We start from the raw sequence: 144,179 nt of genomic DNA on the forward strand, positions 1-144,179 counted from the left end.
ATAAAATTTACTAAATACTTCAATTCTAAATGTACTGAAATTGTATTAGAAGATATTATTTGGCCCTCCCCCGACCAACATTCTCGATCCGCCCTCGACTCTACGTAAGTAGCCATGGTCGACGCGGGCTTCTTGAACTTCACATGCCGCCTTCACCGATATGTTGCAGGTTTCCCCCAACTTCGGGTTAGTGGGGTTATATTCACATTTCCCCACTCCTTCCCCCCCCCCTCCACTATTTTTAAGTGTGGTACTGTACAGTCTAGGGACCGGAAAAATTCGCGGATTCAATTACCTCTAGGATAGCCTCCATTACCCTCTGCATTTCTCAAGTACTAAATTGTGAGGCGTCTCCACTGGGCAGCTTGTGATTTCGACGTCTCTTTGGTCGATAGTCTCTCAATTGGCCCAGAGAGCTCCAGTTAAAACTGCGAGCCAAATAGCAGAACCAGCAGAATTCTACACGTGTTTTGAATTTCAGCCCTATCACGAAATGAATCCGCGAATTTTTCCGGTCTCTACTGAACAGGGGCGCAACAACAAGGGGGGGGGGGATGGGTATTTTGCCCCCCCCTCTGAAACCTTGAAGTGGGGGCAAACGGGGGCAAAGAAAGTGCTGTGTAATCAATTTTTAGATAATAAAACTGCTTAAATAGCACCATTTTTCACCTTGAAATACAAATTTTCCCGGGGGAGGACCACCGGACCCCCTCTTCAATTGAAGGGGATCGATGATTCTTTATAAAAAGGTATATTGCCCCCCCCCCCCCCCTTTTTTTGAAAATTTAGTTGTTGCGCCCCTGCTACTGAACACGCATCTCGCCCTGCTGACGTGACGCACCTCACGCGCCAATCGGCGGAGATGAGTCAAGTCACGTGGCGCCTATGACTAGGCATGCATGTCTCATCTCTCGCCCACGCGTCGGGGGGGAGGGGGGGGCTGCTAGGTCGACCCGCGCGCCTTCCGCGCAGCGCATATTCGCCCTTGTGGCGTGCAGCTAGAGGCCCGTCTGCAATTGTGCCCCGACTAGGGTTACCAGACACTGATAACACAAAAAGGACATTCACCTCGCAAAGGAGGACATTTCACTAAAAAGGACAATAAATTTTTTTAAAAAAAAAGCCATGAATTAATTACAATGGAGTACGATGTTTTACAATGTTATGGCATTTAATACAGTTTCAGTATAAAGAATCAAACAAACTACGCATATACAGCATATATTAACAACACGTGCTTCTGCATGTGCTGCTACCTGCCAAGCTGCCATAGAACTACTTACTAGTGGGGTGACACTGCGGACAGCGCATTAGCGCGCACCGCGCGCTTTACTCTGATTGTAAATGCAGGAATTATCTCACTTTATAAAAAAGCCGGACATTTTGGAGCATTAAGGAAAATCCGGCCGGACGCAAAAAAAATACATAAAAAGGAGGACATGTCCTCCTTTTGCCGGACGTCTGGTAACCCTAGCCCCGACCTTTGAATATATATACTGAATAGAAGTCGCCAGCCCAGGTTAAAATTTCTAATACGGTTTTGAGGTAGTTGGTTAATTCACCGCCGCAATCGCCACCATCTCTAGGGCATCGACTTGTGGTGGTCCCTAGCGGACCTAGTGTCGAACTCTTCAAACACCCCTTCCCCCTCCTGCTGAACGACCTTGAGCTGCAGTGAATGATGGGTGAGGGGTGCGGGGAATGACAGCGGGCGACAGCGCTGCGCTCTAACGTGTAAATAACAACTAAGACGATACAGGGCGTTACGGCAGCGCACTGCAGCGGTAAAGTTCCCAAGCTGCTCATCATACGCTTCTGAAAAACGTAGAGTAAATCCTATCCACTCGCGACTTCTATACAGTATATATATTCAAAGCCCCGACGGACAACGATCGCTGATTGGTTCGCGTGAACCGCCGATGGTCCGAATCTACGTGGGCCAACTTGAACTATTTTTTTGTCCCAAACTGTGTCCCTTGGTAGCATAGAAAAAAATTGGTTGTCTGTAAAGTCGGTTTACGGACGATGGTTTAACGCTACGTCATAACAAAACATTGATGAAATGATTGCATTCTTTTATGAATAAAATTGAATCATTTTTATTGATTTATCACTATTTTGTATGGATACAAAGGAGTGAAATGAAATCTACAATTTAATCGATAAATTTACTTTTATTTGCATCATTTATTCAAATATGTTTATTACTTTAACGGAGAGATTATTTTAACTATAACTTTTATACATGTTTTGCTATTTAACTTCTTCCAATCTGTATTATTCTGTTAAGGATAGGACGATGATAGGAAAAGTTGTAAACGAATGGGAGTGTTTAAAGTTTAATGTGCCTCGAAAAAGTCAAATCGATGGTTGTTCCAATCGAGTGGAAGAGAGATAGATGCGGCGCAAGCGTACAATGAGCGTAACGGGACAATGTGCGTAACGGGACTTTTTTTCATGCGTTCAGCCGGCGTTCAATGATTTATTAGACGTTGTCACGTCAAAAGAACATAGTTATATAAGCTGTTTCCTGGTACTGTTTCAAAAAGGTAAACGGAAAATGTGGTAGGAACAGGAAGCCAACAAGAACGTTTGCGACCGGTGCTTTTCAAAAGCCGAACACACAAATTCATTCGTGGCTGTGTGATTGGAATTAATTTTATCATTTACTTTTTGCCTTACGGAATAACTAAATATTATCGAATTCGTACAACTTCCAAGAGTTAAATTAATAATCAAAACTAAGCTGTATATTCAATTACAAATGTAAAACACCTATTTTGAAAGTGTATATTTACTGCGCTCTAGTGACTACTTTAGAAATCAGTGTATTCTGATATAGAACATCGCAATTGTGGACAAGGTTGTTAAGTCTGTTTTAATACAGAAAATAAATTATATTGATTTATTCTCAAATGTTTTGGGAGTTGGGGAAAATATTGTAGTGTTAAGAGTATGTGGGGAAAATCGGGTTCGTAAGGATAACCCAATTAATTGTTATACAATTTTATTAATTACTAATAACTACAGCTTATTTAATCAAGAACACTCAGTCCAATCTCTGTCCGTAAAGTCAATCTCACGCCGATCAATCACACTTTAGCCTGCACACAACTGTAGTCTGCATTAATTAATTAAAGTTTGTACGTGGCATTTTTTTGACGTGACAGTCTAATAAATCGATGAACGCCGGCTGCACGCACGAAAAAGTGTCCCGTTACGCTGTGTCCCGTTACGCCTGTGTCCGTTACGCTCATTGAAGGCTTGCGCCGCACCGACAGAAGTGAAAACTTAAAACTTTGTTTATAAATGTGTAATATGAAATAATTTCTACGTCAAATGTACGTAAGAAAATGAATCTGATTACTAGTATAATTTCAAGTATTTATTCTTTTATTAGTAAAAAAAGTAGCATCTGTCAGCGAGTGCTGTAATAATAGGTTATGTTAAGTTATTTGATTACATTTTAGTTATATGAAAACTTGTTCATAATTATATTTAAACGAAAAGTTAATGTGGTTTTCATTGCTTATTACAACAACAATTTCGGCAATAAAGGTTAATTATTCTTGCATTTTAAAAATCTGATTACTAGTATAATTTCAAGTATTTATTATTTTATTATTAAAATAAAAATGATTCAATTTTATTCATAAAAGTATGCAATCATTTCATCAATGTTTGGTTATGACGTTGTCACGTTAAACTATCGTCTGTAAACCGACTTTTCAGACAACCAATTTTTTTAAGATACTGTTACGAAATTATAAAAAAACTAGTGTAGTATTATTTACCATCGTTTTCACTTTGAATTTGAGGGGTGTTGGGGGGGGGGGGGGGGAGGATTCCAATTTCCATTTCGGCGTTGTCGTGCTCGTGACGTGAAGGGATTGGAAAACTTTTCCAATTTGGAAAACCTGTCGCGCTCGGGTATGTCGTTATCTATGTCTTGAAAGGATTGGATTGATATTGGATTGAAATCATTGCACATCCAGCGGCAAACAGGGGCGCAAATCGTTTTTTTTTTTTTTTTTAGGTGGGGGGGGGATCTGGAACTCTTGATAGGGTGCTTGCATATTATATGCTTCCCGTATTTTTTTTTTTGGGGGGGGGGGGGAACTCTGTTGTCACATAAGTAATGTTTACTAGGTAGAGGTAAAGACGCCAGAACAGCATACGTTTTCGCAGTTATTAAACTGTGACTTCTAAGAGTGAAGCATAACATATTTTTTTCATGTATAGTTTATTCCTGTGAGTTAAATTTTGAACTATTTTCTGCCATAGGTACAGTTTTCCCGAATCAAAACCGTGATCATAATCTTTGTTTAAGTTGAAAGTATCTACACATTTGAAATAGTGAAAATTTTACATTAGAAGGAGTTGAAAGAAAAGAAAATGTTTTATGTTGGACGTCAACGGCGAAAAGAATTTGCATTCAGTGGCGAGGACACTTGACAATACAGGTGCAGGTGGTGTTGGCGAATTCTGAGTTTCGAGTGGGGAGGGGGGCGAAGCCCACCCCCTTTCTTTTCTTTCCAATTTCATCTTATTTTGTATAATATTACGACTTCGGAGAAAAAGTTTCTGAAAGCAAGCCTTTCTATATTCTGAATCCACCACCCGGAACCTAAAGGTCGAGAAGAAGAAGAAAAATTCAAAACTCTTTTCTGTCCGGTTTTCTTCCTTTAACTAAAAACCTCCAGCTAATTTTTTATTACTCAAAGTTAACTTATCAAGCTTTTCCAACAGCATCATTTGAATATGCCCCACGTTAAAAAAAATCGAATGTCACGTTTAAATTGAGGTTGGGGGGATGGGGGTTCGAATTATGTTGTACCCCTCACAGGATATTTGATCCCCCTTTGCCTCCCCTTCCCTGCCCCCTACCACTTATTTCCGTCCCCATGCCTTTGTCTTTGCAGCCGGGTCTCAGTACCATAGTGAGTAAAGCGAGAGGCGCCACTCCCATAGTAATGATCGTTCGCTTAAATTTGTAAACAAAAACCCTTGCGATCATACCATTTCTTTGCAACTTGACAACGAAAAAATTACAGCCAAATACAACCTGAGGAACGTTTAGCGCGTGATTATAATAATAAAAATGGCATCACAATGAACTATTTATAATTAGAATAGAAGTAATTTCTAGTACTTGTAACAGCAACTTAGATTAACACAAATTAATAACAACTGGACATGTAATAAACTAAAGAGATCAAAACTTTTAATCCATTTTTCCCGATGTTGGTGAAACATGGTATGATCCAATTTTTAAGGATTCAGTTCTTCCTATCTACTGTCACCCCCCAGCTCAGTGCAATCAGGAAGGAATGCGATGTGAATCGCGGAGACAGTTTGAAAGCGAAAATAGTCGTAGGGTGACCAAGGCGAGTATTTATATACACACACAGTAGGGTTAAGCTGTTGAATACTCTACGCCTGTGCCCTAACAGTAATCCTAGTGCACGATAGGACACGGCCAGTCCCTTATTTTTAGGGAACGGATTTAAGTGTCCTTTCCTTTTCCGATCTGTTGCCCAAATTCCGCGCATGCGCAGAGCTAATTCCCCCCCCCCCCCCCCCCCTCGTTGATTTCGTCCAGATGGTGCACCCGCGTCTAGCGCCACTTAACTCGTACATAGTCACTTTCATGATCATCATGGGACGTACCAAGCGTGTTTTGCGAAATTAATCTTTATGGTAGCGAAACTATCCTGGAATACATTCTGTACAATTTATTTGTCGAAACAAGAAATAATTGCAACTTAAAAAGTTGGTTGTCTGTAAAGTCGGTTTACGGACGATAGTTTGTGACAACGTCATAACAAATCATTGATAAAATGATTGCATATTTTATGAATAAAATTGAATCACTTATTTTAATAATAAAATAAATACTTAAAATTATACTAGTAATCCGATTTTCAAAATGCAAGAATAATTAACATTTATTGCCGAAATTGTTGTTGTAATCAGCAATGAAAACCACATTAACTTTTCACTTCACTTTATAAACAGTCGAGTGGAAGAGAGATAGATGCGGAGCAAGTGTACAATGAGCGTAACGGGACACAGCGTAACGGAACAATGTGCGTAACGGGACAGAGTAACGGACCAAGGTGCGTAACGGGACACTTTCGTGCGTGCAGCCGGCGTTCATCGATTTATTAGACGTCACGTCAAAAGTACTTGAAAAAAATTAGTAATGTGGTTCTACTTTAATGCGATGGTGGTGCCATGTCAAGTATTTTTACCGTAACAATTGTATCTATGGTTGCGGATCGTCTTGTTAGAACGCATTGGAACCAGTTTCTAGCCTCGCGCAGGGCACCGTTTATCTAAACAGTTTGCCGATCTGTTTCCTTGCTGGGATTCGTTTTTGGACACGTTCTGGAATACGGTCCCCGCGAGTTAAGGTCACGGTTGTGTCCCGACAAGGCAGCGAATGAGCTTTGGAACACCGCCCCATTTTTTTCACATCTCTCTCCCGTGTTTTTCTGTGAGTGCTGCTGCGGTTGATGCGGTAAATGTGGCAGTGTTCTGCGGAATGACCTCCGCCCAGGGCTTTCCCCCCCCCCCCCCCCCCCTTTTCTCTAAATATACTCCCGGCGGCGCGGGTAAGTCTGGCAACGCCGCTGCGCTCCTAGACGCCGCACGCCAGGTGTCCCAAGGTCACGGACAAGTGGTCCCGCGAGCGGAGACTGCCTTCGGCGAGAACGTACTTGTGTTGGCTTCTAAGAGGTGATGAGTAACAGGCGATTTGCCTAAAGCCATTTCGCCTAAAGGCGTTTTGCCTAACGTCGAATTGCCTAACGGCTATTTGCCTGACGGCGTTTTGCCTGACGGCGTTTTGCCTGACGGCGAATTGCCTAACGGCGAATTGCCTAACGGCGAATTGCCTAACGGCGAATTGCCTAACGGCGAATTGCCTAACGGCGAATTGCCTAACGGCGAATTGCCTAACGGCGAATTGCCTAACGGCGAATTGCCTAATGGCGAATTGCCTAACTGCGTTATGTCTAATGGCGAATTGCCTAACTGCGTTATGTCTAATGGCGAATTGCCTAACTACGATTTGGCCAACGGCGTTTTTTCTTATGGCGATTTGCCTAACGGCGTTTTCCTAAACGGCGTTTTCCCTAACGGCGTTTTCCCTAAAATTAGGCAAAACGACACATGCCCGAGGTGATTGGTCTTTGAAGGATGAAGGGAAAATGGAGACATAATTTTGCTGATGCAGTTGAGGTACGAAGAGGAACAACGGAAATGGATTGTAAGCTTTCGTACAGAACGACGATGTAGGCTATAATGAAGGATGTGATGTTTTGGAACGTAGACGGGAATATAAACACAAGGAAGGAAACTGGTAAGGACATTGTATCTGATATACGTAGTTAGATATATAAATCTTTTATATATAAGTATGATTAAAAAAAACTATTATAAAACTATTCGTAGTCCCAATAGCCCTAGTAGGTTACCAGCATTATTATTAAATAAATTACAGCGTGGGTTAGAGGAATAATAATTATAATAATATACAATCTCCTAGTATGCCCACGCCAGGAATAAGATCTAAAAGACAACAGTGATAAGCTGATTTGTAACCTGAAATATCTTTATTAGTTTTAAGATGACTAACAACAAAAAAAAAAAAACAGTAACACGGAACATTGTCTGCGTAAATGGGAGGGAAATGAAAAAAAAGAAATCCTTTCCTGTTAACGGCCCGTCTACAACAATCCGAACCTGTGGGTTGTCCGTGTCATCATTCTAATGTGAATGACGTCACATTGTCGCACGGAAAACTGTCCTGTCTAAAATTGCAGTGTCCTATGTCCGATTCCCCTGGTTTATAATAGTAGTCACCAGAGCGCGGTATATGTAGAGCACCAAAATTAGAGTTTTTCGTTTTTGACGTGACAACGTCTAATAAATAGATTAACACCGGCTGCACGCACGCAAGTGTCCCGTTATGCTGTCCCGTTACGCTCATTGTACGCTTGCGCCGCATCTATATCTCTTCCACTCGATTGGAACAACCATCGATTTGACTTTTTCGAGGCACATGAAACTTGAAACACTCCCATTCGTTTCCTACTTTCCCTATCATCGTCCTATCCTTAACAGAATAACACAGATTGGAAGAAGTTAAATAGCAAACATGTATAAAAGTTATAGTTAAAATAATCTCTTCTTTAAAGTAATAAACATATTTGAGTGCAAATAAAAGTAAATTTATCAATTAAATTGTAGATTTCATTACACTCCTTCTTTGCATCCATACAAAATAGTGATAATTCAATTTTATTCATAAAAGTATGCAATAATTTCATCAATGTTTTGTTATGACGTCGCGTTAAATTATCGTCCGTAAACCGACTTTAGACAACCAATTTTTTTTTGACAATGTTAATTTATCTTGGCAGCAATGAAATAAGCATGTGCAGACGTGCGCCCGTGTTTTTTTTTTTTTTTTTTGCAATTGAAATTTAAGTGTTTTTTTCTTTTGTACCCCATTGTGGAATATTTACATGCCCTTGCCAATGTCATTGGTATCAGTTATTTCTGAGTTTTATTAAATTACTCTTTATTTTATCTTTTCCGACCTGCCTGTGCCGAAATTTGTTCTTTGCTCGATTTTTTTTAAATTAGTACTATTATGGGGCACATTAATTATTTTAAATGCGTTTTTAGACTTATTGAAGTTATACTTCTAATGCGACTTCCAACAAGGTTGCGTTAAACGTTTAACGCTACCATGGAGAATTATTTGCATGCAATTAAAAACTATTTTTAATGATGCCAAAGAAGTATAACTTACGCGCGTACCTAAGTACACGCATCCATTTTTTTCTTTATTTTTTTTTTTTTGCAAAGCCCTAAAAGTTTTACGACACGGGCCTTCGTGATGCCATGGCTAGCGTTGTAGTGGAGTTTCTTTTGTGTTTGGCGTGGCATTTCCACTCCTGCTGATAAAGACGTTATCTATAAAAAAACGTTTACTCTGTCACCTTGCTGCAAGCTGCCCGAAGTGTCCAGCGCGAGATAAGCTTCCGCCATGTTTGTTCTGAGATCCACGTGCGTAGCTTCGCTTGTGTTAGGGGAAATTTACTTCTTTCACTTACCCGGAGTCAGACGCCGGAATTATCTGCGTTCATACAGCTTCTGATTTTTTTTTCTTCCTCTCTCTCTCTCTCTCCCCCCCCCCCCCCCCCCCCCCCATACACCTTTAGCTGGTGTAAAACTGAAACGAAAGATTGATCAAATTATATCATTTACTATTTAAAGAAAATATATATAAAATCGTGAATATTTATGAAATCTCGCCATTTCTTTTGAAGTTATACTTCTTTATGCTCGTAATGAAAAAGTGAATTTTTACGTTGCGCGCGCACCAAGCAACGAAATTTTCACTGGGTAGAAAAATAAAATGTCGTTACTTTTTTGATACATTTACTTTCATTTTAATTTATTGTAAAACGCCTAAACTTTGCACTGAAACTTCAGGCTGGAACAATTTTTGATGAAACGAACTTTTACCTTTAAAACAGAGGTTGGAATTTATTAATAACTATCTTAATATTACCTTAAGCCGTTGTCCAAAAATTTTATACGACCATGTATTAGTGCAAGGGATGAAAAATAGTGCTTGAAGATCGGAAATAATTGCATGACTACCTTACTAAACATATCATGAAATTCGTTTAAGACATTAAATTCTGGATGTATTAAGTTAAAAACATTCAAAATATTTTCGCTGCATGGAAAATGAGAAAATGTTCTATAAATTTGGAATATTGGAGAACGAACGTATAGGATGTTATATATATATATATATATATATATATATATATATATATAATATAGAGTTCTTAATGTTCTAGGAGTTAATAGAAGTTTCCAGAATATTATTTCCAAACAAATAGGTACTTCGAAATCTACCTACGCCTGTAGGCTGTGCCGAATGAGATTTTTTGACGTGACGACGTCTATTAAATCGATGAACGCCGGCTGCACGCACGAAAGTGTCCCGTTACGCTCATTGTACGCTTGCGCAGCATCTATCTCTCTTCCACTCGACTGTTTATAAAGTGAAGTGAAAAGTTAATGTGGTTTTCATTGCTTATTACAACAACAATTTCGGCAATAAAGGTTAATTATTCTTGCATTTTAAAAATCTGATTACAAGTATAATTTCAAGTATTTATTCGTTTATTATTAAAATTAAAATGATTCAATTTTATTCATAAAGTATGCAATCATTTCATCAATGTTTTGTTATGACGTCACGTTAAACTATAGTCCGTAAACCGACTTCACAGACAACCAATTTTTTTTAATCTTCGGAAGGGAAGGTTTTCAAACGTCTAGGTAATCATAATCGTGACGAGAGATTGCGTAATTGTTTGCTAGGTCAGTGACATTTAAAATATTCTAAAATTCCTTAAAAAATTTTAATTCTTGCAAAATTGTGTTGTTGTTTTTACAGTCACGAAGATGTACGAGCATTCGGCGAATTTATGATATGTTCGCGAGAACTAGAGACGGTGGCGATTGCGGCGGTGAATTAACCAACTACCTCAAAACCGTATTAGGAATTTTAACCTGGGCTGGCGACTTCTATACAGTATATATGTTCAAAGGTTCGGGCGAATTCAGACTCGCCACTGATGAATGCTCCGTAGCGTCAGTGTGTGACGTATACGTGGGATTATCGACCTGGAACAGTTGGCTCTCGTGTGGGGCTCGGTCAATGACCCTTAAGGGTTCCGCCCACCTGGGCGCACTCTGTGTGCAAAGCTTCAGAAGGAAAAAAAAATTGGTTTTCTGTAAAGTCGGTTTACGGACGATAGTTTGACGTGACAGTCATAACAAAACATGGATGAAGTGATTGCATACTTTTATGAATAAAATTGGATCATTTTTTATTGAATTATCACTATTTTGTATGGGTACAAAGGAGTGAAATGAAATCTACAATTTAACTGATAAATTTACTTTTATTTGCACTCATTAATTCAAAACTTTGGTGTAACTGGCTGAGGTTTTTGTTCGCTCCACTGGAGGTAAGTATGAAATGTGTGAATCCGCTGCTACTGGGACCCCAGATGTTACAGATTTCAGTGGCGCCTGCAGTTAAATATAAGTAGAAAGGCAGTGCCAAAACCTATTTTTGCGTGCAGCAACGAAAAGTCTATCAGTCTTGTGTAGCAGTTTTTTTAAGGCCCGGTTGAAAAAGAGAGTTGATTATTTAATTTTCCTGTCATTAAGGTGCGGCTGCACTGGTAGAGTAAACCGAGATAGCATTATAATTATGGTGTTTTCATTCCAATTTATCTTCATTTGTTGTTGGGTCACAAATTTTCTCTAGTAGGCTACATGTTATTTTCGAGTTGAAAGGTCACTCAAATATAATAATGAGAAAATTAGTGACTTCTTACCTCTATTAGATATTTATTTAGTTATCTGTTGAGCAATTTCGAGACGAAACATAATATGCAAGAGCGCTAATGTGATAAATTTACGGGAAAGCCCTCAAATAATAGTAATGAAGTGGAAACGAAGCATGATTGGTAAAAACCTGGGATTTTTCTTAAAAGAAAAGTGTGTTTTATCAATAAAACCCGATTTTTCCATGTTACCTGGGTTTTTCAAAAATTCTGCATTTAGGTGGTTTTTTTTTGAAAAGGATTGTTTCAAACGATAAACTTTTTAGAATTAACCTATCGAAAACCTTTTGTGTTATTTTTAGATTAAACATTATTTATCGATTACTTGTATGAATTTCTAAGGGATTAGTTATTATAAGCTGAAGTCAGCCAGTTGTGTGCATCTGTAATGTACGCAGGTATGTACTGTGTATGTGTTATTTATATAAAATTGTAATGCATCATGCTAATTTTTGTAATTTAATTTTCATTGAAAATAATATTGGGGGGAAAAAAAGGGTGGGTCATTGACTGGGATTTAATTGGAAAAATCCAACCCGGAGTCGGATACGTGGTTACCAACCCTGGAATGAAGTATCTAGCATAAGAGCATCATATCTATTTACAATAATCACTGTATTTAAAATCACATATCAAATAAAAAACCATTACGAATAATATTTAACTAATGAATAAAGCTATTCGAATAAAAACTTCAAATTATAAAAAAAAATCATAAATAATAATTCATTAATCGACTTACCAACACCTATTAATATTTCATCATGATGAAACTTTGGTTCATTATTAGGTTTATGCTTAGCTATTCAAATCATCACGGGAATATTTTTTAACCATGCGTGATTTAGCGGGGACGTGGACAGGATTGGTTCCAAAATGTCTCCGGACATTCGGAATGAACTATAGGCGGCCGGACGTGTCCACTTTCTCCGGAGGCGGCTCTTGGCCCGCTTTGCCGCGGTTATCTGGACCGGAGCGCGGTTCACACGAGAGCGCAGTAGCGCGGTGTGAACCTGAGCGCGCGTTCGTGTGAATCCCCGCACGTTGTTGATGTGAAAAAACTTTTACCGTTAATTTCGGGAAGTCTTTATGCGCATCCGAAATTTTCTAACGGTAAACCTTCCCTTTTTTAATAACATATTTTATTGCCATTCTTTTTTTTTATACACGCAAGATCGAACAAAGACTTATGTTTTGAATGGCACTGAATTTCGTATTTGAATTCATGTTTGTCATGGATTAAAATTTTGACGTGTGTAAGAGTCATATGGCTTCTTTTCGTAAACGTGTGAAATACTCAATAACCAGATTTTGAATTTTTTTTTTTTTTCATTTACTGTGCGGTTTAGTGAATTAAAAAGAATAAAATATATGAAAAAAAAGGGGGGGCTAAATATTATCTGCCCGTTTCTCTAGCTAGATCTTCTCACACTGAGATTGCAGTACATACACGGCTTACGGTGCGAGCTGTTGCCAGATGTCTGGCGTTTAACTCAAGAAATTTCAGGACATGTGCCTCTTTGGAGTTCCGGGTGCACGAGAAACATTTTAAAATAAATATGGTAATTTATAATGTTTTATACGTTCATGCTTATAAAGAGCCTATTATTTTAAACTTAAACTAATAATTCACACACATCCATTGATACGAATCCATAAGCAATTTGTTATGTCAACTTGATAAAGAAAATAACATCACATCCCTTTAATTTCGAATACATATGATATTTTGCAACAGCGCACTCGAAGAAAAAGACAACGCTTAGGCCGGGTTTATAAAAAACGCAAGAACGCAGAAACGCAAGAACGCAGGACGCGACAACCGCAAGAAATTCACAGTCGTTTATAAAAAACGCAAGGACGCCGGCCATCGCTAACGTCAAAAAATAAAATTTCAGGAATAAGTCATGATTATTTTTAAAAATTTTGTTGTACCTATCGCACAGGCAGGGAAAATTTTTGGATAAGCTGAACAAGAAATTAATCAGCTTCCTCCATTGCGCTGTATTCACTAGAAGAATGCCAGCCCAAAACATAAATAAACACAAGCGTAACGATTACAATCGCAGAGCCTTCTATATGCATTACATGACAGTTTCAGTTTTTCACATACTAAAGCAACCCGTATAGAAGGCCGAAACGCAAGGAGAAAACGCAAGAAGTAGAAAGTTGAACAACTTCTGCGTTGCGTTCTTGCGTGTCTTGCGTTTTTTATAAACGTGCTGGTAGAAGAGTTAAGGTTGGACTTTTACCGTAGTTGCGTTTCTTGCGTTTCTGCGTTCTTGCGTTTTCTATAAACCCGGCCTTACGGCAGTCGCCGTGTGTTAGAGAGCAATCGCCCATTTACGTCCACACTGAAAGCTAACATGGTCAGTTGCACCATTCTGCAATTGGATACGCGATCCAGCGATCTTATCCCAAGAATGATCTTAGGATCATATCTCTAAACGTTACGCCAACACATACTGGTGCTACATGATCTTCGTTCGCGTGAACTTATAGTTCACACATTTCCAATTTGCGACTGACAGGCAGTTGCAGTGTCGAAGAAATATTAAAGGTGCATTTCTATTGGCGGGCTGGATCGATTTTTGAGTCGCTACAATAGATTGTGACACGGCAAGAAAATGGTTTAATGCTATTGCCACAAGATAGCAGCACATACAGTCTCTGCCTCGTCTTTTGAATTTTAATGACGGCTGAAAACACACATTTTTATTTAAAAATTAATACGAAACAGTCGGAATTAAAAATAGGTTTTGACTTTTAAAAACAAAATCTATGAAATTAAACATTTGAAATACGGGTCTTTCGCGTTAAAAAAAAATGGAAACACTAGAATGAGTAAAAATTTAATATGTGTATTAAATGAGATATGAAGTTATTTAAGTAATATTCTTATATTTAATTATGTTTAAATTAATCGGCTTAAAGTACGTGAAAATGCCGGTCATGTGTGATTGCGCTGTGTCGATCGTAGATCGTTGCTACGAACAGACCAGAGAGTCTGTTCACACCGAAGTTCCCGATGAACTTCGCTCTACGCTCGCAACACAAATGGCTCAGCTAGAAAAAAGTGGTGGAACGGTGATGAAACCAGCTTTATGACTCGGGGAATTCGGGCCTGAAAACTACCGAGGCCTACGAATATGAGTGTCACCGGGTGTTTTTTGAGGGGTCCCAGTGTGATGTGGGAGATCGGGACTAAGGCGCCAGCAGTGCTGAGAAAGTCTTAGTGCTCAGGACACAGCCAACTGTGCGAGGTAAAGGGACTGAGGCGGCGACTATGCTGGATTGGTGGCCCCAGCCGCTGGTCATTGCCGAAGCCCTAATACTCTCCCGATCAAACAGGGAGCAATCCCTAGCAGTTCTGTTTATTTAAAAGCTCTGGAATGTTTAATCACCCGGGTTGTTACCACAACGCCGAAATACCATAACGCCGACTGTCAAAATTGACCACAACGCCGACAGCTAGAAAACTGCTGTGTACCACAACGCCGAAATAACAACTGAATGAATTTGTGTGTGTTTCCTTAAATGTACCTTAACGCCGAAATACCACAATCAAACCTAACCTTACCTAACCTAACCTTTGTGGCAGTCCTGCAATTATATATTTTTCGGCGTTGTAACTCGGCGTTGTGGTACACAGCAGTTTTCTAGCTGTCGGCGTTGTGGCCAATTTGGCATTTCGACGTTGTGGTATTTCGGCGTCGTGGTGCGTCCCCCCTCCCACCCTACCCTATTAGGGCGCATATGTGGGAGGTTAGCGCGAGAACGCCGGCCGTAAGGTAGGAATAATCTGTCACTTAAAAACGATGAAAATAAAAGTTACGAGGTCGTGATGAGGTCAGCGAGTTTTTTGTCCCACTCGCCGCGATCTGCTGACGTGTGAATGGGGATCGCTGTTCACGTGAGTTGAGGGCGCGGTGATTCGGGAGTGGAGCAGGGAGGGAGGGGGGGTCAACGGAACAGGTTCCCCGTCGTCTCGACCGACTGCGACGCGTGTGTGGACGCCATTTCCCGCGAGATGGCGCGCAGGACGAGGCTGCAACCGCTGCAGGGGTCGTCGGGGCGAAGGGCCGAGGAGGACCACGTGGACAGGGGACCCGGTGAGACCGCGACCTTGTCGCGTGTGTGGCGTGGGAGGGGGTGCGGGAGTGGGAGAAATAAGGCGCCTTGTTCCTAGCCGCCAGTCGTGCGTCTCTGCAACGTGTGTGTGTGTCTCGCCGTCCGCCGTCGCAGCTGTTTTCTCCCCTTCGCGTCATGGGTGAGGCTGTCTGTCTTGTCTGTCTTGTCTGTCTGTCTGTCTGTCTGTCTGTGCCCTAGCACGCGTCCTTCTTGTCGCCAAGTTGACCGCTCCTTTTCAGAAGGGAAGCCCTTTAAGATGTCCATCAAGTTCTGCCCCTGCCCTATTACACCCGAACAATTAACCTTCTGCCAACCTCGGGTTTATTTATATATATTTATATTTCTCTGTTTATTTTAATGTAGAGTATACTAACCTAACTAACCGTCCATAGTGTTTTAAAGTGTTTCAATGTAGCTTACCTAACCGACCACTTTTAAAATAAAACAAATCCCGAAGTTGGCCGAAGGGTGAATTACTCGCGCGTGTTCGGGCAGTAACCAAACTTTCATGTGCATCTTAAGGTCTCAGAACCGTCGACTATTTGACGTGTCAGCATTGCACGGGCTATTTGTACGAGTATGGGTAGCGCTAGCCACGTCACGTGTTGCGGGTCAAAAACCCGCGCGACTAACACTCGCCGTTCTCTCCATATGGACCCCGTTGAAGCCCAGCTGATCCGACGGGTCCGGATGCAGGCGGGGTGAAACCTGGCCTCGTCTGGCAATTGGAATGAAACGGTTAAACCGAAACTCAATCCCCTGTATCGTGTTAACTGTTGTCATGGCGTATTTATTATATTGGGTGTGTGTGTGTGTCATTGGGGGATCCAGAAAAGGGGGGGGGGGGGCATAGTGGCATGCCCCCCCCCCCCCCCCATTTCCGAACCCTGAATAATTTCTGATTTTCCTAATCATAGTTTTCCAAAATTACTAAAGTATTATTTTACTACAGTGCTATGAATAACAGTAAGAATTTGAACCAGAAATCGAATGCACACTGCTAAATAAGAACTACATAAGTGTTATTCAGCTTCCGACCCACTGTTAAATAGATCGGCAAGGTAATTAAGACCATACTAAACTTACTGTTTGGTATTTCAATTCTAAATAGACTAAAATTTATTAGAAAAATTAATTTGGCCCCTCCCTGAGCCTCATTCTGGATACTCCCTTGGTGTGTGTTTATATGTATGGGTGTGTGTGTGTGTATGTATATGGTCCAGTCTTTGTTGCAATGCTGATGTACCAAGTATATTTTAGGTGGTTTTAATTTTGTTTTGTTACTGCGTGAACACTTTTGTCGCAACATTTTTAAATCAGTGAATACAGTGTTAGGAAGTAGTGCAAACATTGATACCGGTAAAATATCACATGTTTTGGTCAATGAAATGTATTAGACCTGAGAAAGTTGGTAATTTTTTTTCTGCCTACACAACCATGAAGTTGGTACGAGGTGGTGTTTTATCATCAGTTTTTTTTCCTTCGTGTTATTTTTCCTCACTCCAAGCTGGGACTTTGTGGATTCAGTATGTAGTGGGTGTTGTTTTTTTCTTTGCCACCTGTGCTGCTGCTTAGTACTGTTGTGAGGAAGGGTCAGTATATAGGAATATATATTTATATATATATATATATATATATATATATATATATATAATAGGTGTGTTTGTATACATATATACATCACCCTAATTCCAAGTTTATGTACCGTGCACTGGAAAAACATTTTAAAACAAATAATATCTTGCACCTGAAATAAAATCTTGGCTACGCTCCTGCTGCAATATTGCAAGGGTTGTCCCGAACTGTGAACAGGTATGCACGTTAAGGTACATCTGAAGTACTTGCTGAAAAACAAATTTATCTTGCTCTAAAATACATGTTGATGGAATACTGGTATGATTTAAAGAGTAAAGCTATTTTTAAATAATTTTTTATGAATATCTTACATTGCATGTTCCAAGTTGGACATCATGATTTTTCATCTTACACTACATTCTTCAATCACTGTTGTGGTATACTGGACAACAATAGCAACTAGCAAGCTAAAAATTTTTGGAATTACTTTTAAAAAATCTTAACAAAACATTTATTAAAAAAATGAAATTGCAATACATTAGTAACACAATTAACATATATTTGTTTTTACCTTTGCTTATGTTTCGATTAATTCATGTGCACTTGTAAGCAACGTTTTTATGAACCACTTTATATTTTCATATAATGTCTGAATTTCATAAAAATATTAATTAGAATTATTTCAGGGATTTTTAAATCTCTTAAGTATTTTATAAAATATAACCTTCAAGTGACTTTTCAAAATAGGTAGTGACTTTCGTTGTGTAATGGTGCAAGTAGTTTTTGATTACATGAATATCTGTATATTTTACTTGCAAAATTGCAGACATCTGTACCTAATCATTTCATATGGCAGCCTCATCTTCTACAAAATTTGATTATATGTACTCATGGAACTATGACCAGAATTCACGAGCCACTAACAAGTTAGTGGGACAGTGCCGACATTGTCAAGATAAAATTAATTGCATCATGTGAGTGGTTTCTTTGTTTATTGAGATAGGAAAGGAAATAGCCAGCTCTGTTTTATCAGATTTTAGGCATTAACAACTTTATATTAATTTTTAATTTTACTTTGTCGAAGTACAGTTAAATAATATATTGGAATGCTTGAAGTTAAATGTGACTGGCTGGTACAAATAGTTTACGCTGTGGGTGATTATCATTTTATTAATCTATTTTTTTTAAATGACCAAAACTGTAGTAATATTGTCGACACATACTGTTATGGTGTTTGAAAATGTCTTTATGTATGATCTCTGCCGTAGTGTACGCAGTACTGCCTAGTATTACGGATTTTCAGTAATCATTACAGATTTAGACATCCATTTATGGAACTACGGAGTTGTATGTATGTATTACGAAAACTGATAAACTTAAGGAATCTCAAAATCGGCATTTCTTAAACGTGAATATCGGTCCTGTAGCTCTTGTAATAAATATGAACCCTGAAACTTTAGTTTTAGGCTTTTTAACTATTGAAAGGTTTGCAAACCTGTGTAATTTTTAAAATGGATTTACAAATGGATCATCTCATTACTGTATGGAAGTGGCGTTAATTATTTTGTTCATTCTGGTATCTAGCGCGGAATTCAGAGCGTTTTAACAAATCGTATGCATAAATTTAATGACTTATGGGCATGCCTGGAAAATCAAGGTGGAAGCGATTGCTTACAGTCGTATATTGGAGAATGCTGCCACAATACATGGTCTTGCAAACGAGTGCTTAGCTGTTGCTTTGTACGAAGAAAAAAACAGGCCATATTGTTCAACAGTTGACTATCGTTGCTTTCTTGCAGCTTCTCCCGATGGTTTGATTGATGATGATGATGATGATGATGATGGTTTTGTAGGTGAAATGTCCATACTCTGCAAGGAAACTTAACCCTTTCGATGTTGCAGTGAAGCTGAAAACGGCATGGTATGGCGTAAAAACCAATGAAACCAGTAATGAATCTTTCGTTTCCTATCCTGTCCTTAATGTAAAGATGGGGAAATTGAAATTTCATGTAGTCATGGACGCATGCCTTTTTTTTCTTCTTTCTAGTTGTCGAGCTGGTGTACTGGAGGGACCCGAAGAAGTCGGGGATAGTGTTCGGCAGCGTGCTGGGCGTTCTGCTGTCGCTGACGTACTTCTCGCTGATCAGCGTGGTGGCGTACCTGAGCCTGGCGCTCCTCACCGGCACCATCTGCTTCCGCATCTACAAGAATGTGCTGCAGGCAGTCCAGAAGACCTCCGACGGCCATCCGTTCAAGTGAGTAGTACACTTCTTTTCCTCCCGACCCATAACACCTGTATTGAGTCGTGTATTTCCAAAACTGGCCATCTCCCTCAGAACAGTTTTGCGAGAAATCGAGGAAAACTGTTTGCTGAATTCCATGATGTGGCATTCAAGACGGTTTATTAAATGGATATGGCCGCTTTTGTAGTTAACTGCTCCTTATTCACTGTTGGTTACCATGGAATTTGATTTTCTAGAACAAAACCATATTTTTTTTTTTTTTTGTGGAGATGGCCGGTTTTGGAAATCCACGACTCGGTTCATGCTTCAGGATTTATTTTAAGACTGTCGCTCACACACCAATGTTTCTTCTTCCTTGTCATTGCTGTAATGCGAGGGTCGTTTCCTGCGAAGTTATAATGTTAGCTCACTTGCATTTTGTGTCCTCAAATTTTTTTCAACAGACAATTTCGGGGGTGCGCGGGAAAAAAGGGGACATGTCAAAATGTTGTAAATCGCTCATCCCCTTTTCCACACACACGAAAAACTTGTCAGTTTGTGATGTTACTCCTAAAGTTCAATGCCATAGAATTAACGCACAAGGCTGCTAGACTTAACCCATTTGGACCATTTTGTAGAGCTTGTTCTCCTTTATTCCATACCATAAAAAAAAAAAAATTTTTTGCCAACATTTGACTTATCACCTTATTCCCGCGCTCCCGCGATTTCTTAAAATTTATAGGATTTTTGAATGATTATTGCATTGGGGAAGATTAGTTTAAAACTTTTTCATGGAATTGATTTTCGAAATACGGCCCATCTTGTTAAAATTTGTTTAAGGTTAGTGCTACAAATTTTCCACGCCAAAATATTAGCATGAAACATTTCAAAACGTGCAACACAAAGTGTGGATTTGTGTGTTTGTTTTTGCTTAAACAACTGAAACCAGTGGTAAATACCTACAAACCAACCTTAACTGCCTTGAGCCAAATCAACATTATAATATATTATATTATATTAAGATATGTAAAAAAAATTCTGTTGACGTGATTGGATCCTCATACAATGTGCTTACGAAGTTTATACCTTACTGCCTTACTGCAAAGACAGTTGGGCAACAGTAAGAAGAATATGTATGATAATCATAGTAAAGCCAGTTTTTTTAGGTAAATTAAAACTTGGGATTTTTTTTGTGCTATGACTATTTTAGTTTACCAAATATTATTGTAAGGCAGTTTCACTATCATAAAGTTTCATTTGGCACAGCATTAAATTTGGTATGCACCCTAATATTTACGAAAGTGACTATATACAGGTTTATGTTACTACACATGCATCCGCCATATTTTCGAGGTTCGAGACTTCTGCGCATACCACATTTCTGTTTCATTTTCACAAAATGTTCCTACTAAATGCTGTATACCATGAGCTAAGATGTTTGTACATCAAAAGTAAACCTTTGTGAAGTTATTACCATAAATAAAAATCCTGAAATTAATTTTTGGAATTTTTTAATAAGTTGTTGGCAACCTGTATATTTTTTAAATTTTTTAATGGGTTGATTGGCTTCTTACTGTATAGAAGTTAACATTAATTATATTGTATAGTAGGATTTTGAGAGTAAACTTTATCGTGTTTGTTTTATACATGCTTTATTTTATGCATAAAAATGATTATTGGTGTTTGGCGAGATCACATGGTTTCACATGCATACACATAGAGTACCTGGCGAAAGCGCAACATTTATGGGCTTTCTTCGAATCAAAACATGTGTTTTGCACTATCTGAAATAGGTCTTGTTTGCAAATGCACGTCAAGTGATAAGTCTTCAGCAAATGTTTTAATCGTTACAGAAGTTGCCAGCTTGAAGTATGTACACAAGCCACTGCATAATACTTTTGCATACAGCTCATAAATGTAGGTGGTAGTATTTAGAATGCCTTGAAATCAGGACAGCACATTTAAGAGTTTTAAAAAAGGATGTACTACTATTCTGTATATGAGGATAAGATTTTAGTAATGATAGTATTATTTTAAAAATTACAATAAATGAAGAAATTAACTTGTGAACATTGTTTTAAAGTCAGAATTTTATTTTTCATAGTTATTTTTTTACTTAGAATTTACTCCCGGAACATTTAGGTAATACAGTCTGCATTGATAAAACCAGAACATAGATTCATTGGGTAGATTTTGAAAAAAGGCTACCTATTGTAGCTGTTGCTGATAGTGTGACTTCCAAAAATTTTTTACAGTTTTTAGTTTCATGGTCTATAGACCACCGTAATATCAAAAGTTTACATATAAAATGTAAAAATTTTATTGACACAATAACTGCTCTAATTTTGCACAAATGACTTCCAAACTGATACTTAAAGTAGTAATGGACAAACTCGATAGAGTTCGTTAGTGGGAAAAATCCAAACAAAGGGGTAGAAATGGGAAAGGTTTTTTGTAAAACAGAAAAATTGCAGAAACTCCCATGTATGACAAATATCGCATAAGGGAACCTAGTATAACTTTTGTCGAAATGAATTTTTGATATGACCAACGGGGAAAAAACAGGGGTTGAAAGAAAAAAAAATATTAATTTCTTTAGTAAGTACATTATAAAATCTGTTAAAATAAAAAATTTTGTGGTCATTTCATACCTGATATCTGTAAAGTATGCCATAACACAAATAAAATAATGGGGGTCTCATGCTCAGTATTTGCATTTGTGTACTTATGTTACATATATGTGTACATAAGAGCTGTGAGGAAGTTTTATGTTTAGGTACTTAAATTGTGAAAGAGGTAGTTAGTATAAATTAATTTTTAAAATAATTTATTTTTATTAGTGATGGGTCAAATCCCAATTTTCTCTAATCAGAATTTTTAATTCTAATCTAAAAAGAATACCTTGAATGTAACCCTCGAATCCAAATCTAGGTCTCAGGGGTTCAAAATAAAATAACCTGCAAGAAAAGAAATATTAACTACGGTATTGAAACATTTAACCCTTAAATGTTTGGTTCTTGAATGAAGTTTCCATAATAAAGAAACAACTGTAATTTTATTTACATAATTACTTGTTAAAAGTAAAATAATCTAGGGGAATAGTAATAGGACAGGTATAAAAACAAACTGACGTATTATTAAACTTAATAGGTTATCAGTGTTGAATTTTTAATTTACTTTATTTGCTCTTAAAATTTTCTTGGGATCTTTTTCCTTGAATATTGATTCTAGTACTAAAGATTTGAAGGGATTTAGGGGATTTGATTGGCCCAATGCCTAATTTATATACATCATCATCATATTGGATGTTTAAAGAAAAAAAGGATCTCTATATATTGTTCACATTTGTGCATTGATTCTATTCAGTACATTTTTATAGTCTGTGAACTTCAAGATAAATAAATTAATTTTTAGTGTTTTTATTTGCTTCGTCAGCTGTGACAGGCCTTAGCAAGTGAGTTTGTGTGCACAGCTGTGGTACCACTCGGGTGACGCATCGTCGACACAGTCCCTATAGTTTCTTGTTTGCGTTCAGTGTTTGTGAAGATGTAGTAATGGAATAAAAATGAATGTGATCATTATCGTGGGCGTACAAGGAAAACCCACTAAGTCCAGTTAGATAAAAAAAAAAATGAGATATCCATATGACAGTCCAGTTTAATGTGTTTCATAAGTATATTATATGACAAGTATATTATATGACAAGTATATTATATGACAAGTATATTATATGACAAGTATATTATATGACAAGTATATTATATGACAAGTATATTATATGACAAGTATATTATATGACAAGTATATTATATGACAAGTATATTATATGACAAGTATATTATATGACAAGTATATTATATGACAAGTTTATTATATGACAAGTTTATTATATGACAAGTTTATTATATGACAAGTTTATTATATGACAAGTTTATTATATGACAAGTTTATTATATGACAAGTATATTATAATGTTAGATTAAACATGTTTCAGTACCGTATATATTTTACAATATTTTACAAACCGATATGAATATAAAAAACACTTTCTCATAATTTCATTATATCGACTTAAAGGGTTTTTCCTTGTACGTCCACGCTGTTCTGCCTTAAACGTTCTTTCCCTTTTGATGTCATGAACAGGACTTTGTCATGAGATTGTACTGATCAAAGTTTGTGCCTTCATTAAATTTAGACCGTAGCACACAATGCTATGACCCTTATATATCCTACAGTTCTGTCTGAAACACAAAACATTGACTGCCTGTACAACACATAATGTGGTGCCAACTATTGCAGGAATCGGGACTAGTTGCAACAAGTTATTCGCACAAGATAAATTAACTGTCACTACTGAATGGAGCTATTGTAGCCAATTGCATAGTGTTGTAGTGTGGTAGTCATGTCGCCTCGTACTTTGTGTACTTGTTGTTGTTCCCAAACACAGCAAAGACGTAATGTATTCATTTACTTTTTGGCGTACATTTTCTTTTATTTCTAAACAAATATTAAGGTGGAGGGATAGGAATCGAGAAAAGTCATCATCTCAAACTGTTTGTAAGTTTTCAAAATTTGGCTTCGTTAATGCGTAGTATATAAGGTGGTGCAATGCTTGAAGTTTCTAGTGATTGGCTTTGGTAGTTAGTTTCCGTTTCTAAAACTGCAATAATACTGTCAGTAAATTTCTTCGAAATTATTTTTGGTTCATCTGTGCCATAATGACACATTTTTAATATTTAACATTAAATATTTTTGTGGCATAAAGACTGTTAAAAAACAATGTAGTGCCTAGGTTACTTTCTATTCCCCTTAACCTTAACTTCTAATGCTCTGGAACTAATTAAACACACAGAGTTTATATAGAGAAACATTTATTTAGATTTAGTGTTAATGTGGGCATTGCCATCTATCTAAGACAGAATGTAAATACTTAACTACTGTAACACTACCTTCTCATGTTATTAATTTTGCCTGAACCTAAATTGTTAGCCTTTAACCATGAGAGATACGAAAAAAATACTCTTGGAGTCATTGTAGCTTTTTTTTGTATGTTGAACTTGAAACATTGAAAGACTTACCTAAAGTATATTCTTGTATTAAAGAAAACAATTTGTCAAGCACTTTTCCCAATCTTGAAATTGCAAATAGAATGTTTTTGACTTGCTCAGTAAAAAACTATTGCAGAAAGAGATTTCAGTTATAAGTAGTCGAAAAATACTAAGAGGGCAACCCTGCTAAATGGTAAATTAAGTTCTTTAGTTGTAATGTGCACTCAAAAAGATGTAACTTTTAAAACTAACTTTTAAGACATTGTAAATTGTAAATGAGTTTGCTAAGAAAAAAATAAAGAAAATTTTATTCTTCTAATGTATAGAATTGCTGCTACATGTAGATATTTCCAAATGACCTTTTGGGCACTGAAATGATTTAAAACCTTTCCATAAAACAAATGGCAATTTTTCTTTCATCTTGTTTCTGTTTTTTTTTTTTTTGTAAAAAAAATTTGTTGCACTAGAACAGCCTATGTGTTATAAAAATCTTAGTATTTAGTTGCATAATGTGCTGTTTTAAACTTAAAACTTATAATAAATAAGCTTAAATTTGTAAAATGGTATGATTTTTCTGGGGAACGGCTAAAGATTATCTGCCTGAGCGCTAACTACTTGAAATTGGGGCCTTGCTGCCAACTTAACAAAATAACCAAGAACAACTCAATTTTAATGGTTAAAAAATTTACATTTTTAAATACATACTGATTCATTAGGTGGTGACATTTTGCATCAGAATTGAGTGAAGTAACTATTTGTTTTAAATGGTATGTATTTAGTTCCTATTTAAAAATTTAAAAAAAAAATAGTCACAGATGTTTTTATGGAAACATTTTGCATGCACTTGGGATTTTAAAAGATTTCTGACCTCCTTTTAACACCTGGTGTAGTTCTGAGAGATCGTACTGTGGGCATCCTTGCCTTGTGGGACCGACCTTGAGTTGACGGGTGTATTGAATGTCGCCGGAGATGTGATACGTGGGCGGGATCAGGTTGCACACAGCTTCGGGTGCCACATTTCCAGTTTGTTTCGAGCGTCCGCTCTGCTGCTTTGAGTAGTGCATTTCATTGGTTTTGTTTAATAAATTCGTTAATTCAAATACCATAACCCAAAGATACAATAACATTAATAGTAAGTAAACAAACACCATACATACACACAGCTGCAATGCCAGATGCTTTTTCCATTTTCTCTTCTTTCAGTACGTGACACGAATAATTATACAAGGATACAAGGATTACAATACACAATAAAATATATGTAACAGCATGGGGAAAATTAGACGCTAAAAACCTCGCAAAGTTCATTTCATTTAAGTGGTTTTGATTTTGGCAGAACGTAGTGGCCAACAAAACAGAAATAAACTTAAAGATCCTCTCATTTAGGTGGTTTCTTTAGTGATACTGCAGTACCGGACACCAGACATAACTAATTAATTATTTTTATTTCAGGTATGTATTTATTTATCAAGGTGTCTAAAGTTGATGAAAGTTAAGATAAAGTAATAAAACTGAACAATTACACAGAATTAATTTAAGAGTAACTATGCTGGAAGTCTGAACTTAAATTTCCAGCAGTCTTTTGCTAGCTTGCATTTTGTTCACTTCAGTTTAGTTACAGACAAAATATAAATAGTTGTAGACTGTCCTTTTATTTCATGTGAAAATTATCTCTGGAAAGCTTTTAGTGTTATAACATAAAGATGTTTGTTTTTATTTTATATATTTTGTATGCAGTTTAATTTTCTTATTTATATAAAAAAAACACTGATACGAAAAAGGTGTAAGAAAATTTTACTAAGAGGTCCTGGAAAAGTTCTGAAATTTGTTCTTTAGGTATTTGAAGCCGTCCTATTTATCAATGGAAAATAATATAGTAATGCTATTTTCTGTGATTATTAGGTACCTAATTAATACTTGAAAGAAATTGAAAGCCCTCTCCCCAAAAATGAAAATCTGCGTACCTTTTAGAGGGTTAGTGTTATACTGTATTACAAATTAATTACTCTGTTTATTATTAGGTTTACTTATTTAATAATCTTGCCTATATAATATTCCAAACTTATGATGATTCCATTAGGGTTTATGAATATTCCATTATGGTTTAATGTAAAATTCTGTGTTGTATTAATGTCTCAGAGCTGCGTGTATGCTCCATGGCGTTTGTTTACGGACATGTTATGTCTTCAAATTTAGTTGTGCTAGTTATCAAATATCACGGGAGTTTCCTCACTTCATATGTCTCGAGTAAGTGGTTGTGGTCTGAGGTTATCAGTGATACAAAAATGACTGAAAGGTGTCATGCAATATTAAAACCAGTTGATTATATTAACTTGTAAATATTCCCCTCCATCCTTTGTTTTCCCTCCAGGAATAATTTATATGTAGTTTCCTCCATTCCAATAATCGGCAGCATTTAGTGTAAATTTTGACTTTGGATTCTAAGCTCTAGTCATACTTTTTAACTGGACTTGCTCTCTCTCTCTCTTGTCTTCTTTAGCTTTCTCTCTCCTCTGTTCTTTCATATTATTGCGTGCTCCAATCCCAGTTCACTTAAGTTTGAAAGTGTTACGAACAAATTTTCAATCTGATTTTCTTATTTAAATCTGCATAGTTCTAAAAGTAGTTGTAGAGCTGGTAGTGAAATATCTTGCAAAATCCAAGTATTCATATAGATCATAACTCTGTAACTTTAACAGTCTAAGAATATTTTTTTTAGTATTACCTTCTTCACTGTTAAAGGGCCCGCCTCGTCAGGGGTGTATGTGTTAGTGAGGATAAGCGTGAAGTTCGTTGGTGCTTCTAGCGCGGTGTCTCCTCTGGACTGGCGTGCAGTCTTCTCGTCGTGCATATAAGCGGTGACCTTAACATTATATTGAAGAGAAGTGAAGATAAAGGTGTAACAAGTCCCTTCAGTGGTATCTAGAATCTGTATTTGGTGTTTCATGTCTATTAGGAAAAAACATGTTTTAGCCATTTTCACTCTCCTAAAAATACGATTTAAAATTAACACAGAAACGGATATTGTCAAGTGCTTTTTGTAAACACACCCCACTCTGATATCTTGAACAATTTACAAATCGCGTGGTTTTTTTTTTTTTTCGGAAGCTCTACACAATGCATGTGTTTTATTGTAAATTTCAAGAACTCCCAAGTTTATTAGAAATTGGTTGTGAATCTGCATAAGATATCATTATTTCTATTTAAGGTACAGAAAGTTGGTCGACGGTTGTGAAATATAAGGGACTCTTAGGCCAGTGTTATCTTACATGTCTTCACAGTTAATTTTGGACTTATAAAAAAAATTTTTTACAAAAAGTGTATCTAATTATATTTTATGGTCGGAAAGAGAAGCGAAGCTAAATTTGTCAGTTTAAAGTTGTGAAATTAGTCGGCAGAGCGGTTGCGGACGTGGTTGTAAGTTGTAAGGGATCATCCATTAATCACGTGAGGCTCGAAAAAATGGGGGGGGGGGGGGGGGGGGGGGAAATCCTGGAGAAATCACGAAATATCACAAGGGTGGATGGGGGGTGTCTAGTAGAGAGATTTCACGTGTGTTTATTTTTTTCGCACGATTTCTACTTACAAGCCTTTCCTTTTATTATTTCTTTATGCCGGTTAGAATAAAACCTGCAACCTTGAATGTGTGTGTCTGGACATTATTTTTATCTCTGCGCTTGATTTATTTTCCAGGATTAAATATTAGATTATATCTACCTATATTTAAAGATGACATTCTGAAATTTAAAAAAAAAAAATATTTTGTACCCAAAAAAAATATACACGTGAGATTTATTGTGGTGGGGGAGAAGGGGGGGGGGGGTTAGTAAGTCTGAAACCTCAACCCACAAATCACTAGGGGGGAGGAGGAGGGGAGGGGTTTAAAAATTTGCTTAAAAAAAAAAAAAAAAAAAAAAAAAAAAAAAAAAAAAAAAAAAACAATCACGTCAGATTGACGGACGACCCCCAAAACGGAGTGTGTGTGCTCGTGTTCCCAGGGACTTCCTGGGGGCGGACCTGTCCCTGCCCCAGGACAAGGTGCTGGAGGTGACGGACGTCGCCGTGTCGCACGTGAACGCCGCGCTGGTCGAGCTGAGGCGGCTCTTCCTGGTCGAGGACCTGGTCGACTCCATCAAGTTCGCGGTGCTGCTGTGGTGCCTCACCTACGTCGGCGCCTGGTTCAACGGCATGACGCTCGTCATCATCTGTGAGTGAATTCACCCGGGAAAACACGCGCCCTTTGTAGCGATTAATAATTCTTCTAAAAAATAAAGTTTAAACCCTTTCCTGCCTGGCGGGACATATGAGTCCCACAATGTTTGAAGCCCCATAGAAATAGTGTGTGCATGTTTGAAAACCACATGCTGCCCGTCGGGACCTCTGGGTCCCTGTATAGCTCCGCTCTGCCAGTTGTCGAAGAAGTTCGACTGACAGCCGAGAGGTTGCAGCACTAATACGGCAGCGCTGCACCAGTCTGGAGCGCCCTTTTTTTTTGTTCGTTGAGCTGGACATATGATAAATGCCTGTCAGGACTTAACTGTCCCATCATTAAAAAATATATTAAATATAAATAAAAAAATTTGGAAAAAATTATCGTCTCATTTTATGCCTACTTAAATATAAAAATGAAATTAAAATTACAAAATTCAATTTTTTTACATTTCTAGGCAGGAAAGGGTTAAAAACGTAATCCGGAAACGAAACTATTTATCGACCTTCGGTGGATGTTTAATCACTAGAGACCTGTAAAATTTGCGGATTCATTTCGCGATGGGATAAGAGTCCGAATACTTTTGACATTATTTTGCTTCAGTGATTGTGACCACAGTTTACCTGAAGGACTCTGGGCCGATGAAAAAATCTTTTTAACGGAAGAATTAGCGAATCACGATCGTTCCAGTCAACGGGTGTTATGAGTCGTTGACCGATCAGCAGATGTGATTTGCACGAGTGCGTAGAGGATCATGGAGTCTATCCTTTGGGGATTTGAAATCGCGAATTTTACGGGTCTCTATTAATTACTTTTCATGAACACACGCTACTCGACTATCTTGAGTAGGTAGTTTTCAAATGACATGGTTTTCCCACCACCGATACAAGCTGAGGCCGTGCAGATGGCTACGCTATTGTTCGCTTCGCCCTGAGCGGAAAAAAAAGGCAAAAAAAAACTCTTTGAGGCAGCTAGTATTCAAATTCTCCCTTGTCTATTTGACAAGTTCTATGCTGTCTTAAACGACTTATAAGCACGTTTCAGCTTGTATAGGCAAAAAACCTAGAAGTCTAGGGTAAAATTAATGAAGATATAAGGTGCACATGGTGCAAAAAAATTAAAACATAAGACGCCAATCTTAATACTCTTGTCGTTTAATCTGCCAGTTTAATCGGCGACCAGACAGATCAGTCCAGTCCACGAACAGAGTGATTGATTCCGATGATGAAATCCTGCCGGTTCTCGCAGTGTGTAGACATAAGTAAAAACGTTCACAAAGTTAATCTGGAAAAAAAAAGAATTTGAAAAAAAAAAAAAATAGTCATTTGACGAAGCAGTTGCTTGTGAGGATGAAACCAAATTTATGGATCATTCCAGAGTAAATAAAGCTCGGTTTGATAGCACTCCTTAGAAATTGTATCCGAGGCATTGTCCTGCATGTGCTGCCTTTTATATTTTCCCATATATATATATCCCATAAACGTGGATATTTTCGTAATTCTTAAATGAACGTTGCGGTTGACATGACTGTTTAATCACGATACTGAGGAAAATAAAACTTGATAAAAAGGGAAACACAGATGTAAAGCACAATTCCATGTGAAAACAGGTGTTTTTGCTTATCCGTGCATGCGTGAAGTCTGGGACGTTTAGAAAAATAGCCGAGAACCAAAACACCTGGCGATGTCACCGGGATCGCCAACATAGCAAGCATAACGCAGTGTGTGGCCGTAGCTTTAGATGTCCGGTTACGGAACTAAGGACCTTTGTGCATTTATTACGAAAACTGAGAAGCTTAAGGAAGTCTCAAAATTGGAATTTTGTCCTATGAACATTGCTTACTAATTCTCTTGTAATAAAAAAAGTTAATCTTATGTAAAGTACTCAGCATGAATATGAACTATGAAACTTATTTTAACTTTTTTATTATTAAATGGTTTTTAAATCTGTCAATTTTTATTTTTTCCTGATGACTGGATTATCTCGTAACAGTTTGGAAGTGTTGTTAATTATTTTGTACATGGCGTAAACTATTTTATTTAAACATGTGGGGAATTTGCACAAACGTGATTTTACTTTGGTGACCCTGCCACAGGCTGGAAGCAGTTAATGGTTACTGATGGTGCCCTGAAGTTGGTAGCACTGTATTAGGTTCAAGAAGTTACATATTGTGTGTGTTGATGACTGTAAGAAAACACTTAGCAAGTTTTCAATTAAGTAGAAGGCATTTGTGGCCAGCTTCACTATAGCCAAAAGACGTAAGAGATGTTTACGATGGCTCCTCTAGGAATTATTTTTTAATTGGTTAATTTGTTTTAGTTTTGTTTATTGCTTGGTTTTAAATTTTTAGTAATATTTATTTAATTTTAGTTGATTTTTAGTTAGTTTGAAAGTTGGCAAGACTGGTTTTTATTGCATTTTCAGTTTGAATAGTTTTAAGATGTTTTGTTAGTTTTAGTGTAATTTATAGTTTATACGAGGTCTAAAATACGTGGACAAGTATGAACTTTAAAGCGCGTTAACAAACTTGTGCGCCAATAAGAACTGTTTTTACGTAAAAGTTATATTTAAAGTGCACGTGTCGAGAGTATCGGTTGGGGATTCGTTGGTTTGAAAACTGTACTCATTGACAATCAAACTCAAAACCAAAAGCCGGGATTTTTCAAAAGTGGCAGTGCGGCGGATGTTGCTGTGATTGTTGGATTTTCTCAACTGATCCTGCTCTACGAGTTTCACTCCTCATACATTACGAATTATCTAGATCTTAATTAGACATCAAATTCTAAATCATTCATCCAGTGAAGATGTGCAGTGTCAAAAATGCATTAAGACATTACTTCAAAGGGTGTGTTTACTTTAAAGTGAGGTACGTTTTACTAAAGTCACACTGTGGTAAATCTACAGCGAAACCTCGTTAATAAAAAAAACCTGTTAATACAAAACTAGAATAATGTAAAGAAACAATGTGAAGTTTCAAAAAAAAATAATCCTAATGCAGTTTCTTTGGTTCGTTTTATGTTGGGGGAAAAAGATCGGAAATTTTATTTTTTTAGCTTGTTGGCACTGTTTGTTTTTGTGGATAATAATCTAGACCTTTGCTTTATTGTTTTGTCTTAAATCATTTTAAGTGTGATACAGGTGAAACCTGTCTTAAGTAGATATTTTACAATCCATTAAAATAAAAGTATGTTTGGTGTGTTATAAAATTGTGAACAAGTTTTAACTTTATTTTAGTTTGATTTAGAAATCATAACAAAAATTGTGATTAAATATTGTTATATTTTGCTTAATACATACATACCTCGTTATTGCAAAAGTGACAAAATCATGGTTGCTTCATGTTTGTATTATTGAGGTTTGACTGTTTTCAATTCGCAGGTGTGCGGGCAAAAGGGGATATGTCAAAATGTCATTGTAAATGAAATCTCCTTTTTCACGCACGAAAACTGTCAGTTTGTGATGTAACTCCAAAAGTTCAGTGCCATAGAATAACACACAAGGGTGCTAGACTTAACCCATTTGGACCAATTTGTAGAGCTTGTTCTCCTTTATTTCATACCATAAAACCCATTTTTGCCAATATTTGACATCCCCTTATTCCCGCGCACCCGTGAATTAATTTGTGTTTGAAAAACATTGTTTGCTATTTTGAACTTGCTGTTTTGTTTGTCTGCACCTTTAACCTGTTGTTCTTGTTCGGCAGCATTCGTCGCCCTGTTCACGCTGCCGAAGGTGTACGAGCAGAACAAGATACAGATTGACCAGAACCTGGAGCTTGTCAGAGCAAAAATAGCTGACCTGTCAGCCAAGTGAGTGAACTAAAGGGGCCCGCCTCGTCAGGGGTGTGTCAGTGACAGTGAAGCGAGATGATAAGCGTGACGCACGCTGGTGCTTCTAGCGCGGTGTCTCCTCTGGACTGGCGCGCGGTCTTCTCGTCGTGCACATGAGTGGTGACCGTAACATTATATGGCGGAGAAATGAAGATACAGGTGTAATGCAAGTCCCTTAAATGTTTTTAAGAATCTGTACCGGATGTTTTACGGCTAAAAATTACTCTGAAAACATGCGTTTTAGCCATTGTAACTCTTCTAAAAATATAGTTTAAAAACTTAATCCAAAATCAAAAGTACTTTTCGGTCCTCAGCGAACTCTTAAATGCTTTTCGTAAGCAGACTCCACCCGGATATCTTGAGTAGTTTTCAAATCGCGTTGTTTTTCCTGAAGCTCTGCGCACCGTATGTGCGCCCGGGTAGGCGGAGCCCTTAAAGGTTTCAAAGAAACGCTCAGATATACGTTCTTCCATCACAGCTTTCAGATTAGTTAAAACATTTATTAGGGCTGAGCAGGTACCAAGGCACAGGGAATAAATAAGTATTGAATCTTTCACGTCACTTGTTTTCAGTATGCCTGTGCAAATGCTAGTTTTTTTTTTAAGCAAAGCTATTATCAAATCAAATTTTTCAAATGTTCACAAAGTCAAAGCAAATTGAGAATTTTTTTCTCTGCGTAGCTGTATTACATTTATATTTTAAAAATACAGGTTTGAAGTTTAAAATTAAATCTGTTTAATGTGTATAAGGTTTTAACTGATTGATTATTCAGTTAGGCTCTAGGCCCTCGTTCAATAAAAATTAATAAAATAACCTTGCATAGTATTAACATTGAGCATTTATTCAAGCAAAACGTATACAAGAAATATATTTTTCATGAGCGAATCTTGGGCTTCCAATGTTTTAAAGCTTTGCAACAAATGTGAAGCTTTGCATCACAACCAAAGCTTCAAATAAAACAAATAGCAAAATTTGTGAAGTCAAATTAAATAATATAAAAATATCTTCAATTGATTCGCTGAGTCGAAGCTTCACACAGGCCTAATTTCCAACCGAGTCTAACCTGGATTTTTCGCAAGTGGAAACGTAGTGGGTGTTTCCTTCATCCGGTTTATTTTCCGAGGATGATTAAATTTCCCCCACCCATTCAGTCTGTCAATGCTCCATTCTCATTTCTTCGCCCCTTATTGCCTGTAATGACCCCAGTCTAGAGATGGTTTTATCATCGTTAGGGGCATGCATTTTCCACAAAGCTTTTGCATTGCCTGGGTTTTTGTGGATTGGTTGAGTTTCATTTAGGCCCACATTTGATTTCAGCTCATGAACGGCAGCAATGTGCCCATCCAAATAAGGTAATGGCTTCTTGCCGCCATCTGCCGAATTCAAGTAAGAAACTGCTGGGGAGGGCATGCCTTATTGCTAGGCCCGTGCGAATATTCACATTTTCGATTTGCAAATATTTTACTATTCGTATTTTAACGTTGAATACTCAAAATAACGAATATTCAGTTTGCGTATAAATATTTGACGTAGCATACCTCGTGAGTTTGTCTTGTACCAACGTTTACTGTTGAGTTTGTCGTGCAACATAAATGCAAATTTTTGCTATGTTTAAGGGATTTCAATATCAAAAATATGAACTATAATTAAAGTTTTAAACACAAAACTAATGTCTTGCTAAACAATAGCGGAAAAATCTGGCGAACAATTTAAAACACTAAATATTTGTGACATTTCAAACTTTAAAACAATAATTATTTGTATTTGTTACATCACATGTACCAGTAGAGTGGAAAAAAAAAGTCTTGCTACCATGGACATCACCACAAAACACACACTCCATTGTGATGGACGTTAAAGGAAGTGAACGCTGTAGTTTCAACGGTGTATCAATTGTTAGTTACAATTAAACACCATGCGACACAGTAGCATCTTACGTGTTGTATTTATTTATGAAAAAATAGACATTGTGACTCAGAAACAAAATATTAAAAATGTAGGTAATGGTTTTGGTTTTCTTACGTGGAATTGGCTGAAATTATGTTTATAATATTGCTGGACTAAAATACAGTTTACCCAGCTGCAGTTAATAACAAAAATGCCTGAATAACTAGAGTTTAAATATTTCAATAGAAGCTCATTTAGTCACTAATTTGGGTATACAGCATTTAACAAAAAAATTGTTTTTCGTGAAATGGCTTGAATTTCACTAAAATTTTGTGGATCAGTATGCAGAGTAGCAGTTTCTGGAAAGTAAGGCCAATAGGAACTGAAATAAAGGTTGGTTGATTAGGTTAGTTTAAATTAACGGCATTAAAAATAATTCTTTAAAAATTTTATTATTTTAAATTACATTTTAAGTATCATTGTTGTTGCTGTCGTAACATAACCAATAACTTTAGAATTATTTGTTACATGATGCAAAAAAAATTAATTATAATAATTCTCATTCTTGAGATTTGAATTCAGTATTCGTACTCTAGAATTATTTGATATTAGTATTTGATTTACTAAAAAAACTTATGTTTCACAGGCTTACCTATTGCACTTCATATTTTTTCGTGAAAAATACTGGCCCCTTTTTAGCAGTTTTTTTTAATGGCTGTATTTTGTGTAGTAACTGTCCCAAAATGTGGGTGCCAGGTGTTAAGTTTCTGCCAAATGGGTCAAAGCTGTAGAAATCGTTAAGTGTGGAAGTTCTTTGTGCACTCTTGTCACAGTTCAACTAAAAACCCAAGAAGTGTACCATCATTCCTTCCAACAGAAGCTTGGTAGTTTAAAAAGAACATGTTGACAATGTGCCAGCTTTCTACTTGATTTATGATTGGTGGGTGTCTAAATATAGCCCACTATTCGCTAGCGGCTTGGGTAGACCTACATTTTCTGTAATTATATTTTTTTAAAGTTTTGGAATTCTTATTTCATCACCACATGAAGTTAACGTGTGCAGTGTTGGTATGCAGTATATTCTTACGAATATAAGTGATGTAAAGGTATAAATTAATTACTTGTTTAGCTAAAGATTGCATCAGAAAAAAAATGTATCTGCTATAATATTTATTTGTTGCATGCTGTTTGTTAATGCTTATGTTACTCAACACAGTTAATCAATATAGGACTGCCAATAATTTTTTAGTAAAATGTTTTATTAAATGTTCTAAAAATTAAAAAAAAAAAATGTTGGTCAAATAGACTTAAAACACACTTAATATAATTTTTAAATTATATGAACTTTCAAAATCATGTGCTTAATGTTAGTTTCGTAATTGCTTTGTTTTTGTTATTTATGTTGAGAGAAAAAAAAAGTCATTTTTTCTTGTGTTTTACAAGAACATATTTTATACTAATCAAGATCTTGTCATTTAAGTTCTCTTAAGTTAAATACTCCTCGAAAATTAAAAATATCAAATAGTTAATTCCTATTCTGTGGAAAAACCCTTTCTGTGGTTAAGTCACAGTCAGATGTGCAGATTTTCTGGACTTCCAGTTCTTTGATGTTATAACTTTTCTGGTTCAACATGAGTGGCAGAAATCGGGATGTTGTAGGGATTTTATTTGAACATGCTGTGAACCAAAATAACTAAATAATAAAAAAGTGTTTTTTTCCAACCCTGACTCGTGCTGATTCTAGGCAGATTCACGTTTTTATTTTCTGCGTTTGTTTCAGGGTGAAGGCAGCCGTTCCATTGGGCAAGAAGCCAGGTGCAGTTGAAGAGAAGAAGGACCAGTGAACAAAGTGTTGAGAGAAAGAGGAGAGACAGAAGATGGACAGAACACACCGCCCTCACGTCATATCTAGTTCTCATCTGCGCATCTCATTTCCCAGACTGCCTTCATCATAGCTAATTTAATTATTTGCATTAACAAACTTCTTTTTTTTTTTCCTTTCCCTACCCGCACTAGGCAACCATTATAACGTTTTTTAGTTGCGGTTTTAGTAGAATTTTTGATCATCCTTTAAATGTGTGCATGTGTGTGTGTGTCTTGTAGTTGTAAATTTTTATTTTCGTAAGTGGTGTAAGATCATGTCATGTAATTTCATTGGTCCTAGTATCCATCGATTCCAGGCAAGTGGGGGGTGGTTTACAGCATTTGTAATAATGAAAAAAAAATTAATGAAGAAACGAACGATGTAAGGGAGGGAAAAGCAGTTGATTATGTTTTCATAGACTGCTTTGGATGTGCGCTTGCATCGAACCCGAGAGAGTTGTTTCCGGTGTTTGCAGAGAGTTCGCTGGCGCGCTTTTGCCTGCGATACGTGGTCGTGATTGGAAATGTTTAAAGCTGGCGACGAGGACGACAATGACCTGATTGGTTGTTAGTGCGCTGCGAGATGGTTTATTACAATTGTTTGCCGGTCATCGCTCCTTGGAATAAAAGTTTTTTGTGTTATTCGTACATGTGGACGGTTGCTGATTTTCCCCCTAGATTTTTGGAAGAAAGGTGTGTCATAGATGTAAAATAATTGCTATCAGCGGCACAAAACTAAGCGGGATAAATATTTGGTTAAAAAGCACAAATCTTTTCATCACAGTTATTCCGACAGTTAATTTGGCTTAATATTGTGTATGGCTCAGTGTTAATAAAAAAAATTTTGTGTTGATGTTGAAAACGATGAATAGTTGGAAATGTACTTTGTGTATGCAAATGAGAGAAGCATCTTTAAATTTAATGCGCTCATTTTTCTTGTTGTTGCAATTGTTTTTGTAAAGATGAAAAAATTTTGAAATTTGTTGCATCTAAGAGCTTTTTTAACTGCTTACGCTAGTTGGTAATGGTCAGTGTTAATTGTTTTATTATGTGATAAACTTGTTACACTCTCGCTGGAAGCTCTATCGTAAAATAAATACTAAGATTAACTATTTTAAATAAGATGCTGCTGCGAGATCAAGGTAATGTACATACAATTTCAAGGCTACTAAAAACATGGATGTTGAAGAAACCCGTGTTGACTCAATGCTGTTGGCACAATATTGTCAATTTGCACAACACACACATTACTTTGATCTCTTGGATTTTTTAATGTATGTAAATCAACTGGAGAATGATAGTTTTTTCAGGTTGAAAATAAGATAATGTGATGGCTATAATGCTTCATTTTTTAAAACACATTGGGTGTATTTTTTCAGTTCTGCACAGTATTTCTTAAAATGTAAGTACATTAATATTGTGATAGACTTGACATAAAAGTAACAAGAAATTAAAGTGTATACTCATTTATCTCTCATACATAATGTAGTATCCTGCATTTCCTATAAAGTTTCATGGTTTTTCATATTTATTGTTAGCTATTGTTCTAATGTAAAAGTGTATCTGAAACAGTAGTTTTAACGGTGCAGTGCAATTAATAAGAGATAACGGTGATGAGCAAAAATATTTGTCGGAGGTAAATAATTATTTTTATCAGTTTAAAAATACCCTCTTGGTATGTAGCTAATACAAATGTGTATTTGAAATGTGCTTTGTACACTGAAATAAAGAGAGATAAAACGTTTCAATGTTGTTACTTCATTGATTGCTGTTAAGTTTCCTTGCCTCTTCTGAAACCTTCATCTTATTGTTAGTCACCTTCCAGTTATTCCTTTCAGCAGTTCAGATATGTTCAGGAGGTAAGCTTTAGTGTACCTCTCTCAAACATTCTTAGATTATGAGTCTTTATTAAAAGAGTCAATGTGGATCGTGGAAACCTTGGATAAGCAAAATCTTAGATACAGTAGATTCCTGATTATTTTTGTGCAGGTTATCCACTGTGCCATATTTCACTTTCATAAACCATAAAAAACAAAATTAATTTTTTACATTTTAATTTCATACATACACAATGGTAACGGCACTCTTGTAGAATTAAATACACTGTAATGAATTAATAATGTGATGAATCATAAAGACAATATTTGGCTTTTCCTCAATAGCCATTTGTTTTCTTCATTGCATAATTATTTCTGATGTCCAAGCGTTCAGCAAACGGCAGCTCTGGAGAGAAAAGGCATGAAGCTACCTTGCACCACTAGTATGCAATAGTGGTAAATAATGGTGCACACATTTAATAAACAAGTCAGGAATTACATTACAAGATTAAATAATCTTTAATAGAAAATGTTAAGTTAATGCTTTTTAAATTCACATTAGAACTGAAATGTAACTCCTTTATGAATGACACTATAATTTGTTACTCAGAAATGTTGATAGTGTCTACGTAGGGAAAAAATGTTATATCCAAGCCCTATTGCGCAAACAATGCAGTACATGAATTTTTTAATTTACTTTTAGATTAAATCACTAAATATTAAAATTTATTTACATGTACTTCAAATAAATGGTGATGAACATTAAATTGTACTTCAAATGTATTTACATATTGGTACTGTAAATTAGTTTTAACAGGAGTAGTGTCTTGATTAAAATTCTCTAATGGAAAAACAGTATGTGACTAGTGCTGTTTTGATTAGCACAGTTTTACTGGAATGAATTAGGGTGTTAACTTTGAAGGACACGTGTTAGTGTTTACCTAGATAGTCTGGATAAAAATTTTTTTGTTTTAAACAGTGTTTTTTCAGTTAGCAGTGGACCAATCCTTAAAAGTAAATGTCATCTTTGAGATTAATTTTTTCTAGGCCTTCAACGACTGTTGTATCACATTCTGGGTCCTGAAGCAAATGTTTCGAGTGTCTCCTAGTTGGCTTGGATAGTGGGGAAACACTGTTAATCTGGATAAACCTGCAAACATGACTTAATTGTATACTGCCCTCTGAGAAGCAGTCGCAGATGCTCGACTTGAATTTCCTATTAGCACTTCCTTATTGATAAATAAAAGAAAATTAGATCTTCAATCTAGAGTGACAATGACAATCATTTCAATAATGTTCTCTGTATTCAATGAACTGTGTAAAGAGGGGTGATGGCTTTTGCAAATGTTCTTTGCTCTTCGGAAATGAACCGAGCAGAGAGGTACAGTTGTCTGAAGAAAATATTGTCTGGAAGTACCTTTGCACTCTGTAAGCTGATGTTTATAAATTATTTAGAGTACTACAACGAATGTAATATTTTTATTCTTATTTTCATGTGGTATTGGCATATACTGGTTTTCTCCGCAACCTGATCTAGATAAGGCAACGCATAATTGTCCATAGGAAAAAAAATATTCTCTCAAATCTATTCTGCCATAATTTTGTCCCTGCGCTTCATTTGTAGTGACTGCAATGATACTGTCACAGGAAATTATAACCTTTTAAAACTACATGGTAAATCTGGGTATCATCAGAATTCGAGGTATTAGTACAGTTTGCTGAACTGCCAGCCTAGTCAAGACTATAGCTACTATAGCAATTTAAGAAATTTCACTTGAAGTCTGGTTCCGTTACATAAATTTGGTGGGAAGCCAATTTTTTTTAATTTCAACAAATGTGGGGGTAGCCCATGCGGATTCAATGAATTTTAAATTTTTTAAAGTAATGTGCGGTATCTTAATTCATGACGATATCAATGGCAAGGTGGTGTACGCTGTCGCCTGGTAGTTTAGACATCATTTTGTCGATGGCAACAATGCTTATGTTCACGGCGGCTAAAATTGACTTCACGCACATTGGGAAATTTGTGCTTCCTCCACCTAAGTGACTCCTCATGTTGTGGTATTCAGCTTCAAGGATTCAACAGACTTCTACAATGGGGACGATTTTAAGCAAGATTTAATATCTGCCCTAGTTCCCATAACTATTTCAATGCTTGTCTGAAATCAACAGAAAACATAAAAGTGATTCCACCCCATAATTTTGAGCTACTTATCTCTCCGAGGGTTGTATCTACGGCCTGCACATGAGCTCTAAGTCATTGTGCACTCATCCCATATTATTAAGCTTGCATCTTGCAAAACCTTGCCCAATGAGCCTTTTTTATGGATGGAACACACAGTGTCTCTTAAAAGTGATGCTGCAAGGGGTAGTTGAAAAGTGGAATAATCCGTCCTTTGTCAGTAGTGTGGCAGCCGCAATGGCTATGACCATTTTAGCTTGTGACCTAACTTTAGTTAATATTAAATTGGTCACAAATTCTTGGCCAGTACCACTTGGAGCATCTAATAAAAAATGTTTTGCCAACGCCAGAGAAAACACTTTTTAAAACAGAATTGAAAGAGAAAAGTTGAACACTTAACTGGAATTCATATTTGGAAATATTTTTATTTAATTCAATTAAATCATGTGGTCTCAGCAAATAAACTCCTAGAGGGTCTATATTTTATTGGTATTGCAAATCTGTGCAACAAAGTAGTGTCCCAAGAGAATCAACTGAAAAGCAGTTCGTCGCACACATCAGACTGGTGGCCCTGTGCGGGCGAAGCTGAAAGCATCTCGAGACTGATGATGAAGTCATCTCAGCGGCCTCAGTTGGCTCTTGCCTGGAGCGCCAACTAGCGGGGTGTTGTGCGCGCTAGTAAACAGATTTTCTCAGGAAGGTTACCTGGCCATGTGGCTCGAGACAGCGAATGGAAGGCCCTGCAAAGGACCCCCAAGTTGTGAGCCACTCGGGATGCTGTTTATGGTTCTACTGGCGACTGGAAATGGATGTTTAGGCAACACAGTTGTAATGTTTCGTTACAGGGTCCATGAGGAATCATAGAGGGGAGACCCAGGTAGTCTGGACCTAGTATAATACCTGTTTTATTACTTCAAAAGTCATATCCGGTGCATATTTTACCCTTCTGGGGTCAAGTTCCCCCCCCTCTAAATCTGCCACTGAATTAGCTGGCCATGGTTGGTCACAAAAGTGTCATGATACGGGTCTAGGTATAGGTGCACAATGTTAATAAGGTCACATGGCTTGGCATAACGCAGTACGTTACATTAGAACTAGCGCAAATGTCTGGGGCATGGCTACATAATATATTATGACCTTGCTGGCATGATGCCTGGGTGGAGGGCACCTGAAACCCTACTATCTCATGGAGGCAATACACGGCCTGCAACTAAGTCCTGGGTTAATGAATCATCGGTAAGTTTGCTTGCACTTATAGCCCATAAGCAGCCCTGTGTGGCTATAGTCCACATTACACGAGACCTTGTCCACACCTTGTGGCCAGGTCAACAAAGAAATTACCCAGAACTTAAAACATGCCACGACGAGAGAAAGCTTAATCAGTTACTCTGCACATCGGTTAGATCAAGGCTGATAGGAGGCAGCTGTGGAGTCTATGGAAAGAGATTCATAAACATTTACACTATTGCAGCTATTTCATATGAACAAAGTTGATGAATGCCCCCAGGGTGCGTGAATTCTACGGCCCCGGGTCAAAGTGAGATGCAAACGAAAGAGACCTCGAATGGTGCCGAGCCATTAAGGGTCGTTTTTGCGCGCAAAATGTGTCAAGAGAGGTGTCGTTCTAAACTAAGGTACACAATGAATAATTCTTATTAATTTACTAACAAACAAAAAAAATACAGGAAATGTATAATGAGTCAGCTGCTATTTTAGCATTTGAAAAAACACATGGCCCTAATCAATATTTGTGCAGGTGGCTATCGAGTCATAGGGAGCAGCACGCACTCACCACATTGCACTTCCTTGCAATTTGACTCCATTTTCTCAAGCCAGAAACGACTATCCCTCACAATTTTTTCTATTGAAATGCCTTTCATTGTCCAAACAACAAAGTACACCACTTTCTTCGTGTGATACACAATTGCCCTTGCACTTGATAGAAGTAATTGTGAGAGCGATTCACGCAAAGCTCGCTTTCGACAACTCTGCAAAAGAACGTTTTCAGCTGCACTGCAACATCTAAAGGGTTAAGTTCCCTTGCAGAGTATGGACATTTTAACCTCCACCAAACCATCATCATCAATCAAACCATCGGAAGAAGCTGCAAGAAAGCAACGATAGTCAACTGTTGAACAGTATGGCCTGCTATTTCTTCGTACAAAGCAACAGCTAAGCACTCGTTTGCAAGACCATGTATTGTGGCAGCATTCTCCAAAATACAACTAAGCAATCGCTTCCACCGTCAATTTACACAAAATATTTTCCCTCATTTCGCAGACAAGTCCGAAAAAGGAAGCAGTGTTTCATTCTCTCCTCTCCTTCATCCACAACCGACTGCTTCCTTGATCTTGCGTCCGCACCTCCAGATCATTTATCTCTTCCACTGTAAGTTCTAAGCTCATCACCAGCTCTGTCAGAATTTCTAGTTCACGACCAGAAGCCGGCGGCTGAGTTGCGTGAGGACCATAGCTCTTACCACCCTGTGGCTTGGATGATTCCGATTTCTTTGGTGCATGAGGATTCACGTCCAGCCTTCGCCTACAGTTTCTGTCTTTTTGCCATTAATCGCCTTACAGTCACTCCTGGGCTTACCTTCATAGTTTGTCCACGCCATTTGTAGCGAAGTTGGAAAGACAAACAAGCAGCAGTAGCCCTACAGCTGCAAGACCCCTGCTGTGAATGGTTAATCTGATTACTGCCTACCATCCTCGCAAATAATGACAAGTACATTTCTGCTTGGTTGGTTGTGAGATACATTACAAGTGCTTGTGACTTTGCTCTCACTCGGTTGAAAGCTTGTTTGATTCCCACGACTAAGTCACGAGGCAATGAATCATAACTGCAGGGATTCGCTGATGTACCAGCTCTCAAAACACACTGCTCGATTGCATAACTCATGGTCCCCAAACACATGGTTGGGCACATTTAGAAGTGCTGATTGAAGTTGTATAGCATTAGCCCCACAGTTGCTGATAGAACCTCTTGCACGGGCTTTGATTTTCAACTGGCCGAGATGGCGTGTCTGGATGCCCTTGGCCATGGCATAAAGATCCTTTTTAAGATGATTCTTCATGACATGGTTGGCACATTCAAACTTTTCAACATCTCTTCCATACGAAACATTCACAATTATGGCTGCATGCACACTGGAATCACCATCGCCAACAAACTTCTTAAATTGAAGTTTGTACTTGGCTTCACAGAACCGGAATCCTTCCACTATAATCCCTGTTTCCACTGCAGTGGAAGAATCAGTCCAGTTCTGGAAACAAAAGTGAGGTGTGGGTTCCTTTTCCATCCGTTTGCTACGAATGCATGCGGTACATACAATATTTGTTCCTCACACCAAGGAACAACAATTTCTTAGTGTAGAATCCAATTATTATAACACATCCAGACTTAGCAGAATACCTATGAACATAAGATCTTTGGTTCCAACCTCCATCCAAAATTCCTATGGTCCAAGCATGTTCCTCATTTCCAACTATAGAGATTTGTCCATCGTCTTCCGCCATAAAGAACTCTTTCATTGCAGTATTTTCCATTTCCTTCTCCAACATTACTTTCCAGTGTTCACAGATTTTATTCTCGTGGCACAAAAAGCAATCTGGGCTCATAGGTTGTACATCATTGAGCGACAAAAGTTCATGCAATGGCTCATAGCCTAAGCCAACTGAAATAGTGTTTAAGTTGACATCCTGTTTAGTTTTTCTTTGCCTCCTCACTAGAAGACATTCCACAGGTTCAGACTTCAACTGCTGTTCTTGGTTGCAGTGCGTACAATTAAACTTGAAATCTATCAGTAGACCGTACCTTTTGACACTTTTCAGCACATATGTTCCTGAAGAGTGATTTGGACATCTGCAAAACCAAACAACAATTACAATAACAATAATTTCGGGTAACATCCCACTATGTTTTTTACCCTTTCCCTCTTTCCTCCAACAAACAAGACTTTATAGTATAGTGAAAGAAATAGAAATTAATGTGAGATTCGCTTACATTGGCAGTTTAGTTATAGCTATTGCGTTACATTGGTACTCAAGCTGTTGAGGTGTGGTTTCTAATTTTATGCAAATGTTCTACCTGCATAACATCAGCTAATATTGCCAATCATCACTGTTGTTAAAACCGAACCTAGCTAGTTGATAATGAATCCTGACAGCAGTGCCCGACTCTTCGTGACAAATTGTAATTCTGCGGGCGTGAAAGCTATTACTAAAGTGCGGTTTTCAAGGCGAAGTTATTCTAGGCTGGTATATCCGTTGCCAGCTGCAGAATGCAGGTGGTTATATAGCATTTTTTTTTAGCAGTTAGTCCTGCATAAGGAAAGATCTTCATTATACGTGAAACAATAATTTGTTCTTAATTATATTCGTGCTTTTTTCCCAGCTCATCACCGTTGCGAAACAACAATTTGACTTTGAAACTCGCTATGGTGCATGACTATAAAAAGTAACTGAAGTTTTTATTTCAAGTAGTTAGCCTAATTTTGTGCATTACTTGATTTATAGCCAAATAAACCAACTTTTATTACTGGCTTATGATAAGTGTGCTTTTCTAAATAACTTCTTAAGCTCTATGAAATATTAGCCGAGAGTCAGAATAGTATAATAATAGGTCATGTGGTTGATGGAAAAAATATTATGAAATCACGTTATAAGTACTCACACAAATTTTTTTTTTTTTGGTAAAGGTTACAGCATTTTCATGGTCAGATGAGATCAATTGCTTACAAGGTGATCAGGTTTCAATTACAATTGGGCTCAAGCCTGGTTTTTCTACATGTGAGAACCGCTTCAGTCTTTGTTCTTTATGAGTTGCTGCCATTTCTCATACCATGTGCATTCTATTGCTGCTACATTCTAGTCTGTTTACACTTCATCCGTTTCTAATGACCTTAAGTTTAGACATGGCCCTTACTGTGTTTTGGGGTGCTTCAGACAACGCTATCGTGACAAAATTGCTGAACCGACAAAATAAATGTTTGCAATCATAACTTTTAACTCATTAAAACACTATTTACTCTATAAAAAGTTGAATGATTTAAAAAAATTCTACCGTGACATTGATTGCATTGCTGTGTAACATAATCGGTAGTCAAACCACAATTTCAAACGAAGTTATATTGACTCTCATGTGCGTTATTCACCGGGCACAACACAAAATTGGTACATTTTCACAAATAATATTTACATTAGATTTCGGTAAATATGTAGTGTACGGATTATCGTCAAAATTTTTTTTAAAAATCTGAAATAACTTTCACTAGGCCTATATGCTCTTTTACGTCCTCTCTTCATTACAGCCTGCGGAGATAAGAAATTCCAATTACTTTTGGAGATATCAAATTTTTAAATTTTAATCACTATACCTGTACATTCACACGGCATTCACCATTGTTTTTTGTTTACGAGTATCAATTGCTTTTTATTGGATAATGTTGTCACGTGATAGTTCGTGATAGGCCAATATTCAAATGAACCAATAGGTGATGATTTATTCATTTATCATCATTTCCTACTAATGGCAAAGGAAGTGTACCCGCCTTCAACTTAGGTGAGTTTTTAACGTTTCAAATTTTTATGCTTATTTGTTATTTGTTGCGCGTAAAAAAAAATTACGTTCGTTCCTACTGTTAATCCTTTGTTCCGGTTTGTTAGGTCAGGTCAGTTACATTATAAATACTTAAAACTATAAAACAAGTAAAATTAATTGATATTATTTTTTATTTCCATTTATTTTGAAGTATTTATAATGTAACTAACCTTACCTAATGGAAAATTTCTGTTATTTAGGCATTCACGCACACACTGCATAATATAAAATGGCGGCGGTCGAATGATTAAATAGGTCTTGTATTGCAAAATAAGAACGGCGATATCTCCAAAATTGGAATTTCTTATCTCTGCAGGCTGTAATGAAAAGAGGACGTACAAGAGCATATAATAAAAGTTATTTCATATTTTTAAAAAAATTTTTGACGATAATACGTACACTACATATTTACCTAAATTTCTTAATAAATCTAAACATGTAGGCTACTTAAGAATACCCATTCTGTAAAACGAAAATGTGTTACATTTATTTACGTTGAGTAAACGAACTAAACAAACTTTGTTATTTGTGTGACATCTTTCCAATGATCATATTTTGTAATTACTTTTCAAAACTTCTTAAAACTAACATGGTAAAATCATGATGTCGCTAATTAAATGCATGAAAAACAAATTTTCTCATGGAAATATTACTGCAGGTTTTTTTAAACTATGATATAAAATTCATTTATTAATATTCTATCAACTAAAAAATGTTTACATGTATCTGTATGTAAGTTAAATATCGGGCAATCGTGGGAATGGTTTTAACTTAGTTAAGTTGATTCCAAATATTCTGATTGAATTAAATTATAAGGTGCATGAAAGTAATATGGCCACATTGTAAACATGAGCAATTTCTGAGACTAGCAAATATTGTTTGTTTTTTGTGAGTTGGGAAAAAATCAATTATTTTAGCCTGATAATTTTTTTTTTGGTGTTCAATTTTTTTTCCACCATCGTGTTTTGCCAGTTTATTAGTTGAATTCCTCAATTGTGACCATACTGGCCAACCCTTGCTGTCAAAATCACACAAATAGATATTTTTATTTAAATCAATATTGAAACATGAAGTCCGCGGAAGAATTTTCAACCTTACAGCCGGCAAAATGCTTAGAAGTCTATAGAAATATTTTTAATTAAGAAAAAAAAATTACTCCACTTTACGTGAAAAAAAAATTGGTTGACTGTAAAGTCGGTTTACGGACGATAGTTTAACGTGACGTCATATCAAAACATTGATGAAATGATTGCATACTTTTATGAATAAAATTGAATCATTTTTATTGAATTATCATTATTTTGTATGGATACAAAGAAGGAGTGAAATGAAATCTACAATTTAATTGATAAATTTACTTTAATTTGCACTCATTAATTCTAATATGTTTATTAGGTACTTTAACTAAAAGATTATTTTAACTATAACTTTTATACATGTTTGCTATTTAACTTCTTCCAATCTGTGTTATTCTGTCAAGGATAGGACGATGATAGGAAAAGTAGGAAACGAATGGGAGTGTTTTAAGTTTAATGTGCCTCGAAAAAGTCAAATCGATGGTTGTTCCAATCGAGTGGAAGAGAGATAGATGCGGCGCAAGCCTACAATGAGCGTAACGGGACAATGAGTCATCCTTTTTCGTGCGTGCAGCTGGCGTTCATCGATTTATTAGACGTTGTCACGTCAAAATTTTACCTGTGTCACTCTAGAAGACGGCACTGCACCATGAAGTGACGTACATCGGCCAGCATCCGACCATTTAGCGTGCTGAGTCCGGGATCTGTCCGTGGCAGTGGAGACTCGTAAACCACTACCAGTGGGGGAGAAGGTCGTAGTTCCTAGAACAGTTTACATTGTTACATGCTTTAAAAAAAAACACCACTAATACGATTTATTTCTATTCACAAGAGCATTCAAGCTTGAATTCTAAATTCACCTTTCATATCACAAAGATGATGTGATTGTAAATCCTACCCTTGATCATCATCAGAAATAGTAAGTATGTGTAGGCTACTATCATCAGTGTTAGGTGGCATACATGCAACCACTTACGATGCCATGCTGGTTACTGCTGGTGCCAAAGTATCAACACTTTGGCTTTCTGGCAATGTTGTTTTTGCAGAACCATCATCATCATCAGGCAGAGAGATCTGTACCAACCCCAACGTCTTCCTTTCTTTCACTAATCTTGCGAGCCTATAAGAAATAATGTAATTCATGAAAGTAGTTCAAGGATATATATTTGGCTTCGTTATATTTATCACAGTTTTATGTTAATATAAGAATTCTTGAAAATGTTATTGAGTGAAAAAACTTGTTCATTGCTGATGGCCTATGTTTTTTTTTTTTTTATTATTTATCTGCTGCGCTGTTAACATTCTCACACACACACACACACACACACACACACACACACACACCCACCAGTTGTTTGTTTTATTTGTGCACTTATAACTATTGTTTTTGCGGAAATCTAACTATTTACTACACATTTACAAAATAAATTCCGACCGATTAGTGGCACGATAAAAAGTCATATTGTTTTTCCTATGTGATAAATTACTAATTTTTAATCCAAAATGCTAAAACTGTCTATGAAAATTTGTAAGTCTAGTCTAACCCATCGTAAGTCTACAACCGACATTTACGTAAACTTGCACACAAGTTTACAAAACCAGAATTTGTTGCACAGAATTCATATAGTAATAAATTTGGCACAGTTTTTCAGCTAATAAAATGTATAAATAAATTCCCTGTACTGTTATATTTGCCAGGTTAAAATTACAACTGCAATGGAAACACAACAAATGGGAACCAGTGAATGATTTTCAAGGTTACGAAATACTAATTTAATTTTTAAAAATATGCTTCGAAATCATTGCACGGGCAGATGAATAATTTAACAAAAAAAAATTACAATGTTATAATTAACAGAATACTACATATTTTTTTACTTGGATTCTATTGGTCGCACGGAGCAACAGAAACGGAAGTGCTCAGCATTGCCCAGCTAATCCGTATGGTTTGTCTCCATCTGTCTGTCATTCTAGAAACTCTGTCCTTGCAGAACAGGCCTTAGCACCCTCATGATTTATTTCTGGTTATGATAAAAACATACATGTATTTATTTCTTAGTCTTGATCTTTACGTTATTTTTTTTATAAACCTTTAAATATTTATGTAATGAGTAGTCATAAATTTAGAATTAATATATTCACAGAAAACTTTTCACAACTACATAATGTCCACTCACTACATAATGTCCACTCATTTTCATAAAATAACATACTTCAGTATAACTCCAACACACTATGTACAAGAAATGACAAGGTCATTAACTTAAATCTAAAAAGAAAATTGCAGTTAGATCTAAATAATTTTTTACTTTGAACCGCTAAAACGGCTAAATTTTTCCACATCCTACATGTTACTTTTACGGAGAAAACATTAGCATTGTAGTTACAATGTAGTACATATAAATTAAATTTAAAAACTTACTAAACTTTTTGTTGATTAACTTCTTTCCATTTCCTGCAAAGCTTCATCTTCAAAATACGACTTATAGTCACAGACGACCGTTTCAAAGTAAAAAGTAATGTTATACCCTCCAGAACTCCTCTGCTATAGTTGGGACATCTAGCGGGCAAACTCTAAACTCATCGTGGAAAACAGTGCTTAATATCTAGCGGCGTAATACTTAACTCATACAAGATTCATTCATTTCACGAGCTACACACGTGGGTTAAATAACAAGTTTTTGACTCAATTATTTAAATTCAGTATGTTATGCAAACATTTAAGCAACATAGAAATGTTCAGGATACGTCATTTATATTGTGTGTAAAGCAAAAGCCTTGTAGAGTTTTTATAAATACCTAATATTTAGGATAGTTTTAAAATTTTCTTGATTAAAATTTAAATAATTTTTTAATCACATTTGCAAAATGAAAAGCGGTAAATATGTAGTTGGGCGGTATTTGCGAAAAAAAATTTTAAAAATCCGAAAATACCTTTATTAGATGCTCTTCAACTTTCTCTTTTCATTAAAAGTGGCGGAGGTAAGAAATTCCAAATACTTTAGGAGATATCGAATTTTTAATTTTCATCATATGTAGTTGAGCGGTATTTGCGAAAAAAAATTTTAAAAATCCGAAAATACCTTTATTATATGCTCTTCAACTTCCTCTTTTCATTAAAAGTGGCGGAGATAAGAAATTCCAAACACTTTAGGAGATATCGAATTTTTTAATTTTGCAATACAAGACCTGTGGAACCATTCGAGCGACGCCATTTTTGTTATTTTGTCGTCAATGCGTAATTAATAAAATGGTTGATTAGGTCAGGTCAGTTACATTATTAATACTTTCAAACTAAGCCGAAATTAAAAATAATGTGAATTAATTTTAATTATTCTTTAGTTTTAAATTATTTATAATGTAACTTACCTTACCTAACAAATCCGTAACAAAGGATGCACAGTAACAACTCACGTAAATTTTTTTTGTTATTACAATTTGGAACGTAAAAACTCACAGAATGAAACACGATAATGATAAACGAATTCCCAGAACGACTACAACATCTAATGATCAAATGGCGTGGATGATAGTTGTAATTACACATCGTTTTCAAAAATAAATGAATAAATAATCACCTATTGGTTCATTTGAATTTTGGCCAATCACACAACTATCACGTGACGACATTCTCCAATGAAAAAAATTCATACTCGTAAACGTAAAACGTAAACAAGAAACAATGGTGAAGCCGCATTAATGCACAGTATTGTGATGAAATTTAAAAATTCGATACCTCCTAAAGTATTTGGAATTTCTTACCTCCGCCACTTTTAATGAAAAGAGGAAGTTGAAGAGCATCTAATAAAGGTATTTTCGGATTTTTAAAAATTTTTTCGCAAATACCGCCTAACTACATATTTACCTGAAAAGCTTTATTTACAATACTGTGGATATTATGTATTTTTACCTACAATGATATTCATGGGAGAAATAATTTCCCTGGTGGCTGCAAAACTAAGGATCTTAGCCTTAACCCCAATCTCTGTCCGTACTTTCACAGGAAACCTGTCTTAAAGTGTCAATGAAGCTGCATAAAAATTAACCTTCTGCTTTCAACTTCATCAAACACTCAAACTCTTCACAGGGCAACAAACCTATCTGTATTCTCTTGGGACTTTAACCCAATCACAATACACCTCTTAGTTATCCTTTGGCTGGATTTGACATGCAAACCATACTCGTAGTGCCTATTCTCTGTAGGCCAACCTCTTCGGCCAATGAGTGCCTCTTACTACATGGTAGCCACTGCTACTAAAATGGACAATGTACAACAAAAATTCAACCAGGCTTAACTGCCTCTCATTTGGGTAAATATGTATTGTACGGATTAGCGCCAAAAAAAATCGTACAAATATGAAATAACTTTCATTATATGCTATCTTACGTCCTCTCTTCAGAACCGCCTGCGGAGATAAAAAATTCCAATTACTTTAGGAGATATCGAATTTTTTAATCTTCATTTTTTGGCGATTTTTTTTAAAAAAAAATTTAAAAATCCGAAAATACCTTTATTCTGTGCTCTTAAACTTCCTCTTTTCATTAAACCCGGCTGAGATAAGAAATTCCAAATACTTTTGGAGATATCGAATTTTTTAATTTTCATATTGTGCACTCGTGCGGCGATAACGGTTGCTTGTTTACAAGTATCATTTTTTTTTTTTTGCGATGTTCCCGAACGGAGAAACCTAAGATGCACATAAAGTTCTGCCATTCCCGATTACACCCGAACAATTCACCTTCGGCCAACCTCGGGTTTATTTATTAATATTTCTCTGTTTATTTTAATGTAGCTATACTAACCTAACTAACCATCCAAATGGTTTTAAAGTTTTTTTTTTAATGTAGCTAACCTATCCGACCACTTTTAATATTTCAATTCATTTTTCCTGCGCAAAAATAAATAAATCCCGAGGTTGGCCGAAGGTGAATATTCGGGTGTAATCGGGAATGGCAGAACTTTATGTGGATCTTAGGACTCTCACGCGAACGAATACATCATGTAAAAAGAAACTTACGTGAGTTTATTCTGTTCATCCTTTTTCCCGGTTTGTTAGGTCAGGTCAGCTACATTATAAATACTTTAAAACTAAACAACCAATAAAATTAATTTTATTATTTTTAATGTCTGTTCAGTTTCAAAGTATTTATAATGTAGCTGACCTGACCTAATCTACCTTTGTCCCATTTTGTTAGGTCAGGTCAGTTACATTATAAATACTTAAAACTATACAACATGTAAAATAAATTGATATTATTTTTAATTTCGGTTTATTTTGAAGTATTTATAATGTAACTAACCTTACCTAATGGAAAATTTCTGTTATTTAGACATTCACGCGCACACGGCAAAATATAAAATGGCGACGGTCAAATTATTACACACGTCTGGTATAGCAAAATAAGAACGGCCATATCTCCAAAAGTATTTGGAATTTTTTATCTCCGCAGGCGGTTCTGAAAAGAGGACGTAAGATAGCATATAATGAAAGTTATTTCATATTTGTACGATTTTTTTTGGCGCTAATCCGTACAATACATATTTACCCTCATTTGCATTAAAATTTTCTGCCCTGACGACTTCATGTAAGGGTCTCTTAACCGACATCACATGTACAGCCCACCCATCCATCATAAATGGGCCTGTACGACATTCATTCTTAATTCGGTAAATATTTACTTGGGCGGTATTTCCGAAAAAAAATGTTAAAAATCCGAAAATACCTTTATTTTATGCTCTTCAACTTCCTCTTTTCATTAAAAGTGGCGGAGGTAAGAAATTCCAAATACGTTAAGAGATATAGAATTTTTAAATTTCATCATTAGAGTTGAGCGGTATTTGCAAAAAAAAAATGTTAAAAATCCGAAAATACCTTTATGATATGCTCTTCAACTTCCTCTTTTCATTAAAAGCGGCGGAGATAAGAAATTCCAAATACTTTAGGAGATATCGAATTTTTTAATTTTGCAATACAAGACCTGTGGAACCATTCGAGCGGCGCCATTTTTGTTATTTTGCCGTGTGTTCGTGAGACGTGAATACGTGAATCGTGAATGCGTAATTAATAAAATGGTTGATTAGGTCAGGTCAGTTACATTATTAATACTTTCAAACTAAGCCGACATTAAAAATTATTTTGTGAATTAATTTTAATGGCTGTTTAGTTTTAAAATATTTATAATGTAACTGACCTGACCAAACAAACCCGGACAAAGGGTGAACAGTAAACTAAAATGGTCGATTAGGTCAGGTCAGTTACATTATAAATACTTTCAAACTAAGGTGATATTAAAAATAATGTGAATTAATTTTAATTATTCCTTAGTTTTAAATTATTTATAATGTAACTGACCTTACCTAACAAACCCGTAACAAAGGATGTACAGTAACAACTGAGGTAAATTTTTTTGTTACTTATTACTTGCGCAACAATATCAAAATAACAAATAAGACTTTAAAATTAGAAACGTTAAAAACTCACCTAAGTTGGAGGCGGTAATTAAACACCGTTTTAAACAATAATTGAACTAAATAATCACGTATTAGTTAATTTGAATTCTGGCCTATCACGAACAATCACGTGACATCATTATCCAATAAAAAAAAATACTCGTACGTAAACAAGAAACAATTGTCCACGCACGCCACAGGAATGCGCTGGTTTTGTGCTGAAATTTAAAAATTCGATATCTCCTAAAGTATTTGGAATTTCTAATCTCCGCCGCTTTTAATGAAAAGAGGAAGTTGAAGAGCATATAATAAAGGTATTTTCGGATTTTTAACATTTTTTTTTCGCAAATACCGCTCAACTACATATGAAGAAATTTAAAAATTCGTTATCTCCTAAAGTATTTGGAATTTCTAATCTCCGCCGCTTTTAATGAAAAGAGGAAGTTGAAGAGCATTATTTAAAGGTATTTTCGGATTTTTAACATTTTTTTTCGGAAATACCGCCCAAGTAAATATTTACCCTTAATTCCTTGGTCACCTACCCCGACAACAACCTATTTCAGTTTTTTTTTTTTTTTTTAAACTTAAATAAAAATTTCTCACTTATTCCCAGTTACTTTACTTCAGCTTTCGTTTCCCACCTTTAAATTAATATTCGAACAGACATAAACAGACACGATATACACCGGTACTTAGCCTAAAATTACTGTACACCTATCAACTCTCTTTAAACTATTCAATTACTTGTATACATTCCTTCTTGTCCAGGAACAAAATTAAATATACAAAATTAAAATTAAATTATTTCTTACAACTAACTTACCGTACACAAAAAGGCCCCAGGTGATGGCAAAGTCATGGCTGGTGGCTATGTTTATCGGCGGGCAGCTTATCCAGGCTCCAGGCCTGCCAACTGTAGAAACTCCTGCTTCCAACTGTAGATACTCCTGCTGCCAACTGTTGCTACCTCGGCCACTCGTTTCCAGAGAGCAGCACTTACCGCAAACGCTCTTCAGCGACTACGAATGCGTATGTCTGAAGGGGGAAAAAAACGTATTTATACTATAATAAAATATTGTAGAATATTAGACAATATATTTGTACAATATTTGCTATAATGTATTTTTAATATGGACACATGCAGGAGCGCAACAACTAAATTTCTAAAGGGGGCAATATATACCTTTTTTTATAAATAATCATCGATCCCCCCTATTGAAGCGGGGGGTCCGGGGGTTCTCCCCCGGGAAAATTCGTATTTCAAGGTGTAAAATGGTGCTATTCAAGCAGTTTTATTATCTAAAAATTGATTTACACAGCACTTTCTTTGCCCCCGTTTGCCCCCACTTCAAGGTTTCAGAGGGGAGAGGGGCAAAATACCCTTGCCTCCCCCCCCCCTGTTGTTGCGCCACTGGACACATGGTGCAACAGCCAATGAGAGTAGAGTGCGAAGCCATATTGGCGAGACTAGAGAACTGTTTATATTTATGAATCATGTTGTGGGAAGAAATTGTCGAGATAATACAATGCTCAGGTGTAATTCCTGCTTTCAAAATTAATCAAATATTTTGTTCATAAAAGAATCACAAGTAATTAATGTAAATAGAAAAAAAGAAAAGTTAGAACAGTTAAAAAAAAAAAAAAAAAAAAAAAAAAAACCCTTTTTTTGGCCCAAATGAATATATACGTTGAAAAACTGTGTTCACACATTACTGGTCAGATGTTAAATGAGATAAACATTCGGTAATTAACAAAGTTAATCAATAGCACTACCGACATGTGTCGGATACATTGCGAAATTTCGTTGGATAAAACAGCAATGACTTGAATGGTACCAACTTATAAGTCGGATGGTGTATATATGTATACCAAAGTGATTTTGTATGTATACGATGTTATAATGTTGTCAGTATTGGATGTATGAAACCTATGTTTTATTTTTATGTGATTATGTTAGCCTCTGTGCTATTAACAACAATAAATAAATAAATAATTCAGATTTCAATTGTGAACGGATTTCGCACTGTCGTGTGCATGGCCTGATATGCACTCGCTTGTGTTTTTTTTAAATTGTGAAGTCAGCTTTACGTGCTTTGCAAATATCCACGATTTTCTTGCGTTCGTTACGTTATTGTGATTCTGGCACGGCAGCCGCGTACTGGCCACTGCAGGGTGACGCATGAGCCAGCTACGCCCCCGGCCGTCAGATAAGGGAAGCCTATGATTCATTGACCTCGGATCAGTCACACATCTCGAAGTTCGCCGTTCATGAAACTTAACTTATACTTGCGGAAAACTACCATCTAATTAAATAATAATAATAAATTTTAAAAAATGGTTGTACGAACGTCAGAAGTTATATTTACTTGGCGTAATAAAAAAACTAACTTTAATCATGGATGTAAATAATTAATGTAAATTAAATAATAAATACGATTGGTAAAGTATGCATTCTGTCAAAAAAGTAAATACTCAGTATTCATAATATATAAAACCCGTGTACAAGATTAATTAATCAATCTAGTAAAATAATCAAGATTAATTTTAATCAAAAAGAAAATTAATAAAACTGCTAATTGGTTACTCTATTTAATTAATTTAAATTGTTTATTAAGTAATGTATTAATTTAATAATGCAAATAAATTATACGTACGGTAAACATAATCTCATTTACATAAACACATATTAAAAAGTTTATAAAAATCACTTCTATCACTAATATTCACAATAAATAAAAAATTTAATTCATATGGACCTGTATTCAATATCAATCACTATGTTGTATGATTTAAAAGCACATACATAGTTTTTATTTAAATTTAGCCTTTTTTCATCCTGTAAATTTTTTTGTATGGTGCGCGCGCATCGTGAAAATCTATTCTCCTCATTATTTTTTCATAACGCGCCTAGCCTTAATTATAACTTCAAAAAATTAGTTGTCTGTAAAGTCGGTTTACGGACGATAGTTTAACGTGACAACGTCATAACAAAACATTGATGAAATGATTGCATACTTTTATGAATAAAATTGAATCATTTTTATTTTAACAATAAAAAATAAATACTTGAAATTATACTAGTGATCAGATTTTTAAAATGCAAGAATAATTAACCTATATTGCCGAAATTGTTGTTGTAATAAGCAATGAAAACCACATTAACTTTTCACTTCACTTTATAAACAGTCGACGAAACAGTTCACGTGTAGATGACTTGTAATTAATTTTAAAACTGGCGTTTAGCTATAAAGTTTAAATATAATTACGAACAAGTTTTCATATAAATAAAGTGTAATCAAATATCTATCATCAATTATATGAATCACCATAATTTTTTAGTCAATTGTAACATAACCTATTATTACTGCACTCGCCGACAGCGTAACGGAACACAGCGTAACGGAGCAATGAGCATAACGGAACAATGTGCGTAACGAGACACTTTTTCGTGCGTGCAGCCGGCGTTCATCGATTTATTAGACGTTGTCACGTCAAAAAAAAAAAGAACAAAAAAAACAGAATATTAGAAATAATATTCATGCTTTAAATTAACAACGATTTTATCTTTCATTTATGTATTTGACCTAATGAAACGAACCTTTCATGCTTTCATTTCAGTGGCGTGCGGAAAACCTAGCTCTAAAAACAAGTTTCAAAGCGGAAATACTCTTGCCTACAGTTATCACAATTTAAAAATATTACGCGGCAGGTTTATTTTAGTAGATTTACTGTAATAGCCAATTTTACAATTGCACATTTTTTCACATAAGTTTTATTGTTGTGATGCTCGAAAGTGTCATATTTGAAAACTTAGGGCTACGTTTTGTTTCAATACTGAGTGTGATTTTGAGTTATCTAATTTACTGAGTTAATCATCTTGAGGGAAAAAAAAAAACAAACATGAAGATCGAATTTTTGCGAACGTTAATTTATTTAACACAACCCTGCAAGGGGGAGGGAGGTGGACAGAAGCTCTTTTCCTGCTGTTTGCTTTCAAATTATTTCCTTCTGTCTGTGGAATAAACAGTGTTTTAGGATTTAAGGTGGGGGAGGAGATGTTTATATTCCCCCATTACCATTGAACACATCTAATTTTAAAAAATTATAAAAAATAATGAAATAATTAATTTAAAAAAAAAAGTAAATGGATCCAAAGGCGTCGCCAGCCGATGGCCAAGAAGGTGGAGGGGGGGGGGGGGGCAAGTTGTGGGAAAAGTATGTATTTTTTTTGCATTTGGCTACATTTTTGAATCTCTCTGGGGGGGACTGCACCCCCCCCCCATAGAGCCCTAGAAATTCAAAAATGTAGCCAAATGCAAAAAACATTTTTCCCACAACTTGCCCCCCCCCCCCCCTCCACCTTCTTGGCCATCGGCTAGCGACGCCCTTGGATCCATCTACTTTAAAAAAAAAAAATTATTTAATTATTTAATCACCCCCCCCCCCCCCCCCTTACCACACCCCTGGCGACGCCCTTGGATAGATCTAGGATGCACTAACGCGAAATAGCTGTGCGTCTGACTCGGGGTAAATGGATAGCAGGTTCCCCGGCAGATAGCGCGCGGCGGGCTAGCAGTCTGCCACCAGCAGCTATGGACCTCACACGCATCTCTTCCCTGCTGGCAGGTCAGTAGTCTCTGCAAACGGTAGCCTACAACTCACGTAGTTTCGGTTCCCTACCACGTTCGTGCAACTTGGGATTTATCTCAAAAATTGAAATTAAAAAATCGAAGGGTTAGGTTAGGTTATGTTAGGTCAGTCACAACATACTTGTTTTCATTGGAAACTTCTAATTTAGCAGCTGAAGTGGCGTTAGTACCAAAACGCAAAACTTCGGAAATCTTCGGAAATTCTTGCAGGGAACCGAAACTACGTGAGTTGTAGGCTTCCCCTCTGCAACTTTTGCGTCGCGTCTCCAAGCTCCACCTGAAGTCAGTGCTACCAATTAGCAGTCCGGGAAAAATCCAAATATACCGTTCATTTTTTTTTTTTTTTTTTTGCTGCTTCTGTGATTTGGCCACACTTTATCTGTAGGACACTCTGAGCCGAAAAAAAACAACCCTCAATCAAAGAAGTATTGAATTACAGACAAAAAGAACAGTCGTGACGACTCAAAAGTCAGCGATTTTTTTTCCCCAGTCTCTGCTAATTAGTCCCCTTTTATTCCACAGAAGCCGCGACTCAACACATTTACTCACTCTCTCTCTCTCTCTTTTTAAAAAACAAAAACCAATCAAATCGAGGGTCCCGCACTTTGCAACAACTAGGTACTGTAAAAAAATTTAACTTATATTTAGAAAAATTTAACTTTATTATTAATTTAATTTTATTATTAATTATTATAATTTTTAAATTTAATTTCTTCAAAATTTAACATATATTTAGAAAACTACGCATCAGGTCTTTCGTACTACCTTTTAGTCTAAGCCAGTATATTTATATTGCTTTAAGTAAACCTCAAAAGTATATCCTAACATGCAGGGGCGTAGCCAGGGGGAGGGGGGGTTAGGGGTTCAAACCCCCCCTCCCTTAGCACCAAATATTTAATTAATTTCTTATTCATCACTCAAACAAATTTCATATTAAAATTAATAAAATTTTTACCATTACAATATTTAAATTTAAGAACCGAAAACTGCTAAAATAGCACTATTTTACACCTTAAAATCCAAATTTTCCCGGGGGAGGACCCCTCTAATACGGGGGGGAGGGGACATGCTTCTTAACACCCCCCATACACAAATCCTGGCTATGCCACTACTAACATGTCAAAAACATATTTATTGGGCTTTGATTAACTCATCTTGCAGAACTAAGTGCGACGGAAGATAAAGATGTAATTCAAAGCCCTCGAGTATTTTGCAGGAATCTGTACCGTGTTTTTCAAGTCTAAAAAATTTTCTGAAAACAGGAAATTTAGCCATTTTCACTCTTAATAAATACAGTCTAAAAACGAAATACATAAACATCCGCCTCGGCATATTATTAAATAATGCTATTCGTAAACGAACACTACTCTGATATCTTGAGCAGTTTTCAAATCGTGTGGTTTTTTTCTGAAGCGCTGCATACCGCTGCTGCCAACCTGTCAGGTGAAGCATTAGGAAGAAACAAAGATGAATAAAAGTTTCACCTGATTTCGATTGTCGCCAGACTAGCGAAGGGAGAGAAATTGGCAGGGTATATTCTGACGTCAGTGCTCCTCAATTCAGACATTAAACTTTAGTCAATGTTTTGACCGTCCAGCCCACATGGCACAGTATTCAAAATGGGAAAAAAAAATCCTTCACCCGATTTCCATGTAATTATGCAGACGTAGTCACCATCTAGGTATGATATTGAAAATTAATGCTTCTTTAAATCATTGAGCACACAATAATAAATTCGTAAAAACACCAAAACACAGTGAATAGGTATTTACAGTGTAACTAAAGTTGTGACCATTCCCAAAAATAAATTATACTAAAAATTATTTGCGAGAATAATTTTAAACTTAATTAAGAGACGCTGATGAATTATGTTCTATGCATTAACGAAACACAAAAACATGTTAATAATAGAAAATTGTTATTACCTAAAAAAAATTGGTTGTCTGTAAAGTCGGTTTACGGACGATAGTTTTAACGTGACAACGTTATAACAAAAATTGATGAAATGATTGCATACTTTTAAGAATAAAATTGAATCATTTTTATTGAATAATCAATATTTTGTATGGATACAAAGAAGGTGTGAAATGAAATCTACAATTTAATTGATAAATTTACTTTTATTTGCACTCATTAATTAAAATATGTTTATAACTTTAACTAAGAGATTATTTTAACTATAACTTTTATACGTGTTTGCTATTTAACTTCTTCCAATCTATGTTATTCTGTTAAGGATAGGACGATGATAGGAAAAGTAGGAAACGAATGTGAGTGTTTCAAGTTTATTGTTCCTCGAAAAAGTCAAATCGATGGTTGTTCCAATCGAGTGGAAGAGAGATAGATGCGGCGCAAGCGTACAATGAGCATAACGGGACACAGCGTAACGGGACAATGTGCGTAACGGGACACTTTTTCGTGCGTGCCACCAGCGTTCATGATTTATTAGACGTTTGGAATTTTATATGCAAAATTGTGCTATTTAATGAGTTTCCGAACCAAAATATTAAATATACCATTCCAATAATTTGATGACGTAGTATGTATTAAATACTACTCTGACAGTAGATGTAGTGCAATTTAAATAAAATACAATCTAGGAATTTGCAATCATTTTACAGTATATTGACAAACATAAATTTGATTTTCTAATCAATGTGATCACCAATGCACCAATGCAACGTTTGTAACTACTGGTTGAGAAAAATACTACTAGGACCAAACATTTATTCTGGGAAAAGGAGGGGGGTGAAATGCTACTCTCGCCCCCCCCCCCCCCCCCATGCATAACAGCACGGGGGCGACTCGCCCCTGCTACCCCCCCTGTTCCGACGTCCCTGACAATTTCTGCTAACAAACTACATATCGACCCATAACGAACAAACAAAATACTAATGAAACACTTTGAAAACACAAATGCTGAATTATCTGTTTTAGAATAATTAATTACAAATTATTTTATCGTAAAAATGCAGTATATAAATGTTACTGTGGAGTATGTATTGCAAAATGATTTTTATGAAAATAAAAAAACACCAAAAACAAAATGTTAAAATGTAAAAGTATAAAATAAGAGCTGAAACCAATATGGCGCCTTCCGTGTCGTCGGTCCGCGCGACGGCGGCGACAGCAGTGACCCTGGCGGCGGCGACCGGCACCAAGACGTGGCTGCCCGACACCAACTACGGCAACCCGGCCAACTGGGACGCGCGGCGCGTGCCTTGCTCGGCCGACCGCGCCGTCTTCCCGCGCGGCGCCTCGTTCTCCGTGCTGCTGCCAGGCGGCAGCACGGGCGTGCGCGCGCTGGTGCTGCCGCCCAGCGGCGAGCTGATGCTACCGCCGGACTGCGAGCTGGCCGTCACCGGCAGGGCCAGGCCGCGCGCCGACTGCCCGGATCCCAAGGGTGAGTTGCAACGAGCCTTTGAATATATATACTGTATAGAAGTCGCCAGCCCAGGTTAAAATTTCTAATACGGTTTTGAGGTAGTTGGTTAATTCACCGCCGCAATCGCCACTATCTCTAGGGCATCGACTTGTGGTGGTCCCTAGCGGACAAGTGTCCAACTCTTCAAACACCCCTTCCCCCTCCCGTTTAACGACCTCGAGCTGCAGTGAATGATGGGTGAGGGGTGCGGGGAATGACAGCGGGCGACAGTTCTGCGCTCTAACGTGTAAATAACAACTAAGACGATACAGGGCGTTACGGCAGCGCACTGCAGCGGTGAAGTTCCCAAGCTGCTCATCATACGCTTCTGAAAAACGTAGAGTAAATCCTATCCACTCGCGACTTCTATACAGTATATATATTCAAAGAACGAGCCAAAGGGGGAACCACACATAACTTGAGAAAGTCACAACTTAGAACTGTTATAACTTAGAAAACTTTGAAAAATCCACGTAACTTAGAAACACACAACGCAGAACCACACAACTTAGAAACGTCATAACGTAGAAACTCATAACTTAGAACTATCCAGGGCCGGCGCGTCCATATAGGCGAACTAGGCAACCGCCTAGGGCGCCAAGTAGCTGGGGGCGGCGCAGCACGACACATAACAGCTGATATAATATGTTTAACGATTATTGAAACTAGATGAAAATGGATTTTTGTAACATTTTGGAATGTTTATATTGATATAAGTAATTATTTAAAGTCCACGGTGACCTGTTTATGATTTGTAATAAGTAAAAATGTAAAAAAAAAAAAAAACACAAGCCTGCTTACATTTGATTGTTGACAAAATCTTAGGCTTACGTGATGTATTTTGAGGCAAGAAAAATTTTTTTGGGGTGTCTGGCGGGGGGAGGGGAGGGCATTAATGTTTTTCGCCTAGGGCGCCAATTTACCTTGCACCGGCCCTGGAACTATCACTACTTAGAAACACACAACTTAGAACTGTCATAACTTAGAAACACGTAAATTAAAAACACGCAACGCAGAACCACACAACTTAGAAACGTCATAACGTAGAAAGTCATAACTTAGAACCGTCATAACTTAGAAAATTCTAAGTTATGTGTTTCTAAGTTGTGTGTTTCTAAATTATGACAGCACCCCGAGCCAAGGGAAGCACAACCATACACCCGAACAATAACGTATGTAGTTTTGCCGATCGCTCGTTGGGAGAATATATATATATATATATATATATATATATATATACACATACACATACATATTTTAAGCTTGTCTCACAATAATCCGCACGTTCGTCGTAAATTTTTCTACTTGGATGCTTGTGTAGGTATACCAGTTTGACGATCATGAACGCTGCACTTATAAATGATTAAACAAACAGAAATATATATATATTTATTTAAATATAAATGTTTGAGTTACTGTGCGGTACTAATTATTTTTGTCTCTTAGACAGTTAATGTTTCAAATATCGAACTCGAAACACATTCATGGGCAAGTTGAAGACACAATACGGAAGCAACTTAAATAAACAAACTTAAAAAAAAAAAAACTTTTAAAATAAAGATAATGCCTCTCACACATTTTTGAGGTTGTAATTTCATCCGTCCGTCCGTCCGTAGAAATTTAAAGCTTGGGAAGCTCTGATGGACGGGTGGATGGTATTTTTCGGGCCATCTGATTGGCTGAATGTCTCGTGATTACGGAAGGACGTATAAGACGGATTATTTAAGTCAAGGTTTACGGTCATAGGGTATTTTAAAGAACGCTAACCTAATCTAACGAACCTTTCATTTCAGTCAAGGGCGCAGCATCAGGGGGGGGGGGGGGAAGGGTATTTTGCCCCCCCCCCCCCCTCTGAAACCTTGAAGTGGGGGCAATCGGGGGCAAAGAAAGTGCTGTGTAATCAATTTTTAGATGATAAAACTGCTTAAATAGCACCATTTTCCACCTTGAAATACAAATTTTCCCGGGGGAGGACCCCCGGACCACCCGCTTCAATAGGGGGGGATCGATGATTCTTTATAAAAACGTATATTGCCCCCCCCCCCCCCCCCCCTTTTGGAAATTTAGTTGTTGCGCCCCTGATTTCAGTTACGATAGCTTGACTTAACCTCCCGGAAAAAATAAAGAACTATTATGTAGTATTCTGACTGAACTTAACCTTTTACTGCGGTAAATTTCGTAACTGTTCGGGTTGTATGGGACGGATCTAAGGGAGGGTCGGGTTATAGGGGGTCTAGGATAGGCCGCCAAATGTATTATAGGACCTTGAGTACGTATAGCAAGTTTAGTTTCTATACTTTATCAAATAGTTCTTCAATATTGTTATACTTAACAATGTAACAACTAAGGTTTTTAAATCTTTTATATTTCCATTGGACCTTGACTACGTTGAGGGTTTTAAAACATGAGCTGCAAATGATAAATGAGTTTAAAGTTAAGTGACAATAGAAAATTTATCGGTATAGTGAATTTTAACAAAATGGGCAGTATTTTAATGAAAATTCTCGTCAAAATTCAGGATTAATGCCGGGGTTTTGTATCTTTTTAATCTTTTCCGCTTTTATCGGAGCCGTTTCATTACACTGTTTATAATTTCGGTCTGATAATCAAACGATTCGATACTTGACGTAGCTGCTCCGGCAGCGAATTCTAGCGGCGGGTGCGGAAACCACGCGTGATTCGCGTCAAGAAATGTAGTTGTAGGCACAATTTGCTTACATTTATCACGCTCAGCATTATTTCAAAGAATTCTACGTTGAATTTCGTGTCTTGAGTTGCTTATTATAATAATTATATTTTCAACACGAGAACACGTGTATTTGCACGTTAACCGAGAAATCAAACACTAGCTCACGTGTTTTTTTCCCTTCCAGAAAAAAAATATGACACAAAATTGCAAAAAAAAAAAATTGTTGTCTGTTAAGTCGGTTTAACGTGACGTCATAAAAAAACATTGATGAAATGATTGCATACGTTTATGAATAAAATGGAATAATTTTTATTGAATTATCACTTTTTGTATGGATACAAAGAAGGAGTGAAATGAAATCTACAATTTAATTGATAAATTTACTTTTATTTGCACTCATTAATTCAAATATGTTTAGTACTTTAACGAAGAGATTATTTTAACTATAACTTTCATACATGTTTGCTATTTAACTTCTTCCAATCTGTGTTATTCTGTTAAGGATAGGACGATGATAGGAAAAGTAGGAAACGAATGGGAGTGTTTCAAGTTTAATGTTCCTCGATAAAGTCAAATCGATGGTTGTTCCAATCGAGTGGAAGAGAGATAGATGCGGCGCAAGCGTACAATGAGCGTAACGGTACACAGCGAAACGGGACAATGTGCGTAACGGGGCACTTTTTTCGTGTGTGCAGCTGCGTTCATCGATTTATTAGACGTTGTCACGTCAAAAAATTCCTGTATCCGTGGCACTGATCTTTACAAGGTGTTGGTAAGGAGAGTTATGACATCATGTCTGGAATGGAATCAGGAATGCGCAGCGCAGATTGAAAAAAACAGGGAAGAGTATGAGTTGGAATGGCATTTTTTCTTGTACAGGGTCGCGGTAAACTCCCAGGACAGACCGTTGCTATTTTTATCTTTTCTCTCCGGGACAGTTCCAGAAGTCGCAGACAGCCTTCCTTCAATAGACTTCATCACTGGCCGGGGAAACGGGGGAGCCAGTAGGTTCAAGGCTTTTTTTTTTTTTTTTTTTTTACGGTTGGAATCCGACGTCTGGCCGTCAACAGACTGTCTGCCCACTTCGTTGTCACTAATTACGAGGGAAATTTTGTCACGTCCAAAACCGAGCCAAGGCCAGGCACACTTCCCCAGCTGCCTGCTCATTCCGAGAGCGCTACCACGTCCGGGATACAACCGTAACATAACTCGTGAGCCGTATTCCAGAACGTTTCCTAACCGAATCCCAGTAGGGAAACAAATCGGCAACAGTTTATAAATAAACGGTGCCCTGCGCGAGGCTAGAAACTTGTGTAAACGCATCCTAGCGGACTTTTGGCAACCATCGATGCAATTAATGCGGCAAAATTTACTCGAGATAGCAGCACCATCACGCAAAAAAAAAAAAATAGAACCGCCTTTCCAGTTTTCTCGAGTACTTTTTATGATCCCATTATTCCTGGTTATGGCCACAAAGTGTTCACAATGTGTTCCAGGGTAGTTTCGCTAACACAAAGTTTCATTTGGCACACCAACACACTTGGTAGGCCTATGTCCCAAGATGATATCAAAAGTGACTATATACGGGTTAGTGGCGTCAGACGCGAGTTTGCCATCTGAACGAAATCAACGGTAAAGTAAGCTCTGCGCATGCGCGGAATTTCGGCAAAAAATAGGACACAAAAATCCGTTCCTTAAAAATAAGGAACTGTCCTATCGTGCGTTAGGCATACAGTTAGGGTACAGGTGTAGCATGTTCAAAACCTAAACCCTTATATTTGTGTCTTGGAATACCGGCCTCAGTTTATGCAGTGAATTTCTGTTCTAAAGCTGAAGTCACTCTGGTTAGTGAATTGGTCAGTGATTGGTTGAGCTGTATAAAGGCTAATGCTAGAAGTTTCTAGAAAAGTTTTAAAGACAATCGCTAGGAAGAATTGTACAAGTGAAATCATCAAGTGAGTATGCTCTAATTAAAGTTATTGACAACATAAAAGAATGAATTAGCGTTAAACTCCATTTTAACCATGGAATAATTATATTTTTTTTTGCAATTAAGATGGGCAAAGGGGTTCAAAGGGCGCGTTCTCATTTTGACTAGAATCATTAACTTGACAAAGATTGCACGCAACACCAACTCTCTAAAGAATTACCTGCGTGGCAGTAAACTGAATTGACTACGGGAAGCCTACAGTTCACACCACGGTCATACAGACAGGTCTGGCAACTTACCTCCATTCTCCGTTCGCTTAGTGAAGCTCGCGGCGGCCTTCCGAACTAACGGCGCTAGTAGTAGTTGAACCCATCATTAACATTGTGTTAGATGGGAGTTTCGCATAAAATATGATATTATTCCTAATCCCGTCTCAATTTTTTAAATATTTTCTTAGATTACTACTTTTTTTTTATTCGTTTGGGTTCTTGGTAATTCACTCATCTGTACCAACCAGCACTACCAGCTGTTGAAGAAGATTCTTCATTTTTCCCCTCACCAAAATCTCTCACGATGCATTTAGTGGGGGTAATCTCGTGAATGCGACGGAAGTCAAAGAAACGGAAAATGTGTGACAACCACGGTGCTGATATCTGTGGCGGTTGGAAAAAAAACAAAGTTGACCGGAAACTATATGGCGTTAACTGTTTGGTGGATTTTAAAAGATCGGCAGTATTTCACTAATATAGTTACTAGTCCAAGAGCAGGTTGAAAGCCGGGGTTTCCCCTGGAGTAGAGGTGGGTTGTTACAGCAATTTTTGGTATCAGTTCCAACCAGTTACTGATACAGTAATATACTGGTTACAAGTAGCTGATACTTCTGTATCAGCTAAGCAGTAGCGGTATCAGGAAGCAACAAGGTATCAGCATTCTCGTTACAGGTTACACATTCTCCGTGCCGTCATCACCAGCGTAAAAAGGTATCAGTTTTCTCTTTCCACGTTCTTCGTAAAAAGGGATCAGTTTTCTCATTCTACATTCTTCGTAATCGTAAAAAGGTATCAGTTTTCTCATTCTACATTCTTCGTAGTCGAAAAAAAAGGTATCGGTGTTCTCTTTCCACGCCTTTCGTAATCGGAGTCTTCAATCTTTGCAAGGAGCACGCACTGCGCACTAAGCGTACTTTGATGAGAAGCCTAAGATGTACATCAAGCTCTGTCCCTGCCCGAACACGCCCGAATATTCACCTTCGGCCAACCAGGGGATTTGTTTTATTTTTGCGCAGGAAAAATGAATTCAAATATTAAAAGCGGTCGGTTAGGTTAGCTACATTAAAACACTTTAGATCACTGTGTACGGTTAGTTAGGTTAGTATAGCTACATTAAAATAAACAGAGAAATATAAATATATGTAAATAAACCCAAGGTTTGCCGAAGGTGAATATTCGGGCGTTTTCGGACAGGGACAGAACTTGATGTAGGTACATCTTAGGCTTCCCCCTCCCTTATTAGTCGTGCCGCTCCATCCCCTTTCACAAGCTCCGCCCAAGGGACCGTCATCTGCGATCGGGTTCTGCGCACATTGGCCGTGGTGTTGTTCCAGGCGAATTATAAACTGAAACTAAAGTACTTGATACTTGAATAGTGCACTCGTTTGCAGTTACAAAGTAGCAGGTTGATACTCTGCAACCCACCTCTACCCTGGAGTGGTGTTATCGGAAGTGGAGGGAGGTGGTCGTGTGCCTGACAGACGTGGTGTTCTCGGAATTAGAGGGAGGTGGTCGTGTGCCTGACAGACGTGGTGTTCTCGGAAGTAGAGGGAGGTGGTCGTGTGCCTGACAGACGTGGTGTTCTCGGAAGTAGAGGGAGGTGGTCGTGTGCCTGACAGACGTGGTGTTCTCGGAAGTAGAGGGAGGTGGTCGTGTGCCTGACAGACGTGGTGTTCTCGGAAGTAGAGGGAGGTGGTCGTGTGCCTGACAGACGTGGTGTTCTCGGAAGTAGAGGGAGGTGGTCGTGTGCCTGACAGACGTGGTGTTCTCGGAAGTAGAGGGAGGTGGTCGTGTGCCTGACAGACGTGGTGTTCTCGGAAGTAGAGGGAGGTGGTCGTGTGCCTGACAGACGTGGTGTTCTCGGAAGTAGAGGGAGGTGGTCGTGTGCCTGACAGACGTGGTGTTCTCGGAAGTAGAGGGAGGTGGTCGTGTGCCTGACAGACGTGGTGTTCTCGGAAGTAGAGGGAGGTGGTCGTGTGCCTGACAGACGTGGTGTTCTCGGAAGTAGAGGGAGGTGGTCGTGTGCCTGACAGACGTGGTGTTCTCGGAAGTAGAGGGAGGTGGTCGTGTGCCTGACAGACGTGGTGTTCTCGGGTGTGTAGAGGGAGGTCGTCATGTGCCTGACAGACGTGGTGTTCTCGGAAGTAGAGGGAGGTGGTCGTGTGCCTGACAGACGTGGTGTTCTCGGAAGTAGAGGGAGGTGGTCGTGTGCCTGACAGACGTGGTGTTCTCGGAAGTAGAGGGAGGTGGTCGTGTGCCTGACAGACGTGGTGTTCTCGGAAGTAGAGGGAGGTGGTCGTGTGCCTGACAGACGTGGTGTTCTCGGAAGTAGAGGGAGGTGGTCGTGTGCCTGACAGACGTGGTGTTCTCGGAAGTAGAGGGAGGTGGTCGTGTGCCTGACAGACGTGGTGTTCTCGGAAGTAGAGGGAGGTCGTCGTGTGCCTGACAGACGTGGTGTTCTCGGAAGTAGAGGGAGGTCGTCGTGTGCCTGACAGACGTGGTGTTCTCGGGTGTGTAGAGGGAGGTGGTCGTGTGCCTGACAGACGTGGTGTTCTCGGGTGTGTAGAGGGAGGTGGTCGTGTGCCTGACAGACGTGGTGTTCTCGGAAGTAGAGGGAGGTGGTCGTGTGCCTGACAAACGTGGTGTTCTCGGGTGTGTAGAGGGAGGTCGTCGTGTGCCTGACAGACGTGGTGTTCTCGGGTGTGTAGAGGGAGGTGGTCGTGTGCCTGACAGACGTGGTGTTCTCGGGTGTGTAGAGGGAGGTGGTCGTGTGCCTGACAGACGTGGTGTTCTCGGAAGTAGAGGGAGGTCGTCGTGTGCCTGACAGACGTGGTGTTCTCGGGTGTGTAGAGGGAGGTGGTCGTGTGCCTGACAGACGTGGTGTTCTCGGAAGTAGAGGGAGGTCGTCGTGTGCCTGACAGACGTGGTGTTCTCGGGTGTGTAGAGGGAGGTGGTCGTGTGCCTGACAGACGTGGTGTTCTCGGGTGTGTAGAGGGAGGTGGTCGTGTGCCTGACAGACGTGGTGTTCTCGGGTGTGTAGAGGGAGGTGGTCGTGTGCCTGACAGATGTGGTGTTCTCGGGTGTGTAGAGGGAGGTGGTCGTGTGCCTGACAGACGTGGTGTTCTCGGGTGTGTAGAGGGAGGTGGTCGTGTGCCTGACAGACGTGGTGTTCTCGGGTGTGTAGAGGGAGGTGGTCGTGTGCCTGACAGACGTGGTGTTCTCGGGTGTGTAGAGGGAGGTGGTCGTGTGCCTGACAGACGTGGTGTTCTCGGAAGTAGAGGGAGGTCGTCGTGTGCCTGACAGACGTGGTGTTCTCGGAAGTAGAGGGAGGTCGTCGTGTGCCTGACAGACGTGGTGTTCTCGGAAGTAGAGGGAGGTGGTCGTGTGCCTGACAGACGTGGTGTTCTCGGGTGTGTAGAGGGAGGTGGTCGTGTGCCTGACAGACGTGGTGTTCTCGGGTGTGTAGAGGGAGGTGGTCGTGTGCCTGACAGACGTGGTGTTCTCGGGTGTGTAGAGGGAGGTGGTCGTGTGCCTGACAGACGTGGTGTTCTCGGGTGTGTAGAGGGAGGTGGTCGTGTGCCTGACAGACGTGGTGTTCTCGGGTGTGTAGAGGGAGGTGGTCGTGTGCCTGACAGACGTGGTGTTCTCGGGTGTGTAGAGGGAGGTGGTCGTGTGCCTGACAGACGTGGTGTTCTCGGGTGTGTAGAGGGAGGTGGTCGTGTGCCTGACAGACGTGGTGTACTCGGAAGTAGAGGGAGGTCGTCGTGTGCCTGACAGACGTGGTGTTCTCGGGTGTGTAGAGGGAGGTGGTCGTGTGCCTGACAGACGTGGTGTTCTCGGGTGTGTAGAGGGAGGTGGTCGTGTGCCTGACAGACGTGGTGTTCTCGGGTGTGTAGAGGGAGGTGGTCGTGTGCCTGACAGACATGGTGTTCTCGGGTGTGTAGAGGGAGGTGGTCGTGTGCCTGACAGACGTGGTGTTCTCGGAAGTAGAGGGAGGTCGTCGTGTGCCTGACAGACGTGGTGTTCTCGGAAGTAGAGGGAGGTCGTCGTGTGCCTGACAGACGTGGTGTTCTCGGGTGTGTAGAGGGAGGTGGTCGTGTGCCTGACAGACGTGGTGTTCTCGGGTGTGTAGAGGGAGGTGGTTGTGTGCCTGACAGACGTGGTGTTCTCGGGTGTGTAGAGGGAGGTGGTCGTGTGCCTGACAGACGTGGTGTTCTCGGACGTAGAGGGAGGTCGTCGTGTGCCTGACAGACGTGGTGTTCTCGGAAGTAGAGGGAGGTCGTCGTGTGCCTGACAGACGTGGTGTTCTCGGGTGTGTAGAGGGAGGTGGTCGTGTGCCTGACAGACGTGGTGTTCTCGGAAGTAGAGGGAGGTGGTCGTGTGCCTGACAGACGTGGTGTTCTCGGGTGTGTAGAGGGAGGTGGTCGTGTGCCTGACAGACGTGGTGTTCTCGGGTGTGTAGAGGGAGGTGGTCGTGTGCCTGACAGACGTGGTGTTCTCGGAAGTAGAGGGAGGTCGTCGTGTGCCTGACAGACGTGGTGTTCTCGGGTGTGTAGAGGGAGGTGGTCGTGTGCCTGACAGACGTGGTGTTCTCGGAAGTAGAGGGAGGTGGTCGTGTGCCTGACAGACGTGGTGTTCTCGGGTGTGTAGAGGGAGGTGGTCGTGTGCCTGACAGACGTGGTGTTCTCGGGTGTGTAGAGGGAGGTGGTCGTGTGCCTGACAGACGTGGTGTTCTCGGGTGTGTAGAGGGAGGTGGTCGTGTGCCTGACAGACGTGGTGTTCTCGGGTGTGTAGAGGGAGGTGGTCGTGTGCCTGACAGACGTGGTGTTCTCGGGTGTGTAGAGGGAGTTGGTCGTGTGCCTGACAGACGTGGTGTTCTCGGAAGTAGAGGGAGGTCGTCGTGTGCCTGACAGACGTGGTGTTCTCGGGTGTGTAGAGGGAGGTCGTCGTGTTCCTGACAGACGTGGTGTTCTCGGGTGTGTAGAGGGAGGTGGTCGTGTGCCTGACAGACGTGGTGTTCTCGGAAGTAGAGGGAGGTGGTCGTGTGCCTGACAGACGTGGTGTTCTCGGGTGTGTAGAGGGAGGTGGTCGTGTGCCTGACAGACGTGGTGTTCTCGGAAGTAGAGGGAGGTCGTCGTGTGCCTGACAGACGTGGTGTTCTCGGAAGTAGAGGGAGGTCGTCGTGTGCCTGACAGACGTGGTGTTCTCGGGTGTGTAGAGGGAGGTGGTCGTGTGCCTGACAGACGTGGTGTTCTCGGGTGTGTAGAGGGAGGTGGTCGTGTGCCTGACAGACGTGTTCTCGGGTGTGTAGAGGGAGGTGGTCGTGTGCCTGACAGACGTGGTGTTCTCGGGTGTGTAGAGGGAGGTGGTCGTGTGCCTGACAGACGTGGTGTTCTCGGAAGTAGAGGGAGGTCGTCGTGTGCCTGACAGACGTGGTGTTCTCGGGTGTGTAGAGGGAGGTGGTCGTGTGCCTGACAGACGTGGTGTTCTCGGAAGTAGAGGGAGGTCGTCGTGTGCCTGACAGACGTGGTGTTCTCGGGTGTGTAGAGGGAGGTGGTCGTGTGCCTGACAGACGTGGTGTTCTCGGGTGTGTAGAGGGAGGTGGTCGTGTGCCTGACAGACGTGGTGTTCTCGGGTGTGTAGAGGGAGGTGGTCGTGTGCCTGACAGACGTGGTGTTCTCGGGTGTGTAGAGGGAGGTGGTCATGTGCCTGACAGATGTGGTGTTCTCGGGTGTGTAGAGGGAGGTGGTCGTGTGCCTGACAGACGTGGTGTTCTCGGGTGTGTAGAGGGAGGTGGTCGTGTGCCTGACAGACGTGGTGTTCTCGGAAGTAGAGAGAGGTGGTCGTGTGCCTGACAGACGTGGTGTTCTCGGGTGTGTAGAGGGAGGTGGTCGTGTGCCTGACAGACGTGGTGTTCTCGGGTGTGAAGAGGGAGGTGGTCGTGTGCCTGACAGACGTGGTGTTCTCGGAAGTAGAGGGAGGTCGTCGTGTGCCTGACAGACGTGGTGTTCTCGGAAGTAGAGGGAGGTCGTCGTGTGCCTGACAGACGTGGTGTTCTCGGGTGTGTAGAGGGAGGTGGTCGTGTGCCTGACAGACGTGGTGTTCTCGGGTGTGTAGAGGGAGGTGGTCGTGTGCCTGACAGACGTGGTGTTCTCGGAAGTAGAGGGAGGTGGTTGTGTGCCTGACAGACGTGGTGTTCTCGGGTGTGTAGAGGGAGGTGGTCGTGTGCCTGACAGACGTGGTGTTCTCGGGTGTGTAGAGGGAGGTGGTCGTGTGCCTGACAGACGTGGTGTTCTCGGAAGTAGAGGGAGGTGGTCGTGTGCCTGACAGACGTGGTGTTCTCGGGTGTGTAGAGGGAGGTGGTCGTGTGCCTGACAGACGTGGTGTTCTCGGAAGTAGAGGGAGGTGGTCGTGTGCCTGACAGACGTGGTGTTCTCGGGTGTGTAGAGGGAGGTGGTCGTGTGCCTGACAGACGTGGTGTTCTCGGGTGTGTAGAGGGAGGTGGTCGTGTGCCTGACAGACGTGGTGTTCTCGGGTGTGTAGAGGGAGGTGGTCGTGTGCCTGACAGACGTGGTGTTCTCGGGTGTGTAGAGGGAGGTGGTCGTGTGCCTGACAGACGTGGTGTTCTCTGGTGTGTAGAGGGAGGTGGTCGTGTGCCTGACAGACGTGGTGTTCTCGGGTGTGTAGAGGGAGGTGGTCGTGTGCCTGACAGACGTGGTGTTCTCGGGTGTGTAGAGGGAGGTGGTCGTGTGCCTGACAGACGTGGTGTTCTCGGAAGTAGAGGGAGGTGGTCGTGTGCCTGACAGACGTGGTGTTCTCGGGTGTGTAGAGGGAGGTGGTCGTGTGCCTGACAGACGTGGTGTTCTCGGGTGTGTAGAGGGAGGTGGTCGTGTGCCTGACAGACGTGGTGTTCTCGGAAGTAGAGGGAGATCGTCGTGTGCCTGACAGACGTGGTGTTCTCGGGTGTGTAGAGGGAGGTGGTCGTGTGCCTGACAGACGTGGTGTTCTCGGGTGTGTAGAGGGAGGTGGTCGTGTGCCTGACAGACGTGGTGTTCTCGGAAGTAGAGGGAGGTGGTCGTGTGCCTGACAGACGGGGTTTTCTCGGGTGTGTAGAGGGAGGTGGTCGTGTGCCTGACAGACGTGGTGTTCTCGGGTGTGTAGAGGGAGGTGGTCGTGTGCCTGACAGACGTGGTGTTCTCGGAAGTAGAGGGAGGTGGTCGTGTGCCTGACAGACGTGGTGTTCTCGGGTGTGTAGAGGGAGGTGGTCGTGTGCCTGACAGACGTGGTGTTCTCGGGTGTGTAGAGGGAGGTGGTCGTGTGCCTGACAGACGTGGTGTTCTCGGAAGTAGAGGGAGGTGGTCGTGTGCCTGACAGACGTGGTGTTCTCGGGTGTGTAGAGGGAGGTGGTCGTGTGCCTGACAGACGTGGTGTTCTCGGGTGTGTAGAGGGAGGTGGTCGTGTGCCTGACAGACGTGGTGTTCTCGGAAGTAGAGGGAGGTCGTCGTGTGCCTGACAGACGTGGTGTTCTCGGGTGTGTAGAGGGAGGTGGTCGTGTGCCTGACAGACGTGGTGTTCTCGGGTGTGTAGAGGGAGGTGGTCGTGTGCCTGACAGACGTGGTGTTCTCGGGTGTGTAGAGGGAGGTGGTCGTGTGCCTGACAGACGTGGTGTTCTCGGGTGTGTAGAGGTAGGTGGTCGTGTGCCTGACAGACGTGGTGTTCTCGGAAGTAGAGGGAGGTGGTCGTGTGCCTGACAGACGTGGTGTTCTCGGGTGTGTAGAGGGAGGTGGTCGTGTGCCTGACAGACGTGGTGTTCTCGGGTGTGTAGAGGGAGGTCGTCGTGTGCCTGACAGACGTGGTGTTCTCGGGAGTAAAGGGAGGTCGTCGTGTGCTGCCAGACGTGGTGTTCTAGGGTGTGAAGGGAGGTCGTCGCGTGCCCGACAGACGTGGTGTTCTCGCGGCGGGGGGCGGCGCCCTGGCTGCTGCCGGGCAACTGGCGCAGCGACGCCCCAGGGGACTGGCCGGCGACCCCCCACGCGCACCGGGTTCCCTGCCAGGAGGACGCCGTCGTCTTCCCCGGGGGCCGCAGCTTCGGCGTGGAGCTGCCGCGCGAGCCCGTTTACGTGCGCCGCCTCTCCTTGCAGGGCCAGGTCAGTCGCTCACACTCACCGGACTTAGAATCATCGAACTTAGAAACACAAAACATAGAAAAACCAAATATACAACACCCAAACTTAGAAAAAAACAGACTTGGAGATCACAGCCTCAGAAACACCAAACTCATGAACCTACAAATACCAGAGGTCCTGATAAACACAAAACATAAAAAATGACAAACTTAAAGACATCAACTTAGATACATCAAACTTAGAAACAAAAAAAAAACCATCCTATAACGGCAGGGGCGCAACTACCGGGGGGGGGGGGGAAAGGGTATTTTACCCCCCCCCCCCTCTGAAACCTCAAAGTGGGGGCAAATGGGGGCAAAGAAAGTGCTGTGTAATCAAGTTTTAGATAAATAAACTGCTTAAATAGCACCATTTTCCACCTTGAAATACGCTTTAATAGGGGGGATCGAAGATTCTTTATAAAAGGTTATATTGCCCCCCCCCCCCCCTTTTGGAAATTTAGTTGTTGCGCTCCTGTCGCCAACCACCACGTGCTCACACTCACCGGACTTAGAAACATAGAACTTGAAACACAAAAACTTATAAAAACCAAAATATATAACACCCAAACTTAGAAAAAACAGACTTGGAGACAACAGCTTTAGAAACACCAAACTCATGAACCTACAAATACCATACTTATAAACACAAAACATAAAAAACTTTTTTTTAAATATGACATACTTAAACACACCAACTTAGATACATCAAACGTAGAAACAAAACAAAAACCATCTCATAACACTAAATATTATAAAGAAAAAACCTATAAAAACCAAAAATATAACACCCAAACTCAGAAAAAATAGACTTGGAGACAACAGCCTTAGAAACACCAAACTCATGAACCTACAAATACCATACTTATAAACACTAAACATAAAAACCCTTCTTTAAAAAATGACAAACTTAAAGACACCAACTTAGATACATCAAACTTAGAAACAAAAAAAAATCTCATAACACCGAATATTATAAACACAAAACTTATAAAAACCAAATATATAACCCCCAATCTTAGAAAAACCAGACTTGTAGACTACAGCCTTAGAAATACCGAAAGCATGAACCCTAAACTGACAAATACCATACTTATAAACACAAAACTAAAAAACCCTACTCAAAAATTACAAACTCAAAAATGCTAAACATAGAAACACCAACTTAGATACATCAATCATATAAATGCCTAAGTAAAAAAAAACATTTTATAACACCAAATATTATAAACACCAAACTTAAACCCACCAAACTTAGAAAAATCAAACTAACAAACACAAAACTTAGAAAAACCAAATTTTATTGAGCCAAAAGAAAGAAAATGATTTTAAAACAATTTCCATCTACTGTTTATTTTATAAGCACGATTGTAAAAAATTAATCCTCGTACTCAAAACCATCAAGCTGTGAATAGGATGCTTGACTGATACACATTCCCTAACAAGACTTTATAGTGATAAATATAATAAAAAACTATACATTATTCCGGTACACTATTTTTTCGATTTTACGAAAAAATCACAAATAACCTGGCGCCAGGATTTTAAAATAGTTTTGTGTATACCAAAATGGATCCATAATAACTTAACTAACAAGCGATTAAAATAAATCTTTAAAAGTTATTTTTATTGTACTATAAAACTTACGAAAACTAAAGAATAATAATTTATTATAAATTATTGTATGAAAAATCAAGTAGCTACATGGTTTATTCTTTATTACTCATTTAACAGGCGGTGTCGCTGACTAACACATTATATGTTTCTTCGCCAATTTACTAGCTAATGACTTGTTCCGGGAGTATGCACGAAAAGTATACAAACCAACGATTCTTCTTTCCAAAGTCTACAGTGATGTAATTCCGAAGATAACTTCATGCCCATGCAAACACCAACACCGGCCGAGTATCACCAACAATATCGGATCAGAATGTATTCACAAATTACTGCTTCGCGGTTTGCGAGAAACATTCGCAAACCAATTGCAGGATCTTCATCTCCGACTGATAGCATGCCTTCTTTGAAAACACAACAGCCAAATATATTGTTCTACAGGCTGAGTCTTCGGTCTCCATAGGGCTCCGCCTCTTTCACAGACATTCCCGTGGACTGTATCCTATTAGCGAGTATCTTTTTTTTTATTGTTTGTTAAGGTGGCCTTCAGCGGTTACACCAGCAGCCATAGGGTAAAGCGTCGTAATGCAAATCGTAATCATATTATATCAAATCAAGCAAACCTCAGTTAGCAAATTGGGTCAACGTATCGTAGTGCATTCATCATCGGCAATCAAATACCATCATGTAAATTTTTACACCCATGCCTTACCCGAGACTCGAACCCAGAACCCCTCGCACCATAAGCCGGTGTACATCCGACTACGCTACGGAGGTCGGCTAACGAGTATCTTAGTTGAGCGCTTGCCTGTCTATTCGCAAGCCCACCACCCCCTCCACTTTCTGGACGCCACAAGCCATGCACCCGAGACGTTCTTGCACGCGCAAGCGGACAGCGCTACACCGCGGTGGCTCAGCAGTGCTTAGCGCGAGTCATCGCAGTGCTCGCCACCGCCACTTTATCAGTCTTGTACGTCCGTTCGTACTTTCAACTTCACTTAGCGCGAGGCCATCGTACATCGCGCACAAGTCCACTAAAGCGGTTTTTATGTCTTTCCATGGTAAACATCGCCGCCTACTAATGCCAGTGAAGTATCCTAGCAAAGTTCAGCCTGCGTAGCAAAAATATTACTGTATTTGAACCTAAAACTACACTAAACATAAAAACTATACAAATGTATAGTACAAAAATTACTAATATATAAAAAAAATAATTTAAAGAGGTAAATTTAACAACAAAGTTTTTTTTCCGTATTTAGGCCAGGGGACTTGGCCACAAGATAATGGCAAGCGCCTTGGAGGGTCCCCTACCCCATCAACAAAGGACCTTCGCCTTTGGGCCGAACAAATTTTCTAGCTACAACACCTCAGGGTTTCGACGTTCAACAAACTCTCGCACAAAGAGATTCCAATGGGGAGAGACTCCACCCTGTTGCCAAATAAAGTTTCTTCTAATTAGGAAATGAGCCATTCTTTCACGCTGCAAGCGAGAAAATAACAAAGCAGCATTCGCGCATGTGCTTATCTAAAATTGTTTGAGTTACTTATTTATTGTGACTTTGAAACGAAACTCTACAACGCTTACAGTTGATACTATTTAAAATTTATAACTAGGACATCATTTTATGGACATACTATACAATGTTAATATTGATAGATTTTTTAAGCCATACAACTGTTAGTTGTAACACATGGAAATGTTATAAATCATGGTTTCGAACGTTCTGTCGTAACCTAATGTTGCTCTCGGGAGCAGAAAGAGCCTTGTTCTGCGTGCCAGGACGTGAGCTCGGCCGAGTGGTCCGAGTTCCTGATGATGGACGTTCTGTCGTTGGACCTCGTGTTGCGCTCGGGAGCAGAAAGAGCCTTGTTATGCGTGCCAGGACGTGAGCTCGGCCGAGTGGTCCGAGTGCCTGATGATGGACGTTCTGTCGTTGGACCTCGTGTTGCGCTCGGGAGCAGAAAGAGCCTTGTTATGCGTGGTTCAGGATGTGAACTCGACCGAGTGGTCCAAGTGCCTGATGGTGGACGTTCTGTCGTTGGACCTCGTGTTGCGCTCGGGAGCAGAAAGAGCCTTGTTATGCGTGGTTCAGGATGTGAATTCGGCCGAGTGGTTCGAGTGCCTGATGATGGACGTTCTGTCGTTGGACCTCGTGATGCGCTCGGGAGCAGAAAGAGCCTTGTTATGCGTGGTTCAGGATGTGAACTCGGCCGAGTGATTCGAGTGCCTGATGATGGACGTTCTGTCGTTGGACCTCGTGTTGCGCTCGGGAGCAAAAAGAGCCTTGTTATGCGTGGTTCAGGATGTGAACTCGGCCGAGTGATTCGAGTGCCTGATGATGGACGTTCTGTCGTTGGACCTCGTGATGCGCTCGGGAGCAGAAAGAGCCTTGTTCTGCATGCCAGGATGTAAACTCGGCCGAGTGGTCCGAGTGCCTGATGGACGTTCTGTCGTTGGACCTCGTGTTGCGCTCGGGAGCAGAAAGAGCCTTGTTCTGTATGCCAGGACGTGAGCTCGGCCGAGTGGTCCGAGTTCCTGATGTCGGACGCTGGCGAGTGGCAGTTCGCCGCTCCAGAGGAGAGCCGCCAGTTCGCGGTGACGGTGACCGGAGGATCAGCCGAGGAGGTGGCGGCGTGCGGCGAGTCCTCGGGCTGCCGCTGCGTGTCGGAGGCGGCGGAGGCCGAGGTGTGCCGCCTCCAGGCGCCACTCTGCGGGCCGCCCCCACCTTGCTGGCCAGCCGTGCGGCCGCTGGGACACTGCTGCGATGTGTGCGGTGAGCATGGAATAAGGAGGCAGATCTAGAAGTGCGACCCTTATGCCGGTATTCCAATATTACAAAATAATAATTTAGGTATTGAATATGCTACACCTGTACCCTTAACCGAATCCCTAGTGCACGATAGGACACAGCCAGTCTCTTATTTTTAGGGAACGTTGCCGATAGTTTTTCCAATTTTTGCACATCCGCAGAGCTCAATTTTTTTTGTTGATTTTGTCCATATGGCTGAACCACATCTGGCACCATTAACTCATATGTAGTCATTTAATAAATAAAGACTAAAAAAACAGAAAAATAATTTTAAATTTTTTAAACTTTCAGTTGCGCAATAGACTTAATTAAAAACAACAGGCTCGCAGAGTATTTACAGTCCGGTACTGTTAGCTGGAGTAACCAAAAAACCTAGCATTATCATAAATGAGGTCCTAAAATGTTGTTAGCATAGTTTCGCATTTGGTTTATAGCATGCAAATTGTTGAATCCACGATGGCGTCTTTTGGTTCCCATTGTTAATTTTTTCTAAGGTGCCTACGTGCTTTTGAACAACAACGACTTTTTCAGCCTGATCGATCTTGTTTACAGCATGAAAATTGTTGAAACCAAGATGTCGTCTTTTGGTTCCCATTGTTATTTTGACGTGAATACGTCTTTAAAATTGCTTCCATAGTGGGAGGCAATTCAAAAAACGAATGACAACAAAATCGGGGGATACAGTTTTGTGTTGCAGCTACATATCTATCATCTCCATAAATTTTTTAATTAAACCACTGGATAGCTAAAGGATAAAAGAATTCGTTATGCTAAGTGAGGACTGTGACGCATCGCGCGCGGTGGAGGGGGATGCGCCGCCATTTAGAGGTCATTTTTCTGAGTTTTGACATTTCCATTTAGCATAACTTTTGACTCGGAGAAGCTACGAAGTTCGTTTCAGTTCCAATCGTCAGCTCTCGTCAAAATCTATCGATTTCGTATGTATAAAAAAATACGTATTCACGTACAACACACGGCCGTGTCCATGAGACAGCATCACCACTTCTTTTTTTTCCCTCTAAGGTACCTACGTGCTTCTGGACTACACCGACCGCTTCAGGCTGACCGCCCTGAAGGCAGCCGTTGAGGAAGTGCTGAAGGAGGAAGGCTTCAGCGGCCTGGCTAAGCACGTGGGCAAGGCGGCGGAGACGGGCCAAGTGCAGGTGGTGCTGGTGGACCGCGGCGGCTACAGCAGCGCCCCTGGCGACGCGGCGCGGCGGCTGACAGAGACGCTCTCAAACAGTTGAGTAGTTAGTTGCGCCGGCGATGTGTCGTTCGTGGGCGATTCGTTCTTTCGAGCGAACTGAAGCATTTTATTTGTTCGCTCTTTAAAGATTCGGTTCTTTGAGAGTCTGTTACTTGGAAGCTTAACTTGATCCGGGAGAATATGTGTAAAACGCGGAGATAACGAGGAACGTGAATCGGCACTTCTGATTCGTTCGTAAAATGACTCATTACGTCGAGAGTCCAAGTGGTCAGTAATTGCAGCACGCTCGTAGCATGCTCGGACAAACGATAACTAATAAAAGAAAAAGGGCAACATGAAAAGGGGTGGGAGTGGTGGTTAGCGACTCAACAAAAATATCGTTACAATTATTATTCACGTTTATTTTGGTTTCACCTCCTGGCGCGTTACCTGCGTTTTCTTCTAGATCTAGCTGAGCCCTCGTCTGAAGCTGAGTGTTCCTGTTGTCACACTTTACTGCATTCTTACAACAACATTTAATGCAAATTACCTGGTCCATTTTCTTATACACATAAATGAAATAACAAAGTGCCGATGGTACCAAAACACATTTAACCTTTTGACAGCTGACATAAAACTTAACATACAATATGGCTAATAATGTACAGATACATTTCTGATATGTTTACCAGCACAACAAAGAAAACTGGAAAATACTAGCTCCTGAATTTGTGTTGTTAATCTCTGGTAGGGAGATATATTCATGGGCTGACCAGGATGGAGATACACTCCTCGGGACCAGCCGTCTTCACGGAAAGCTCTGTTACAATAGTGTAGTGGTGTTTTCGGGACGCTCTCTGCTATTGCCACTGTGCTAGGGCTCCTGTAAACCCCTAGCTCCTGAATTTGTGTTGTTGATCTCTGGCAGGGAGATATATTCATGGGCTGACCAGGATGGAGATACACTCCTCGGGACCGGCCGTCTTCACGGGCATCTCTGTTACGATAGTGTAGCAGTGTGTTCGGGACGCTCTCTGCTATTGCCACTGTGCTAGGGCTCCTGGAAACTCCTAACTCCTGAATTTGTGTTGTTGGTCCCCGACAGGGAGAGATGCGCTGGGGTTGACCAGGAAGGATATGCACTTCTCGGGCCCGACGGTCTTCCCGGGCAATCCTGTTACAATAGTGTAGCGGAGTGTTCGAGACACTGTTAGCTATTGCCACTTTGCTAGGGCTCCTGGAAACTCCTAGATACTGAATTTGTGTAGTTTATCCCTGGCAGGGAGAGATGCGTTGGGGCTGACCAGGATGGAGATACGCTCCTAGAAATTGGCCGTTTACTGAGGCGTCCCTGTTACAATAGTGTAGCGGAGTGTTCGAGGCGCTGCTTGCTATTGTCGCTGTGCTAGGACTCCTGGAAACTCCTATCTCCTGAATATGTGTTGTTGATCTCTGGCAGGGAGATATATTCATGGTTTGACCAGGATGGAGATACACTCCTCGGGACCGGCCGTCTTCACGGGCATCTCTGTTACGATAGTGTAGCAGTGTGTTCGGGACGCTCTCTGCTATTGCCACTGTGCTAGGGCTCCTGGAAACTCCTAACTCCTGAATTTGTGTTGTTGGTCCCCGACAGGGAGAGATGCGCTGGGGTTGACCAGGAAGGATATGCACTTCTCGGGCCCGACGGTCTTCCCGGGCAATCCTGTTACAATAGTGTAGCGGAGTGTTCGAGACACTGTTAGCTATTGCCACTTTGCTAGGGCTCCTGGAAACTCCTAGATACTGAATTTGTGTAGTTTATCCCTGGCAGGGAGAGATGCGTTGGGGCTGACCAGGATGGAGATACGCTCCTAGAAATTGGCTGTTTACTGAGGCGTCCCTGTTACAATAGTGTAGCGGAGTGTTCGAGGCGCTGCTTACTATTGTCGCTGTGCTAGGACTCCTGGAAACTCCTATCTCCTGAATATGTGTTGTTGATCTCTGGCAGGGAGATATATTCATGGGCTGACCTGGATGGAGATATACTCTTCGGGACCGGCCGTCTTCCCGGGCATCTCTGTTACAATAGTGTAGCGGAGTGTTCGAGGCGCTGTTTGCTATTGTCACTGTGCTAGGGCTCCTGGAAACTCCTAGCTCCTGAATTTGTGTTGTTGGTCCCCGGCAGGGAGAGACGCGCTGGGGCTGACCAGGATGGAGATTCACTCCTCGGGCCCGGCCGTCTCCCCGGGCGGTCCAGCCAGGATCGTCGGCGGCGTGTTCGGGACGCTGTTCGCCGTCGTCGCTGTACTGGGGCTTCTCTACCTGGTGTTCGTCGTGTTTGACGGAAAACCGTGAGCTAGCATTAGAGTTTATTTTATTTATGGTTTATCAAACATCAATGCAGTTTTAACAGAAATTGAATATGCGGAATGTAACCCACTAAAAAAAAGGATAAGCACAATACTGTGTTCTGGCGTCCAAGGTTCGATAGTGGCTGAATTTTTATACTTAAAAATAAAGTTTGTAGGGACCATCGCTCAGTACATTCTCAGCGCACGTGCGTGTGTGCTTGATAGGCGAATCCAGAAGGGGAGGGGAGCACAGGTAAATGTCCCCTCCCCCCATAAGGGTAAAATATACATTGATTAATAACGACTTCTGCAGTAATACACAGGTATCATACTAGGTCCAGACTAACGCCCTTCTCCCCCCCCCCCCCAAGAGTAATTCTTGGGTCCGCCTCTACTGTGTCTACAATCCTAACTCTAACACAACTCGGCTATAACGAAAAACAGTGTAGCACACAAGTTTGCATGTTTTTAGGTATTCATTTTTCTATATTCTATGACAATACAGTGCATGAGCTATATAATAACACAGTTATGTAGTGAAAATTTTACATGTGGACACTTGCAGCGTGGCCTTGGAATGGTAATTATGGGGGGAGGGAGCGGCTTTTCCGTAAAACTAGAAATTTACTATTAATATAAACTCCGTGTTTTGATACTAATATATTTATTTAAACTGTATGTTCTAATGTACAAACCAAAGTATTTTGACGCTTCGTGGTAACTCTTACTATTCAAACGATTGTAAATAAACTGTCTCTGCGTCGTGTTCCCGTAAAATTGCGCTGCGTGCAGACCGGGCGGTGCGACCAAGGTGACGTAGTGCGCAGTGGAGGACGAGTTTGGGCGGCCGGACGGTTTCACCTTCCCTTCCTTGCACCATGGCCGTGTCCGTGACCCAGGCTGTGTGTGCTCGTGTGTTCGCCCAGGCTGCTGAGTCTGACGGCGGGCGGCGGCTACTCGGTGTTCGCGCGCTTCGACAACTCCGCCGAAGAAGAGGCGGGCCGGCACGACGAGACGGCGCTGGAGGCGGCGGCGGCGCTGGAGGTGGCGCTGCGCCGCCCCCAGAAGCCGCCCCACGCCTTCGACAACCCCATGTTCGGCCAGCGCCCCCCGCAGGTACGGCGGTGCGACACCCGTCGACGACGACGGCGAACCACATTTGGTTTTTTGACATGACAACGTCTAATAAATCGATGAACGCCGGCTGCACGCACGAAAAAGTGTCCCGTTATGCACATTGTCCCGTTACACTGTGTCCCGTTACGCTCTTTATACGCTTGCGCCGCATCTCTCTCTCTTCCACTCGATTGGAACAACCATCGATTTGAATTTTTCGAGTCACATTATACTTGAAACAATCCCATTCGTTTCCTACTTTTCCTATCATCGTCCTATCCTTAACAGAATAACACAGATTCGAAGAAGTTAAATAGCAAACATGTATAAAAGTTATAGTTAAAATAATCTGTTCGTTAAAGTAATAAACATATTTGAATTAATGAGTGCAAATAAAAGTAAATTTATCCATTAAATTGTAGATTTCATTTCACTCCTTCTTTGTATCCATACGAAATAGTGATAAATCAATAAAAATGATTAAAATTTATTCGTAAAATTATGCAATCATTTCATCAATGTTTTGTCATGACGTTGTCACGTTAAACTATCGTCCGTAAACCGACTTCACACAGACAACCAATTTTTTTTTTAAATAGGAGGTGGCCTGGTGGCTGTTGACAGGGAAAATCCGCGATGCCGCCGGTCGGCCGGGAGCCCACGCAGGAGAACCCGGTGTTCCTCGAGATGCAGGGCCGGCGCAGCTCCACCAGCGAGGACACGGCCGAGGAGGAGTTGTTGTCCAGCCAGGACGAGGACGCCGAGGACGAAGGATCCCCGTCCGCGCCGGCGCAGTAGCCGCTGGCCAGCGAATTTTGCCAAGCCGCACACCTGGGGTCGCATAACACGAGCATTTCTAGAAGCTTCTAAAAGTAAACGCACACCCTGGGTCACATAACTCGAGCGTTTCTAGAAGCTTCAAAAAATAAATGTACACCCTGGGTCACGTAACACGAGCATTTCTAGAAGCTTCTAAAAATAAACGCACACCCTGGGTCACATAACACAAGCATTTCTAGAACCTTTTAAAAATAAATGTACACCCTGGGTCATATAACACGAGTATTTATAGAAGCTTCTAAAAATAAATGCACACCCTGGGTCACATAATAAAAGCATTTCTAGATGCTTCTAAAAATAAACGCACACCCTGGGTCACATAACACGAGCGTTTCTAGAACCTTTTAAAAATAAATGTACACCCTGGGTCACATAACATGAGTATTTCTAGAAGCTTCTAAAAATAAATGCACACCCTGGGTCACATAACAAGAGCATTTCTAGAACCTTTTAAAAATAAACGCACACCCTGGGTCATATAACACGAGTATTTCTAGAAGCTTCTAAAAAAAAAAATGCACACCCTGGGTCACATAACACGAGCATTTCTAGACGCTTCTAAAAATAAATTTTCACCCTGGGTCACATAACACGAGCGTTTCTAGAACCTTTTAAAGATAAATGTAAACCCTGGGTCACATAACATGAGCATGTCTAGAAGCTTCTACCAACTACTGTGTGCCCTAGGTCTCATAACACGAGCATTTCTAGAAGCTTCTAAAAAAGAATGCACACCCTGGGTCACATAACACGAGCATTTCTAAACGCTTCTAAAAATTAATTTACACCCTGGGTCACATAACACGAGCGTTTCTAGAACCTTTTAAAGATAAATGTAAACCCTGGGTCACATAACATGAGCATGTCTAGAAGCTTCTACCAATTACTGTGTGCCCTAGGTCTCATAACACGAGCATTTATAGAAGCTTCTACAAAGTATTGTATACCCTAGGCGAAGTAATGCGAGTATTTTTTATAAACTTATATTAAGTAGTGTATACCCTAGGACAAGTAATTCGAGTATTTCTAGAAACTTCTACCAAGTACTGTATACCCTGAGCCAAGTACTTCTACCAAGTACTGTATACCCTGAGCCAAGTAACGCGAGAATTTCTAGAAGCTTCCACCAAGCAGGGACAGTACACTAATGGGTAATGGTAATGTAAGCATTAATAGAAACTTGTTCCCATTACTGCACACCTGAGCACCTGCCGTTCGTCGAATACTGAATTCCAAGCATGAACACGTTGTGCCACTAACAAACTTAAACCATATTCCAATAGCATGTACTCTTGTTGACATAGTATTTGTAACCATTGTCTTTTCAGGAGATATTCAATACTATATACTCTAATAATCTTTAAAATGCTGAGACATTTATACACACTGAAAAAAAATTGATTTCAAACTTCTCAATTTTTTTTTGTATAATATGTTTAATGAATAAAATGAACGAAATTACCATTGGGACAATTTTATTTTCACACGTCTTGCGATTGAACAAACACAATGTCAGTGATTTCCGAAGCTAAATGTAAAAAAAAAAAAAAATAAGTGATGCATGAACTGCTACAGTCACGAGCCAAAGTCGACAAGATGGCGGACACACGTACAACATGCACCCTTGCATGATTCGCGAACATCAGAGAATTTACTAAGCGTATTGGTGTGCCGAAGGAAAAGTTGTAGTAGTGAAACTAGTGGCCACGCCCCTGGCCAAAATACTGTTTTGCCTTTGAAACTTTTTTTATATAAAAAAATAAAAGAGTTTATATTTGTTTACATATTTTTTTAATACATATATTTAAAAATATTTAATTGTTAGTTTAGTTTTTTTAATTAAAAGTTATTTATCCTAGCTTTTTAAAATAAATTATTGTTTTTAATGTAATTCTATTGTATCGCTGGGGAGTTGCGCGGGAGTGCGGAATCAGTTTTCCTTCGCGTAGAGAGTTTACGTGACAGTTGGCAGTAGGAAGTGTGAGTTGGCTGCCCTGTAATAAAGGCGTTGGCAGGGATGTTAGACGTACCAACTTGTTGGTACACATACCATTTTTCAGGGTCTTGTACCATGTACCAAGTATAAATTGTGCTGGTATGCAGAAATACCAACTTTGAACATCGACCATACGCGATGCGCCATGCATTACCAATTAACATTAGGCGTGGACGAATAATTTGAATAGTTGCGTTTTAATAATTCCATCTGTATACGTTTAATAAAACTGCATTTTAAGAGAAATTTTTAAGTGCTAATTTAATTGAAACCATTCATACTAGGTGCTAAAGTTTTTATGGCCATCTTATAATTTCAGAAGCTAGTTCTGTAGAAATTGATCACAGCGCCATGCCGTATTGCCGTCATGGCGTGCGGATTGAATAAAAAATAGGTTACCAACCTTATCATACTTTATTTGTTGACAATTGTGTAACCTTTTATGTTTCCAAAGTATATATCGTATTAAAGCAGTTTATATAAATATCATTTTATATATATATATATATATATATATAAAATCTATGAAAAAAAATCTACAGGATCTTTGTCAGTGTAAGATCTTGGAGTGTACCAGTTTTTCTTCTTCAGATACCAGCTTTTAGTGACATCTGTACCAGGTTCGTTGAGCCACTGTCTAACATCCCTGGGCGTTGGGCAGAGTCAGCTGCTAGCGAGGCGAGACCTCGTAGCGCCTCGCGCGCGCCGGGAGTCAAATGGGCCCGCGACTGTGTTAGTGTACAGGCCACGCCCGGGCGCGGTGCAGAAATTTCCGCGAGACTTTTGAATTCCACTCGATGAGCCTCGAGCACGTTTGTTCGGCTTCCGGGGACAGGCCAGGGCATGTTCATCCAAAGGCGCGAAGAAATTTAAATGCCTTGTTTTGAGATTAGCTACGAGTGTTTTTGCTGCAGCGACGAGAGAAATAATTGTGAGTACAGCTGATCTGATTGTAGTTGGTGTTGGTTTGGATAGACGTGACTTTGTGGTGGGCTAGAATCTCCGTTATCGTTTTGGTTTGGTAGATATAATTATTTTTTTAAGTTTATATTTCAAGAAGTAAACATTTTATTTAAAACATGAAATAATTGCGCACTCCCCTAGCGCTTTGTATAGGACTTTTCTAGACGGATTTTTATTTATATATTAATTTCTATTAATTATATCTTTGAATATAAATGCAGACATATTTTTTTGAAATCTTTTAGCAATTGCCAGAAGTTTAGGAGTAATCATTTTATAATATTTTTATACAAAATATTGTTACGTAATTTATTATTTTGTTTTATAAAAATCAGTTTTTATATAAAGTTTAATTTTTACTTTTTAGTGATATACCATTTTTGCGCTTATTGTAGTAATAAATGTTTGCGGGTTACAATGAAATATTTTAGACTCTATATTTTAATTCACGTTTGCATGAAAACCAAGACTTGCTTTGATTTTTAACGTAATTTTTTTTTAACACTCGAGCTGAGTTCATGCACGTATTTTTTGTATCATGTTGGAGTTTGTTTTAAAAATTTTTTCAATAAAATAAGTTGGGTGTTGAGTTTGTGTTATCTACCAATTGCAAAGGATAGGTACCACGAACTATATAATGAAAAGGCTCCGATAAAACCGAAAAAAAAAAAAAAAAGTTGAAAACAAAAAAAAAAACTAAAGCTCGGCTTTGGACCTGATTTTCGACATGGAATTTTATTTTAATACTGCCCGTCTTGTTAAAATTCATTTAACAGTTGATGCTATAAAGTTTCTCTTTGGCTTTGTGAACTTCGGTTTCGTGCCATCCGCCACAGATGGCAGCACCGTTGTTACACATTTCCGTTTTTTGGGGACTTCCGTTCCGTTCACGAAATTACTCCTACAAAATGCCGTATGCTGAGAGCTGAGATGTTACACGCGGGGGGGGGGGGGGGGGGGGGGGGAAGCAACAGGGCTGAGGAACGCTTGGGACTCAATCCGTGTTTTCAAAAGGTTCTGATTTCCAGTCCTGATCACAACGTATTCCGTACCCTTGTGTAATTACGTTGGGCGGTTATTCCTTTAACCTTCTTAAAATATAACCTCTTTTGGAAGAGGGCGTCTCATCTTTCTTTCTCTCTCTCATAATTATTATTTTTTCCTTCAAGTAGAACGTACGTACAGATTTGTAAGGTGAGTCGAGAAAATGGCGTCATCAAGGCGTAACGACATTGTACCGCTCAGAGTGTAACGGTCGGGAGTGTAACATCTCGTTATGGCACACTCGCATACTTTATTTAAATTTAATATACCTACAGAATTAAAGAAGTTTCACTTATAACGTGCTTGACAACCACGCAACACATTTTTTTTGACGTGACCAAGTCTAATAAATCGATTAACGCCTGCTGCACGCACGAAAAAGTGTCCCGTTAAGCACATTGTTCCGTTACGCTGTGTACCGTTACGCACATTGTTCCGTTACGCTGTGTCCCGTTACGCTCATTGTACGCTTGCGCCGCATCTATCTCTCTTCCACTCGACTGTTTATAAAGTGAAGTGAAAAGTTAATGTGTTTTTCATTGCTTGTTACAACAACAATTTCGGCAACAAAGGTTAATTATTCTTGCATTTTAAATATCTGATTACTAGTATAATTTCAAGTATTTATTCTTTTATTATTAAAATAAAAAGGATTCAATTTTATTCATAAAAGTATGCAATCATTTGATCAATGTTTTGTTATGACGTTGTCACGTTAAACTATCGTCCGTAAACCGACTTTACAGACAACCAATATTTTTTTATGTAAAATTTTTTTTTTCGTTCTTGTTTTCATGGATTCGAATTTTAAAAAAATGCTCTGTTAACCACGGCAAGGCGCTACAAAAAAAAATATCATGGACGTAAAGAGACTCCCGTTTGCATGAGCGAGACATTCCTAAGGAACAGCTTAATCACTTCATGTGCGCGCGCTGGCTCATTAAAACTTGTACGAAAGAAAGAATGAAAGAGAGAGAGAGAGAGAGAATGAACAACGATCGGTTAATTTATTCCTAGGAGGTTGTATAGGGGGAAGAGATGCACTTCAATTTACTCCTGTGGAAGATTGTGGTTTTATTTTTTTCCCCTTTTGTCTCCCCCGCCCTTGTAGAGTAGAGGTAGTAACAGCGATTGTGGGAAAGAGGTGGGTGGGGGTGGGAGGTGTTAAGGGTTCGTGCTATGAGGGTTTTTTGGGGAAGGGCGAGAGAGGGGGGTGTGTGTGTGTAGGAAAAGCCTCCATTCCAGAGCTGACAAATTCTCACCCCCCCCCCCCCCCCCCAACCCAGATTCCCCCGTATCATCGTTATTAATCACCGAGCGAAGAAGAATCATCGGAGAGAATGGTCGGTTTGGTCAGGAATTTTTTTCCCATCCTGCAAAGCGCCCTTTGAGACATTCACTTCAAAGGCGCTGTGACCGATATGCCTGCCAGTCCTCGCAAAGATTAAGGCCCCCGCCTACCCGGGCACACACACAAGGTGCGCAGAGCTTCAGAAAAAAACAAATAAAAACAACGCGATGTGAAAACTACAAGATATCCGAGTAGGGACTGCTTACGAAAAGCATTTAAGAGTTCGCCGAGATCTGATAAGTTATTTTTTTTTTTCAGATTGAGTTTTTTTAACTGTTTTTTTTTTAGAATAGTTAAAATGGCTAACACGCGTGTTTTCAGAGTAATTTTTAGGCGTAAAACAAGCGGTACAGATTCTTGAAAACACTTAAGGGCCTTGCATTAACCCTTTATCTTCATTTCGCCGCCATATGATGTTACAGTCACCGCTCAAATTTTACTGTTATCCTGTGCACGAGGAGACACCGCGCTAGAAGCACCAGCGAGCGTCGCACTTATTGTCCCGATATATATAAATATATTATATATACATATATATACACTGGCGCGCAGTATTCTCGTCATGCACAGGATAACTGTAAAAATTGAGCGGTGACTGCAACATCATATGGCGGAGAAATGAAGATAAAAGTGTAATGCAAGGCCCTTAAGTGCTTTCAAGAATCTGTACCTGTTGTTTTACGCCTAAATTTATATATATATATATATATATATATATATATATATATACACATTCGCCGAACTCAGAGAAAACCCTCAGGCACCAAGAGCCTGAAGAACGTAAAAATGAAACAAGACACACCTATACAAGATAAGGTTGTAACTTAGTTTTATAAAATTCTGGAAATGTTAATTATTTATAGGTCATTTATTTAATTAAGTCAATAAGGAAAAGGCTAGGGTTAATTATTGCTATGCAAAGTTCGTCAGAGAGAGATGTGAAAAATCTCTCATTGAAGGAATGATTCAACGATCCGAAATATTCAAACCACAAAAACTTTTGAAAACCAGTACGATTTATTTTATTTCCTCTCTCTTTCCCGTTTGAATGTTCTGGCCTGAGACCGGGAAAAAAAAAACGCATTAAAAAAATTGGTTGTCTGTAAAGTCGGTTCACGGACGATAGTTTAACGTGACGTCATAACAAAACATTGATGAAGTGATTGCATACTTTTATGAATAAAATTGAATCATTTTTATTTTAATAATAAAAGAATAAATAAGTACTTGAAATTATACTAGTAATCAGATTTTTAAAATGCACGAATAATTAACCTTTATTGCAGAAATTGTTGTTGTAATAAGCAATGAAAACCACATTAACTTTTCACTTCACTTTATAACCAGTCGACGAAACAGTTCACGTGTATATGTAAGTTGTGTGCTGCCGCTGTCTTTCTTCTCCTCGGACGCATAGGCCAATCGAGTGGGAAGAGAGATAGATGCGGCCCAAGCGTACAATGAGCGTAACGGGACATAGCGTAACGGAACAATGTGCGTAACGGGACACTTTTTCGTGCGTTCATCGATTTATTAGACGTTGTCACTTAAAAAATATCTCTCTATCCGTCCAGTTCGTAGAAGCATTCCCCACGTGATATAGCCAACAAAGCATGGAGGCTGACGAGCTAATCACACGTGGCGTGGGGAATCCGCGCATTATCAATGACGCACATTGAGGTTTGTTTTATCAATACGGCGGCTTGAACCAGCTGTGTCGTCCACGTCAAACATTAAAACTAAACAGCATTCGATAACAGTGCACGATAGACATGTGCCGCAATAATCCACAAATGTTATGCATTTTCGATTTGTTTTTTTTGCCGTTGTAATATTATAAGTTATGTATTAGGTAATGATTTTTACATAAATAAATTTCTCGCAAATATTTTTTTGACGTGACAACGTCTAATACATCGACGAACGCTGGATGCATGCACGAAACAGTGTCCCGTTATGCTCATTATTTCGTTACGCTGTGTCCCGTTACGCTTATTGTACGCTTGCGCCGTACTGACAGAAGTGAAAAGTTAAAACTTTGTTTATAAATGTGTAATATGAAATAATTTCTACGTCAAATGTACGTAAGAAAATTAATCTGATTACTTGTATAATTTCAAGTATTTATTATTTTATTATTAAAAAAAATAGCATCTGTCGGCGAGTGCAGTAATAATAGGTTATGTTAGATATTTGATTACATATTATTTATATGAAAACTTGTTCATAATTATATTTAAACTCTATAGCTAAAGGCCAGTTTTTAAAATTAATTACAAGTCATCTACACGTGAACTGTTTCGTCGACTGTTTATAAAGTGAAGTGAAAAGTTAATCTGGTTTTTATTGCTTATTACAACAACAATTTCGGCAATAAAGGTTAATTATTCTAGCATTTTTAAAAATCTGATTTCTAGTATAATTTCAAGTATTTATTCTTTTATTATTAAAATAAAAAAATAAAAAAGATTCAATTTTTTTCATAAAAGTATGCAATCATTTCATCTAAAAAAGCATGAACTTCGGGGAACTTTGGGTTTTGGCTCTCTCGTTTGTGAAAAGAAGGCTTCCCACTTCTAACTCGCTTCGCGTGACTTGCTCACATTCTCGTACACGGAGCAGCGGGTAATTTTCACTTCTAAGGCTGGGTACGCAATTGGAAAAAAAAATAACGGTAACGGTAACAGTAGGTCGTGCGCAAAGATTTGACCGCAATGTTTCCGTACCCACTGACTCACATCAGCGCATATGACCGTCGTGTGAATAAGAGGGACATTGAATACATTTTATTTCTGTTACGGACGCAAGGCGCAACAACCAGTGAATGTGGAGTAGGATGCTGTTTTGGCGGGACTAGAGAACTAGTTTAATAGTGTCGTTACCACAACGCCGAAATACCACAACGCCGAATATCAAAATTGACCACAACGCCGACAGCTAGAAAACTGCTGTGTACCACAACGCCGAAATAACAACTGAATGAATTTGTGTGTGTTTCTTAAATGTACCTTAACGCCGAAATACCACAATCAAACCTAACCTAAACTTACCTAACCTAACCTAGCGTAATATAACCTAACCTAACTTAACCTAGCCTATCCTAGCCTAACCTAATCTAGCCAAACCTAATCTAGTCCAACCTAACCTAGTCCAACCTAACCTAGTCTAACCTAACCTAGTCCAACCTAACCTAGTCTAACCTAACCTAGTCTAACCTAACCTAGTCTAACCTAACCTAGTCTAACCCAACCTAGTCTAACCTAACCTAGTCTAACCTAACCTAGTTTAACCTAACCTAACCTTTGTGGCAGTCCTGCAATAACATTTTTCGGCGTTAGTGTATTTCGGCGTTGTGGTACACAGCAGTTTTCTAGCTGTCGGCGTTGAGGTCAAATTGGCATTTTGGTGTTGTGATATTTCGGCATTGTGGTGCGTCCCCGACAATGCCTTGTTGGGACACAACCAGAACCTAACTCGCTGGCCGTATTCCAGAACGTGTCCAAACCGAATCCCAGCAAGAGGAACATATCGGCAACCGTCCTAATAATCGGTGCCCTGCGCGAGGCTAGAAAACTGGTTTCAACGCGATATAGCTGACGTTTCGCAACCATCGAAGCAAATTGTTACGGTAAAAATACTAGAGATAGCAGCAACATCGCAAAAAAAAAAAAAAAAAAAAAACAGAACAGGCTTTTAAAATTTTCTCAGGTACTTTTATTAGTTACGATTAATTCTTGTTAGTGAACAGAATGTATTCCAGGATAGTTTCGATAGGCACACCACCACGCTATGGTACCTCCCAGGATGATCACAAAAGTGAATATATACGAGTCAATGGCACCAGATGCGGTTCAGCCATCTGGAAGAGATAAAAGTAAACTCTACGCATGCGCGTAATTTGGGCAACAGACCGAGAACGGATAAAATTAAAAAAAAAAAAAAACGGGAGTGGGCTAATTGTGCAATAAGAATACCGTTATGGTACACGTAAACAATTTTTGTTGTGTTTTTGAATATCGGTCATAGCGACTAATGCCTTCTAGTTGCAGATATGTTGTTTTAAAAATTCAAAGATAATGTGTCGGATTTCACAGTGGTTGATCGAATTCAATTATCTTCTGTCTTATTTTAATGATGGATTCGCAATCAAATAAAAACGCATGGCCGGGTTATAACATTTTTTTTCTTTTCTTTTGCCTGCTTGTCATCCTTTTGTGTGAGAACCAGTTGAACAGTCGTGGCTAATGGTATTACGATGTGCAATCACTTAAGCGTCATCAGTTCTGTGCTGTCCGTCATCAGAACTCCCCAATGCACGGCCGCTTAATCTATTTAGTCCATTGTTTCGTCCTCTGAGTGTATCCTTCATCGAACCCTTCGCCCATATGCAAACAGAGATTCTCGTTCGATAGCACACGCATTAGATAATTAGTCTTGTCGAGTGTTGACGCGCTACGAGTTCAATCAGGTCTCAGGGCAGTGCCGCATCTCGACTAGCGAGGCAAGATTCCCAAGCATTGAACAACAAAATAACTTCTAAATAACATTTATTGAACTGAAACAACTTGGGTACGTGAGGTACTCTGAAACATTAGAACATCTGTCATTTCGGAAGTGTTGGTTTCACTGACTAAGCTTGTGTGTGGGTTGCCATCGAAACATTTCTCAGAAAAAAAGGTATGTGTCAGAACTTCAGTGGTTAGTAACTGAAACCAAACACTCAGCATGCATGCTTTTTTACTATAACATTTAAATCTTTCAAATGAATATTTGAATTAAGGTTTGGAGCTTTTTCATAAATTTTCTCTAAGGTTCCAATTTGAATACAACAATAACAAGACATGTGTTGAATTACACAAATTTATTCAAGGGAAAGGTCAACGAATAATTTTGAAAGCATTAATTTACTACGTTTAACATAACTGTAAACAACTCTAGAAATATTGGTTTTAAATATTAATTGTTCGGTTTTAAAGAACCTTGATTTTCAACTGGGTGAAATTTTCTACTAAAAATATAATTCACTAATAATAGTATTTTAAAATACCGAATTATTAGTTTTAGTATTTTCTTTAAAATTATGTATTGGTTTAAGACAATGATAAAAAAATAGTTTTCTAACAAATTAAATTAATAGAGGCATTTAAACTAAAAAAAATCGCAAATGATGTACAACAAAATACATAACCACATGATAAATTTTATAATTAGTAGTATTTTTAATCGTGCTAGATAATTACTAGAGACCTGCAAAATTCGCGGATTCATTTCGTGATATGCTACAATTCAAATAATTATACCTTAGCGCTGCTTCTGCAATTGGTTCACTGTTAATCTGGATTAATGAGGGCCAATTAGAGACCCTCACTCAAAGAAGTGTCGAATCACAGGCCACCCAGTCGAGACGACTCACAAGTCAGCAGCCAATGAACAGTTGGCATTTGCCCGAGTGTGCAGAGTGCAGTAGAGTCTATCCTGGAGGTCATTGAATCCGCGAATATTGCAGGTCTCTAATAATTACATTTAGAAGCAGTAATATGGATTATTCATTATCGAGAAATATATTAGATACTGTTATCGTGCACTTTTACTCATGTACACGTAGGCCTGATTCATGTTAATTTTTGTCATTACTATACAAGAAAAATATACTAAATGAAATAAATACTAACATTAAAATATATTCATCTAGAAATAACATTCATTTAGTTTCGTGGACAACTTTAAACGTTTTCGAATTCTGAATACGATATGGATGCGAAATGTTTGGTTTCTATTCAGCTCTATCAATGTCATGGTGGAATCACATGAACTGTTTACATACGTACTTCCATCACCAGTTTTCCTCATATGCCAGGTTCAGGGCAGTTTTATATAAATAACTATTATTCGTGCCTGCGAGCTGAAGGCATGGGTGGCCTATATGTCAAGAGGCGCGCTGAAAACAATAATGAATAGGAATCGGACGCACCTTGTGAACACCTTCACTCCAACTAAATCGAATTGTAAACGATTCTGAGATAAAGCTTGTGGTTAACATACGCAGAAAAGTATTATTTTTTCTGTACGTTCACAAAATATTAAACGGAAACAAGTTGTCAAGAAATAGTTTGTAACAATACAAGAAATATATTGTAAATTTGTACAATTTGGCAGTGATTATTTTTGGTTGTATGAATTACAATTTGCGAGATAATACAGAATATTTCTTACTAAAATAGTCATAATTATATATTTTAATCAATTTTTCATTCGAGAATTATTAAAAATATGTAAAAGATAATTGAATAACAATAAATGAAATTAAATTTTGCTCATTAATGTACGCAATTAATACAGAGAAATGTTTACAAATAAATTTAACTATTCGAGGTGCTGGGGCAACACAAAGCATAAATGCGCGGGAAAGGAACTCACAATTTACAAATAAAAGATTATGCAGGAATTAGTTTGTAGAGATACGAAAATTCGCATTATTATTTGTTCCTAATTTATGATGAACTGCAGTTGCTTGGATTTTTGGGTGTAGACGCGACGAAGGCAAAGATTTCACTGACGTTTCGCTTGACCTTGCAGCCGCCATCATCAGGATAGCAGTTACCAACTATTACACTCCTCAGTCATAACAGAGTAAACTCAAGTTATGTTATAAATTTGTTACACTTCACTCTCTCTTGATGATTGGGGTGATAAGTGGATCTTTTAGTTTCAGAAGGCAAAATAATTATATCGTCTAGATTATAGTACTTCTGTCAGAACTGGTTCACAGACAGTTGGCAAAATAGGCAGAAAAAGCCTTCTAATCACGATGATGGTCGGGGAGTAAAGATGTCAAAACTCACCAAACATGTAGATGGCTTCCAGGATCAGCCCGAGTGCTGGGATCACGAACCGGTTTTGCGGACGTTTCCATGATTTAAAAAAATTAATAAAATATGATTAACAAAACATTACTACTCCTACGAGGTAGACCTACACGGACAGACTAAATGCTTATCACTAAAGTTGTGGGAATCATATCCCTTTTCTAGCTGATTACAACTTTAAAAAAACGGAGTGACGTCTTGAGGCCGAAGATACGGAGTGGTCAGTCCAGAGTCGCGGTGCGCAGTAAATTTGGGGCGGCAGAGACTCGTAATCAAAAGGCCAAGTTAAACAAAAGAATGGGGGGAGGCTTCGGCTCCCGGACTGAAAAAATCCGAAGATTACCGAAAGGCTTGTAGAGTAATACTGACTTTGATATCTCGAAGTTGGTGGTACTGGCCGATGTCAGTAATAATGTCACATGGAAACACTTACCCACAAATTTATTGTAAAAGCAATGGGACAAATCTAATAAAATATATGTTAATTAAAAAAATATAATTATTATAATTGAATTAAAATAACATAAAATGATACATTCGGATTATGAAAATATAAGTTATATGTATTATATGCTGCTTAGCAAAATTGGCCATATGAAAAAGGGTTGTTGGTTATTGGAGTGAGCCAATTAAAATAAGTACACCAAAGCAGGCAGAAAGCCATTTTAGCGCTTATCAGACAATTTACATTCCCTAGGCATGTGGTACAGGTCCAGTGGATCAGGAACTCCATATAAATCTTCTGGGTGGTACTCGATAGAGTACAAGCTGAGTGATTTAACCCTTTATAGGGCAAAAGGTTGGCAACAAACATTTAATGTTTATATTTAGGGAACAGCTTCTTTAGGTTGATAAAAACAATAGGAAATAATGTTTTCTATTTAATTATATATTTTTATCATACTTTTGGGGTGGTAAATTATTGTACCAGTGACCACCTGGGATATATGTACTTCATAAAGGTTTGTGACAAACACAAAACATTTATTATCAGTCAACAGCTTTTTTTATTAGTAAGAAAATATAAAATGAAACAATTTATGTATTATTACTATATTTGTGTCATGATTAATTATTGTATTGTCAGCGACCGCCTTTGAAACACTCCATTTTTTTATTCTACAAACATTCCGACAAAAAAAAAACAACACATTGGCAATGATATCTAACATGTATAAGTGTATCTTGCAAGTGACAATATAGGCTAATGAAATAAACATAAGAATTATTGGCAGCATAGTTGGTATTATTTTTTATATTTACAAAAAGTAAAATCTGAATTGATAAACAAATATAAAAAATAGAAATAGAAATTTTAAAAACATTTTCCTTTGCGCATACGTCTGTGTATGTAGCACTACACAACAAAATGCTTCAATTCACTTGGGGTGATTATAATATATACAAATATAGGATTGATAAAAAAATATACATAGAATGATATACTGACACAAATATATATGATAGAATATCATGGAACACAATCGTAAGCAGCAATGTATTTTCAAAATACTAATTTTATTATAAAATAGGACAAAATAAAATACCTGAAAATGAATTATATGGTAAAATTTTTTTATCACAATCGCAAAATTCATTTTCACTCGTTAGCCTAATTTGTATATTTACAATGTGCAAAAATAAATGCTTGACATTACTATTTATATACAAACAGGTTAGTTGTTTGGGAATTGTAACTGGAATGGAACACAAAATGTGCAATGTAATGAAATTTGTTTCTAATACTTCACTGTGAAAGAAAAGGTGAATATGATTTATAGTTTCTATACACTTATCTATAAAATGTTGACAAACATTTTATATAGACCTAAATAGAAATTAGTACAGAGAACACAAAATATGCAGAATTCTTTCTACATTGAAAAAAAAATTACCTCTGCTATCGTGTGTTTCACTCACTCGGATTTATGAAAGGTAGCAAAACAGCCTTTGCAAAGGCCAACATTGCACTGTTTGCAAATTATGTTACTTCGTTTTTGTTTGTTTGAAGTGCTGCAGAGAGCGCAACTTCTGTATGTCCCAATAACGGGCAAATGGTCACCAACGTTAGTTAGTCGTGTATAGTTTTCAGTGTTTGAAAAGGAATGAGAACTGTTTTGTTTCCTTGCCTTCGATGTACCTGGGCTTATACCGTTTTTTTTTTTTTTTTTTGCGACTCACGAAAGTTCCAATCATCTGGTTCGCCAGAATTGAGCGGTAACTCAAATGTGTCATTGGTTTACAATTTTTTTTTTTTTTAATTCTTCACAATATAAAATGTAGGAATTTACAATGGCACACTCAATCAGATAATAAAATATACGTAGCCACCAGCGTCGTGATTTCCAGCCCACTGCATAGCATTGCCTACTCATCAAGGGAAAAAAAATAATTGCAGTGCTTCATCAGTACAGAGACTTCTTCGAGGGGACATATTTTTTTCCTATGAAAGATATACATGTTTTTATTTTTTTATTCATTTTTATAGTAAAGAAAAAGGATTATGCTTTATGCAACAAAAAAAGTTCTTATAAAAAAACAGAAATGAAAAAAAAAAAAACGTGAAACAATAACTGGCGGCTTTATTTTGGTTTGAATCCACATACCTGTAGGTACATTCTTTGCACATTCCTTGAATATTGTAATTTTACAAAATAGGGGCAAAAACTAGGAATGGAATATAAATAATTAGCAATAAATATGACTTTCTTTTGAAAGTGAAAGAAACTAAAATTTGAATTTTTTTTTTCGAGGTGGTAAATTATTCTACCAATAACTGTCCAAGAATACAAAGTGCAGCCTCGAATGCATAGCACCAACAAGTTTTATAGAATAACATCTTTGCCGAAAGAACAAAAATAATGGCAACTATTTGTCAATGTTCTGGATATATTTTGTAATAAAAATAAGAAGTTTCACAAGGGCCATAAAAAATTATTTTACTATCTACGATTCACATAAAATGCTGGTACATCACATAATTTTAGGCAAGATCACAAAGAAAACGAAATAATTTTTAAGTTATGGCAGCAACACATAATTTTTTTCTACTACAGTATCCCTTGAACTCAGAAAAAATAAGCATTTCATTCTTACATGTGTTTGTTCAATATTTATGAATTTGTAAACACCAACTCAACACAATGCGCGCAAAACATGAAAAGTACTGACGTCTAATGGGCAGTGGTAAGATAATTTACCATCCAATGTTTCCTAGATCCTCAGACAGACGCTACAGTCGTCCAAGCTACTGTGGCTTTGTATGCTATCTGTTGGTTGCCAGAGGAACTTGGAGGAGCCCGGTAAATTATTCTACCACTAACAGTTTAGCCGGTAGAGATGGTGGTAAATATATATACCAGTAACCTATAAAGGGTTAATCGATTGCAAGGTCGAGCGAAACGTCGGTGAAATTTTCGCCTACGACGTAGGCTGAAACCCGGAAGCCGAGCCATCTCAAGGAACCTACCAAGTAAACATTTACAGCATGGCGAGGCTCTCGCTGAACCCGAAGGACCTGGAGTCCTCGCTGTGGCCAGTGCGTGTCCTTCTGGCGGCTGCAGGACTCTTGCCGGCCGGTGGCGCCGCGCATGCGCTGTACAACGCAGCCGTCGCCCTGGCTGTCGCGGCGACCGGCGCCACGCACCTCATCGTCAGCTTGCGACAAGTCCAGACTCTGCTGAACATCTGGTACGGGGTGGGCACCGCGGCCGTCTACTGCTCTGTGTCGGGGTACTTCTACAACAACCTGTTCAGGAAGGAGGAGAGCAGGCGGCAGGTACTTGCGAGGCTCGTCGAAGCAGACAGAGCACTCGTGACACACCTGCAGGGATCGCACCGAAGAGCAACTATCCTACAGCTAGTTCTCATAGCTTGCTTTTCCGCCACCACCATCGCACTAACGTACTATGCTTACGTCAATGTCTGGTACGGACAACCCACGGTTATTTTCTTTTGGGTTCTCGCGTGCGTTCCCTTGATAATCTCCTTGATAGTGACCACGAACCTAATCACTGTGGTGATCGTCCTGAGCCAACGGTTCAAAGCTATAAACGTTTCAATGAGCGAGATGTTGGAGTATGCTTCTGACAACTTGGCGGCGAGCCCGGTTTTTCGGAGCAACTCGGATAGCGTTCGCCTGACGGGTACATATTGGAGCACGGGAGTGTGTTCGTTGCAGCTGAAGATCATTCAGCTGATGGAATTGCACGGCAAACTGTCCGATATTGTGGAATCAATAAACTCACTGTACGGTCTACCGATCATGCTGGATGTCATTGCAACTTTCATCTCCATCGTCACATCTCTGTACTACAGCTTTCCGCGTGGCGTCGATGGTTACCAACACGATTTGCAGTTTCATACCTCCGTCGCTTCAGTGACCAGGAGCCTATTACATTTTTCCAAACTGGCCTTGCTGATATCTTCGTGCGAGCTTGCCACTTACGAAGCCAGCAAGACAGTGAAGCTAGTCCAGAAGCTGAAACTGCTGAGCATTATTGATGCAGACACGAGAAACACGGCGAGGGTGCTAATCATAGATGCAACGCTACCGTTAGTAAAGTTTTCAGGTTTTGGTTTCTTTTCTCTAGATTTTCATTTCTTAGGTGCTTTTGTTTCAGCCGTCACTACTTATTTAGTAATAATTTTTCAGTTCGGTTAAAATTAAATTGTTCCTTTTTTTCGCTGTCTTCATTAATCGATTGATATTAGATCACAGATTTCCAGGTTATTCATGTTAGACTTGATTGTATAGGTTATAAAATTTAAAATTACAATGTTTTATTAACCACATGAGTGGTATGTTTTTGATCCTCTTGCGCTAGGCGCCAGGTGCTGGTATCGGGAGTTGATCCGCCATCTTGTTTTGTGATTTCATCTTGGAAAATCTTGACCTATAACCTTCAATATTTGCTAAAATTGTTAAAATTCTCAATAATTTTCGAAAATTTCTAAAAATTCGCCAAAATTTACAGTTTTTTGAAAAAAAAAATATTCCTCTATAATTCTCATAATCTTTGAAAAAAATATTCTCTTTTCGAGGGAAAAATTCCCGTTTCGAGGGCAAATGTACTGTTTTATGTCCTAAAAAATCCCAGCAGCTATGAATGTCCAAATTGATCTCTAGCAAGGTTCGAGTTCTAGTACAAGGCAGAATTTTTGAAATGTTTTGTCCATTTTTTGTTTTTTTTATTATTTATTATTATTTTATTTGATTTGTTTTTAATTTTTTTTCTGATATTAAGGCAAACTTTCTTCATGTGATCCTGATTTTTCTTGCAATATATATAGATTTTTTTCTGTGAGTGCTCCTGATTATTCCTGGCTAGAGATCTGATGGTTTTCTCCAAGTGCTTCTGGTTATTAGTGAGAAATTGATCTCTACACGAAGGATTTTTTACTTAATGAGCCATAACATTTTATTCAGAGTTGAATTTTATTAGTGAATTTCTGCTACTACTAAATGAGAACTTGTAATATTTTTATCAGGTGGTAAATAAAAACACAATTACTCAGTCATATAATAATAAGCTCTGAGACATCTGAGAAACACTGACAGGAAGGTCTAACTTCCGTCTCCTTGAGGTCTATCGAAGCCATCCTTCTTTTGCGATCGTTAGTGAGCATCTCGCATCCCACATAAAATAACTAAATATCATTTACCTGCAAGCAACACAAGGCGTCATTTGATGGCAAGAATCGGGACTACTTACAACAGGTTATTTTGCATGAGATAAATTAACTCTCACCACTGAATGGAGGTATTTTAGTCAGTTAGAGCCCAGTAGGACTGTAGCCATGTTGCCTTAGTGTCCTAGATGCCTCGTTGTCCTGTAGCCTCGCAAGCACATAACATTGTGTTCTGGAAACTTCGTAGTCCTGTAGTCTCGGAATCACGTAACCTAATGTTCTGGTAGGTTCGTAGTCATGTAGCTTCGTGATCACGTAACGGTGTGTTCTGTAAGTTTCGTAGTCCTGTAGCCTCGCAGTCTCGTAACCTTTAAGACTAAAATCACGTAGTCTCGTAACCACATGGCTTGTAGTCGCGTAGTCATGATGCCTTGGAGCCTCGCTGACTTGTAGCTACGTAATCAAGTAACCTTGTAATCTTATAAAATAATGTTGTTGGAGCATTTGGAGCCAAAGAGAAAATTCAGCCAAAGACAGATGCAGGAATTGGAGCCTTATAGACTTGTAGCTTCGTAGTCAAGTACCTATTAGACTTGCAGTTCTGTAGTCTCGTATCTTCGTAGCCTCATAGTCTTATGGTCAAATAGCGCTAGGCCTAAGACTGTTTGTAGTCAAATACTATGGCGTCATTGATTGATGGAGCCAAATACAGTTGGTGCAATTGCCTGTTGGAGCTAATGCCTGTTGGAGCTAATGACTGTTGCAGCTAATGACTGTTGGAGCTAATGACTGTTGGAGCTAATGACTGTTGGAGCCAATGACTTTTGGAGCCAATGACTTTTGGAGCCAATGACTGTTGGAGCCAATGACTGTTGGAGCCAATGACTGTTGGAGCCAATGACTGTTGGTGCGAATGACTGTTGGCGCCAATGACTGTTGGCGCCAATGACTGTTGGCGCCAATGACTGTTGGCGCCAATGACAGTTGAAGCTAATGACTGTTGGAGCTAATGACTGTTGGAGCCAATGACTGTTGGAGCCAATGATTGTTGGAGCCAATGACTGTAAGAACCAATGAATTTTGGAAATAAAAACTGCTGGGTTCATAGATTGTTGAAGACATTATATCCTAACTTAACATTGACGATCGCATTCTACCGAGTTGATTGCACGTGAGAATGCAACTCCTTTTCGTTATGTATGCTATTGTTCTGTAGAATTTACGTCCAGATTTGCTTCGTTTTCATTAAATACTTGACCTGCGTAAACGATGCGTAGTTTTTGCGTGTACATTGCGTACATTGCGTACAAGCGCGTACATTGCGTGTATTTTACGTACATTGCGTGTTGGAGCGAATAGAGATTTGGAGCTCTTGGAGCACTTGAAGCTGATGGGTAATTGGGGCATTGGTGGCAAAAGTAGATGGATCTGATGGTGTGAATAGTAGCTCTTGGATCCTAGCGTATACTGATTGGTTCGAATACATGAGACGAGTAAGTATCACACTGCATCAAATTTTTTTATCATATGTTCCTCTTTTTTAATGTCGGTTTGACTTGTGTAGTATAGTAAATGGTCAGTGATTTAACTAGCGTATTGTTACGTACGTGAGCAAGGCCGCGTCACGCGCAGGTGCAGCGCTAGCTGGCTGACAGGCTGCCGCTGCAACATGAGATGTACCGTGCGCATTTGGGACGCCGCTCCCCCCCCCCCCCCCCTTCAAAACTCAGGTGTCCGCGTGGCGCTGATAGCTAGACATCTGAAACCTCGCAGCTGGCAGCCGCCGACAAGTGTTTCGAGATATTTAAGCCTTCGGGCCGTTGCGGAATGACGCAACTGGCCCCAGCCGCGCTCGCGATTTCTGGAAAGCACCTGGGCTGACATAAAAGCCGTAGGGACACCGGCCTCATAGAGAGTTTTAGTGGAGTTGAGTAAGAGTTCAGACGGGAGCTCTCCGGCGGGCAGTTTCCGGGCGATAAAGCGGCGGAGTCCCTGGACGAAGACTACAGGGCGGAGAGTTCAGTTCCGGGCGATAGTGTCGCGGGCGCGGCGGAGTCCCGAGTGAAATTCCGAACGAGGCGACGAGCGGATCATCGGCGAAGGCAAGTGCGTCGGCGGCGGCGGAGTGCGGCGACGTTGTCCCGCGGCGGAGATCCACGAGGGGTGCTGCGGCGAGAGTTGCGCCAGAGGTGCGGCCCAGCGAGGTGTGTGTGTGTTGAAAATGAGTGACTGTGGAAGCAACATTTTTAAGTGCAATTAATTATTTGCCATTTTAAAAGATTTATTGTAAGTGACATAATAAATGTCCATCGATAAAACTGTTTAGTAATAAAATCTTTAATAGGGCTATCCTTTACTAACCCCGCGGTAAATCGTAACAGTATTATTATATGGGGTGCATGTATATAAGCGAGTCCCAGACACCAGATCGCTCAGTTTGTTACTGTCGTTGAAGGTGTAAGGATCACCTAGTTTGTTTCTTCTGGTGCATAATTCGCGTAATTACCTGTTCTTGTGAACTCGATGACATTTTTACAGTCTAAAACGGCGAACTTGATGGACGTTGTACCATCGTCTACGGGAACCCTGAGTCAGCGGCGACGAAGAAGGAGCAGATCCCGTTGGCAACGATGACGTCAACAATGGAGGAGACTTCAACAGTCGCGGTACCACCAGCCGGTATTGCTGGCTGCACAGGAAAACTCGGCGAACGCTGGTCTGCCATCGATGGAGACTTCAATGGGTGCTGATTCGTCAACAACTAATTAACTTCGGGTCCGTTACTGAGACAAGATTTTCTCAAACAACAGCAACGTACGTCGACACGAGAAGAGAAAATGTGCTAAGAACCTTTATCAAAAATGTTTGGCTGTGAGAATTGTCGCAAGTAATTTACAAGAAATGCTAATTTGCAGCAATTCTTGGAGACATGCAAATAACCTGTTGCGCAGTAGAATGTGTAGGTTTCTATACAACAGCGAATGATTGATGTGCATAGGAGTATGCCTGGTAATGGTACGACTGCGGCAACTTCAGTATCTGGATCGGGTCTGAAAGGCTCGTCTTCATCACCGCGGTATCCTTGCAGCTACTGCGATATGATGTTATTCATTTGCTCATGATGTAAGGAGACATGAGAGGAGTAAATGTACGAAGAATCCTTCTCGCAAAAAGTTTCGCTTAGATGAGTGTAATGAATGGTGTACTCGAATTGATAATATGCGTCGACATGCGAAAAACTCTTAAGGTGAAATCCGTGCGCCTACTGCTGAACTACCTGCAGAAATTTCGACTCCTCGCTTTAGATTGGAGACTCGAAAGCGTGCAAGCAAAAAAATAAATCAGATGCGCAGCAACCGATTGCAATGGTATCTGGACATGGAACTAAACCTAAGACTGTGATCGGTGCTGTACAGGTGAATGAAAATGGCTTCTACTTGGCGCAGTCTGCATTTCGTGGAACAATGAACGACTACTATTATCTAAATACGCTTAGTAAGTCCAACGACATTTGTTATTTTGTTGACGATATCAGACAGAACATAATCAATCATCTTACTGATGACGTAGCAACAAACGGACCTTTGAAATATAACTTGTGGTTGGACTGTATATATGGAAAGCCATATCTGTTCGATGACAAAGTGAAGAAGTGTGCATTCAAGACATCGGCTGCAGTAATTTACAGTTCTGACGATGTGAAGCAAACTGTTAAACACAGTATCCAGAAACTCTGTCAAGAAGAGGACTATGTCAGTAAAGATTCTGGTTGGTCCTTGTCTAGTATAAACCGATTGGAGCTAAGAATAAGTCATTTCGCGCCTATGCAGGGCTAAATGTTTATAAGATTGTTGGTTCCGGAAGTGATCCTGTAGTAGAATAGAATTTATGTAATAAACATTATGTTTGTAAAAGAACTTGCGGTGTTTTATTTCTCGAACCAGTCACTTCTCTGGTATTAAAATTAAATTTATTTTTAGCTTTGTCCATAGATCGAACCAAGTATCGATTCAATATTAAAGTAATGTGTGATTTTTTCTGTAAATTTTGAAATATTTCCCGAATTTCTAGGTCAATAAACACAAATATCCAAGACGGTGGCCGTAATGGCTTATAGGATGAAGGTTATTTTGGAAACTATGCTTTTTTCAGAACTTTGATCATTATTTATTGAAATTGATTTTTTTACATAAAATTAAGTTGTTTTATCATCGCCTAGGTATCGTACCAAGGACCTAAGTCGATCATATAATCAGTATATTTATTCCCAATTTATTTGATGTTTTTTGGAATTTTTCCCGAATCTCTAGCTAAATAATTACACAATTTGAAGATGGTGTCCAAGTTTAAAGGTGGCGGGCGCCTCAGTAATAATAATTGATAACTGTACTCTAGCGGGTAAAAATTACACTAACATGATGGTGGCACACTCTTAGTAGCTGAAAACACGATTGAGGTGGCCTCCAGCAGACGAAAACAATATGAATGACATGACGACATACCTTCTGATGATATATACTTTGATTTAAGTAGTGGGAGGTCAGTCTGCTGGTGGCTTCCGTGGAAGAACAATCTATCGACATTTATTTTTATTTTTGCTCTTACCAGGTTCGAACCGAGGACTTAAAGGTGTGAGTTTTTAAATAGTATTTTATTGTATATTAATTTATAATTTTTTGAATTTTTTACTAGTTTCTAGCATAAAACTTAGGGTTTTTCAAGATGGCAGCCGTAACGGAATGGCAGAAGTGCTTTTAAATTAATATTTTATTAAAATATTATTTTTTGATATACAATTAAATTTTTTCCCGAATTTATAGCATTAAAATTACGGATTTTCAAGATAGCGGACATGACGTCATGCTAACTGCCGATATATATATGTTTTGAACAAAGTGGTGGGGGTCAGTCTGCCAGCAGCCACCGTGAGAAAAGGATCGGTCACCATATTTATTTTTTTTGTTCTCACCGGTTTCGAACCGAGGACTCCAAGCTCCATGTCATAAATGTGTGTTTTTTAAATATTTTTTAGTTAATTTTAATAAGTTTATTTTTTTATAAATTAAAAAATATTATTATTAAAATCGGATAATAAAGATTTTCATGATAGCGGCCATAACGTAAATGGCAACGGTGACATCATATTCCAAATAACATAATCCATGATGAAGTCAGATGCTTATCTGAGGCTGTAGACATGGATGCTTAAGCCTCAATATAAGACATTTGTAGCCGCTGGTATTTTGAAGGACTAATAACGGTAAATTTTCCCTCGAAACGGGAATTTTTCCCTCGAAAAGAGAAATATTTAATTTTTCAAAAATTTTGAGAATTTTTTAGCAGCTTTTTCTATCCAAAAACTGGAGATTTGGCGGGTTTTCAGGAATTTTGAGCAAATATATCAAATTTTGACATATTTTCGCAAATTTTGAAGGTTCATGGTCAAGGTCATAGTCAAAGGTCAAGCAAGATGGTCGCCGTGACGTCACAATCCAAGATGGTGGTACGGCTCCCGGCTCCAGCGCCTGGTGCCTGCGCCTGGTTCCGGAGGAACCGAAACATACTACTCACATGAAAGTTTTAAAAAGTTACTCAGAAACTCAGGGTTAAATATGTCATTTTCACATTTTGTTTATTTGTTTGAAAATTGTATCATGTACTAAGTGAGTTATATATCAATAAGAACTAACAGTTACTATTTTAAAAATATGAGATGTTTATTAGAAGATCGTTTTGACTGTTTAACAAAATGAAATAAAAAAACGCTTTAAAAGTTGATACATAACAAAATTACGTGGGATAATCATTAGTGTTTAAATTCAGATTCATAGGAATTTTGCGTTATTTTGTTGAGACTTAACATCTCATGGACAACTGATCACGAAGAAGCTCTCACTACGACAGGGACCAGGAAACTGGGTCAGGAGTAGACGTGGTCTATTGCATGTGAACATCCCACCATTTTCCCGATGAAAACATAAACCAGGTTGACGACGCTGTGCTCTGGAATGCAAGTCAGTTTCTCGTGTTTGTGCCGTCTGCTTCATCACGATTACTTGACATCAGGTTACGATAACTTTATTAAAAAGATGAATGAATTGTGTTTGTACAAAGCGTATGTGCTAGGAAACCAACGGTAGTTTAAAATGCATCATTTTTTCTATTAAATTTATAGTATTTTGGAGTCATGATAGTTTTATTGTGTGAATTAATGTTGTTTAGTTTATCAAAGTTACTGACATTATATATCGCACTTCCTATTGATATGTGTGGAGCATACAAATGTTAAATATATTAAATGTGTTATCATGTTACTTTAATGTCAGTTGAATATGTTGATACATGTGTGTACTCATAACAATGTCGATGTTTCATGTTGTTTTCTTTGAACATTATTACTATATTTAATAAAAATTGTAACTATGTACTACCACCTAAGGCAAACTATCCTATAAATTTTAATTCAAATCTTTCTAATATTCTGTTCGAATCTAAGACAAAACAGAAGTTTTATTCATCTAAATGTTCTTAATTTTTTTTAATACTAGAGAACTTGATGTTTTTTTAAAAAAATGTAATGAATTAATAGAATAAATTTGATTTACCTATATTACGTGTATAACATGACTTTTTTTATAAATGCTAACGTAAACTTTTGTTAAATAATGTTGGACAACAGAAGACAGTCATTTTGTTTGGTCTAGCATTAATATATTATTTTTTTATTATTGCAAGATAATACTGTCTGAAGATATTACAACTTGTGTTATCCACTGTAGTACAGAGCGATATCATTGGCTGGAAGAAGCGATCACTAATTGCATGTTGAAAATGCAAAAGCGCAGTATACATATAGCATGCCACACTATGTTCATAAATACTTAACCCCTCAACTTTGCCGTCTTCCCATTCGACCGCTAGCGCTTGCGTTGGAATGGCGTAACCGCTGATGCAATCTACTCCTCTACCGTTTCCCCCACCACGTACCCAAATATTCCCCTTATGCCATCGGAATTTTGGTAACGCTCGAAAATTGATTGTAGTCCCATCCTCAAATTTGCTTTACTTCAAAAATTTAACTTTAAATTTAGGAAGAATGCTCATCACAAAATAAAAAAGTAATCTTTATAAATATACCGATTGACTTCGTTAATTTACAGTCACTGAGTTCACTTAACGTTAAAGATGTATTTACGAGAATAATCTTGGTATACTATCAAACCATCAAAAACTTGTTAAACAATCTGAAAAATCACACTTATTTCTTTTACGTGTGTTTATATATATATATATATATATATATATATATATAATGGGTTGTGGCTGTGTTTAGGACACGACCGTGAATACATGTACGTAACAGGTAATATTTTCTATACAAAATATAAAATACGTTATTTTATGTATGATAGAATTATGTTTTTTTAAATCATATCACCATATATATTCACTGTAACTATTTAACATTATTGTTTTATATATGCAAACGATAGATTTTGACGAGAGCTGACGATTGAAACCTAAACGAACGTCGTAGCTTCTCTGAGAAAAAACTATAAAAAAGGGAAATATCGAAACACAGCCAAAACACTTCAAAATGGCGGTGCCTGCCACTCCACCGCGCGCGATGCGTCACAGTCCTCACTTAGCGTAACGAATTCTTTGAACCTTTAACTAACCAGTGGTGTAATTACATTTTGGATGGAGATGATATGTAGCTGCAACACCAAAATGTATCCCCCGATTTTGATGTCATTCGTTTTTTTTTAATTGCCTCCCACAATGTAAGCAATTTTAAAGACGTATTCACGTCAAAACAGAACTCGAAAGTCGAATATGAAGTAGTTTTTTTTACGAACATTAATCATCTAACGTTAAGAAGGACTCTGTTTATTTGAGGTGAATTCTTCGTTGTAAATTCCGAAAATTTACTGTAATTTCAAAGCTTGATATTAAAAGACGCTCGAAAAAGTTATCAAAAAAGCACTGACTTGATAGGATATTACCGTAATCGAACACGTGGGCCGTATTCCAGAAGGTGTCCAAACCGAATCCCAGGAAGGGAACAGATCGGCAACTGTTTTAATAAACGGTGCCCTGCCAAAAGCTAGAAACTAGATTCAACGCATTTTAGCATCGATTTTGAATCCTACGATACAATTGTTGCTGAATAAATCCTAGAGATAGTTTCACCAACGCAAGAATTAAATTGTGTAATTCTAATTTTCTCAAATACTTTTTAAGTTTCGATTATTTATTGTTATGACCATTATGATGTACAAAATGTATTCCCAGATAGTTTCGCTATTATAAAGTTTCTCTTGGCATACCAACACGCTATGGTACATCTTCGGATGATCAAAAAAGTGACTATATACGAGTCAATGGCACCAGATGGGGTACAGCCAATTGGAAGAGATATCGAAAGAGTGAGCTCTGTGCATGAGTGGAATTTGGGCAACAGACCGGCAACGGATAGGATTCCAAAAAAAAAAAAAGGGGGTGGGGGTTATATTTGTGCTCTAGGAATACGGTTAGGGTACACGAAAACAATTATTGATGCAGTTTTGAATATCGGCCATAATGTCTAATGCCTTGGAGGGGAAGATACATTATTTTAAAATTCGAAGAAAATGTGTCGGATTTCACAGTGGTTTATCGATTTCAAATTTCTTCTGTCTTATTTTTAATGATGAATTCGCATCAAATAAAAACGCATGGCCGGATTATAAATCTTTTTTTTCTTTTCTTTTGCCTGCTTGCCATTACGAGAACTAGTTGAACAGTCGTGGCTAATGGTTTAACGATAATCAATCACTTAAGCGTCTTGAGTTCTGTGCTGTCCGTCATCAGAACTCCCCAACGTAATCTATTTAGTCCATTGTTTCGACCTCTGAGTGTATCCTTCATCGAACCCTTCGCCCATAAGCAAACAGAGATTCCCGTTCGATAGCACACGCATTAGATAATTAGTCTTGTCGAGTGTTGACGCGCTCCAAGATCAATCAGGTTTTAGAGCAGTGACGCATCTCGACTAGCGAGGCAAGATTCCCAGCATTGAACAACAAAATAACTTCTAAATAACATTTATTGTACTGAAACAACTTGGGTACTTGAGGTACTCTGAAACATTAGAACATCTGTCATTTCGGAAGTGTTGGTTTCACTGACTAAGCTTGTGTGTGGGTTGCCATCGAAACATTTGTCAGAAAAAAAGGTATGTGTCATAACTGCAGTTTTTAGTACTAAAACCACTCAGTATCAATGTTTTTACTATAATATTAAAATTTATAAATGAATATTTAATGAAAGGTATAAAGCCTTTTCTTAAATTTTATCTTAGTTATCCAATTTGAATACAACAATAATAGAACATGTTTTAAATTACAGAAAATTATTCACAGGATAGAGTAACGCATATTTATGAATGCTATTATTTACCACGTTTAAGATAATTTTTGTAATAATCCTATTTAGTTATTGCTTTCAAATATCAATTGTATTGTTTTACAAAAAAAAAAAAAAAAAAAAAAAACCTTGAATATCAACTGGCTGAATTTATTCAGCTAAATATATAATTATTCACTAAATTATTAGTATAAAATTCCAAATTACTAGTTTATGATTTTCCTTGTAAATTCTTTTAAGTCAATGATAAAATATAGTTTTCTAACTAATTAAATTAATAGAGGCATTTAAACTAAAAAAAAATCTCTAATGATATACAACAAAATACATAGCCACTTGATAAATTTTGTAATTAGTAGTATTTTAATCGTGCTAGATACTTACATTTATAAGCATAAATATGGATTATTCATTATCGAGAAATATATTACTGTATATTGTGCACTTTTACTCATGTACACGTAGGCCTGATTCATGTTAATTTTTGTCATTACTATACAAGAAAAATATACTAAATGAAATAAATACTAACATTAAAATATATTCATCTAGAAATAACATTCATTTAGTTTCGTGGACAACTTTAAACGTTTTCGAATTCTGAATACGATATGGATGCGAAATGTTTGGTTTCTATTCAGCTCTATCAATGTCATGGTGGAATCACATGAACTGTTTACATACGTACTTCCATCACCAGTTTTCCTCATATGCCAGGTTCAGGGCAGTTTTATATAAATAACTATTATTCGTGCCTGCGAGCTGAAGGCATGGGTGGCCTATGTGTCAAGAGGCGCGCTGAAAACAAAACTGAATAGGAATTGGAAGCACCTTGAGAACACCTTCACTCTAACTCAATTGGATTGTAAACGATTCTGTGTTTGTGGTTGTGGTTGTGGTTAATATACTCAGAATTTTTTTTTTCTTTACGTTCTTAAAATATTCCATTGAAACCAGATGTCAAGAAACAGTTTGTAACAATAAAATAAATCATATTTTCAATTTGTACAATTTGGCTGTGATTATTTTTGCATGTATGAAATACATTTTGCGAGATAATACTGAATATTTCTTACTAAATTTTGGTCATAATTTTATAATTTAATCGATGTTTCAATCCAGAATTATTAAAAAAACGGACAAGATAATCGAATAAACAATAAATGAACTTAATTTTGTTTTATTTTACTCATTTATTTTACGCAATTAATACAGGGAAATGTTTACAAATAAATTTAACTATTCGAGGTGCTGGGGAAACACAAAGCATAAATGAGCGGGAAATAATCCGAAACCAGCATAATCGCGAACACTATTTTGTAGTGATACAGGTAATGCTTTCATGTAAAACACAAAATTTACAAATATCTGTATTTTACTATAAATTTTTCTGTTTCATTTGTAAAAAAAAATGCATTATAGCGTTAATACGTTTAGCTGACCTATCGACCGGTCAAGCTTCTAGTTAGAATTTTTATAAATACTTAGGGACCATCTTGTTCCCAGAATGAAATTATCTCATTTACAATTTGAAATTAATTACTTTATATCGCCTAGATGGCCGCTGTTTAAGTGAGCTGCAAAAGCAAACGTTTTTTCTGAATATTCCAAATATTCAGTGTAATTTTTAGAAAGTTTTTATTATTAAATGTTATTTTAAAACCATAGTCACACATATTTAAGAAAATATCTTGTTATAAAAATAAAATATTCTACATGTAAAAGGTAAATAAAGAAAAGAAAAAAAGAATGAGATCTATTTTTGTAATTTTAAGAAATGTTTAGTCATTTTTTATCCAAACAAAGCAACTTTGAAAGCAAAGGTCAGCTAACATGGTGGCCATAACGACACTAATTCAATTGGGTAGTGCAAAAAAACACTCGACATCTCATATTGAAAATTAGCTAGAAACTAAATTATTACAATTAAAGTAAAAAAATAAAATTTTAATTGATCCTAATAGAGAATTATCAGTTTTTAAACTCCTAAGTATAATTTAGTTATAGTAAGCACTTTTAACTAGTAAACGTATTCTCCACTATTTTTTTTTGAATGCGAACTTACGGTTAGGTGAACCTGGTCAGCTTAAGAACTTAACATCGTGGATTGGTTACTTTCATAGTGTTATACCTGCTCTTACACGTAATAAAGTGGAAATTTTCACGTCACATAGTCATTAGAAGTAGTGGTTCACTTCAAAATAATTCAATAATATATTGCTGATGAGAAATCAACATCTGGCATAATCCAAAGTTTATAACATTTCCCTGCATAATAATTATGTACAAACCCTAAACTCACAGGTTTACAAATAAAAGATTATGTAGGAATTAGTTTGTAGAGATACGAAAATTTGCATTATTATTGGTTCCTAATTTATAATTAACTGCAGTTGCTAGGATTTTTTAGTGTAGGCGCGTCGAAGGCAAAGATTTCACTGACGTTTCGCAAGACCTTGCGTCCGCCATCATCAGGTTAGCAGTTGCCAACTTTTACACTCCTCAGTCATAACAGAGTAAACTCAAGTTATGTTATAACTTTGTTACACTTGACTCTCTCTTGATGACTGGGGTGATTAGCGGATATTTTAGTTTCAGAAGGCCAAATAATAATTTAGTCTTGATATTAGTACCTCTGTTTTTATTTTACTTTTGATAATTTTTACAGTAAGATGATATTTTATAAATTGATTAACAAAAAAATTGATATAACATAGATTTAATATCACATTTTTAGTGTAATGGGCCGGCCCTTAGACAATTTCATTAATCATTAATAAAAATTAAATAAAATAAGCAACAATAAATAGATTAAGTTCCTTTTACAACAAGCACACCAGGAGTGAGTAAAGTCGAGAATAAATATTTTTATGGTGTTCATATCAGTTCAACGACATAACTTAATGTTATTCTGAAGATCTAAAAACTGGATAGCTGGAAGTTTGACGATGGCTGGCCAAAGTTATGCTGGTAACGAGGGGTCCGGACGCCTTAGTCGTCCCCATTGCTGGAGGGAGGACTCGAGGGTGGAGTGGTCAGTTAGGCATCTGGTCCTTGGGAGCTTGTCCGGTTCTTGGAAAATTGTCCGTTTCGTGGACCCTGTCTGTGAACAGAACCGAAACACGTATGTTCAGGACTGGTTCACAGACAGTTGGTAAAATAGGCAGAAAAAGCCTTCTAATCACGATGATGGTCGGGGAGTAAAGGTTGTCAAAACTCACCAAACATGGAGATGGCTTCCAGGATCAGCACGGGTGCTGGGCTCAAGAACCCTTGGTTTTGCGGACGTTTCCATGATTTAAAAATATTAATAAATTATGATTAATAAAACATGACTACACCTACGAGGTAGACCTACACGGACTGACTAAATACCAATCACTAAAGTTGTGGGAATCATATCCCTTGTCTAGCTGATTACCATTTTAAAAAATGGAGTGACGTATTGATGCCGAAGATACAGAGTGGTCAGTCCAGAGTCACGGCGCGCAGTAAATTTGGGGCGGCAGCGATTCGTAATAAAAAGACGAAGTGAAACAAAAGAAAGGGGGGAGGCTTTGGCTTCCAGACCGAAAGGTTCCGAAGATTACCTAGGGGCTTGTTAAGAAATACTAACTTCGATATCTCGACGTTTGTGGTACTGGCCGATGTCAGCGCGACCTACTGAGTGGAGTCCGAAACAAGGAGAGATCTACTCACCCGAGGCGACTGCTAAAGCATAGGCCTTATGGAGGGATTTAGTCCAGCGATCTGGTGCCCTGGAAATGAACTACGGGGTACTGGTTGTTGCGGGAGAAGGCAGGGGGCAGGCGTTTAGCGGACATTCAAACACCCAGGGGAAATAATTCGCAGCTCTGCTGCTAGAAGGCATAGGCGGTACCTTCAAAGACTGGTTTCGTGGCCTTGGGACAGGCCGACCCTGGCCGGGGTCAGTGGCCGATCAGTGCTCTGGACAGTGGTCCCAGGAAAACTAGGAGAGGGGGTGGGTTGTGGTAACTGCGGTGACAGTGGGAACGAGGCCCTACTGATCCCAGAGGTGTGATTGGATGTTGGTGAAAATGACTCGAGATCATGCAATGGAGTGTTCACGTCAGGCGAGATCTTATAAACAGCCTGTCATGATGGCTTGCAGGACATAGCAGTTATTGTCACGGCTCGGAGTCGAATTACAGGCGACGTTCGTGCGCCAAGGCGGGAATAAAATGTTACACAGACTGAATTACATAAGACTCGGCAAAATCGAATCTAGGGGTGGGAAAAATTGGAGAGACAGGTCTGACAAAGATAAACTGGAGTGTACAGGAGGAGGAACAGGTTTAAATTCTTGCAGCAAAAGAATGACTGATAATAGAATTTTTTAAAAATTCAAATATAAAATCTTGCCCAAAATACTGATTGGCGGCACATAACTGATTTTCTTTGTTATTCTCCTGCTTTTAAATATTATTTCCTGTAAATATTTATTTTCCCTTGATTAGCTGCAGCTGTGGGCGTGGGGCGTTAGCCCACCTCAGAATCCAACAAGAGTTGACTTCTGCACTTGAACATCTGGTGCAGGAGCACAGTCTCGCTGCGTGGCAGTTCAGATGGGACACGTCGGAGAGACCTACGTGGTGTTCCCGTCTGTGCGGTGTCGCGTGCGTGCTGGGTTCCTCCAAGTTACCCATGCGCTTGCGCAGATCTTAACTGGTCACGGTAACTTCCGGGCTAGTTTGCACCGGTTTGAGCTGGTGGGCACAGAACTCTGCCTGAATTGCCATGAGAACGATGATGTACACCATGTTCTAACCAACTGTGGGAAGATGGAAGACCTGCGTGAACATCTGCGCCTCTAGGTTGTGTTCCTGGAGGGTGAAATGACACAGCCTAAAATTCTTCTGCAGAATAGCACAGAGGCCTTAGTAGGAGCATTTGCCCATAAAGTGGTCCGCCGGCTAAGTGTGGCAGAAATTCTGCTGACACCGAGATCCCCGGATGGCTGACCTGGCTGCAGTGGGCGGGGTAACTCGCCTCCTGCCGGCGAAAGCACGGTTGCATAAGGTGCATGGGGTCCAGTGGAAGGGATGTTAACCCTGGATCGAGGCGCCAATGATTGCACGGGACGACTCAGCACACGAGCCCTAATGGTTGGGTTCAGAGTTGCATAGATCTTCCCCAGATGTCTGGGACACAAGGGTGGAGACATTCGGATGGTGGGAGGAACACCTTCGACGAGACTGTGGGAGGTGTGGTAGGGACCAGTACCATTGCCTCAGTTCCAACGGAAGCATTCGAGAACATTCTCGGCAAGCACGGCCGCAGTCTGATCCAATTGATTTGAGCCTCAGTCGGTGGTGGGTGCTCGTGGATCTCACGACCCAGGACGAAGTAGTTCACTGTCCCTAACCGGGTTAATGCGGGTGACACCCTGGCCTATACGCAGATTGCTTAGAAGGCTAGAACATTAGCCTAAAGAATCTGAAAGTGCATTTGGGCAACCGAGATTGCTCTCGTGTACCTGAGAAACCTGATTGTGTCAGCCGGTCAAATGGAGGGGTATGCTTTCAAGCAATATTGATTCTTGTGATAAGCAACAAGCTTGTGTCGAAGCTTTGATAGGCCTATTCCAACACTTCTATCAGCTGTTCCCTGATTCTACCTTTGAGGTGAAGGTACAGGGAGGGAGGAGGTGCGAAAAGCTTTTCTTCCGGTTGGCTGGTTGGTTTAGGCCAATCGGAGCTGGGGCACCTCTGACCGGTTGGGGCTGCTGGCCAATCAAAGAGGCCCAGCTCAGATTCGCCACACCAATCAATAAAAAAGCGTTGATTTGCCCGCAGCTGCAGCAAATAAGGAACACTCCCCTCAAAGTGGAAGTATTTAAAGGCAGGAGAATTTACAAGAACAGTAGAACAACCACATTCCAGGCGAGCAATTGCCTGGGTGGTGATAGGCATAGCAGTACTATATATTAAATACCAATTAATAATGTTACATGGAAACACTTACCTACAAATTTATTGAAAAATCCTGGTACAAATAAAAAAAATTTAAATAAAAAAAAAATTAATATAATTGAAATAGAAAGACATAAAATTATATATTCGGAATATAAAAATATTAGTTTTTGTATTATATGCTGCTTCGCAAACTTGGTCATCTGAATAAGGGTCGTTGGTTATTGGAGTGTGCCAATTAAATTAAGTACACCAAAGCAGGCAGGAAGTCATATTAGCGATTATCAGACAATTTTCATTCCCTAGGCATGATGTACAGGTCCAGTGGATCAGGTACTCCATATCAAACTTCTGGGTGGTACTTGATAGAGTACAAGCTGAGGGATTAAAGCGATTGCAAGGTCGAGCGAAACGTTGGCGAAATTTACGCCTTCGATACAGGCTGAAGCCCGGAAGCCTAACCATCTCAAGGAACCTACCATGTATTTCCAGCATGGCGAGGCTCTCGCTGAACCCGAAGGACCTGGAGTCCTCGCTGTGGCCGGTGGATGTCCTTCTGGCGGCGGCAGGACTCTCGCCGGCCGGTGGCTACGCGCATGCGCTGTACAACGCAGCCGTCGCCCTGGCTGTCGCGGCGACCGGCGCCACGCACCTCATCGTCAGCTTGCGACACGTCCAGACTCTGCTGAACATCTGGTACGGGGTGGGCACCGCGGCCGTCTACTGCTCCGTGTCGGGGTACTTCTACAACAACCTGTTCAGGAAGGAGGAGAGCAGGCGGCAGGTACTCGCGAGGCTCGTCGAAGCAGACAGAGCACTCGTGACACACCTGCAGGGATCGCACCGAAGAGCAACTATCCTACAGCTAGTTCTCATAGCTTGCTTTTACGCCACCACCATCGCACTAACGTACTATGCTTACGTCAATGTCTGGTACGGACAACCCACGGTTATTTTCTTTTGGGTTCTCGCGTGCGTTCCCTTGATAATCTCCTTGATAGTGACCACGAACCTAATCACTGTGGTGATCGTCCTGAGCCAACGGTTCAAAGCTATAAACGTTTCAATGAGCGAGATGTTGGAGTATGCTTCTGACAACTTGGCGGCGAGCCCGGTTTTTCGGAGCAACTCGGATAGCGTTCGCCTGACGGGTACATATTGGAGCACGGGAGTGTGTTCGTTGCAGCTGAAGATCATTCAGCTGATGGAATTGCACGGCAAACTGTCCGATATTGTGGAATCAATAAACTCACTGTACGGTCTACCGATCATGCTGGATGTCATTGCAACTTTCATCTCCATCGTCACATCTCTGTACTACAGCTTTCCGCGTGGCGTCGATGGTTACCAACACGATTTGCAGTTTCATACCTCCGTCGCTTCAGTGACCAGGAGCCTATTACATTTTTCCAAACTGGCCTTGCTGATATCTTCGTGCGAGCTTGCCACTTACGAAGCCAGCAAGACAGTGAAGCTAGTCCAGAAGCTGAAACTGCTGAGCATTATTGATGCAGACACGAGAAACACGGCGAGGGTGCTAATCATAGATGCAACGCTACCGTTAGTAAAGTTTTCAGGTTTTGGTTTCTTTTCTCTAGATTTTCATTTCTTAGGTGCTTTTGTTTCAGCCGTCACTACTTATTTAGTAATAATTTTTCAGTTCGGTTAAAATTAAATTGTTCCTTTTTTTCGCTGTCTTCATTAATCGATTGATATTAGATCACAGATTTCCAGGTTATTCATGTTAGACTTGATTGTATAGGTTATAAAATTTAAAATTACAATGTTTTATTAACCACATGAGTGGTATGTTTTTGATCATCTTGCGCTAGGCGCCAGGTGCTGGTATCGGGAGTTTATCCGCCATCTTGTTTTGTGATTTCATCTTGGAAAATCTTGACCTATAACCTTCAATATTTGCTAAAATTGTTAAAATTCTCAATAATTTTCGAAAATTTCTAAAAATTCGCCAAAATTTACAGTTTTTTGAAAAAAAAAATATTCCTCTATAATTCTCATAATCTTTGAAAAAAATATTCTCTTTTCGAGGGAAAAATTCCCGTTTCGAGGGCAAATGTACTGTTTTATGTCCTAAAAAATCCCAGCAGCTATGAATGTCCAAATTGATCTCTAGCAAGGTTCGAGTTCTAGTACAAGGCAGAATTTTTGAAATGTTTTGTCCATTTTTTGTTTTTTTTATTATTTATTATTATTTTATTTGATTTGTTTTTAATTTTTTTTCTGATATTAAGGCAAACTTTCTTCATGTGATCCTGATTTTTCTTGCAATATATATAGATTTTTTTCTGTGAGTGCTCCTGATTATTCCTGGCTAGAGATCTGATGGTTTTCTCCAAGTGCTTCTGGTTATTAGTGAGAAATTGATCTCTACACGAAGGATTTTTTACTTAATGAGCCATAACATTTTATTCAGAGTTGAATTTTATTAGTGAATTTCTGCTACTACTAAATGAGAACTTGTAATATTTTTATCAGGTGGTAAATAAAAACACAATTACTCAGTCATATAATAATAAGCTCTGAGACATCTGAGAAACACTGACAGGAAGGTCTAACTTCCGTCTCCTTGAGGTCTATCGAAGCCATCCTTCTTTTGCGATCGTTAGTGAGCATCTCGCATCCCACATAAAATAACTAAATATCATTTACCTGCAAGCAACACAAGGCGTCATTTGATGGCAAGAATCGGGACTACTTACAACAGGTTATTTTGCATGAGATAAATTAACTCTCACCACTGAATGGAGGTATTTTAGTCAGTTAGAGCCCAGTAGGACTGTAGCCATGTTGCCTTAGTGTCCTAGATGCCTCGTTGTCCTGTAGCCTCGCAAGCACATAACATTGTGTTCTGGAAACTTCGTAGTCCTGTAGTCTCGGAATCACGTAACCTAATGTTCTGGTAGGTTCGTAGTCATGTAGCTTCGTGATCACGTAACGGTGTGTTCTGTAAGTTTCGTAGTCCTGTAGCCTCGCAGTCTCGTAACCTTTAAGACTAAAATCACGTAGTCTCGTAACCACATGGCTTGTAGTCGCGTAGTCATGATGCCTTGGAGCCTCGCTGACTTGTAGCTACGTAATCAAGTAACCTTGTAATCTTATAAAATAATGTTGTTGGAGCATTTGGAGCCAAAGAGAAAATTCAGCCAAAGACAGATGCAGGAATTGGAGCCTTATAGACTTGTAGCTTCGTAGTCAAGTACCTATTAGACTTGCAGTTCTGTAGTCTCGTATCTTCGTAGCCTCATAGTCTTATGGTCAAATAGCGCTAGGCCTAAGACTGTTTGTAGTCAAATACTATGGCGTCATTGATTGATGGAGCCAAATACAGTTGGTGCAATTGCCTGTTGGAGCTAATGCCTGTTGGAGCTAATGACTGTTGCAGCTAATGACTGTTGGAGCTAATGACTGTTGGAGCTAATGACTGTTGGAGCCAATGACTTTTGGAGCCAATGACTTTTGGAGCCAATGACTGTTGGAGCCAATGACTGTTGGAGCCAATGACTGTTGGTGCGAATGACTGTTGGCGCCAATGACTGTTGGCGCCAATGACTGTTGGCGCCAATGACTGTTGGCGCCAATGACTGTTGGCGCCAATGACAGTTGAAGCTAATGACTGTTGGAGCTAATGACTGTTGGAGCCAATGACTGTTGGAGCCAATGATTGTTGGAGCCAATGACTGTAAGAACCAATGAATTTTGGAAATAAAAACTGCTGGGTTCATAGATTGTTGAAGACATTATATCCTAACTTAACATTGACGATCGCATTCTACCGAGTTGATTGCACGTGAGAATGCAACTCCTTTTCGTTATGTATGCTATTGTTCTGTAGAATTTACGTCCAGATTTGCTTCGTTTTCATTAAATACTTGACCTGCGTAAACGATGCGTAGTTTTTGCGTGTACATTGCGTACATTGCGTACAAGCGCGTACATTGCGTGTATTTTACGTACATTGCGTGTTGGAGCGAATAGAGATTTGGAGCTCTTGGAGCACTTGAAGCTGATGGGTAATTGGGGCATTGGTGGCAAAAGTAGATGGATCTGATGGTGTGAATAGTAGCTCTTGGATCCTAGCGTATACTGATTGGTTCGAATACATGAGACGAGTAAGTATCACACTGCATCAAATTTTTTTATCATATGTTCCTCTTTTTTAATGTCGGTTTGACTTGTGTAGTATAGTAAATGGTCAGTGATTTAACTAGCGTATTGTTACGTACGTGAGCAAGGCCGCGTCACGCGCAGGTGCAGCGCTAGCTGGCTGACAGGCTGCCGCTGCAACATGAGATGTACCGTGCGCATTTGGGACGCCGCTCCCCCCCCCCCCCCCCTTCAAAACTCAGGTGTCCGCGTGGCGCTGATAGCTAGACATCTGAAACCTCGCAGCTGGCAGCCGCCGACAAGTGTTTCGAGATATTTAAGCCTTCGGGCCGTTGCGGAATGACGCAACTGGCCCCAGCCGCGCTCGCGATTTCTGGAAAGCACCTGGGCTGACATAAAAGCCGTAGGGACACCGGCCTCATAGAGAGTTTTAGTGGAGTTGAGTAAGAGTTCAGACGGGAGCTCTCCGGCGGGCAGTTTCCGGGCGATAAAGCGGCGGAGTCCCTGGACGAAGACTACAGGGCGGAGAGTTCAGTTCCGGGCGATAGTGTCGCGGGCGCGGCGGAGTCCCGAGTGAAATTCCGAACGAGGCGACGAGCGGATCATCGGCGAAGGCAAGTGCGTCGGCGGCGGCGGAGTGCGGCGACGTTGTCCCGCGGCGGAGATCCACGAGGGGTGCTGCGGCGAGAGTTGCGCCAGAGGTGCGGCCCAGCGAGGTGTGTGTGTGTTGAAAATGAGTGACTGTGGAAGCAACATTTTTAAGTGCAATTAATTATTTGCCATTTTAAAAGATTTATTGTAAGTGACATAATAAATGTCCATCGATAAAACTGTTTAGTAATAAAATCTTTAATAGGGCTATCCTTTACTAACCCCGCGGTAAATCGTAACAGTATTATTATATGGGGTGCATGTATATAAGCGAGTCCCAGACACCAGATCGCTCAGTTTGTTACTGTCGTTGAAGGTGTAAGGATCACCTAGTTTGTTTCTTCTGGTGCATAATTCGCGTAATTACCTGTTCTTGTGAACTCGATGACATTTTTACAGTCTAAAACGGCGAACTTGATGGACGTTGTACCATCGTCTACGGGAACCCTGAGTCAGCGGCGACGAAGAAGGAGCAGATCCCGTTGGCAACGATGACGTCAACAATGGAGGAGACTTCAACAGTCGCGGTACCACCAGCCGGTATTGCTGGCTGCACAGGAAAACTCGGCGAACGCTGGTCTGCCATCGATGGAGACTTCAATGGGTGCTGATTCGTCAACAACTAATTAACTTCGGGTCCGTTACTGAGACAAGATTTTCTCAAACAACAGCAACGTACGTCGACACGAGAAGAGAAAATGTGCTAAGAACCTTTATCAAAAATGTTTGGCTGTGAGAATTGTCGCAAGTAATTTACAAGAAATGCTAATTTGCAGCAATTCTTGGAGACATGCAAATAACCTGTTGCGCAGTAGAATGTGTAGGTTTCTATACAACAGCGAATGATTGATGTGCATAGGAGTATGCCTGGTAATGGTACGACTGCGGCAACTTCAGTATCTGGATCGGGTCTGAAAGGCTCGTCTTCATCACCGCGGTATCCTTGCAGCTACTGCGATATGATGTTATTCATTTGCTCATGATGTAAGGAGACATGAGAGGAGTAAATGTACGAAGAATCCTTCTCGCAAAAAGTTTCGCTTAGATGAGTGTAATGAATGGTGTACTCGAATTGATAATATGCGTCGACATGCGAAAAACTCTTAAGGTGAAATCCGTGCGCCTACTGCTGAACTACCTGCAGAAATTTCGACTCCTCGCTTTAGATTGGAGACTCGAAAGCGTGCAAGCAAAAAAATAAATCAGATGCGCAGCAACCGATTGCAATGGTATCTGGACATGGAACTAAACCTAAGACTGTGATCGGTGCTGTACAGGTGAATGAAAATGGCTTCTACTTGGCGCAGTCTGCATTTCGTGGAACAATGAACGACTACTATTATCTAAATACGCTTAGTAAGTCCAACGACATTTGTTATTTTGTTGACGATATCAGACAGAACATAATCAATCATCTTACTGATGACGTAGCAACAAACGGACCTTTGAAATATAACTTGTGGTTGGACTGTATATATGGAAAGCCATATCTGTTCGATGACAAAGTGAAGAAGTGTGCATTCAAGACATCGGCTGCAGTAATTTACAGTTCTGACGATGTGAAGCAAACTGTTAAACACAGTATCCAGAAACTCTGTCAAGAAGAGGACTATGTCAGTAAAGATTCTGGTTGGTCCTTGTCTAGTATAAACCGATTGGAGCTAAGAATAAGTCATTTCGCGCCTATGCAGGGCTAAATGTTTATAAGATTGTTGGTTCCGGAAGTGATCCTGTAGTAGAATAGAATTTATGTAATAAACATTATGTTTGTAAAAGAACTTGCGGTGTTTTATTTCTCGAACCAGTCACTTCTCTGGTATTAAAATTAAATTTATTTTTAGCTTTGTCCATAGATCGAACCAAGTATCGATTCAATATTAAAGTAATGTGTGATTTTTTCTGTAAATTTTGAAATATTTCCCGAATTTCTAGGTCAATAAACACAAATATCCAAGACGGTGGCCGTAATGGCTTATAGGATGAAGGTTATTTTGGAAACTATGCTTTTTTCAGAACTTTGATCATTATTTATTGAAATTGATTTTTTTACATAAAATTAAGTTGTTTTATCATCGCCTAGGTATCGTACCAAGGACCTAAGTCGATCATATAATCAGTATATTTATTCCCAATTTATTTGATGTTTTTTGGAATTTTTCCCGAATCTCTAGCTAAATAATTACACAATTTGAAGATGGTGTCCAAGTTTAAAGGTGGCGGGCGCCTCAGTAATAATAATTGATAACTGTACTCTAGCGGGTAAAAATTACACTAACATGATGGTGGCACACTCTTAGTAGCTGAAAACACGATTGAGGTGGCCTCCAGCAGACGAAAACAATATGAATGACATGACGACATACCTTCTGATGATATATACTTTGATTTAAGTAGTGGGAGGTCAGTCTGCTGGTGGCTTCCGTGGAAGAACAATCTATCGACATTTATTTTTATTTTTGCTCTTACCAGGTTCGAACCGAGGACTTAAAGGTGTGAGTTTTTAAATAGTATTTTATTGTATATTAATTTATAATTTTTTGAATTTTTTACTAGTTTCTAGCATAAAACTTAGGGTTTTTCAAGATGGCAGCCGTAACGGAATGGCAGAAGTGCTTTTAAATTAATATTTTATTAAAATATTATTTTTTGATATACAATTAAATTTTTTCCCGAATTTATAGCATTAAAATTACGGATTTTCAAGATAGCGGACATGACGTCATGCTAACTGCCGATATATATATGTTTTGAACAAAGTGGTGGGGGTCAGTCTGCCAGCAGCCACCGTGAGAAAAGGATCGGTCACCATATTTATTTTTTTTGTTCTCACCGGTTTCGAACCGAGGACTCCAAGCTCCATGTCATAAATGTGTGTTTTTTAAATATTTTTTAGTTAATTTTAATAAGTTTATTTTTTTATAAATTAAAAAATATTATTATTAAAATCGGATAATAAAGATTTTCATGATAGCGGCCATAACGTAAATGGCAACGGTGACATCATATTCCAAATAACATAATCCATGATGAAGTCAGATGCTTATCTGAGGCTGTAGACATGGATGCTTAAGCCTCAATATAAGACATTTGTAGCCGCTGGTATTTTGAAGGACTAATAACGGTAAATTTTCCCTCGAAACGGGAATTTTTCCCTCGAAAAGAGAAATATTTAATTTTTCAAAAATTTTGAGAATTTTTTAGCAGCTTTTTCTATCCAAAAACTGGAGATTTGGCGGGTTTTCAGGAATTTTGAGCAAATATATCAAATTTTGACATATTTTCGCAAATTTTGAAGGTTCATGGTCAAGGTCATAGTCAAAGGTCAAGCAAGATGGTCGCCGTGACGTCACAATCCAAGATGGTGGTACGGCTCCCGGCTCCAGCGCCTGGTGCCTGCGCCTGGTTCCGGAGGAACCGAAACATACTACTCACATGAAAGTTTTAAAAAGTTACTCAGAAACTCAGGGTTAAATATGTCATTTTCACATTTTGTTTATTTGTTTGAAAATTGTATCATGTACTAAGTGAGTTATATATCAATAAGAACTAACAGTTACTATTTTAAAAATATGAGATGTTTATTAGAAGATCGTTTTGACTGTTTAACAAAATGAAATAAAAAAACGCTTTAAAAGTTGATACATAACAAAATTACGTGGGATAATCATTAGTGTTTAAATTCAGATTCATAGGAATTTTGCGTTATTTTGTTGAGACTTAACATCTCATGGACAACTGATCACGAAGAAGCTCTCACTACGACAGGGACCAGGAAACTGGGTCAGGAGTAGACGTGGTCTATTGCATGTGAACATCCCACCATTTTCCCGATGAAAACATAAACCAGGTTGACGACGCTGTGCTCTGGAATGCAAGTCAGTTTCTCGTGTTTGTGCCGTCTGCTTCATCACGATTACTTGACATCAGGTTACAATAACTTTATTAAAAAGATGAATGAATTGTGTTTGTACAAAGCGTATGTGCTAGGAAACCAACGGTAGTTTAAAATGCATCATTTTTTCTATTAAATTTATAGTATTTTGGAGTCATGATAGTTTTATTGTGTGAATTAATGTTGTTTAGTTTATCAAAGTTACTGACATTATATATCGCACTTCCTATTGATATGTGTGGAGCATACAAATGTTAAATATATTAAATGTGTTATCATGTTACTTTAATGTCAGTTGAATATGTTGATACATGTGTGTACTCATAACAATGTCGATGTTTCATGTTGTTTTCTTTGAACATTATTACTATATTTAATAAAAATTGTAACTATGTACTACCACCTAAGGCAAACTATCCTATAAATTTTAATTCAAATCTTTCTAATATTCTGTTCGAATCTAAGACAAAACAGAAGTTTTATTCATCTAAATGTTCTTAATTTTTTTTAATACTAGAGAACTTGATGTTTTTTTAAAAAAATGTAATGAATTAATAGAATAAATTTGATTTACCTATATTACGTGTATAACATGACTTTTTTTATAAATGCTAACGTAAACTTTTGTTAAATAATGTTGGACAACAGAAGACAGTCATTTTGTTTGGTCTAGCATTAATATATTATTTTTTTATTATTGCAAGATAATACTGTCTGAAGATATTACAACTTGTGTTATCCACTGTAGTACAGAGCGATATCATTGGCTGGAAGAAGCGATCACTAATTGCATGTTGAAAATGCAAAAGCGCAGTATACATATAGCATGCCACACTATGTTCATAAATACTTAACCCCTCAACTTTGCCGTCTTCCCATTCGACCGCTAGCGCTTGCGTTGGAATGGCGTAACCGCTGATGCAATCTACTCCTCTACCGTTTCCCCCACCACGTACCCAAATATTCCCCTTATGCCATCGGAATTTTGGTAACGCTCGAAAATTGATTGTAGTCCCATCCTCAAATTTGCTTTACTTCAAAAATTTAACTTTAAATTTAGGAAGAATGCTCATCACAAAATAAAAAAGTAATCTTTATAAATATACCGATTGACTTCGTTAATTTACAGTCACTGAGTTCACTTAACGTTAAAGATGTATTTACGAGAATAATCTTGGTATACTATCAAACCAACAAAAACTTGTTAAACAATCTGAAAAATCACACTTATTTCTTTTACGTGTGTTTATATATATATATATATATATATATATATAATGGGTTGTGGCTGTGTTTAGGACACGACCGTGAATACATGTACGTAACAGGTAATATTTTCTATACAAAATATAAAATACGTTATTTTATGTATGATAGAATTATGTTTTTTTAAATCATATCACCATATATATTCACTGTAACTATTTAACATTATTGTTTTATATATGCAAACGATAGATTTTGACGAGAGCTGACGATTGAAACCTAAACGAACGTCGTAGCTTCTCTGAGAAAAAACTATAAAAAAGGGAAATATCGAAACACAGCCAAAACACTTCAAAATGGCGGTGCCTGCCACTCCACCGCGCGCGATGCGTCACAGTCCTCACTTAGCGTAACGAATTCTTTGAACCTTTAACTAACCAGTGGTGTAATTACATTTTGGATGGAGATGATATGTAGCTGCAACACCAAAATGTATCCCCCGATTTTGATGTCATTCGTTTTTTTTTAATTGCCTCCCACAATGTAAGCAATTTTAAAGACGTATTCACGTCAAAACAGAACTCGAAAGTCGAATATGAAGTAGTTTTTTTTACGAACATTAATCATCTAACGTTAAGAAGGACTCTGTTTATTTGAGGTGAATTCTTCGTTGTAAATTCCGAAAATTTACTGTAATTTCAAAGCTTGATATTAAAAGACGCTCGAAAAAGTTATCAAAAAAGCACTGACTTGATAGGATATTACCGTAATCGAACACGTGGGCCGTATTCCAGAAGGTGTCCAAACCGAATCCCAGGAAGGGAACAGATCGGCAACTGTTTTAATAAACGGTGCCCTGCCAAAAGCTAGAAACTAGATTCAACGCATTTTAGCATCGATTTTGAATCCTACGATACAATTGTTGCTGAATAAATCCTAGAGATAGTTTCACCAACGCAAGAATTAAATTGTGTAATTCTAATTTTCTCAAATACTTTTTAAGTTTCGATTATTTATTGTTATGACCATTATGATGTACAAAATGTATTCCCAGATAGTTTCGCTATTATAAAGTTTCTCTTGGCATACCAACACGCTATGGTACATCTTCGGATGATCAAAAAAGTGACTATATACGAGTCAATGGCACCAGATGGGGTACAGCCAATTGGAAGAGATATCGAAAGAGTGAGCTCTGTGCATGAGTGGAATTTGGGCAACAGACCGGCAACGGATAGGATTCCAAAAAAAAAAAGGGGGTGGGGGTTATATTTGTGCTCTAGGAATACGGTTAGGGTACACGAAAACAATTATTGATGCAGTTTTGAATATCGGCCATAATGTCTAATGCCTTGGAGGGGAAGATACATTATTTTAAAATTCGAAGAAAATGTGTCGGATTTCACAGTGGTTTATCGATTTCAAATTTCTTCTGTCTTATTTTTAATGATGAATTCGCATCAAATAAAAACGCATGGCCGGATTATAAATCTTTTTTTTTCTTTTCTTTTGCCTGCTTGCCATTACGAGAACTAGTTGAACAGTCGTGGCTAATGGTTTAACGATAATCAATCACTTAAGCGTCTTGAGTTCTGTGCTGTCCGTCATCAGAACTCCCCAACGTAATCTATTTAGTCCATTGTTTCGACCTCTGAGTGTATCCTTCATCGAACCCTTCGCCCATAAGCAAACAGAGATTCCCGTTCGATAGCACACGCATTAGATAATTAGTCTTGTCGAGTGTTGACGCGCTCCAAGATCAATCAGGTTTTAGAGCAGTGACGCATCTCGACTAGCGAGGCAAGATTCCCAGCATTGAACAACAAAATAACTTCTAAATAACATTTATTGTACTGAAACAACTTGGGTACTTGAGGTACTCTGAAACATTAGAACATCTGTCATTTCGGAAGTGTTGGTTTCACTGACTAAGCTTGTGTGTGGGTTGCCATCGAAACATTTGTCAGAAAAAAAGGTATGTGTCATAACTGCAGTTTTTAGTACTAAAACCACTCAGTATCAATGTTTTTACTATAATATTAAAATTTATAAATGAATATTTAATGAAAGGTATAAAGCCTTTTCTTAAATTTTATCTTAGTTATCCAATTTGAATACAACAATAATAGAACATGTTTTAAATTACAGAAAATTATTCACAGGATAGAGGAACGCATATTTATGAATGCTATTATTTACCACGTTTAAGATAATTTTTGTAATAATCCTATTTAGTTATTGCTTTCAAATATCAATTGTATTGTTTTACAAAAAAAAAAAAAAACCTTGAATATCAACTGGCTGAATTTATTCAGCTAAATATATAATTATTCACTAAATTATTAGTATAAAATTCCAAATTACTAGTTTATGATTTTCCTTGTAAATTCTTTTAAGTCAATGATAAAATATAGTTTTCTAACTAATTAAATTAATAGAGGCATTTAAACTAAAAAAAAATCTCTAATGATATACAACAAAATACATAGCCACTTGATAAATTTTGTAATTAGTAGTATTTTAATCGTGCTAGATACTTACATTTATAAGCATAAATATGGATTATTCATTATCGAGAAATATATTACTGTATATCGTGCACTTTTACTCAAGTACACGTAGGCCTGTTTTATGTTATTTTTTCTCATTACTATACACGAAAAATATACTAAATGAAATAAATATTAACATTTAAATAGATTCGTCTGGAAATATCATTCCTATACTTTCGTGGAAAACTTTAACGTTTTCGAATCCCGGATAAGACATGGAAACCAAATGTTTGGTTTCTCTTCAGCTCTGCCAATGTCATGGTGGAATCTCATGAACTTTTTACATACTTCCATCACCAGTTTTCCTCATATGCCAGGTTCAGGGCAGTTTTATATAAATAACTATTATTCGTACTTGCGAGCTGAAGGCATGGGTGGCCTATATGTCAAGAGGCGCGCTGAAAACAAAACTGAATAGGAATTGGAAGCACCTTGAGAACACCTTCACTCTAACTCAATTGGATTGTAAACGATTCTGTGTTTGTGGTTGTGGTTGTGGTTAATATACTCAGAATTTTTTTTTTCTTTACGTTCTTAAAATATTCCATTGAAACCAGATGTCAAGAAACAGTTTGTAACAATAAAATAAATCATATTTTCAATTTGTACAATTTGGCTGTGATTATTTTTGCATGTATGAAATACATTTTGCGAGATAATACTGAATATTTCTTACTAAATTTTGGTCATAATTTTATAATTTAATCGATGTTTCAATCCAGAATTATTAAAAAAACGGACAAGATAATCGAATAAACAATAAATGAACTTAATTTTGTTTTATTTTACTCATTTATTTTACGCAATTAATACAGGGAAATGTTTACAAATAAATTTAACTATTCGAGGTGCTGGGGAAACACAAAGCTTAAATGCGCGGGAAATAATCCGAAACCAGCATAACCGCGAACACTATTTTGTAGTGATACAGTTAATGCTTTCATGTAAAACACAAAATTTTCAAATATCTGTATTTTACTATAAATTTTTCTGTTTCATTTGTAAAAAAAAAAATGCATTATAGCGTAAATACGTTTAGCTGACCTATCGACCGGTCAAGCTTCTAGTTAGAATTTTTATAAATACTTAGGGACCATCTTGTTCCCAGAATGAAATTATCTCATTTACAATTTGAAATTAATTACTTTATATCGCCTAGATGGCCGCTGTTTAAGTGAGCTGCAAAAGCAAACGTGTTTTCTGAATATTCCAAATCTTCAGTGTAATTTTTAGAAAGTTTTTATTATTAAATGTTATTTTAAAACCATAGTCACACATATTTAAGAAAATATCTTGTTATAAAAATAAAATATTCTACATGTAAAAGGTAAATAAAGAAAAGAAAAAAAGAATGAGATCTGTTTTTGTAATTTTAAGAAATGTTTAGTCATTTTTTATCCAAACAAAGCAACTTTGAAAGCAAAGGTCAGCTAACATGGTGGCCATAACGACACTAATTCAATTGGGTAGTGCAAAAAAACACTCGACATCTCATATTGAAAATTAGCTAGAAACTAAATTATTACAATTAAAGTAAAAAAATAAAATTTTAATCGAGCCTAATAGAGAATTATCAGTTTTTAAACTCCTAAGTATAATTTAGTTATAGTAAGCACTTTTAACTAGTAAACGTATTCTCCACCATTTTGTTTAAATGCGAACTTACGGTTAGGTGAACCTGGTCAGCTTAAGAACTTAACATCGTGGATTGGTTACTTTCATAGTGTTATACCTGCTCTTACACGTAATAAAGTGGAAATTTTCACGTCACATAGTCATTAGAAGTAGTGGTTCACTTCAAAATAATTCAATAATATATTGCTGATGAGAAATCAACATCTGGCATAATCCAAAGTTTATAACATTTCCCTGCATAATAATTATGTACAAACCCTAAACTCACAGGTTTACAAATAAAATATTATGTAGGAATTAGTTTGTAGAGATACGAAAATTTGCATTATTATTGGTTCCTAATTTATAATTAACTGCAGTTGCTAGGATTTTTTAGTGTAGGCGCGTCGAAGGCAAAGATTTCACTGACGTTTCGCAAGACCTTGCGTCCGCCATCATCAGGTTAGCAGTTGCCAACTTTTACACTCCTCAGTCATAACAGAGTAAACTCAAGTTATGTTATAACTTTGTTACACTTGACTCTCTCTTGATGACTGGGGTGATTAGCGGATATTTTAGTTTCAGAAGGCCAAATAATAATTTAGTCTTGATATTAGTACCTCTGTTTTTATTTTACTTTTGATAATTTTTACAGTAAGATGATATTTTATAAATTGATTAACAAAAAAATTGATATAACATAGATTTAATATCACATTATTAGTGTAATGGGCCGGCCCTTAGACAATTTCATTAATCATTAATAAAAATTAAATAAAATAAGCAACAATAAATAGATTAAGTTCCTTTTACAACAAGCACACCAGGAGTGAGTAAAGTCCTGAATAAATATTTTTATGGTGTTCATATCAGTTCAACGACATAACTTAATGTTATTCTGAAGATCTAAAAACTGGATAGCTGGAAGTTTGACGATGGCTGGCCAAAGTTATGCTGGTAACGAGGGGTCCGGACGCCTTAGTCGTCCCCATTGCTGGAGGGAGGACTCGAGGGTGGAGTGGTCAGTTAGGCATCTGGTCCTTGGGAGCTTGTCCGGTTCTTGGAAAATTGTCCGTTTCGTGGACCCTGTCTGTGAACAGAACCGAAACACGTATGTTCAGGACTGGTTCACAGACAGTTGGTAAAATAGGCAGAAAAAGCCTTCTAATCACGATGATGGTCGGGGAGTAAAGGTTGTCAAATCTCACCAAACATGGAGATGGCTTCCAGGATCAGCACGGGTGCTGGGCTCAAGAACCCTTGGTTTTGCGGACGTTTCCATGATTTAAAAATATTAATAAATTATGATTAATAAAACATGACTACACCTACGAGGTAGACCTACACGGACTGACTAAATACCAATCACTAAAGTTGTGGGAATCATATCCCTTGTCTAGCTGATTACCATTTTAAAAAATGGAGTGACGTATTGATGCCGAAGATACAGAGTGGTCAGTCCAGAGTCACGGCGCGCAGTAAATTTGGGGCGGCAGCGATTCGTAATAAAAAGACGAAGTGAAACAAAAGAAAGGGGGGAGGCTTTGGCTTCCAGACCGAAAGGTTCCGAAGATTACCTAGGGGCTTGTTAAGAAATACTAACTTCGATATCTCGACGTTTGTGGTACTGGCCGATGTCAGCGCGACCTACTGAGTGGAGTCCGAAACAAGGAGAGATCTACTCACCCGAGGCGACTGCTAAAGCATAGGCCTTATGGAGGGATTTAGTCCAGCGATCTGGTGCCCTGGAAATGAACTACGGGGTACTGGTTGTTGCGGGAGAAGGCAGGGGGCAGGCGTTTAGCGGACATTCAAACACCCAGGGGAAATAATTCGCAGCTCTGCTGCTAGAAGGCATAGGCGGTACCTTCAAAGACTGGTTTCGTGGCCTTGGGACAGGCCGACCCTGGCCGGGGTCAGTGGCCGATCAGTGCTCTGGACAGTGGTCCCAGGAAAACTAGGAGAGGGGGTGGGTTGTGGTAACTGCGGTGACAGTGGGAACGAGGCCCTACTGATCCCAGAGGTGTGATTGGATGTTGGTGAAAATGACTCGAGATCATGCAATGGAGTGTTCACGTCAGGCGAGATCTTATAAACAGCCTGTCATGATGGCTTGCAGGACATAGCAGTTATTGTCACGGCTCGGAGTCGAATTACAGGCGACTTTCGTGCGCCAAGGCGGGAATAAAATGTTACACAGACTGAATTACATAAGACTCGGCAAAATCGAATCTAGGGGTGGGAAAAATTGGAGAGACAGGTCTGACAAAGATAAACTGGAGTGTACAGGAGGAGGAACAGGTTTAAATTCTTGCAGCAAAAGAATGACTGATAATAGAATTTTTTAAAAATTCAAATATAAAATCTTGCCCAAAATACTGATTGGCGGCACATAACTGATTTTCTTTGTTATTCTCCTGCTTTTAAATATTATTTCCTGTAAATATTTATTTTCCCTTGATTAGCTGCAGCTGTGGGCGTGGGGCGTTAGCCCGCCTCAGAATCCAACAAGAGTTGACTTCTGCACTTGAACATCTGGTGCAGGAGCACAGTCTCGCTGCGTGGCAGTTCAGATGGGACACGTCGGAGAGACCTACGTGGTGTTCCCGTCTGTGCGGTGTCGCGTGCGTGCTGGGTTCCTCCAAGTTACCCATGCGCTTGCGCAGATCTTAACTGGTCACGGTAACTTCCGGGCTAGTTTGCACCGGTTTGAGCTGGTGGGCACAGAACTCTGCCTGAATTGCCATGAGAACGATGATGTACACCATGTTCTAACCAACTGTGGGAAGATGGAAGACCTGCGTGAACATCTGCGCCTCTAGGTTGTGTTCCTGGAGGGTGAAATGACACAGCCTAAAATTCTTCTGCAGAATAGCACAGAGGCCTTAGTAGGAGCATTTGCCCATAAAGTGGTCCGCCGGCTAAGTGTGGCAGAAATTCTGCTGACACCGAGATCCCCGGATGGCTGACCTGGCTGCAGTGGGCGGGGTAACTCGCCTCCTGCCGGCGAAAGCACGGTTGCATAAGGTGCATGGGGTCCAGTGGAAGGGATGTTAACCCTGGATCGAGGCGCCAATGATTGCACGGGACGACTCAGCACACGAGCCCTAATGGTTGGGTTCAGAGTTGCATAGATCTTCCCCAGATGTCTGGGACACAAGGGTGGAGACATTCGGATGGTGGGAGGAACACCTTCGACGAGACTGTGGGAGGTGTGGTAGGGACCAGTACCATTGCCTCAGTTCCAACGGAAGCATTCGAGAACATTCTCGGCAAGCACGGCCGCAGTCTGATCCAATTGATTTGAGCCTCAGTCGGTGGTGGGTGCTCGTGGATCTCACGACCCAGGACGAAGTAGTTCACTGTCCCTAACCGGGTTAATGCGGGTGACACCCTGGCCTAAACGCAGATTGCTTAGAAGGCTAGAACATTAGCCTAAAGAATCTGAAAGTGCATTTGGGCAACCTAGATTGCTCTCGTGTACCTGAGAAACCTGATTGTGTCAGCCGGTCAAATGGAGGGGTATGCTTTCAAGCAATATTGATTCTTGTGATAAGCAACAAGCTTGTGTCGAAGCTTTGATAGGCCTATTCCAACACTTCTATCAGCTGTTCCCTGATTCTACCTTTGAGGTGAAGGTACAGGGAGGGAGGAGGTGCGAAAAGCTTTTCTTCCGGTTGGCTGGTTGGTTTAGGCCAATCGGAGCTGGGGCACCTCTGACCGGTTGGGGCTGCTGGCCAATCAAAGAGGCCCAGCTCAGATTCGCCACACCAATCAATAAAAAAGCGTTGATTTGCCCGCAGCTGCAGCAAATAAGGAACACTCCCCTCAAAGTGGAAGTATTTAAAGGCAGGAGAATTTACAAGAACAGTAGAACAACCACATTCCAGGCGAGCAATTGCCTGGGTGGTGATAGGCATAGCAGTACTATATATTAAATACCAATTAATAATGTTACATGGAAACACTTACCCACAAATTTATTGAAAAATCCTGGTACAAATAAAAAAAATTTAAATAAAAAAAATTAATATAATTGAAATAGAAAGACATAAAATTATATATTCGGAATATAAAAATATTAGTTTTTGTATTATATGCTGCTTCGCAAACTTGGTCATCTGAATAAGGGTCGTTGGTTATTGGAGTGTGCCAATTAAATTAAGTACACCAAAGCAGGCAGGAAGTCATATTAGCGATTATCAGACAATTTTCATTCCCTAGGCATGATGTACAGGTCCAGTGGATCAGGTACTCCATATCAAACTTCTGGGTGGTACTTGATAGAGTACAAGCTGAGGGATTAAAGCGATTGCAAGGTCGAGCGAAACGTTGGCGAAATTTACGCCTTCGATACAGGCTGAAGCCCGGAAGCCTAACCATCTCAAGGAACCTACCATGTATTTCCAGCATGGCGAGGCTCTCGCTGAACCCGAAGGACCTGGAGTCCTCGCTGTGGCCGGTGGATGTCCTTCTGGCGGCGGCAGGACTCTCGCCGGCCGGTGGCTACGCGCATGCGCTGTACAACGCAGCCGTCGCCCTGGCTGTCGCGGCGACCGGCGCCACGCACCTCTTCACCCTCTTCCGACACGACCAGACTCTGCTGAACATCTGCCACGTGGTGGGCACCGCGGCCGTCTACTGCTCTGTGTCGGGGTACTTCTACAACAACCTGTTCAGGAAGGAGGAGAGCAGGCGGCAGGTACTTGCGAGGCTCGTCGAAGCAGACAGAGCACTCGTGACACACCTGCAGGGATCGCACCGAAGAGCAACTATCCTACAGCTAGTTCTCATAGCTTGCTTTTCCGCCACCACCATCGCACTAACGTACTATGCTTACGTCAATGTCTGGTACGGACAACCCACGGTTATTTTCTTTTGGGTTCTCGCGTGCGTTCCCTTGATAATCTCCTTGATAGTGACCACGAACCTAATCACTGTGGTGATCGTCCTGAGCCAACGGTTCAAAGCTATAAACGTTTCAATGAGCGAGATGTTGGAGTATGCTTCAGACAATTTGGCAGCGAGCCCAGTTTTTCGGACCAACTCGGATAGCGTATACCTGAGGGGTACATATTGGAGCACGGTAGTGTATTCGTTGCAGCTGAAGATCATTCAGCTGATGGAATTACACGGCAAACTCTCCGATATTGTGGAATCAATAAACTCACTGTACGGTCTACCGATCATGCTGGATGTCATTGCAACTTTCATCTCCATCGTCACATCTCTGTACTATAGCTTGCCGCGTGGTGTTGATGGCTACCAACATGATTTGCAATTTCATACCTCTGTCGCTTCAGTGATCAGTAGCCTATTACATTTTTCCAAACTGGCCTTGCTGATATCTTCGTGCGAGCTTGCCACTTCCGAAGCCAGCAAGACTGTGAAACTAGTCCAGAAGCTGAAACTGCTGAGTATTATTGATGCACACACGAGAAACGCGGCGAGGGTGCTGATCATAGATGCAACGCTACCGTTAGTAAAGTTTTCAGGTTTTGGTTTCTTTTCTCTAGATTTTCATTTCTTAGGTGCTTTTGTTTCAGCCGTCACTACTTATTTAGTAATAATTTTTCAGTTCGGTTAAAATTAAATTGTTCCTTTTTTTCGCTGTCTTCATTAATTGATAGATATTAGATCACAGATTGTTAAGGTTATTCATGTTAGACATGATTGTATAGGTTATACAATTTTAAAATTAAATGTGTTATTAATTACATGTAAGTTAGAAAATAGTTACTCAGAAACTCAGTGTAATATATGTAATTTTCACATTTTGGTTTGTTACACTTTAGTAATGACAGAGTAAACCCAACTTCTGTTATTATTTTGTTGCACTTCACTCTGGCTTGATGTCTTGTGTAACTAGTGGATCTTTTAGTTTCAGAAGGCAAAATAATGATTTCGTCTAGATATAAGTACCTCTATGTTTATTTAACTTTCGTTTTTTTTTTCACAATAAGATGTTATTTGATAAATTGATTGACAAATGTATTAAGGTTATGCAATGATATTACCATGGATATAATACTACATTATCTAAAGAATGGGCTGGCCATAATTAGAAAATGACTCTTAATCATAAAACATAATTAAAATACAATCAGCAACAATAAACAGGTTAAGTTCCTTTCACAATCCCAGGACAGTTAGAGCGATTAAAGGCCCGAAAAAAAATGTATGGTGTTCCGATCCTTTCCGAGTAGTAATTTAATGTTATTCTAAAGATATAAAAAAACCAGAGTAGTGGATGTTTGACGATTGCTGGCCGAAGTTGGGCTGCTAACGAGCCGCCAGGGCGCCAAAGTCGTCCTGATTGCCGGAAGAAGAACTCCAGGGCAGTGTTCTTAGGTCCTCATCCGATCCTTGGTCCCTGTCTGTGAACAGATCCGAAACAAACATGTTCAGATCTGGTTCACAGACAGTTGGCAAAATAGGCAGAAAATGGCTTCTAACCATGATGATGGTCGGGGAATAAAGGTTGTCAAAAACTAACCTTAGAGCGAGATGGCTTCCAGAATCAGCCTCCGGTTGTCTCGTAATTAAAAGACGACGGCAATAAAAAGAAAAAGGGGGGCCTTCGGTTTCTGTACCGAAAGGTTCCGAAGATTACCGAGGAGCTTGTCGAGAAATACTGGCTTCGATATCTCGAAGTTGGTGGTACTGGCCGATGTCAGCGCGACCTACTGAGGGGTGTCCGAAACAAGAAGAGATCTACTCACCCGAGGCGACTGCTAAAGCATGGGGCTTATGGAGGGGACTAGTGCAGCGCTCTGGTGGCTTTGAAATGAACTACAGGGTACCGTTTGTTGCGGGAGATGCCAGGGGGGCAGGCGTTTAGCGGGCATTCAAACACCCAGGGGTAATAATTCGCAACTCTGCCGCTAGAAGGCATAGGCGGTACTTTCGAAGACTAGTGTCGAGACCTTGAGACAGGCCGACCCTGGCCGGGGTTAGTAGCGGGTCAGTGCTCTGGGCAGTGTTCCCAGGAAAGCTTGTTGAAGGGGGGGGGGGGAGGGGGTAAGGAAACTGCGATGACAGTGGGAACGAGGCTCTACTGAGCTCGGAGGCGTGATTGGACATTGGTGAAAATGACTCGAGATCATGCCATGGAGTGCTCACGTCAGGCGTGGTCTTAGAAACAGCCTGCCCTGAGAGCTTGCAGGACATAGCAGTTCTTGTCACGGCTCGGAGGCGAATTGCAGGCGACGTATGTGCACCAAGGCAGGGATAAGACGATAGCACATGCTGGGTCGTTAGATGGTTGGCAAATTAGATTTGTGCTGGGAAAGGTTGGGGAGACAGGTCTGACAAAGATTAAACGGGAGTGTACAGGAGGCGGAAAAAGTTTAAGTTCTTGCAGCAAAAAAATAAAATGTCTGACGACAGAATATTTAAAAAATTCAAATTTAGAATCGTGCCAAAAATACTAGTTGGCGGTACAGTTTATTATTTTGAAAATGTTATCATCTACTAAGTCAGTTGGACATCAATAAAAACTCTATTTTAGTCACTTAAAAATATGATATATTTATTTGAATATCGTTTATGACTGTTTAATAAAGTGACATCAAACAAACACTTTTAAAAGTTGATACATAGCTAAATTACGTGGGAACATCATTAGTGTTTGACTCCAGATTTATAGGTATTTTGCGTTATTTTGTTGAGACTTAACATCTCATGGACAACTGATCACGAAGAAGCTCTCACTACGACAGGGACCAGGAAACTGGGTCAGGAGTAGACGTGGTCTATTGCATGTGAACATCCCACCATTTTCCCGATGAAAACATAAACCAGGTTGACGACGCTGTGCTCTGGAATGCAAGTCAGTTTCTCGTATTTGTGCCGTCTGCTTCATCACGATTACTTGACATCAGGTTACAATAACTTTATTAAAAAGATGAATGAATTGTGTTTGTACAAAGTGTATGTGCTAGGAAAACAATGGTTGTTTAAAATGCATCAATTTTTTCTATTAAATTTATAGTATTTTGGAGTCATGATAGTTTTATTGTGTGAATTAATGGTGTTTAGTTTATCAAAGTTACTGACATTATATATCGCACTTCCTATTGAAATGTGTGGAGCATACAAATTTTAAAAAGATCAACTATATTAAATGTGTTAATATGTGTCTTTAATGTCAATTGAATATGTTGTATTACATGTGTGTGTTCATAAAATGAATGAATATTTCCTGGCGTTATCTTTGAACTTTATTACTATATTTAATAAAAATTGTAACGATGTACTTTACCCCCAGGCAAAATAACCTGTATATTTTGATTCAAAACTTTAAAAAAATGTATATATTTTTAAGCATACTGATACACAGTTAAATTCGAATATTCGGTTCGAATCTAAGACGAAACAGATGTTACATTCATCCAAATGTTATTTATTGTTTTAAATTCCTAGAGAACTTGCTGATAATTTATTTTTACAAATACATATAATGAATTGATAGAAGAATTATGTTACGTCTAAAAAATGATTTTGTTTTTATAAATCCTAATGTGAATTTTTGCTAAATAATATGTAACAACAGAAAACAGTCATTTGGTTTTGGACTAGCATTAAAAAAAATATTTCATGCAATTTGATATTGCCATTATAATTCTATTTTTACTGTGCATAACTTAACTGAAACTGTTTAGTCTTTCTTCACTCTACATAACTGAGGGCCTTATTCGGTGATACTACTAGGAATGTTTTATTTATTTATTTATTTATTTTCGAAAGGCACGAAACACTAAGTGAGTGCCGAACCCTTCTCTAGTCACTTTCACGACTCGTGGCGCCAACAGAAGAATAAATGTTTTTGGGATTACAGTACAGATAACCGCTCCAAATTTGTCCGTGTCCACAACCAGTGGCGGATCCAGGATTTTGGTTTGGGAGGGGCTTGACCCAGCTGAGGCTAGGCTTTATCAAGGCAAACAGTAAAATAATAGTGGACCCAGATGCTTTTGGAGGGGGTTTGAGCCCCTTAGCCTACCCTCTGGATCCGCTACTGTCCACAACGGAGCGGCTATCTGTTGAACCTTTGAATATATATGCTGTACAGAAGTCGCCAGCCCAGGTTAAAATTTGTAATACGGTTTGAGGTAGTTGGTTAATTCACCGCCGCAATCGCTACCATCTCTAGGGCATCGACTTGTGGTGGTCCCTAGGCGGACAAGTGTCGAACTCTTCAAACACCCCTTCTCCCTCCCGTTGAACGACCTTGAGCTGCAGTGAATGATGGATTGGGCGGGGGGGGGGGGGGGTTGCGGGGGAATGACAGCGGGCGACAGTGCAGCGCTCTAACGTGTAAATAACAACCCAAGACGATACAGGGCGTTACGGCAGCGCCCCTGCAGCGGTGAAAGTTCCCAAGCTGCTCATCATACACGCTCCCTGAGAAAACGTAGAGTAAATCCTATCCACTCGCGACTTCTATACAGTATATATGTTGAAAGGTTGTACTGCTTCTGCTGCGGAACAGCTGTTTGGACAGCCCTGCTCATCGCTCCTTGGCGCGCCGCCATGCTGGCTGGCGAGGACTCCGCCGCTTTGCATGCTGGTCCTCCTCAACTTACCCCCTCTCCCCACCCTCCTGTCATCTTCCCCCACCCCTCCCCCACATCATCCTCCTCCAAACAACATTCCTCATCTTCTCCCTCCTCTTTTAATGCCATGCCGAGAACGAAAACCACGCGAACACCTTTCGCGAGGAGCCGGCGGCCTTCGGCAGCGTCGCGAGGGGCCTAAGTCCTCGTAAAAGAAAAAAAAAGAAGAGAGAGAGAGAGAGAGAGAGAGAGAGGGGAAGATTAAAAAATATATATGTATACTGGATCCTCCGCGTATTACCATATCTCGGAGAAGCTCACCTGCGCCTCTGCGTTCTGGCCGCGCAGGGGTGTCCAAAAAATAAATAAAACCAGACGACGTACTTAGTACAGGCTGTTCAGAAGAAACCTTTAACCTCGAAAAAAAAAAAATCAGGGAGGTGATTCCTTTCACGGGAATCAAGGAAGAGTGTAAAATACGTGTCCTCAGTTTCTCAATGACCCGAACACACGGGAATAAAAGTTTAAAACTAACACAACAAAAAAAAAAGTCTTCAAAAACGTTACAGAATTACAGAAAAAATCTTCGTTCGGAAGATTTTTCACATCAAAGAAATCGATTTTGTTGCACGCGTTATTTTTTTTGAAGAATATTTTGAATTTTTTTATGAAAGTATATTTTATGTAACGGCAAGAGCAAAATAAGCTAGCGATCTCGGCAACGTAAAAGCTTGGTTGTTGCCATTTTGAAGGGGGGTGGGGGTAAGGAAAATTACTCAGGTGAGACACGTGATTGGCAGAATGGAAAGGGGGGTCGAGTCCTCGGAAGGAGGGCCCCCCCCCCCCCTCCTTTATCGTGGCGGTCATTCAAGAGGCACGTGAAGCATTTGGCATAGGTACACAATCGCCTAGTACTACAACGTCTGTTAGCGTAAGCTCCGCACGCACCCAAGTCATATGACGACAATGATGCAGGCTCGTATTCCAGACTGAACGATCAATGTCGCATATCGCGTATCAGTTTTCCCCGTGCTGCAAACTCATAATTTTTTTTTTACCCTGGCCAAAACCAGTTTTAAAAATTTGAAAATTAGAGTATGTATATATTATAACGTTTTTTTTTTTCGAATGAAAGAAGTCCCTGTTTTATTTACTACGAGTTTTTTTTTTTTTTTTCGTTTTCTTATCGTACAAATAATTGAAATTTGTATCACATTTTCTAACGTTAAAACATTTCAAACCCTGTTACAACTTTGTTTTTTAGGTCATGTAATTTTTTTTTTTAAATGCAGAACATGCAAAAAAAAAAAAGTGTTTTACGTGTGTTTCACGAAGTTATTTCATTTATCTCCCGTGTCCAGTGGAAGTGTGAACAATAAATTGCAAGAGCCAGTCTCAGCCAGAAGGTGACCTTGAGGTCAGGCCGAGTCGTGGTGTCCTTCCGCGACGCTGAACAGTCGTCGTGCGCACAAAGTAGTTCTCTGTTCCTTCCATCCGGCGAGGTCACACGACACTTAGGCTGGGTTCACAATTGAAAAAAATAACAGTAACAGTAACAGTAGGTCGTGTGCATAGGATATGAACGCCATGTTTCCTAGCCTAACGATTCACAATAGCAGAAAGTTGGTCGTGTGCATGGGAGCGAGGTCGTGCGCATAGGAGTGAAATGAATATATTTTATTTCGGTCGCGTACGCATGGCACAACAGCCAATGAGAGAAGAGCAGGGTGCTTTTTTGGCGGGACTAGAAATATGTATATATTTATTAACCATATTGTGGTAAGAAAATGTCGAGATAATAATAGTGTTATCGTTATTTTGAAAGTTAATATGTTTATTTACTAACATTGCTAACAGATGTCGCATAGTTCACGAAATTTCATTGGCTGAAATTAACAGTAAGAATTCAATTGTGAACCGATTTCGCAGTTCGCACAGGTCGTGTGCACAGGTCGTGTGCATGGCTTGCTATGCACTCGCTTAATTTTTTTAATTGTGAACCCAGCCTAAGACACTCTGCTTGCTGAGTGTGAGAGTGCGTGCGCGCGCTGCCATGCGTATACGACTGGTCATTTGACCTCGCTTTTTTTTCTTCCTCTTCCTTTTTTTTTTTTTTTTCCTTCGCCGAGGAGCGAGCATTACTCCTCCTTGTCCACACAATGTCTTAAGAGCGCGCGCCGATTTTGTCCTTGATTGTGAAGGAGTCTTCGACTTTCCGACCGGCGGAACCAGAAGCTAGCAAACACTGGCGACGACATCCTTGCTGGCAAATGTTCTTCGCAGAGCCGAGCAGAACTTGCCTCACTTATCATCATTATTATTTTGAAATTCAACGGAAATATTAATGTAAAACTTACAATTTTTTTTTTATTTGACGTGATAACGTCTTATAAATCAGATGAACGCCGGCTGCACGCACGAAAATAATTGTCACGTTCCGTTTGAGCCGAGCGTTCAAGAACCGGCCAACCACCGTGCGAGAAAATCTTCTGTAATATCAAACGTGTTAAGGCGGGCTTTTTAACTAATTGTTCGAGATTATATTGAAACAAATTATTTAAATTAAATTTGCAAAAACTTGTAAATAATATTTGAAAATGAATAAGTATGCAATTTTTCATCAATGTTTTCTTATGACGTTATCGCGTAAAATTATCGTCCGTAAACCAACTTTACAGACAACCCCCTTTTTAAATTTGTACAGTCACGTGAAAACAACTGTATCACCACAAGATAGGATTCGGATTCTTACCAGACCTAGATTTATGCTTTGTGTTCGTCCCACTACCTCCAATAGTTACCATTTATTTGCAAACCGTTCCCTGAATATCTTTCCCAGTATTAACTGCGCACGTCAGCGAGCACAATAAAACAAAATGAGGTTCAAGTAGGCCTATTGATTATTCGATTACCTTAACTTTTTTTTTTGACGTGATAAAGTCTTATAAATCGATGATCGCCGGTTGCACGCCTGAGCCGAGCGTGCAAGATCCGGCCAATCACCGTGCGAGAAAATCTTC

At 39.2% G+C, this 144,179-nt stretch overlaps 3 protein-coding genes and 1 long non-coding RNA gene across 14 annotated transcripts in view; 3 read left to right on the forward strand and 1 right to left on the reverse strand.

The window, feature by feature from the left end:
- LOC134541134 (reticulon-1-like) overlaps positions 1-37,963 on the forward strand; it is a 155,370-nt gene extending 117,407 nt beyond the window's left edge. For both annotated transcript variants that reach the window (XM_063384332.1, XM_063384331.1), the window contains 4 exons: positions 19,207-19,414; positions 28,428-28,636; positions 32,343-32,448; positions 36,137-37,963. In XM_063384332.1, the coding sequence (XP_063240402.1) occupies positions 19,207-19,414; positions 28,428-28,636; positions 32,343-32,448; positions 36,137-36,200 (587 nt within the window). In that variant the 3' untranslated portion in view covers positions 36,201-37,963. The remainder of the gene's footprint in view (positions 1-19,206; positions 19,415-28,427; positions 28,637-32,342; positions 32,449-36,136) is intronic.
- Positions 37,964-41,864: 3,901 nt separating this feature from the next.
- LOC134541138 (uncharacterized) lies at positions 41,865-54,303 on the reverse strand. 3 transcript variants are annotated; one of them, XR_010076554.1, is made up of 3 exons: positions 54,170-54,303; positions 47,872-48,015; positions 41,865-47,657 (listed from the first exon to the last, which is right to left on the reverse strand). It is a non-coding gene; the product is annotated as an uncharacterized LOC134541138 (long non-coding RNA). The 3 variants fall into 3 exon arrangements; XR_010076555.1 differs by lacking the exon at positions 54,170-54,303 and adding an exon at positions 50,474-51,705; XR_010076556.1 differs by lacking the exon at positions 54,170-54,303 and adding an exon at positions 49,318-49,719.
- LOC134541135 (protein amnionless) lies at positions 51,545-85,834 on the forward strand. 8 transcript variants are annotated; one of them, XM_063384333.1, is made up of 9 exons: positions 51,545-51,913; positions 57,889-57,972; positions 61,126-61,398; positions 74,249-74,454; positions 78,592-78,859; positions 79,919-80,137; positions 82,249-82,414; positions 83,341-83,530; positions 84,155-85,834. In XM_063384333.1, exons 1-9 carry the CDS (start codon positions 51,859-51,861, stop codon positions 84,326-84,328), a joined length of 1,635 nt encoding a protein of 544 aa, XP_063240403.1. In that variant the 5' UTR covers positions 51,545-51,858; the 3' UTR covers positions 84,329-85,834. The 8 variants fall into 8 exon arrangements, with proteins under 8 accessions (XP_063240403.1, XP_063240405.1, XP_063240407.1 ...); XM_063384335.1 differs by having other exon boundaries at positions 61,129-61,398; XM_063384340.1 differs by lacking the exon at positions 51,545-51,913 and adding an exon at positions 52,413-53,293 and having other exon boundaries at positions 57,886-57,972.
- A 1,169-nt stretch (positions 85,835-87,003) lies between these two features.
- LOC134541324 (putative gustatory receptor 2a) lies at positions 87,004-101,386 on the forward strand. The gene is made up of 2 exons (XM_063384732.1): positions 87,004-87,297; positions 100,077-101,386. Exon 2 carries the CDS (start codon positions 100,078-100,080, stop codon positions 101,251-101,253), a length of 1,176 nt encoding a protein of 391 aa, XP_063240802.1. The 5' UTR covers positions 87,004-87,297; position 100,077; the 3' UTR covers positions 101,254-101,386.
- The last annotated feature ends 42,793 nt before the right edge of the window (positions 101,387-144,179 follow it).

This window comes from Bacillus rossius, chromosome 18 (genome assembly GCF_032445375.1).
Source record: "Bacillus rossius redtenbacheri isolate Brsri chromosome 18, Brsri_v3, whole genome shotgun sequence".
NCBI lineage: Eukaryota > Metazoa > Arthropoda > Insecta > Phasmatodea > Bacillidae > Bacillus > Bacillus rossius.

Excerpts from the sequence above, each read along its gene's own strand:
- LOC134541135 (XM_063384333.1), top strand. The coding sequence starts at position 51,859 with ATGTGGATCTTAGGACTCTCACGCGAACGAATACATCATGTAAAAAGA. Across the intron at positions 61,399-74,248 it reads CGACTGCCCGGATCCCAAGG|ACGTGGTGTTCTCGCGGCGG; the intron begins GTGAGTTGCAAC and ends CGTGCCCGACAG. Across the intron at positions 80,138-82,248 it reads GACAGAGACGCTCTCAAACA|GGAGAGACGCGCTGGGGCTG; the intron begins GTTGAGTAGTTA and ends GGTCCCCGGCAG.
- LOC134541324 (XM_063384732.1), top strand. The coding sequence starts at position 100,078 with ATGGCGAGGCTCTCGCTGAACCCGAAGGACCTGGAGTCCTCGCTGTGG.